This window comes from Larus michahellis, chromosome 10 (genome assembly GCF_964199755.1).
Source record: "Larus michahellis chromosome 10, bLarMic1.1, whole genome shotgun sequence".
In the NCBI taxonomy this organism is placed as follows: Eukaryota; Metazoa; Chordata; class Aves; order Charadriiformes; family Laridae; genus Larus; species Larus michahellis.
Genome location: NC_133905.1, coordinates 12,062,492 through 12,188,423, shown reverse-complemented (window position 1 = coordinate 12,188,423; position 125,932 = coordinate 12,062,492). Strand labels below are relative to the sequence as shown.

General features: G+C 40.2%; 2 protein-coding genes across 2 annotated transcripts; both read right to left on the bottom strand.

Annotated features, from left to right (window-relative positions):
* Positions 1-53,439: 53,439 nt before the first annotated feature.
* On the bottom strand, positions 53,440-87,781 carry PPP4R2 (protein phosphatase 4 regulatory subunit 2). Its single transcript, XM_074602678.1, has 9 exons — positions 87,578-87,781; positions 86,702-86,783; positions 65,242-65,412; positions 60,237-60,330; positions 58,731-58,768; positions 58,161-58,235; positions 57,594-57,737; positions 56,739-57,007; positions 53,440-55,783 (listed from the first exon to the last, which is right to left on the bottom strand). The coding sequence occupies exons 1-9, from the start codon at positions 87,609-87,611 to the stop codon at positions 55,470-55,472; spliced, it is 1,221 nt and encodes a 406-aa protein (XP_074458779.1). The 5' UTR covers positions 87,612-87,781; the 3' UTR covers positions 53,440-55,469.
* A 9,343-nt stretch (positions 87,782-97,124) lies between these two features.
* GXYLT2 (glucoside xylosyltransferase 2) lies at positions 97,125-119,869 on the bottom strand. Its single transcript, XM_074602900.1, has 7 exons — positions 119,573-119,869; positions 111,962-112,151; positions 111,639-111,770; positions 105,333-105,584; positions 104,189-104,312; positions 100,853-101,025; positions 97,125-100,108 (listed from the first exon to the last, which is right to left on the bottom strand). Exons 1-7 carry the CDS (start codon positions 119,773-119,775, stop codon positions 99,926-99,928), a joined length of 1,257 nt encoding a protein of 418 aa, XP_074459001.1. The 5' UTR covers positions 119,776-119,869; the 3' UTR covers positions 97,125-99,925.
* Positions 119,870-125,932: the final 6,063 nt, after the last annotated feature.

Genomic DNA, 125,932 nt, shown 5'->3' with positions numbered 1-125,932 from the left:
AGAGAGCAATATGGCATGCAAACCAAACTAAACCAACGGCAAATAATTTAGGCACCCTTGAAAAGATTTACAAAGATTTATTTCACATAAAAATCTTCTTCACTGTAATATCAGAAACAGGGTGAGTATTTCTTTGGCATATTTATACAGAACAGAATGGAAATATCACTTCAGAAAAAGTGATGTTCTGCTTCTTCCCCCCCAAGACATAATATAGCAGCATCTTGGCTAACGCCCTCCCAAAGAACTTTGACAGTAAAATCATGCTTATCAGTACTACATAATTATATAGCAAATATTTATTTACAGGGTTGAAATTAATACAATAGGAGAGGATGGACAACATAAAACTGGGTCTCACACATAGCTTCTGAGGGCAGTATTCTCCGGAGAGTGTCACCACTTAAAACTGTGCCTACACCGCAGGTTAAGAGCAGGCTGTCGTGTGCCAAGCCCTGAACATGGCAGGGATTCTCACAGTCAAAAGAATACCGTCTGTCACATACTCACAAGGGATGAACGTACAGCCTTCCACATTCCAGCAGGCCCAATTTCATGAACAGTCTTTGGTCAAGCAAGGATTTGTTATTTCTTCATTGTTCAGTCTGCATGCCAGGGCAGAACTTGCTGTGGGATGTCTTTCACTAACATGACAATACCTGCTGTTTGCTGTTCCAGTCTAGTAACCAAATAGCACAGCTAAATGGGGTAGTACTGGGCCAAATCTTCCTGTCAATACTCCAGTGATTAAATCAAAGTCTGTGGAAATTCGTCTAGCAGTTAAATACAATTGGATTTATCTTTCCAGCCCTATGTACCACTGCCAAGCACCACGTATTCCTTAATTTGATCTCAAATTGTAAAGTCTTTGGAATCCCAAGATACACAAATCAATCCACGAGATCAAGAGCAGCAAGCATGTCATTGTTTTCCCTGGGTGCCCTCAGGTTGCTCTGTAAAAGTCAGGCCAAGTTTAAAATGAATCATCACAAACCAGAATGACTGAAGCTGAACCTTATGCCACCACATCTCCTGCAACACAAAGAGTCTACAGCTCTGCCGCAAGCTGGTGAACCGGGATGCTGCACATCACAAGACACAAAGTATAACCCTCTCCCAGTTCAGGCTGCACACGGAAGGCACATCCTCTGCACTGGGTTACACAAAAGCACTGGGGGCTGTAGCCAAAGACACATTCTTTAGCTGCTGCACACCACAGCAGCATTAAGACCACAACGCACCATTAAGACCACAGTTGGCCACTATCATAAGAGTTTGGAAAAGAAAATATTTTTTTTATATTATGATTTTAGACATTCGCCTCTATTCATCCACATTAGGAATGCTCTGTATGAGTTCATCAGAAACAGATAACGCCTTCAGGCTGAAGGCAGCGGTGTCCCAATGCTTGCGTATATTTGTAAGAGTTCCCAGCTGTCTCTAAAAGCAGGATATGCCAAGTCTCATTTGAAGTTTGAAGGCTTGGTTCACAAGCAGAAGAACAAAGCCTCAGGATTTTATCCTTTTTATTGCTGCAAATGTCAAGAAAAGTTTAAAATTAATAGCAACCAGCATAAATTGGAATAAGAAATAAACATTTACTGCCTTAGATACAGGCCTGTGAACCTGACATTTCCATATCAGGGCACTATTCTCTCTGCTTTAGCAGCAGGCAAACATAAAACATGCTCTTACTGCAAACACCATGAATTTTTCTGTCCTTTTAAACTTAGCTGTGGAAGGCTGCATACTATAAAAATAAAGAGAATGAAAGACTTTCATTCTACATAAGGCAATTACCAGGGCTGTCAGCAAGGGCAAGATTTACTACATGGAAAGGGTAAAGAGAGAGGAATGTGTCGAGCAGTTCAGGAAAAAACTGAAAGACACAAGATTGCAAGATATTTTGCCAAACCCAAATTCCGTAGAGGTAGCTGTACAGCAACCTCAAAAACCCCAAACCCCTCACAGGTACACCTGTACAAGTGATCCCATGAAAACCAGAACAGCTACCTGTGGGGTGTGCTGCTTCTCTAACAGAAAACATGGGACCACAAAACCAGATTCCTGTGCAGTTCTGAGGTTATCCCAAAGAGTCATCTGCAAAATTAGAAGCTATAATGAGAAATTTTTCCAAGAGACACACCTGACTTCTCAGTAAATTGTATTAACCCTTCACAATTCTAGGAGATGAACCACAATTTCGTCCAGTGCTCCTGCCACCACTGGAAGCGTTACCAGATGGTCCAGGCAAAGCAGATCACGAGCATTATGTTCGTATTCAGTATTACTGCCCAAGGAGACCATTGCTCAAAATCAGCCAGATTATCCTTGAAAACAGACTGACACTTCACAGCTTGACAATCTTTAAAAAAAAAAAAAAAAAAAAGAGTCCATTGACTGCAACTGGTCAGTAACACTGTTTATGAGCTAAGCCCTTTCTCTAAATCTGTATTATTCTGCATCATAGGTCTCAGTTTTGAGCATAGCGCTACTATAAGAAATAACCAGACATCACCTCACCCAAATCTTACTGTACTTGAAATTCAGGTGCTAATAAATGAAATAATGGTCACAGTTGGAAAAATTCCTTATGCTTGTAAGACACTCTTGGCTGGAGAAAGCATCTTCCAGGGAGCTCCTTTGCTGGCTTAAACTGAGATAGCCATACTGGGGAACAGCTGAGGTTCTGCCCCACATATCTCTATGCAATTAATAGTCCTTGACAATATAAGACTCTCTCAAAGACTGACTGCTGCCATTTTCTTCAAAATGGTAAGAGATAAAAAAATAGTTGTGTTTTTTTTTAAATGCTGGAAAAATACTACAGTTTTGACATGAAAAGACACCAAATCATCATTACAAGTCGGAGAATGTGATGCAAACTAAAGAATAAGTAAAGAAACCTTTGGCAAACTCCCAAAGAAAGCAAATGTACTGGAAGTCTCAGCCAAACAAACTTCTCACTCAAGTAAAAAAGGGAATAGCAAGGGATTTATTCCATATAGCATGTCTTGCTCGTTTTTGTTTTTCCCCAAAGGATCCTCATTAAGCCACAACGGGGAGATACTGTGGTGAGGAAAGCTGTAAGAAGTTTTAACACTGAATTGTTAGTTATTGCTATGATTGTTGGTATCCATAATTTTGGATTTTCAGCTGACTCAGAATTGACTGTTCCCTGTAGACAAATTGTCACCCTTAGCACAAAGCATACCTGGTGCCCGTATAGCCAGTAAGAAAAACAACCTTCTAAGTGCAGTCAGAGAAGAGAGTTAGGCTGAAATCACTTTTAAATTGGCTATGCCATTGTTATGAAAGATTGTGCGTAAATATTAACACGCTACTAAGCACTTGTATTTCATACTCCTGCTTGAAGCAAGTTTTTATTGCTGAGTTGTAACTGCCTGAAATTAACACTTTTTCCTGAAAACACTGGCAGATGATCCATTGTAGTAGTGCTACAAGGCACAGAACACAGCTCTAACACTAATACCAGTCTATTTAAACTGGAAAGCAAAGCAAAACAGAGCTCTGGCTGTTAACTTTAGCCAGCCAGCCCTACAGCAGCCCATCCTATCTTTACGGCCCTACAAACCTCCCCAGCGGGATCAGTTCAACTGCCAAAGGAGGATAAAGAGCCCTTGCTTGAGAAATACCTGCCATGGTTTAGCACTGCTGCTTTGTGCCGGATCCGAAACACTGATGCTACTGCTGGGGGAAGGAGGGTCAGGAGAAGGCCAGGATTCAACGGGATGCCACAGACAAATCAATCTGCCAAGGACAATCTCACTTTGATGGCTTCTGTTTTTCGGGACAGAAATCAGGCATGAAGTGACATGATCATCCCGACATGGCACCAACTGATTGTTTTGTAGGTCTTCATCTCATTCCACAAAAGCAGCCAACACAAGGCATCTCCCATCCCAAAACAAATGGGAGAATGAAGGGAGCTAAGAAGGGGAAGAGATGGTATTGGATGCTGAAGCAATTTCACTCTCCTTATGCCTCTAACCTTCCCTTTCTACACAAGCACACTTGCAAGGAAATATTTACTATTTGTAATTTCAAAATTTTACAACACTTCTTTTTAAAAAATTTGATGGCAGAAATGCCTGAAAAAAATCAAAACTCCAAACATTTCGAGCAGACAACTTTGTTGAAGTTACAGACACAGCTTTTACTTCCTCTGCAGAAAAATGCCCCTAGACCACTCTGAACCTTTCATATTGATCACAAGTGAAACTGTCGTGCTGGTACACTCTCTTGCCAACCCCAAGTTAAGTTAAGATTTGTGCACAAGTACTTTTGACCAACTATGTTTATGTCTCACTTTAGCCTGCTTGGATGTGGCCCAAGCTGCAGCCCCAGGAGGACAACCCTTCTGCTCCATCCTTGACACCTCCCAGGCACAGCTCCAACACCTCTCACCTCACTTATCGGCAGGGAGAAGAAACTCACTTTTTCTCCCCATTTTCAGCAACAAAAAAAGCTCATAAAGCAGTTGGCTGCTTGATTCCTCACCACAAAGAAACACACACACAACCTCACAGAAAACTGTGACACTGTGCACTGCCACAATGGTTTCCCCCATCGTAATATTGCTGATCCAGGGTTTCATTCTGTACTCCCAAGCTGGCGTTGGTTATTCACATCGTTTTGGGGCTTGGAAGAGTCAAAACACAGGATAAGTCCAGCTTTTCCACAGCTTCTAGCCTTCTTTCCTTCAGTGGGTAAATTAGTCAAAAGGCCTGATAGCATATTTTCTCTATCACTTCCAGCATCAATTAAAACAACTTGCAAAGATTACCTTGAAAACTTCAATGCGCTCCAAAACTGAAATAACTTGTCTGCTCTGATGACTGAAGAGAACCTACCATCTCTTCCCAGGAACACTGTTCTGGAACACACTACCCAACAATACATTTCCAAGTAACCTGCTTCTCTTTTCAGAGGCTGGACAGAGGCACCAAGAGTCCAGCAGAGAGGTTTTCAAAAGGCACTTAGCTTTGGCCTAACCCCAGCCCCTTCTGATTTCAGCAGGAGCAGAGTTAAGTCAGTGTTGTGAGCTACTTTGATAATCAAGGCCTAAATTAACTCAGCAAGTAGTGGCAAACTCAGAAGGGTCTTGACTCTCATTAACCTGTGCGGCTTCTTTTAGTCAAAAAGTAACAGCACGCAGAAGAGCTCTTATTCTGCATGGGTCATTCTGTATCGGATTTGGGAAGATGATTGGATTACCCCTCCTCAATTGTTATAGTAATTACACCCCAAAACACTGGGTCTTTATGTAACAAAAAATGCCCTGTACACACTTACTTGTTTTACAAAGAACAAATTTCCTCATCAGCAATCTTAAAGTTGAATTGCTGATTTTAACAAAGTCCTTTGCAAAATGCCTGCAGAAAAAAGCACATTGCTGAGCCAAAGTAAAGATTTTCAGCCATCCACTTTAAGACTTTAGTTTTAAGATTCATCTGATCTTTCTAGCTTCTGAAAGAAGAGAAGAGAGCAAGAGCGTAAAATTTCAATGAAATACCTAATCCATCTTTGCCTAAACCCTCCAAGTCACAGCATGCTCACCACCTGCTTTACTTTTACACATGCAGCCTGGGCTCAGTATGGAACAGTCTGTTGCAGTGAGGATTTCAATACAATTGCAAGGGCAAGTGCCATAACTCAATTTTGAAGCGAAGAGGGAAAATTATAAACAAAATCTTGCAACCATTAACAGTGTGTAGCATGTACGTGCACCTGTGCATTTGCACACATAGCAAATGCTCAGGGACTTGCCTTGTGATGCTGGTTATAACAGACGGGAACAAGCCTACTAGATACCAACACTTCAATGTATTTCTGCAACCAAAGTTACAGAAGATTAAAAAAAAAAATCTATATATATTAATCAGAAGGCACCCATCAGAGAGTTCAGAATAGCCTTTATCATAAAGGCTCAGATATATGGGTAAACTTTCCATTTATGCAGCTCAGCGATTTTTTTGGTGTATTTACGAAACCTAAACAAAATCACCCTGCCCCTCTCAAAGCAAAGACGGCCTTTCTTTGCCCACTCATCTCCTACACTGCCTTGCTATTAAAGGTACGCAACACAGCCACGCTGCCAACACTTTGAAAACATCCTGATGAAAAACTGTGTAATCACAAAAATGACAAAAGTAATCCAAGAGGATCTGCAAAAGCCATTATTTACACAGGAAAGGCTCAGCAGATGCTGACCTTCTCTTGTGTTCTTTCCTAGCCCAATGGCAGATAATCTGCACTGTAGTTATTAACGAAGACAGCCCTACAAGCCTGATACGGTTAAATGATTTAGCACCTCCAGGTAAAACTTTTATACTGCATCTTAATTTACTACCCACTAGCGACCCTTCCTTTTTTATCAGTTAGAACAGGATAGATTAGATCTTCCATGTAGATTTTATGTTTTGTCATCTAGGAGATTTACAATTTTAGTCGCACCTTCTGCATTCAATGAGGCAAAGCTATGTAATAGTTGTCCTCTTGCAATGCATGAAGCTGTAGAGCATTACACTGCTGAAAAGCATCGAGTGCCAGCAGATGCATCAACGAGAATGCAGTTCCAGTATATATATGGGATGTAGGAAACTGCAATGTAAAATTGCCTAAAACCAGAAAAGGAAATTATTTTCTTGGCATGTGACAGCTCCTGCAGTTTAGGTAGGAAGGGGGAGGTGGGGTTTGGTTTGTGTGGTTTGTTGCATTTTTTTGGTTCTTTTTTTAATAATAAAAACCTCATAACATCAAAGTCTGTTACTACTAGTTTGAGGCAAAGACTTGAACCTGTCTGTCTCCTATGTAAGTTAACTGCCTTAAGCATGAGGCATACCCCTTTTTTACCAGTCACTCTTGCTGAAGCTGGTTTTGAACACGCAGATAATCAACTTGGACACTGTGGAATTGTCCAGCAGAGCTACTTTATTCCTCGTTGGGTTTACCTACCCAGACATATACATGCATGAGCTATCTAGCACGCACAGAGCATTTCAGACCCAGGGCACAGGACCTGCAGACATCTGCAAGAATACTGACAGGGTTTTTAAATATCCACAAATCCCAGTCCATGAAAAAAAAAAAATATATATATATATTCCAATTCCAGCCAGAGAAAATTTCTGGATAGAAAAAGAAGATGCATCTGAGTAAGCCTTGATATATTAGCTTTAGTCACGGTGCTCATTTGGAACAACCAGCCTTATTAAAAATATTTTTTGTATTTCAAGCTGTCATGATTCAAAACAAACACCTTTTAGTAAGAAAATACCAATCAGTTAGATATTAAATACTGTTCTATAGAATCCAGTCATAGCGCTCAGTGCTTCAACTCAAACAGGAACAGCAGTTGCCGAGTATCTCACATGTTTTGGTTCACAACAGCACCTGAAATAAAATGTTGCAGAAACATTCTACCTTCAGGAACAAAACCCCTAGATTTATGCATAAAAACCTCTATTACCAATAATAAAAATGGTTGGGTTAAGATACATACTGTATCTCCTTAAGTAGATACTTTTGAAAAAAAACGGGCTAATACAGACTATGATTCATTTGCATATATAGTGACCATAACAACAGCTTTAATATACACTAAAGTACAAACCACATGAATCTTTTTATCTGAAGATAACTTGCATGTGCAAGTGCATTATTTCCTCTGTGGCCTTGTGTTTGTGAAAATGCCCAAAGCTCAGTATTTGACCAGCTAATTTCCACATCTTCCCCAAAAGTGTTAATGAAAGCATTAGACCATGCTTTTTTTTTGTTTTGCATTGCAGTGCCAACACTTTCTGTATAAGGGATGAAAAACATGACAACAGACAGCTGTAATGGGATGGACAGGTGTCTGAGTACAGATAATATCCTCACTGCTTACTAAGCCACATCTGAGCTTCCTAGAAATGAAAAGGTAAAGAGAACAACTAAGCAGTTGTAATTTAGGATGACAGAACTTTGCTTAATGAGAAATCTCGATTCCACATTTAAACAAAATAAGCTAGATTATGAGCAGTAGGGCAGTCTGGTGTGGAATATGTGCTATTAATCACACATCATATAAACTCTAAAAAAAAAAAAGAAATCACTATTCACCATCAAGTTTATCAGAAATTTAATCAAATAAAGAGCAAATATGTAGCTTAAAAATGTGTTACATGAAACACTAAGTATAGTATCTGAGGCATCAACTATTATATATGCATATAAAATATGATACATTAAGAGCACATCTTTCAAGAACATAGATACGATACATCAAAGTGAGATTCTACATCCACAAAGTAATGGTAAGAGAAGTATCTCATAAGTTATGAAAGAAACCCCCTTTCTCAAAACCAGGCAAAATTGAGAGTACCTTAAGAGTCACCCCACTTATTACCCAATTATTTAAAATCAGAAGCATAGCATTTGTATTTTATTTGGAAGACCAATACCATTCTGAATAAGACCTCATGATCTGATTTTAGAGTTACGCTTTTGTTTTGATGGTTATGTTTCTTGAAATTATTGTCAGCGCCCCAAATGCTGTAGGGGGAGTAATGATTTTTATTTGGTTTCAGTCAGAAGTGAGATTTGTGTACATCATTCCCCTGACTAGACAGAAATAAATTAACCTATCGCAGTATTTGGGAGTCTATAAAACAAGCTTCCGTAAAACTGCTGATTCCCCACGTAAACATCGGGTACGTCTGTCCCAAAGAAAAGCGTGTTATGGAAATACCTGAGTCAGCTAGCTCTGCGACTAGAGGCAGTGCAATCCCATCAGAAAGCAGAAGACGCAGCCATGCTGCTGTCAGCCCCGCATCACTCGGGGTCTGCTCTTTGCTCGCTTGGATCGTCACTGCCGTTCCCCCAGCCCCCTCCAACCCCGGGCACTGACATGGTACCGACAGCACTCACCCCTCCATTGGTGTCACATTAGAGCTACAGTCACAGCCACAAAATTCATTGTTCTTAACTCATTATAAATATTGCTGCTCTGTGGCTGTTTTATTGTGTTTTTAAGTTAAGATTTGGATTAATCAATAATTCTTGTTTAGAAATAAGCATCTTCATACTCTTGTCTCACAATCATTTTAAGTGTTCAAGTTGTAGCCTCACAGATTGCAGAAGTGCTGTGGGAACCAAATCTGTGAGGAGGGCGAGGAGCTCTAACTCTAGAAGCATGAATTTATTTGAAAAACAAGGCCCTGAAAGACCCACGTTTTCAAAATCCCACCTTACTAAACTGCTTCCTCTGCCTTCATCCCTACAACTTACCAAAACTCCCTTTATCCTCAGTTTTCATACAAGCTCTGACTGCCAAGGAACCTTCTTGGTTCTTTCTGCATAACTGAGGACTTCAATTGTTAATTTACACTGGAGCACATGCATCAGCTTCCTCAAGTAAGGCTAACTTTAATTCCCACTGATGGAAAACACACACATATATAGATGCAGACATAAATGCTAAAGGTACTGCTCAAACCAGTCTCTTGATACAACTGGAGGATCATTTTCAATAATGGTTCTGAGTAAGTCAGAAAAAAAAAAAATCTATCACATGAATTAACTATGACCCTGGGCAAATATCCACTCCATTCTCCTATTTTCCACAATATTATCCTACTATAACACTGTACCTCACCATGAGCAACATGCAGCAAACTATCCCTTGATAGTACCCCCGTTATTCTAATCTAGCTTTATTCTATTACATAGAGCCACTTTTATATTAAAACCTACTTCTAAGAGAACTTAGTGATTGAATGAGATAGGCACCTTTTTAATATGGAAATCCTTATCGCAATTCTGTATCCATGCAATTGTAATAACATGGCAAATGCCAGTGGATGCACACCATCCTATGCCACCTATTTGCAGAACCAGAAGGGCTGTGTCTAAAGAGTGAGAAACAGCTTAATATATCTTTATTGATTTTTTTTTTTTTTTTTTTTTGCCTCCTCACTGAGACTCTCAACTCAGATGCCGGAGGTTATGCTGCTTTTTCTTCCCTGAGTATCTATTAAGGACCAAACTAAAGTCCTTGGCTTATTGTATAAATACCATGGCAATGGTGTGTTTCGGTTATTATCAGATCTCAAGTGAGGGGAAAAAGCTCTAAATTCCCTTGCCAATTGCCAGACATATCAAGGACCCTTTTCATACATCGATTTTTTGGTGTTATTTACTTTACAATAGTAGGAATATCCCTTTGCATGTTCCAGATATAAGAAAGCTAAAGTAGTAATCTATATAAGCGTAAGATAGGATATTGAACTAGATTCCCTGAAGCAGAAGTCACTGGCATAGAGGTAATATTTCAGGAGGATGGAATTGATTTCTGACCCAGTATTTCAGCATCCTGCATTCATGAGCTCATATTGGATGAAAACAAGTCGATACAAGAGGCACATGAGATTTAAAAGACTATGAAGTACAGTAGGTTAACAATGGATAATTTACACATGATGCTTAATAAGCAACTGTGGAAAAGCTAGCTTTTTTTTTTTTGCCTCCACCCAGTGTAATTTTTCTTTTTCTTTACAGTTACAAAGTAAAGTTTATAGGGTGATCTTGTTAAACCTAAGCCAAGCCATTAGCCTATACTCATGCAAACCCTTTTGGTTTTAATGTGACAGTAGGCTACCCAGCAGGACAGTGTATTTCTTCTTGCAAATGCATCTCATTAGCCAGCACCAGCAGCAACTAAGGGGTACTCAAATGAAAATCTGTACGGCTTGCTTTTGCCCATTGCTGCAGTGTGGGGCAGTCCAAGAGCTTCTTCCTCTGGGAGGGATGTACCTCCTTCATACACCCATTTAACGAACAGACAGCTTCCCCCTTGCTCAAAAGTTGTTGGGATGCTCTGCGCCAAATTGTTTCCTTGAACTGAACAACATGGTTTAGTATTAAAGAATACACACTAAAGAAAAACATTACTACAAGACCATTTTATTACTTTCTGGGGCATTCAAGCCCGCTTCCATTTCTGGTTCTCCCTCTGTAAATCTTGATCAACAACAATCTTTTCAATTTTATCTCAGTCTCTCAGGATTTCAATCCAAGGAAAAGAGCAGAATTTGGCCTTGCTCCAATTTGTCAAAATAATCAAAAAGGCTTTTCTCTCTTAAAAACCTAAGTAATAGGACTGTTCTGAATAACCTCAGTTAATATTCAGCACTAGCAGATTACTTGAAGTCACATACCCAATCTTACATAAAAACCTTCATTTTACCTCTTTAAGTAACCCTAACTACTAACAGTGTCAGGTTAAAATATGAGACAAATTAACCCTCATTAAGAAAATGCACCTGCAACGCAGCCTACCAACTGTGAAAAAGCAACTGTTCACTAGATTTGCATTTGTATTGTCTTCACCCCTCATTACACAGCCCTGCTGAATTTTGCTGATCAGTCACTGGCTGCTGTATCTTCAGCAAGAAGCATCTCTTTGGAATCACGACAATTTTGCAAAATCAAATTATTTACTCAAAAAAAGTTAGCAGGCCTTTTTAAAGAAATCATCACCCCTTCACCACTCACCCAAAAAAGAAAACCTTATGTAAGAAGTCTGGTTAGCTACAATGAATATTTTAAGTTACAAAAATAACTTTTTAGAGTTTTATTAGGGTTTATTTTTGAGTGAGGAGAACCAAAAATGCATAAAATACTAGATGAGAGTATGATTGCAACTTGACATAAAGTGCTATAAAAGTAAACAAGTCACAAATCCGAGACCTAATCCTGACAGAAATGTTTTCAAGCAGCTTTCAAAGACAGATACAGAAGTTTTTGTTGAATTAAACATTGCCCTGCACAGCATTCACTTTCATCAGTTTCTAAGGCATAAATGTACAAATACAGTAGTAAAAACAAATGTGAAATGGCCTAAGCCTTGCTTCTCGTTTAAATTGTGCAGTAAGCAGCATAACTAAAAGGACACTAGATCATTTACGCACTTATAACTATATAATCTAAATTATATTAACTTACCTGTAATACATTTAAACTAAACTAACACAAAGAGATGCTGTATTTGTTTTCACCACACTTTGTTACATGGGGACCACTAAGTTTTAATTAATGGTTCAAGAATACAGAATCAGGACCAGACCTAGTAGCCAAGAAACATGGATATCACACAACATCGTGTACATGTATTGCTTGCATACATGTACATACATATTGCATACAATGCACGTACATCATGTATTGCTTGCATACTTCAGTTTTCAACTTCATATTTAATTCAGAACTTTCAAAACATTTTTTGTGCATTCCTTCCCACCTCCAGCATGCTTTGCAACATTTGGATGCCATTAGGATGAAGTCCTTTACAACCAGGGTGGTGAAACACTGGAACAGGTTGCCCAGAGAAGTGGTTGATGCCCATCCCTGGAGACATTCAAGGCCAGGCTTGATGAGGCTCTGAGCAACCTGATCTAGGTGAAGATGTCCCTGCTTACTGCAGGGGGGTTGGACTAGATGACCATTAAAGGTCCCTTCCAACCCAACACATTCTAGGATTTGCTTGTAGTTAAAATGTTAAGTTCATCCACTGCAAGGACTTGCAAATAAGACACCTGCGTTACTTTAAGTTTGCCAACTCTTTCAGCACAAAAAAGTGATTATTTGGTGAACAAATGGTCACCAACATTTGAAACAACACCAACAAAAACTTGCAGCCAGGTCTGAAGTTCTGAAGCCATACGGAGAACCCATTTCAGAACAGGTGAGAGGGAGATGAAAGGAAGTGGAGGCTTAGCTATGATGACCACTTCTCCCAGTCTAAGTCAAGGAACAGGCACACATTAAATTCTACAGCTGGACAGCTATGCATACCTGGCTCATAGCACTTCCATTCCATCATTGCTAAATACCCAGCCAAAAATCAGCATACTTCAGCCAAATTCACACAGAGAGCACTGCTCAGTTGTACTAATTCTTCACAAGAGTCTCATTGCTTAAATCAGAGCCATCCCACTTAACTTGTCAACCAGATGAGAGCCACTCAGCTTTTCTTTTTGTGGTCCTCTGTATAACTGGCATTAGGCTACTAGCTGGAGAGATTTTGGCATAGACCCTTATAGAGACATGGCTCACGAGCATCACCATCACATTCTCTGTTGGCCGCCCATCACAAAGGTCTGCTACAACACTTGGCTTCACAAAACCAGAGTTCTGAAGCCACTTCTGGATCTAAGCCCTCCCCTAATGTTGTCTAATGTCTAATTTTGTGATTGAGTGAGGACTTTCCAAAAGCTTGATTTAGAAAGAACAGAAAGTTATCAGTTTTGCATAAGAATGATTACAGTGGGTCAGACAGAAATCCATTGAGAGCAATACCCTCTACATCAGTTGCCATTAATAGACATCACGGAAGATAAAAGTGTACAGTGTCTGTAGTGATATTTCTGTTTGCCAGAAACCACAGACTCAATCTCTTTGTACCTCACAGCCTACCATGGACTTTTGTTCCGTGCTTTCCACACATCATACAAAAGGTGAAGTTAGCTTTTGGACAGACTACTAAACATCTACATTGATCTGCAAGCACACATACCCACATGCATCTTCAAACACAACACAGAGCCTCCTTCACTGACGACTACTACAGGAAAGATAATGCCTCACAGACCTCATCTGATTTCTTTGTGTTCATTTTTTCCCTGCAACTCATAGCATAATTAAACTGAAAGATTTAATACTCATGGATCGTTGTCTGGAAGCTGGGGTGTGTGTGTGTGTAGAAGTCATTGGTCTTTGATTTTCAACCTATTCAACAAACCCTGCTCACCCTAAGTACATCCATCAATTGAATGGTTAAGTTATATATTATCCAAGACAGACAAAGGAAAATTCTTATATAATTCTCCATCAAGAAGTGCTATGTCTTCTGCAGTCTTTAGATATATTATTCATGTACATCTTATATGGCAGAGTCACAGAGATAGTGTTCCAGGCATGAAAAATATATCACTGCTTATATGGTATATCTGTGCTGAAATCAAAGGTGAATTACTTTTATTTAAACACAAGATATTATACATAGACATTTTATACCTCTGTAGCTTTGTATTACATTCACATAGCCAAAAACCAGTAGGACTGCTGTTGCCATGTGTTAGTCTGTTCCAAAGAACTTCCAGTTGATCTACAGCATCTTATTTGGAAAAATTTCAGTCTTGATGTAAAACCTTCAAGTGACCACATCACCTGATTGTTTTGTTGTTTAAGTATCTGCATTAGTATAAATCTGTTTCCCCACATGATCAACAGTTTTAGAGGCATACCAGTACAGACTGAAGAGAAGCTACCACTTCCTCCCCCCCCCAACACAAATGCACTCTTTTGAATGAGCTGCAAATGTATTTTCCTGTTTCTAGAAGTCTGTAATTCTCACCAGACATTTGCAGCTCCGTACTTTGCATTTCCATGACTCTGCCCTTCTTAGACCAGCAATTATCATGTAATTTCCTCCACACTTTTCTGCAGAACAGTTATTTACAAAAGTCAGGTGCCACCATGAATCGTAACAGCTTGCACTTCAAACATGAAGTGAACTATCTTGGTACTACTTCTTGCAACAGAAATACAGACTAGACCGTACTTACGAAAGAAAATATGACTCACACTTTAGTGCTTTAGTTCAGCCTATTTGCTGTGCTGCTCACCTTTATCAGTCCTCCTTGGATAAGGTCACATACTAATTTTACAAATGCATTGATGTTACTCATGTTACTTCAGGGCCTACCTGAGTCCCTTTGACCTCAGTGCCTTCAGAGGTGGCATCAGACTACGCCTCTCTAGCTGAGCTGTATGAATCTAAAGACTATAATGGTGAAAATAATGTACCTAAGAATGCAGTAATCTCTTTTTCCTTGGCAGTCTTGAATTCGAGGCTGGTTATTTTTCTAAAATGGTATGTCAGAGCCCAAACAGAAGTTTTTGGCTTAGAGATTGATGGGCAAGAGTCCATTGGCTGTGTTGCACAGGAAGTCAGACTAAGTGACAAATGGCTCTTCATAAAAACTCTGATTAGGGATACCATTAAGTCCTAACCATTATACCCCATGAAGCAGAGAGGCCGTGGACAGCGCATGCAATCTACATTAAGAATATTGCAGTTAAAAGCTGGTATTAAAAAAAAAAACAAACCCCAAAACAACAAATCTTTCCCATATCAATCAGTGAACAAAATCTAACAGCAGAAGTCACACATATGTGGTTGTCTCTGCCAAAATGAAGGTCCTGTAAAGGCTGCCACAGAGCAAAAGGGTAAGAAGCAAGACATTCAAAGACAATGACAAAGACGTAAACAGGTAAATACTCACAGACTTCTGAACTGACACAAAGAGGAGTCTATACACGTTCTTTATAAAAAAAAAATCAATTGAACTATCAAGAAAATTAAATGAGGTCAGCCAAGTACCTTAGTACAAGAGAAATCCACAGTTAACGGAGGGTAAGTACTGTGATGTTATGTCTCAGAGGACATTGATTGTTCAAAGTACTCTGACTTCTATCCAAGATCCTGAGGAGCTCTGTAAGCAGTAACACACACTACAGCTAAGTACCTGCTGATGGGCAGGTAGACACGTCTCACTCTACACATCCTCTTTACAAAATGCTGTACTAGTGATCTCAGCTCAATAACTCTACTCTGGCAGCACCTTTGGCAAGCAGCCCAGCAAAAAGTGGGAAAGAACTGGGGAAAAATGTTAACAGAAACACAGAGCTATAAAACTATTCATCTAGTTCTCCAAACTGCCATGGTGACCTTCTGCATGTGCATAGTTTGAATGTTTCCATTTCCCTACCAAAAAACCCTGACAAAGAAAAGCTGTTCTTTTGCAGGAGCCCAAGTGTCTGGTATATTTTTGGTTTATTCTGGAACTAATGTCCTTTTTTTTTTTTCTAGTTGCCTCAGAACAGGTTGTGGCTAGAATCTAGAAAAGGGACAAAAGGAGTAAGTGTTTATTTATTTGTTATAACTTGAAAAAGTAAAACTAGGAAAAGGAAACCTGGATAATGTAATTCATGTTATCATTTCCAATGAAAACAGTAAAACAACAATTTGATCATCTTCTACAATTCATTTCTTTCTCTGCACAAGCAAAGCAGCTCTGCTGAGCTCGATGTGAAGTACAAAGTTAGATGTTCTTGCCTTTTCGACCTTTCTGCCTTTTGAGGGATTGCCAACAGGAAACTCATCCATGGCAATCCTGCTATACTGATCACATCCGAAGGAAGAGACAAAAATTTGATACAGTTGTGAGATACTTCCTGAACTTTACTGATTAGCTTTTTCCAGAGAGCACAACAATGCTATTAATTTCAAATAGCCAATGACGAAATAAAGCTTGTAGGTTATAAGGGCTCCGAAGCGACCATAGAGTAAGATGATTATGTAAGAAATATAAGATTAAAGATGCTTAATTACATTGGCTCCATTCCTACAGCCTACTTTGCCAAAAGGGAAATAAATCACCTGAAAGGTACAAAAACACTATTAAGATGCAGAACCACTACTCCATGACTGAAACTCAGACCTTTTTCTACCTTACCTCATCATCAATGACATTCCTAGAGACAGCTACAATGTGACTCTACTGAGGCAAAGTTTCTTCAACACCAGTGTGTATTCCAACATGGATGAATTTGTTAAATAGCAACGGAGTTATCAATAGCACCACAGTACTTAGCTACAGATCACTTTTTCCCCCAATACCTTACTGCTTAGAGTACCAGTGAAATTCAATAGAAGTTAGGGATTTTATTATCTCAAGCAATTTTAAGAATATCAGTCTTCATTCTGCCTGTATTCTTAACATGACCATAGAAGGGAAGAGGTCTTCACTGACAATGCTGTCCAGATTTCAAGCATTCTACAGCATTTAATAAAGGAGGTTTGAGTTGACATTCTTAAAAATAATAGCCTTCAAAATAAAATTTCAGTAGGTGTTTAAACTCTTTTTCAGAAATTATTTGGCAGTTAAAAGCCTAAATCTAAAAGTCAGTGTAAAATAAGTACTATTGAATATTTCATCCATAGGTTGGTAACATCCAAGGTTGTCTTTCGAATAGAAGCAACTTTGACTTCATACTTGAAGGCTGAAGATATTTAGTAAATACCCTTCACTCAATATATTACTGAAATTAATAAAAATATACTAAAAACCATGGATTTAGTTAATGTGATCAGAAAGGAAATTGTGCAAGCCAACACACACTATCAGACACTGAATATTTCAGTGTTCACATGACCTTGTGTGCTGCTTCTGTGCTAATTGGCCTTCCTCTCAGTATAGAGATTGCTTATAGCAATAGACGCTTTTAGCAAATTCCAAGCTACAATTTGCAGACATAACTGCAGGACAGTAAAGTGATAACAAAGAACAAATTAAATAAAACATGCTAATAAGTCTCTTGCAGAGTAAAGCTCTGCCCAGCATTAACTAACAGCAGCAAGAACTGTTATCTCAGACACCTATAGGATGCCTTTATGTGTAATTATGCATTCATCAGTGCCAGGGGTAACAGAACGCAGACCCTCAAAGCTTGCAAGTGCCACACAAAGCATAGAATTATTATTACCAGGCTTCATAAACCTGCTAAATGTGACAGTTTGTCTCCCTCTAAACTCCATATATTTCCTCCTTTTTTTTTTTCCTCTCTTTTGTTTGGTTTTACCCATCACTAGTATTATGCCTCCTCATCATGCCCAACAGACCCTTAAACAAACTCTTAGCTTCCAAGAGTCACATTTCTAACACTAGATTCAACCATTTCAGTTAGCGTTTGGTTAAGGATTTGCCCCTAACCACAAAGAGTTGAACACCATGTTTTGTTCTCACCTCTTTAGCTGGTATTAAGGAACAATTAACAGAACAATCATGAGAACATGAAGCACTAAAAGAGCAGGAAATGTAGCCAGTGACAGCAACAGGAAAACGGACAAGTATAGACTGTTAGATACCGACATACTGAGCCTGTTATCTGTACAGTAAAAGGCAAGTGTCCTTGCAGGATGAACGAGCGGACCTGAACTAGGCAGGTAGCCCACAGGCTGATAAACCTAGAGGGGTGCAGGCTTCAGCTGCTCAAGTGTCCTAAGTGCTGAAAAGGCTCGTGCAGGGAACGTAGAGACATTATCAGCAGCTCTACAGAACGTTAAGTGAAACAGATCTAGAAAGAAAATATTTTTAATTATGAATGAAAATTCAGATTGCATCATTTATGGTTTTGTGTCACACTACTTTTTACTCTTCTTGGATACCCTTCCTCGCCTATGATTTTATAGATACTCCCAAATAGTCCCCCCCAGTTAGGTAGCTCTTAACAGAAAGAACGGTACTCAATTTTGAAATTCTGATACTTTTTTGCAAGTTCACACTTGTGCACAAGCTTAAACTCATTCCTATTTGGCAAAATATTTAAGCATTAAGCAGACCTTGATGTTGCTTGTTATCCAAGTTGTCTTAACACATGCTTAACATTCTTGAATCTCATTCACAACACTGTCCCAATTCTGCTAAATTTTTCAAGGCCCAAATTAATTTTAAGTCATCCCTACTTTATCTTACTGCCATTAAGAGACCGAGTACACTGTACAGTATACAATCCTGTCCAAATACCAAGTAATTCCACTAATTTAATACTTTTTAAAACTGAAAAGATCCAGCACAATCTCCTTCTAGAAGAGTCAAAATTACAGTATTCATGAACCTTTAAAAAAACAGTTTGAATTTCATTAGAAAAGGACCATTGCAATGTTGGCTTTAAATCCCTGCCCTTCTTCTGAAAGTCTCTATTCCTCCCTTCCAAAAATTTATCATTTAGTCAGCAATTTAATTAATGTCAGATAAGGCTGATAAAACAAAAGAATACAGTGCCTACTTAATACTGTAACCAAGAAAGTCACCCTGCCATTAACAAAAGAAAAAAGACACTTTGGGCAATTCATCCACCCTGTAGCACTATAATATGAAGCAATAGCACAGTAATATAACTAAGCATTATCTCATACCAAACAGAAGAATCTTTCAGAAATTCTTACAAGAAGAATGGCGTTTAACTATCAATTTTCATAATATGAACTGAAAACGGTCAGGCCTCAAACACTATAAATGCTTTCGAAGTAGCATCTTTCTGCAGACATGACATCACGAGATTGGCATTCTTTATCTCCAGGGGCTCACGCAGACCATCCTGATGCATCAAGTCTTTACTCCTGCCAGCAGTCCCATCTGGGAGCCTCATGATGCCACCTGTCCACCTGCGTAGTGGAAGGCTCATCTACTGCCAGAGCAGTTGATATGGGGCAGCACTGGTTTCCATCACAGGAACATGGGGGAAGGGAAGATCTGGGCAATGGGTGACATGCTTCCTGCTAAACCTGCTGCAGTTCATTTGCAGCTTTCCGTATCAAGAGTTTGAAGAGCACTTAAGAGGTGCCTCAGTTTTTGCAGGTGGCATTGGAGAAGCACCCATCAAGTGAGTGACTGAAGATCCTCTTTCCAGAAGGATTTAAAACCTGTCAACTTGGAAGTAGCAATAAGAAATTCAGAGCAAGAGCCACTTTGCTGGAAGCTTCCATAGAAAAGACAAAATGAAAAATAAAACCTATAGGGGAACCTGTAACAGAAGTAAAACCCCAATACGTATGTTTTAACTGTAAAAAAAAAATAAAACCCAGAAAGTTTCCAATGCTTATAGACTACAAACAGAAACTAGCAAGATGAACACTACTTAACACAGAAGTACTATTTTCTGTCTTTTGAGTAACATCAAAACTGCAATAAAGAATACAACTTTAGCATTACAATTTCTGTAGAAGCACTGAATTCTCCTGCTATGTATGAGCAGATAGAACACTCCAGCCTCTTTATTCAAAAAGTTGTGTACCCGGGAACCACCTTTCAGAGAGGTGGTTCCCTCTCAGCAGAGACGGCGCCAAAAAGTGAACCTGAAAACTTTTAAAAGAAAAAGAATCATAGAACGGTTTAGGTTGGAAGAGACCTTAAAGATCACCTAGTTCCAACCCTCCTACCACAGGCAGGGACACCTCCCACTAGACCAGGTTACCCAAAGCCCCATCCAACCTGGCCTTGAACACCTCCAGGGATGGGGCAGCCACAGCTTCTCTGGGCAACCTGGGCCAGGGGCTCACCACCCTCAGCGTGAATACCACTATTAGAGAAGGTCAAAAAGAAGTACTTACGAATAGGCTACTAAGACAATAGGTTTTGCCTTCCATTTCAGAAGCATGAAGGGTTTTTTCCTTGCATTCATTAAAGACAACATTACCAAGTACATTTTGGCACACAGTAGAAATAATCCAGCTGCTTTTCATCTATTCAAAAGGTAAAAGCCTAATAACATACAGCGATAACACAGGAAAGTGGTATTGACTGATGGCACAATATACTAAATACAGAAAATGCCCTCATTTGGCTATATTCCATTCCTCTGATACAAAAAGTGAAGAGAGCACCAAGGCAAAGGAATCACGGAGGACAGAGGAAGTAAGACCCATTACTGTTTTTTCTGCTTCTTTACTGTGTAGTATGTACGATGACAAATACCATTATTTCTGTATGTACCAGGATTCATCCAAAATTTTTTTCCTACAGACCTCTTCAGCACAAGTTTTCCCTCCCCTCATTCCCCACTCATCCTACTTCTCTTGCTCTTCAATAGCTTCTTTAGAAGCCCTAGTTGCTCTCATTTTTCCATTTTTAAGGAAAGTTTGTCAAGTACAAAGTAGTCACAAGAGAGGTGGTGTGTGGATTTTGTAACTTGGAGGGAAAAAAAAATTCCCAGGGCAAAATTTAAGGAACTCCAAACTCAGTTTTTCTAGAGAGTTCAACTTCTCATAAAGGCATCACCAAATAACGTAGTTAGTGTTGAGAACATCAGTGTTGCAGTGGGATATAGTGGCTGCTGGACATTGAAAGTGAACCTATGTTCTTCTATATCCAAAAAGACTAGGTTTCCTTCATTATTTTAAATACAGGGAAATGAGTGTCATCCATTGTTTACTCTAAAAACCACTTTTAGACTTTGGAATGGGTGAAACTCCACAGCATTTTCTTTAGACTTAAGTTATTGCTCTTTAAAAGGAAATTCAATACAAGCACAGATACCTTATTACTTGTGAATCAGTCCTATATAAATATTAGACCATAAATTAGACTGTTTGAAAGTAATTCCTCTGCTTCCTAAGGTCTACTGAAAAATAAATTATAATAAAATAGCACTCTGCCACAGCATAAAAGCCTTCATATTTTACCAGAGCTGAGATAATGAAAGATTCAGATGCTTTAAATTCTCCTTGAGATCAAAACCTTGAGAAATCCATATATAGACCTACACACAAACTCCTTTATGTACTGATGGCAGCCCTGCTGCCTTCAGAGCACTATTTTACTGAGTTCAGTTTAGTACTCAAAAGGCTCCTAGGAGAGGACAGACCCTTTCTCCCCAGCTCCTATTATTTTCAGGTAGGTCCTAACTTTAGAAGTCGGAAAAGTTGTGACAAGTTCTAAAGTAGTCAGAATAGATCCAGGCCCTTATTATTTTAGATGTGTCACTTAAGTACTGAAGCATTGGTGACAGATGGAACAAGCTGCATCAAGAGAGTAGCGACTGAACTGCCAGTCTCCAGAGGGGTATTTAGGTACAGACAGGCACAGATGTAGCAGGAGACTTCAAGTACCATTTGCACCATAGCATGAATCTTCGGCTTGTAATGGATCATAACAGACATGACACTTGGCATCATACCGTTCTCCAAAGACCTAGGTGTTCTTTCACACAAAGCGCTATAAATCTCCAGTAAGGGAAAGAACATATTTAATAATTAAACTCCACTGGGATTTTAACATCGGCCACTAGCAAACACTGCAAAGTGTTAAAGATTGATCAACAAAACAGCCTTGTTGACAGGTGGATTTGCCCTAGTGATAGCTCGAGCAGAGATGCCTGTGTAACTCAGCATAAGATTTTAACAAAGAAATTCACTTTAGGCATGGACAAGTTCTGCAGTGGTAACAATCAAAAATATGTAGCTGTACCTATACCTCCCCTATACCACTACCAATGAAGGAGAAACCACTTGTTTCACTCCTTTTTAAACACAAATACATAACTTTTCTTACATGCAATCATTACTTCATAGATATATCTATCACATGTAGCTAAACCAAATCATGACCTAGCTCTAATCTCACCAAATGTTTTCTACACAGCCTGGTGCTAAATGATATGACATTCTAACTAAAGCTCCTTCAGGGATAGCTTCTATGGCACTAAAACATCCAGCTGGTAGAAAGGGACAAGGCTAGTTACAACTGAACTTGTATATCCAGCATTCATACCACATACATACACTGAGAGCCTGAGTTTCCCTATAAGCACTGAGTAAGGCCAGACATTGAGTCATCAGTGACAGAAGTTACAGGCCATCACAAATCAGTGTGCAGGATTATTTTCCCACCCATAATCCATGCAGAACTCTACTCATTTTACATGCATCTCCTTTATCTACACAAGAAAATAATCCTTTCAAAATTTAAATAAGGATTCCTACAATGTCTTCCAAGAACTCTCCATGAACGAACATAAACTGTGATGATCTCTATTTATTTCTACTTGAAACTGCATACTTTAGTTATACAGATACTGAATTTGATCTAATGGTGTCCTCTTAAAAGAGCTAAAGCCTGAGAAGGTAGTTAAAACCACCCCTTTATAGCTCCCCTCAAGCCACTGCCAGTTATTTTAATCACAGTTAATGGTATCTGACACAGGAGATTTTATTTTTTTTTTTTTATAATGTGCTGTCACCAAGATTAGAAATGTAGCAGCAATTTTATATTCTTATTTAGGCAATAGAGAAAAACAATATGCAAATAAATTGTTTAAAGTGGCAGTCTGCATAACGCCCAACTTCAGAGAAGACCTCTCTCATAACAAATATCAAACAGAATTACTACCTTTGTCCAGCTCAATGAAAAAATACCATTTCTAAATTAAGCTATATGTGTTCTGTACTAACAGCCTGGGTGCCTTGTTTCGGGATTACAGACGTAACAGTTAAAGTCAGGCACTGGAGCATCTGTGTGCCTGCGTTCTGAATAAAACCATTGTCTTAGAGGAGGGAGAAGCTTTAATACATTTTTGTACTTAATCCATGCATTCTGAAAAAAAAGCAGGCTGATTCACATGGGAATTCCTGTATATTAAAAAGCTAAATACTCTAAATACTCCCTCCCCACACTTTTTCTGTTTGTGTTTTGGTTGGTTTTGTGGGCTCTTTTTTTTGTTTTTTTAAGACCCCCTCTTCTACTGGACTACTTTCAGAGAACTACTTTTATTTCTCTGGACTGCCAACGCAGATTCCTGGGCAATGATCACTTTTACTGTTACCAACTGTCAGTCTCATCCTGTCATCTCACACTGATAAAAAAATTCAGAGTGATTAGTATACCTAGATATGAGGGGAATATAGGGCATAACTTCTCAGATCCTGCTGTGATAAGGTATGTCATATGCTAACAACTGAACACATGTTTACTAATAATCTGCCTCGCTTAAACAGTGGCAGCATCAGTACTGGCCTTGCAGCAACAACACTGTACTCCTCAATCTGCTTGGTCCATGATTATGCTGAAGTTCTCTTACAAAAATGTCACTAATTTCCAGCAAAGTTACTCTCGTTAACAAAGGTAAGAACACGCAGATATTTGCAGCATCTGGACAGTAGGCTAAACTCATGGGATAGGGGCTGATTTTTTTTTAATTAAGTGTATCAACAGTTCAATGAAGCCTCAATTAAGGTCTCTAGAGGTTACAACCATCCAAGTAATAGTTCATAATTTTGATTTACAAGAACACACATGCTTAGTATTGCAAAAGGTCTTGAGCTGCTCTTACTCACTGAATGCTAGTCTGTGCACTCTACAGACTGTGGCAATATTCAAATCAAGTTTCAGGTGAATGAATTATCACACAGTAGCATATCAGACAATTTTCCCCACCTTCTCCCACACTCCATTCTCCATTTACTAGAAGTCAATGAAACTGCCTCTGGAGCTGAGCCCTACTGTTCAAGCCTGAAATAAAACCAGACAGAGTACATGGTAAATTCTAGACAAACGCAATCCATTTTCACTAAAGTTACAAACCTCAAGCCATCATCTCTCTGGATTATGAATTTTTGAGTAAACTACACTCAAGTATCAAAGAAGCGTGGATTAAAGCTGTCCTGAAATTCCAGTGCTAGGTATGACTTCAAGTGTTTTGGGTAGAAGGCACAGAACTAAATCAGAAACCATATACCTTTTTGATCTAGCAATTTTCACCAAGTTTTAGTTTGTATAAAACCTTAGCCAAAAATCAAAGTCTAGAACTATCTCACTGAAACCAGGGAAACACCCTTCCACAGATCAAGCAGACATCTGAAAACCTGCTTCCGCAAAACCCCATTAACCATATTAGGGTAGAAAATAACAGACCCTTGTTGGGTAAATTGCTGCTGACAGTTGGAGCTTTTCCAACTAAAATGTCTTATAAGCAATTGGGACATGTCAAATGAGGAGGATATTGGAAATCCTGCTCTGAAACAGCTGTTATTTCTCATGTTATCACCCACTTGGGAACTCATGTCCTTGCACAAAACAGATTTTGCATGAGTAAGCCATGTCCCTGGGTCTGGAGCACTCAGAACTGCTGAAAGTGGCTCACAATCTAGGCTCAGATGTGCCCCATTTGGCTTCCCCCTAAAAGAACCCATGCCAGCCAAGGCTGTGGCATGAAGCTGCCCACAGCCTGACATCAAATACACTGTAATGATTTATGATGAACCCGTGAAGGGCTAAGCTCCTCTATTCCATCCCTCACCATTGCTTTCGTGCACAATGGAATTTGGATAACAGGACAAAGAGCAGCCTTTGGGAAGCAGACAGGATTTTATCCTTCCTGAGGAAGCAATCACTATGAATACTGGCTTGTTCTTACCTCCATCATCCTGTAACCAGCTTTCAAAATAAAGTATGAAGTTTCCTGTGGATGCTTGCATATTTTATATTTTGTCCTTTCTGTGGCTGAGTTAATTTTTCCCCCCTGCTTTCCTGGGTTAGTGGCCTAGGAAACTGTATATTTAGCTTTTCTTATTATAGAGGCACAATGGAATGGAAGTCTGTTTCCCTCTCACCCACAGCTTAAACACAATTAACTTTTCATTTGATGCATTCTTCCTGTCTGCACTCATAATGGTCCCCCAGGAAATGAGAGCCAATAAGTCCTACACAAGAGTAGAAGAGCAGGGTACTGACCAAATATTGTCTAATACTATATTATAGGCCTATGGGAAAAAAGTTAATTAAAGACCACAGATATCCTTTGGGAAAATGTTTAATATATTAGCTCTTGCAGCAGACCAATACAATATAAACAAACCCCTCCTCTTTGGAAACTGAATATATCACACATTCAGGAAAAACAGCAAAATTCAATGCTGTTTTTATTGGTCATTGGCTACAAATATATCTAATAAGATACAAAAAGAACACTTTTAAAGAATATTAATTTCAACAAACATGATCTCTTCTGTGGACTATATATCACCTTCCTGAATTGGGAAGCACCTTTGTATAGTTCAGGTGCTGTCATAAGTTTTATGACAGTAATAACAATTAGTAAGCATTTCTACATAGTTCCTAACGCTCAGGAAGCGCAAGGACAGGCTCAAAGACAGACCCAGGCTTCCTAACACTCCTAGAGTGTCCAAGAAGCCTTGGCAGTCTGAATAGTTGTATCCAGAGACTAATTCCAGAGGGTCTCTCTCTCCCTGCCTAGATCTCCTCAGAGGGATGTACAACATTAATATTCTGCATGGTATTAATCTGGAAGGTCAAAGACTAAATGCTCCAATAGCCACACATTTTATGCAGAAGACAAGTAGAAGTTTATTGAATAGTTTACTCATTAGCATACATTTTTCAAAGGAACAAACCCAGTCTCTAAGGTAATATTAAGCAAGCCTCACGGCTAGGTTTTCTTTTACTTGTGTTATTAACTCCACTGAAGCAGATGCCAAATTTAAGCACCTGCAACAGGTTTACAGAAATGTTTGCATTTGAATGCAAATAGGAAGTTTGTTTGAAAATTAAGTGCAATTTTTCTGCAACGGGCTCCAATAGAAGCCCAACTAATCCAATACCAATCTCTCAACCACCTTCAATGGGCCATAGGCACATTGGTGCCCAGTTTCCTTGGACCTACCACTACCATCAGCAGGAAGATGGGTGTTCAGAATTGCTCCGGAAAAGCCTGTGCTTGCTTTGCTCTGAATTGATGGAACACATGAGAGGAAATCCCTAAGCATGCAGACTATGGCCAGCATGTTTGATGACATGAGAGAAATTATTTATTCCAAGCCACAAAGCAGGGATAATATGATGTGGTCTGAGACTCTGCCTGGTGGGATATAGTCCCTTACTTCCTCCACAGTCCCAGAGCATCCCAGGTATCACTGCGCACTGGGCCAGTAGCTATGTCTGACACAGGTCCCAACCAGGGGAGGGGGGAAAAAAAAAAAAAAAGAAAGAGAAAAAGACTACACAAAAGTCAGCAGCACAGCAGAGAACTGCAAGACTGGGATCTACAGCTATATGCATCTGCTTCTGGCCTTGTGGAGGGCACACAGCACGTGAGCGGTTCAAAGTGCTTACATTTCACCTAAGTTTCAAAATTCAAGGCAGAAACATTGATCTGGAAGCTAAACTCTGAAGCTGTGTATTCAGCTTAAGTGAAGGACAAATACAATTGGAAAATGGCTATATATAGACAGTTGGGCCATAGGCTTTGTTTAATTGACACTAACATTTTAAATTCATATGTACCATGCAGCTTGCCGCTGTTCTTACTTAATGAGAACACTGACACTTACTGGGTCTTGCCATCAAAATTAAGTTATGTGCACAGCATCCCCCTACCCACTCACACCTATACTTGTTTTCACCAATAGACCTTAGAACACTTTATTTGAATAGGTATTCTAGAGGAGGAAGAAGGACAACATGGCCCATCAGGCTACTGCCAAAGCTGTCACGCGTGCCCAAATCATAAGTCAGGGCTGCCTCCTGTAGGCAATGTTGCCTGCTCCAATAAAGAGGTCAGCCCCTGAATGGGGTACTCATAGGAACAACAGCAGCAACAGCCGGGTCCGCTCAAAGGAAGGTCCTCCTTGATATTTGTTTTGGGAGCTTTATTTTGATATTTTTTATTTTTTTTTTTTAAACAAAACTACCCCCACACAAACTCTTTATAATCATACATATGTTCCTTTACTGGTTCTTCAAAAAAGCATACAACTGCAACTGGGCCACCCACAAATTGAAACAAGAGTAATTTGTTTCGCAAGGTTTCTTGGAGGGATACACAGAAAGGAAGGCACAGCCTCTGTGCTAAAAATAAGTGTGTATATTCACTATGTTTAAAATTTTAACTTTAACGTTTAGCTATAAGCTCCTATCTGAATAGAGCTATTCTAGCTACGATTTATCCGGCAACATAGTGCTATTTACCTTTGTAATTACAAGCACCTTTTTCAACAACACTCAAATGATTGTTTCTCAAAAATAACCTCACATGAAAGGAGTAATGAGCAGAAAATGATGTTTCATTAAGACAACTAAATCTTTATTAGCAGTTCCATCAGGTTTAAGTAGCATCTTTAGTATATGCATGTGCATATGTATAATCTGTGTCAGACTTGTCAGCTTTTGATGGATGTTTTCACTCTCAGAGTTATTATGACTCTTATATAGTAATACTGGCAACAGGGACCTATAGTTTATTAAGCCTTATGTTGCATCTGCCACAGTGCCCTGGGGCTGGAGTATAGTCATCTACTCCAAACACCATTCCTTGTAATTACACTCGATTGTGAACTGTATATGTTCAGGACCACTTACGTTTGACTGTTGCTGTTCTGAGGTTTTCTTCCAACGGGCCATGCTTGAGCTCCCAGACAGTTAACAGGATTATACAGATCATCAGAACTGAAACATAAAGTAAAGAGTTACATTAATATAGCTAACAGTGGATTAAAATAGCAGGGATAACAGAAAACACCATGGCTTTGAAACCTTTTGGTTGTGTGTTTTAGAGGTAGCAGGTTAAGATCTTAACCACCAGAGAAAAGCCTACTGAGATAACGCCTGAGATTTCCAGTAGCACATCACAATCACACACAGTGAATGGACATTTGTGGAAACACACACATTTGACAAGCACAAACTAAAAGAAGGAAGGGATCATGCCTGTCATTCACCTCTGAAGTGACATACTTCCAAGAGCATACCAATGAAGAACAAATACATTGACTTTCTTGGCTGCTGCATCACTGTTTGATCCTGTATACCATAAAGCCAACATCTTCCAACAGAGAACTTACTTGAGGTGTCCTTGGGACTCAAGAACAAGGCCCACCAAACTAGCCTGCCAAGTATCAGTGCAAGGCACAGCATGAAAACTACATGCTGAGTAGTCCTACAAGAAATAAGGCATGGCAAGAGCACCCAGTGCTCCACAGAACAATTGGCTTCAAATTGCAGAGTAAAGGAAACAACCAAGAAGGGAAGTCAGCCCATCCGCAGTGTCTGAATGGAGGCTGTGGAGCTGCTTTGCAGCAGCAGACAGAATGCGCTCACTCATCACTAAATCTGGCAGTTTAATCTGAAAGGGTAAGAATAAGAACAGAGCTTTGTATGCAAACCAGTAATCTGAGGTACTGCGTACAGGTTTCTTTTATTCATAGCAAACTTCCTACAAGCCAAACTGCAAGAAGAGGAAAAAGAGTGGAACTAAATGACAATATTCGCTTTCATCAAGTCAGAAAGCTCTTTACCATAAACTAGGTATGCTTATACCTCAAGTACAGCAAAGAATCAGCATAAGCCAGAGACAAAACACAAGCATCTGCCACTATCAAATTATTTTGTCGAGTTATGCTTAAGGGTTGACTGATGCACTTTTAACATCAAACAACATTAAGCTTGGAAGCTCCAAGATAGAGTCATCATTCATCAGTTAAGCTTAAATTTTCAAATCAACCAGTGTGAGATTAATTAATACAGAAGCTGTTCTCGTGTAATTATTGTTCTGCAGCAATCAGGAAATAAGTTTACATTATTTGTGAAAAAGATAGACAACTGCTAAGCCTGTTACCAATAATAAATTAAGTTCTTTAACAAATTGTTAATCTCAAATATAGACACTTGCATAGACATTTATTTACATTTTTCTGAATATGCTTGCCATACTGAACATGAGTTTGTGTATATTGAATACAAAATAACTCAAACTGTTCAGAAAAATTAAAAAAAACATACTTTGTTGTAGTATCAGAAGGACCATACTAGCCTCCTAAAAATAAATAGAATAATAATTAAAGTCATACCAACAGACAAGCAAAGATGGTCTAAAAAATATCAAGAGACTGAAAGCATAAATCATGATTACAACCCATATAATCTTTGACCTACACACAAGCTACAAGGTTCAAAGGTGGCATTGCATTATGTATTTATTGCTTGCCTAAGCCATTATTCACCAGTCTTCCTTTTAAGAGGTAGGTATGATGGGAGTCTCGTATGGGGAAGAATACATCATAAAATCTTCCATATAAAGGATGGTACAGCCAATTTATCTTGTGCTGCCTTCTTCTCAATTTATGGCATGGCAGCTTTCTACAAAATGAAGATTCACAATGCAATGCAAGAAGAGAACAAAGTGCAGCCATTCCCAGAGCAGCCTTTGCGTTCACCGGAGTCCTCAGAATATCTGCTCACCACATTGACAAATGAAAAAAGGCATCCTATACCACGAGGATGGTCGAGACATGAGCAACAAAGCACAAACCCATTCTAGTACAACACCATAAACTGACACATCCACAGTGATTAACGCAGGCCTGAAGCAACCAATGTGCCCCTTTGGACATCAGGATCAGGTTGCCCAGCACTCCCATTAGCACCTGCTGGTATGTCACAGCAAATACACCCCAAATCACAGCCAAGCTTTTGAACACAAGGACACTGCTATCTTATTGCCTTTCTGACAGTACCCTGCTTTCAGTGAACACAGACGCCGTCAAGGTTGACATTTCCTATATACCAACACGGAATCCATGAGTAATATAGTGATTTTGACAGCCCTGTGCTGTTCTTGCACATTTGTTTTGTTCTAAAGCTCCAAAGATCTTCAAGGTCTGTGCTGGCCCTCTCTGGGCCATGCTGGAGATGTTACACCTTTGGAAGGCATAGAAAGAGCAATGTGAGATCAAGAGTAGATCTTCACAGCACCCATGCAGATCTAGAAAGGCAGGAACTCTATTAGATCCAATAGATTCTAACAGGGAATCCCATTCTTGATTCATGTAAAGTAAATCCTTCAAAAGTTCATGTTTGCTAAGTGATATTTGTCATAATTTTCCCCAGTTGTTTGCATTCCTTTAAATCAACAGCAGTGTGACATTCAGCTTTCGCTAACTCATTTGAAGAACCGGGACCTTGGCTGGTGACATCCCCACCCAGCCAGCAAGGCATGTGGTTTGTCCTTTAACACGGACTGTGAAATGCCAAGGCCAACTTTCCTTTTCTCTGTTGATCACAAGAGACTTCTTACAAGCTGCTTCACATAGGAAGAACATGATTACTTTTTTTGACTATATTCCATGGAACACAGGGTTGGTTTAATTGCCTAAAGGCCAAGAAGTTTTGTCTTACTGGGAAAAACTGGATCCTAATCACTCCTTTGCCAATACTCAGCTCTTTCCAGTGATACAAGAAAACCACATACCAGACACTTTAATGCAAACGTTCATAAAGAATGTAAGAAATATTGCAACTTATGCATGAATGTGTATTCAGTCTCTCCTGTATTCAACTCCAACACAGGAAGCAATTTCTGTAAAAATGAGTTTTGTTGCATGGTTCCTGGCATAGTTATCTAAAATGCCCTCAGGCGGTTATTTGTAGTATTTACATTTTTTACCAACTTATCAAGAGAAAATCCAATTGTTCCTAATGACAGTCACACTGTGTATCTCCCATTCTCATATATAGGAAAGCGTTTATTATCCATTTGTAGTAATTAAGGCGCTGATGTTATATGGTTCCATAAAGCCAGCTTCATTAAGTAAACAAAGGCTTTTTTTTTTTGTTCTTCCAAACTCACAACTGGAAAAAATATTCTAAAATAAAAGCTCAATTATAATGTGTAGCATAGTTTGAAGAACAAACCAGTATTGGCAAATCTAAAGTATTCTTAGAATCAGAAAAAAATAAACAGTCTGTAAAATATTTTTTTTCCAGCATTAGCTAGAAAGAAGCAAAATAATTAACTTGCCAAATACATAGGAGAGATAGTGTTTGACAACGTCTGTCTTTCTGTATTTGAGCTTTTCTTGTAAAATGGTTAAACAAACTGCTTTTTACAAGTTCAAAGCCATGTATTACCAGGAGAGGGGAGTCTTCCATACCCTTTCAGAGACTTCACAACATTTGTTTCTGATAGATTAAATATAATTGAATACAATTATTAAATACAAGTGACAAGGAGCTGTTGCCGCCAAACGCCACTGCTTTTACGAGGGACTTACTGAACAGTAATTCTATTGAATGAACATAAGGTTAGCAACGAAATGACTCAACCAAGTCAAGCAAGTTCTTTAAAAACCAGCAAAGTAAAGGAACACACTAAACCAAAAACACCCTCTGTGAAATACATGCCATCTAGGTTTCATTACTGAGTTTCCTGTCTCTTCACCCCCAAAAGACAAACTCCGTATAGCAGAACATCTCTTACGTGACTGCTCTTGAACAATTTTGCTGTGCTCATACAATACTATGTGTTGCTTTATTTTGGGGCATGCAATGCCCAAGGAGCCTCATCAGCAAAATTTCTCACCAATTCAACCTAAGCAACAAAGCGTCAGTTGTCATGCTCTCTAATTACAGCACTAAGCAAGTTATCAGAGTAAGGTGGAAAAGCAGGATGGGAACCAAGTACCTGCATTAAACAAGCATAATTAAATCCACTGCAGCCAGTGAGACCAACTGAAAGCCAATGCAGATGTATCTAAATTAACTATCAACTCAGGACCTTAAACCCCCACAAACAGGACATGTGCCTGTTCCACAACTCGTCTGTCGGTACTTCACAGGACTAACAGGATTCCAGCACGTTATCATCACAAGATCCTCAGAGAGGCTGAGCAAAATTCCAAAGCCTGTGAAGTCCATGGGAACGCTTGCATTAAACTTTGGGTTCATTTAGAAGCACTACACAGCCACATAACTTCATGCAAACATAAAATTTAATTACTTCTGTAGAGGACCCCCAGACCACCAGCATTTCTCCAGAAGAAACACAGCTCTTCATCTCTTGAAATGCTGTCTTGCTCTACAAGTCCTGTTATATTTTCTCTCTTGGTAGTGCCATAGTTATCCACTGCACCACACGTGAAATTAGGGCTGGGATACTTCACAGTATTTTCTTCCCCCAGCCATGACACAAAACAAACTTTATTCCTCTACAAATCCCTCCTGTAAGTGCACATAGAATTCCAAACGCAACAGTCACAGTGATTATTTTTTTTTCTGCAAAGGTAGAGAAAGGGGGAGTTAAAGTCTTCTCATGGCATAGAGGTTAAATGAAATGTTTTAGAGGTGTCTCGCTGGAGCTGTACAATGTTTTTGTAAAAGTGACCAAATCTTAGCAGGTTTGGATTTCAGTAATAGGTAAAACTTGGACTGTGTTTTCTGAAATTTGCAAGTCTTCCAGGCAGATTTGGGCTTTAACTCAAACAAATCTGGCCCAGTTTATATTTTTGAGATTATGCCCAAATTTATGTTTAAGTACAGTTTTCACCAAAATCCTCAATTCAACTCAATGGTGTGCTCTCATTCTTCCAGGAAGACAAGTCCTAAATGTATTCACTCTACAAGAGGAGGCAGGTGTGAAGACCACTTCTCCACAGCACATTGAGATGACCAAAAAAAGAGGATCCAAAGACAACGAAGTATAACACTGCACCCAGTCCAAGCGTCAAGAAAATTACAATTTGTGCAGTTACTCTTGCAGAAGAAACTAGCCATGTTAGCCTCTGCTACCAAACCAACAGAGAACAAAGCACTTGATGAAGTCCATTTGATCCTGGTCAGAGGGACACACATTCAGGAGACAGCCATGCAGCACATAACTCCTATTAGATCAGCCTCTACAAGAAGTTTGTGTTCCTCTCTCTACAATAAGGGATAAACCTGGCGGGTACATGCTGGGAACTAAGCATCCAACTAAGTCATTTTCTGAATAGGAATTTTGCTCAGGAGTAAGAGCACCCTTTATTGCATCTCAACTTCAATACTAGTAGGAGTTGCAATTCCAGACAAGAATTTCTGCAGCACTTCAAATCATAAGGTTTGGTGTCTCAAAAAATTCATCTCCGCAACACGAGAAAAGCTTGCAGTACAAAACTGAATGTGTGTCAGAATCCAAGGTAAAGATGTTGAGATACATCCATTATAAAAATGAGTACTTAATCTTAATTGCTGCATGCTTATTAAGGAAGAGTCCAAGGTTTATGATTAGAAGAGTCAATACAGTTCTTCTAATATCCCAGCTGTAGTGCCGTGAGCATCTTTTCTAGCCTCCAGCAAGCCATTTAGGAAAAAGCAGTCTTGTTTCTACCTGTTCACGTTTCTCAGTGTGGACAGTCCCCTTTGCAAGTTCACATTCATATTAACGGTGTCTACCTCACAGTCGTTAATCCATACCACCTAGCTCCCTGACACCCTGGGCTGGGTGCACAGATCTGCTTGTCACAGGAAGAGAGATGGGAGCTTCATATGTCACATTCTTTCTCCCTTTACAAACAGGCAGGTGATTTTTATTTATTTTTTAAAATCAACCTTCACTTAAGATATATTTATGTACTGGGTCCTGATTGAGTCACATCTTTATAAATAGGAAAAGAAACACTCCAATTCTTAAACCAGAGATAACAATCCCACCTGCTTTGCCTCAAATGCTCAGCATGGTATTGCCAGTAACAACACTTAGGAACATAACCGCTCAAATTATTTGCTATAATGGTGCCACACTATAGTTCCCAGTAGAATTGGAATTGCTGAATGCTACAGTCTCCTCGAGGAAGGAAATGCAAGTGTGGTGCTTATGTGAAAAGTCACTAGGTTTCTGCTCTCAAGGGAATAGTTCCCTCCTGTGATAATGCTAAACATAAAAACATATTGAGTTTTAGGACTGATGAAAATAAAATTGGTGTGAATAAATGATTATTTATATGAAAATGCACAGTCAGGACATTTCCTACATACATAAAACCGTAAAATTTAACTATGTCACTTCATTGCTATAGTATACTCATGAAAGCTCTTGTCCATTTGTGGTCACATGTATTTGGCCTAATCATCTACGAGAATCACTGCCTAAGCAATGCATTTCATTATTTAATGGAAAATGAAATAGAACTACTTTAGGAATAAGCTGTCACTCGTAGGACTTGCAGTGAGAAGACCCACTCAGTTCATTTGTTTGTTTCCCCTTTGCATTTGAAGACTACATTTCCCAGTCATCACTTGCACCATTACCAAGAATTTAGAACAAAGAAACATGCTCGGGCAGAAAATGGCTTTAGCTTAGTTTTCACTGAGCAGCCTCCCATGCAAGTCATCGCCTCTCCTCTTCCTCATAATCTCTACTTCAACTCAAAATTCTTCAGAGGTAATGGTCATGCTAGAGATGATACGGATGTTATGAGGCAATCTACTTTGGAGATGCAAAGGCAATGCTTTTTAAGCATAATGACACCAACTGTTGCTTTAACCTGACAAGGGCTAAATGTTATTTTTAATAATGTTTTTTGTTTCCTGTTATTTTTTAGGAAAACAGAATCAATTTAAAATGCAGAAATGGGAAAATTAGTATTGCTTAACTTGCAGTCTACAACTGAAATACATTATAAAACCTTCCTTCAAATTGAGAGTCATTATTAGAAAAATACACTTTACACAGAAGTTTCTGGAAGGCTTATGATTAGCATGACAGTTTCATGGATAGAGGTAAAATGCTTTTGACAAGTTTCTCTGCTAGAACTTGATTCAGCAAAGCACTTCAGCATATGCTCATGAGCTTTGCTGAATCAGAGCCCAGAAGTGACGGCCCTTTTGACAGCTTCCTTACAACTCTAAGAAGTTAATCCTCTTGCGGAGACCTCTCCCCTCCCTCAGCCACTCACACACATGACGGAACAGACATATGGTATGACGTACCCCTGCAGTGCTGTGGGACTTGCATCCTACTGGAGGACAGTATCTATTTGCAAATGACATACGGCAGCAGATGCATATGGCTCTTCCCCTGTATTTTGATCCAGCACAAACAGCTGAAAATTAACACGACGGTTACGGCTACACAATGATTATGGAGCTACTGTTTAAAAAAAAAAAAACAAACAATCACTAAACTACCTTAAAAGTAAAAGCTGTCTAATTCTCTCGTGATAGCATTTCAGTAACACTATTACTGACATGCCTACCCCACTGCATGTTGACAGAACTGGTCGTTTTGACAATCGTAAAGAGAAACTTCAGCTAGCTGTATACTGACTGAAAGTTATTCACATTCTCTATTGTGTTTAGCACAAGTACCTGCTGAAAGAGTTCAGCTTGTGAAACAGGCCCCCAAGAATGTGTGAAGTGTTCCAACGAATTAGCCATAACATCTGAATTTTTCATTGAAAAAATTCCCTATTGAGACAAACATTGCCTGTGAACTCTGTGCTGCTCATGCCCCTAGAAAGATTTGAATTTTTCCCCATCTCTCCCCCCATCACTTCTGTCATCCCAATAGTGAGTTCTCTCCAGAAAGGAAACAGCTTGGTATGACAAACACTTGCCTGCACCACACTGTGTGCACAGAATGCAGTTCTTTGCTCCAAGCTGCATGCCGCCCTTCCTCTATCAGCCCAGTAGACTGGAAGGCAGAAGGGGCCAGTTTAGTGGTTGAGGTTCGTGTCAGTAATGTATTCATGACTGCTGCCGGCTGCTTTGATCCTAGGCACCCAGTTCCACAAACATCCCATGACTCTGGATTTGCAGTTGTCTTGAAGGTATGTCAAACAATGTGCCCCAAATCAGCTACTCTGCCTTTCAGCCTGGAGTTTATCACTTCTCTGTACAAGCCTCCCTCCCCAACAGACCCAGAGGCAGGGCACATCACCAAATCACTGCTGCTCTGGACCCTTCCACGCAAGCCACACGATGTGTACCACCATGGCACCAGTAAGGCTGGCTGCAGCAACTGGGCAACAAAAAAAAACCCAGCACCCCTCACTTGCAGTACAATGCTGGGGTCACACATTTTTAGTCTAGACTGATACAGTGCTTGTAAGTTAGAGAACTTATTTTAGAGTCTGCTTCCTAAATAGCAACAACTAAGGCTGTTGGAAGATGTGCTTTACATTCCCCAAAGCAAGATTTAAAAAAAACTCTATTGATCAAGTAGTTAACCATCAAATATTACATTTTACAGTCTAAAAGGGTGATTTATAAAGAGATCTAAAGAAACTATAAGAGGAAATAATACCGTTACCTATTGCTTAACATTGGCAAGTCAACACACATATACTTGTTTAAAGCCCTGGCTCATTCAGTTCATGACAGTAGCCCTTTTTGAGTGGTTGAAGCCCTCATGAACAGACTGGAATCTCATTCCCCACCACTATCCCTTAATACCTGTCCAGATATAGCACTTTTTGTACTATCATTTTAATGGAATACTAAAAAATAATAGTTCGCTGAATACAAGATTTACTATAACACATAAAAATAAAATGACAATAAAGTCATACACATAAATTAAGCGAGAAGCCCTGTAATCTAGTCTATATCAATGCTGTATTTTCTCTCACATCAGTGTCTCATTCTTTACCTTCTTTGAAGTACAATAAGTTACCATTATTGGTTAATATTTATATTCAGTTCTGCAGTGTCAAGATATTGACAGTTAATATAAGTCTTCCAAAAAAACATTCCCATCTTCCTAAGACAACACAAATATTTATCATGTATGTCTTTCTGCAGGCTTATGCCTTTTTGGGAATGAGTTTTAGGACTATCTTTATTCTTGTCTCAGCAACTTTCAGCTAAGAAAACTAAAACAAACAAGCCACATACACACTAGCTAAAATCAATAGCTTTAATTTTCACCTTTAAACCTACAATTTTCATCTGACAGGCTCAGCAGGTTTTAATGCACACAACAATTTACTTTTACTGTTTTAATTGTTTTTAGTCAATCACTTTTATTGCTTCTCTACATCTGACTAAACAAATTAATAGAGCTATGTTCATAAATGATTACTTTGTGAAATAGCTTGATAGATACATTTGCCAGTTTCACCTTCAATTACTGCCAATATTAGTAATATTTATACCAAAAGGTACATTTATCCAGGTTTTATAATTAAGTGAGCAACAGAAGCAGCAATTGCAAAAAAAAAAAACCCAAAAAAACCCCACCAACCCCACAACCTATTTCATGAGCTCCATTGTATAAAATTTCATCTTTCTAACAGTGTTCCCCCCTCAGGCCAACTGAAAAGAGCAACACCTGCCTGCATAGTTGACTGAAAAAAACCTTTCCGAACCACAGAGAGAGAACCTATGCCTGCCTAGATTCTTACATGACCTTCTGGTTAAGGAAAAACCATACAAAGAATATATAACTAAACGGTCAGGATGACACTGTTAGAGGGCATGAGACCTGGATCAAATTCCTTGTTTTGTTCCTTTAGACAAGGGCAGTGAAACTCCAAACTCCAGAAGAGACTTGGGGCTCCTTCCTCATCCTCACCCAACTCCACTTCTTGGCCAGCCAGGAGGTGGGTCAGGTACAGGAACATTAGCTTGAACACAACACAACAGCAGTGTATCTTCCCTTCAGCAGAGGTATATGTGGCCAAAGTTGGAAAATTGACTAGTATACTAATCAAAAACATGATATAGTTGCCCCAAAATTAGAAATACCAAGAAAGCCTACCGTTATGAATGCCAGTGAGGCTCAGCCTTCACTGACACAGCCTTTCCCATGCTATGCACAGATCTCGGAATCCGAAAATAAGAGATTATGAGCTTTCATAATAGTTACCCCAGCTGTTGCTAAATCAAGACACAGAAATGCAACTCTGCAGTTTAGTCCTTAGGTACCAGCTGAGCTAAGACTACTGTGAAAATGGAATTAATTGAGAGCAGAAGTTGCCTTCAGATACTCTTTCCATATACATTGTTTAGGAGGCTTGACCCAACAAGCATTTTCCAAGCAAACCAGACACATACCAGCAAGGCTCTTCCACACAACACATGATGCATGTACTCACCAAAGTGAGAGATCCCGATCCACTGAATGAAACCCCGGGTTAATCTGATGGATTTCAGCTCTTGTGTCCAAATTTAGAAGAATGAGTTTCACTTGACCAAAGAGAACACAGATTTCCCGCACACTGGAGACAGCTTACCCTAGACACTTAGCTGCAAGGACCTTCACCCAAGATGTTCAAAACCCTGGACTTTAAATCTTCTTCCTAAACTCCTATTTTAACAGTTTATCTAATGGGAGAAAACATCATAGAAACAGAAGCTAAAGTCAAAGCCTCTTTCTCCAAAGGCTCCAGAGTCAGGCTCCCTCTGGCAAGAAATGCCCAAATGCTCTTCCTCAGTGTGTTTTAAGAGGCAAGCTGGAGACTATCACTGAGAATGGCCCTCAGCCAGTGCTCAAGTCTTTCAGTGAGATCAGAGTTTGAACACCTTTCCAGCTGAGGAAGAGAATTTCTTCCACCTTCTGGACATGTTATTTAATGTGACCATTAGAAGAGCTCAAGTATTGAATGAGGAACACCCTCCTTGGAAAGGAGGAGGCTTTGGTTTTGATCCAGTCAGGCAGGGGAAGCCTGAATCCAATTCTTCCACCTCCTGGATGGGACCATCATCTTCAATCTTTCTGTCTCCAGTTACAGAACCACTTTAAAAGGTTTCCCTCCATCTACTGTACCCTGACTTCAAGTTGTTTGAAACCAGAGAGGAATGAGGTGCCCATCTCAGAGCAAAGCACTAGGCTACCAACACCAAGTGGAGGAGGGTCCCTCCTCCTCCCTGGGTGTAAGCCCCAGGGAAGGGGGTACCACAGCCTCCCTGGCCTGCACGTGCTGCATAACAGGGTGCTGCAGGGATCATCAGATTCAGCCTAATTCAATGTGCTTGGCTTGCCAGACATACCTAGACACACTCCTCCAGTGGAGAATTAAGTGCTTCATCTACAGCTAACATCCCAATTCTTCTCCCTACCCCACACCTATTTGATCACCACTCTTGTGATATCTGTGATTAGGAAAACAGAGTTTATGATTTTGGGAGAGTCTGTCCATCCCCCTCATTAGGCTTTTTAAACATATTGCCTTGTGAGTGAATAAACACTTACTCAAAGCTCTCCTCCCCACCTTTACAGAGGGTGTTCTTTTTTCCAAGTAGTCACCAGAGTACTAAACTGGCTGCTCCTTTTGTACAAAAGCTAAAAATGATTCTACATTGGTCGAAACTGCTGACATCAGACTAGTTTTTCGTTTGATATTCCTACATAAAACCACTCACATTCGATTTAAACCTTCATTGAACACGCACCCTCAGAAACGGTCCGGGTCTTAAGCTGTAAGAAACTGATAAACTGCATAGTGTGGTGGAAGGGCTTTTTACTATTCTTTTAGAAACCTGCATAATATCTTATATGAAAGAGCCCTGACTGATCTCTGGCTGAGGCTGCTAGGTACTTCATGAATATAAACTGAATATACTAATCCTTTTGGTCCTTAAGCTATCAAGCCTACACTCTACTGTAACAAGAAAAATCATGAAGAGCTTGGATGACAAAAAAAGTGTCTTACTACACAAGTAAACTGCAAAGAACAAATTGTTTATTTCCTGAGGTTCATGCAAAAATATAATTTGGATTTGTTTTAGAATTTCCCTATTCCTTGAATCAGTTCTCTAGTCTAAACAGGTATCATTTTTATTTTTAAGTTGCTTGGTATTAAACAGATACTTGATCCACCTGCAGTTTTCACAACACCACCCGTTGCCCCACTCCCCACAGGGAAGCAACACAGCTGTTCATAATCCTGTCTTTTTGTCATCCAGCAGGACAGCTCTCACCAAAATGTCAAACTGAGGACAGCCACCTTGCTTGGATGACATACCCCAGAGCATGTCTGTGTTCAGGACCCTTCAGTAAAGAACTAAGTCTAAAAAAAGGCTAAATAAACAAATCTGTCACAGATTACGTGAGTTGCTGCTACCGAGGGCAGAGATTAGCAGGAGGAACAGCCAAATCCAAAGGTAGCAACAGCATCTCCACCCACAGCCAAATAGATTCGTTTTGATCAAACAAAGCCAGTCTCCTCCTACCACTATATTACAGCAGGGAAAAGTGATGAACAGAACTACAGTCACAACAAAGCCTGGGCACATCTGCATGCAGAAAAGGACCAGCAAGATCACCTTAACTACAGGCCCTGCGTGGCAGCCCAGCAAGGCACCAGTCTCAGCTCATTTTTAGAGTTGCCTCGAAATGGTAACAAGCCACAAAAACCAGCCATTTGTTTTTCTGCAGGCCCACACTCTGTGATGCTGACCCACAGAACCCTTTGCACTTAACGGACTGAAACAGCCAACATGATATAGCTGATCAAGATCAGCCAGAAGCTTTAAGTAACAGTATTTTGCTATTTCCCCACACACACACACAGGAGCATGCTGCTCTGAAGTAATTTTGGGAAGAGGTCCTTTACAGTAGGATCATACTTTATGTAGACAGACAAGACCTGCTGAAACATGCTCAATATCACCTGGTTCTGCAATAATACCTGAAGACCCCACCCAAGATCAGGCCTTATTGTGGTGGATGCACCATGCAGAAAAAGCCTGTAGGTCCCTGTCAATACAGTCTAAATAGACAGGACAAGCAGGAGCAGGCAAATAAAAAAACATAAATAGCTTGCCCATATCACATAGAAAGTCTGCATTGGAACCAAGAAGCATATCTAGATCTCTTGATCCCTAATGTCTTACATTTAAAAAGCACAAGGCATCGTCCTACAGCAATTCAACAGTTATTCTAATCACCTTCTCAGGAAGTAGAACTACACGAAGGATCAGCCTGGCCAATGTGTTTAAGTTGGGGACAGAAATCAACACTAAAGCTTGCTGCAGTTTTAGGAGTTCACCACTCCGCAAGATCCTTCCTTCCATCTCATCTACCTAGAACGGAAGAGACTTGATACCATGTGCCATGCCAAGCCACTCCCTGCCCCCCAAACATGTAATATCTTTTACAGAGATGTTACAGAGTATATTCCCAACGCATAAATAAATATATTAGGAATGCACTTTTTTCTTCACTGAACTCTCTAGCATAGCAACTCATATGATTCACACAGTTCACTTTATACCAGCCGAAACAGATGAAAAAGAATCACGTCCAAGCTATAAATCATATCAGCCCACTGCAATTAAACACATTCAAATTCTAAATCCCAGACAACAGACTTTGTAATGATACAATTGCTGACTGCATCTACCAAATACTCTATTGCTGCCCTTCAAACATGCTTTCCATTTACAAGCACATAGAAGCTACTTTACTGCCAATTCCTCCATTGATGGCACATTTTATTGACAAAATACAGCTGAGCCACCTAAAGCAATTGCAGCTACAGAATAACCTTTCACACAAGAAGTTAACCAGCTCCTCCATCCATTTGTAGTAGATTTAGATTAGCAAACACCACACACAGACACATTCAGATCCTTTGAACAGCCTCATGCTGGTTGATGGCTAAGGACAGGGTAATGTTATAACAGTATTTCATGCTTTGAGTTCTGGGAAGCAAAGCCTTCCCTACTCAGAAGTAAGGGGTCTGGATTCCCACTCCACCACAAACTGTTTGACCTACCTGTACCTTCCCTTCCCCACCTCCAGTTTCCCCTTTCCTTTGTCTTACCCCTCTCCTGAATCAGAATTTTCTCATTACGCTTCTACAAATATTGTCTTCACTTAAATAATGCTGTTTAAAAAAAAAAAAAGATGCCCAAAAAGCTGTAACAAGCAGTGACGCACGGCTTGATAAAAGTAGGCATCGAAGGACAATTTAAGAAGGGACTGGGTACAGGAAAACAATAAAAAATAGGGACAGCAAACAAAATAAATGTCAATGGCATTAAGTAAAGACAAGAAAAAATTAAAAAGTAAGTATAGGGTAAAAAAGAGAGAGACATATGGAAATATAATTTAAAAAGTAACAGGGTACATGACAGGAATAAATTAGAAAAATATGGATAGGGAGTTTGATAAAAGTAGACACAGAACGAAAATTGAAAAGCAATGGGGTTCAGGACAGAGAGGAAAAAATAGAGACAGTGAACTGGTTAAAGCTGACACAGAAAGAAAATTTAAAAAGCAAGCAGGTAAAGGACAAGCAGGAAAAAAAAATAAGAATAGGGACAGAAAACTAGATAAAAGTTGACATAGAAAGAAAATTTAGAAAGCAAATACATTAAGGAAAGAAGAAAAAATTTACAAATAAGGGTAGGGCCATAAAGACATAGGAAGAAAATTTAAAAATACAGATAGGGAGCTTAATAGAAGTAGCCAGAGAAAGAAAACTGAAGCAGCAACAGGGTGCAGGACAGACAGGAGAGAATTAGGAAATAAAAACAGTGAACTGGATAAAACTAGCAATAGAAACAAAATTTAAAATTGACATAGTATAGTATAGACAGGAAAAAAATTGAAGGAGGACAGGAAACTAAATAAATGTAGACATAGAAAGAAAATTTTTAAAGCAACTGGGTACAGGACAAAGGAAGGAATTAAAAAATAAGGACAAGGAATCAGATAGAGAGAGGTAGATGCACATCCAAATCCGAAATTTCAGGGTAACAGGGAGGCAAGCTTTACAGAATCCCCATTTACTGACAAGCTAAGAAAAACGCTGAAAAAGTCTCCAAGTATAAGTGAACTAGAACAGCGTAAGCACAGATACTCCTCACACTGCTGTTTCGGAGAGCTCAGATCTACCAGATGACCTCAAAGGGAGGCGCATCTGCCCATCCACCTATACTTTTTAGCTCACCTGCAAAATATCAAGCTTATATTTTTTTTTTTAATGCTCTGTATGTAACAGCAGAGCAGGCAGTATTGTTCATACTTTTTTTTTGTGCTTCACTTCCTTAAGGAGATCACCAAATATATCTTTTCCTGTGTGACCCAGTGGTAACACCAGCAGTCCTGCATTAGACCTGAGAAACCACTACAAAACTGCTTCTAGTGTTTCATGAGAAAAAGACACCCCTGTTAGAAGGTGACTGTATCGTTAGCTGCTTTGCTCAATTACAAAAGCTCATCAAAGCCATAGTGCTCCCTGAAGATATTGCACTTTATAAGCTATTACAGTTTCCTAAGAGAAGACAGCAGCTTAAGTCCAAACAGGTAATGCCCACAAGGCACCTCTCTTTTTATCCACTTTAAAAGTGTGTGAGGGGGAGCAGTCCTTGATGTGAAGCTCTGGTCACTCCAGAATTACTCACCTCAAGTTCAGCTGGAGTAATTTCAGAGCTGGACTTCTTGCCTCCTTTCCCCTTAGAGGGGAGTACACCTCCCCCTACTAAAGAGCGGGCACTCTTCATTACACAACCTCCACAGCCTCTCCAGTGTCCACAGGGCATCACAGTACCAAGGACACAAGGCCTAAGTTAAAAGCCCCCCTTTTGTCAGAAGGCACCTGATACCCTGCCCTCATATAGGAACTCTTACATAGAAGCCTCTCTCCTCCAAAACCACATCTTCCATTTATTAGGTCATTATCCCAGCCATTACATTAACACATCAGACCTCAGCACATCACATAGCTTTCCTTCTGGTTAAAACACATTTCATTGAATTAGATTCCATTAAGAAACACAGAGAAGTTATCAGACAACACCACCCCCACCTACAGAAAACCACCAACACTCTCAGAAGAGCAGGAAGCCCACCACTTTTTATCCTGCTCCAGCACTGCCAGACTGATGAGCTTGTATTGCTGCCAGCTGACAGACATACTCCCAGATGAAATAAATTAGATGTTAATAGTGAAGATCCCTACTGCATACACATGTGAAAGGTTGTTTTAGAAAATCATAGGATGGTTTGGGTTGGAAGGGGCCTTTAAAGACCATCTAACTCAACCCCCCTGCAATGAGCAGGGATACCTTCAACTAGAGCACCATCCAGCCTGACCTTGAACACTTCTAGGGATGGGGCATCTATCACTTCTCTGGGCTGGTGTTTCACCACCCTCACCATAAAAAATTTCTTCCTTATATCTAGTCTAAATCTTCGCTCTTTTACTTTAGAGCCATTACCACCTCTTGTCCTGTCACCACAGGCGTTGCTAAAAAGTTTGTCGCCATCTTTCCTGTAGTTTCTTTTAAGTACTGAAAGGCCACAATAAGGGCTCCCCTTCTCCAGGATGAACACCCCCAACTCTCTCAGCCTGTCCTCACAGCAGAGGAGCTCCAGCCCTTGGATCATCTCCGTGGCCTCCTCTGGCTCCGCTCCAACAGCTCCGTGTCCTTCTGCTGTTGGTGCCCCAGAGCTGGAGGCAGCACTGCAGGGGGGGTCTCCCCAGAGCGGAGCAGAGGGGCACCCTTTGGCCTGCTGGTCACACTGCTGGGGATGCAGCCCAGGATGCAGTTGGCCTTCTGTGAGCGCACATTGCCGGCTCAGAAACTGTTTTTCAGTTTCTATTTTTGTTACTATAGAAAACTGTGACTAGCCTATTTTATAAACATCTGAAAGTTTCTTGCTAGGAACTACAAAAGGTGCATCTATACACTGACCCTCTTACAAAGATTTCTTATGAAAATGCAGGTTAGTGTTTATCATCAAGTTCCTAAATTGGAAATTCATTTTATCGTTTAAAGATGATCTAAGAATTTAAGAAAATAAAGGTGTAATTCCCACTGTAAACATTTTAAATCGTTGGGAAGAAAATGTTTATGTTTAAAAGCTGGTTATATAGCAACTGCAGAGTGACTTAGCTCTCAAATGTCATACCTCTCCATATTCATATATATGAGACAGATGTGCGTGCCTCTGGAGGGTGCTCACCCTGACTGAGAAAGTGCCTAAGGGTTCTGTGAACCAGCAGAGTTCCGCAATAATGCCTTGACAACGCAGAACTCCCGTGTTTAGAGAACAACCCCCTTCAAGACCACACAGTCAAGACTGCTATTTTCTGTGAGGTACTTCAGCAGTGGTACTGCCGGATCTCTAAGCAGAGGCTCTGCAACCAGTTCTAGTCTTTGCCACACACAGGCCCCTTTGAATACATATATTTAAACAAGATAGCCAAGACCTGCAGTCAGAGAGAAAGATCAGAAGAGAAGGGCCTTTGGTGCACAGAGCACAGCTCTTTGACTGAGTTGAAAGTCAAAGAGAATGCAGAAAGGAATAAATAATCAAAAGAACAGAAGTAGAAAGAAGCTGGTAAGACTCTGAGAGGCACAGATCTATTCTGATATTCCTAGAGCACCAAGAAAACAAGGCATTTCTTTTGTTGTTTAAAGTAGATTTTGTTGTAAATTACACTATTACATAGAAAGAAGTGCCTCATAACAGAAGTTTTTTATTGTCCGCATGACTTTAGTTTATCCCTTGTACAAGAAAAGAGTCAAATTTGCATGGGTCCAGAAAAAAGAAAAAAAGAAAGTCCAAGTTTGGGCTTCAACGGATACCCAGTGATCAGAGCAGTCACCTTGGCAGGGAAAAGACACGTTTCACCATCCTGCTCCCAGGGCTGCTCAGGAATTTACATGAATCACTCCTCGAGTAAACTGTGGAGTGCAGACAGTCACTGACCAGGGACTGTTGTTGTATGAGGACGCCCCAGCATCATAACATCCGAAGACAAGATCCTGGGTGTGGGAACTGCATGGAGAGAGGCCCATGTAAACACGGACAGTCTCTCCTTGCTAAGATTCCCAGGGAGATAAGTGACGCCGGTGGAAAGCAGGAGTCTCTCTCAGTCCCACACATAAACAGTCATTTACTTGATGCAGGACCCAGCATGTCTGCTTAGCATCTTTACAAGTTGTTAATAAAACACAACACAGGCCCAGGAGTTCAAAAAAGAGCACCTGAACTCACTGGGACTCATTGGCTAGCAAAGATAAAGAGTAAATATGAAACACTTGAGGAGAATGGCCCCAAAGGGAAAGGCTTGGCACCCAAAAACAGATGTCAGAAGAATTAGGACACCTTTAGTTATATCTTGGGAAAATGGGACAGAATAACAGAAGTTTATAATGAATATCAGGGGAAAAAACTCCAACCCTGAAAGGCAAGTACATTTGAGAGTAGAATCATCTTAAACATCTGAAGCAACTGAGCTTTATCACACTTTTTCTGAAACTAAACTGGAAAAGGCTTTAGGTAACAAAAATCCAGTCTGTCCAGATCCCTCTGTAGCACCTTCCTACCCTCCAGCAGATCAACACTCCCACCCAACTTGGTGTCATCCACAAACTTACGGAGGGTGCACTCGATCCCCTCCATCCAGGTCATTGATAAAGATACTGAACAGAACTGGCCCCAGTCCTGAGCCCTGGGGAACACCGCCTGGGACCAGTCGCCAACTGGATTTAACTCCCTTCACTACAACTCTCTGGGCCCGGCCAGCCAGCCAGTTTTTTACCCAGCCAAGAACGCACCCATCCAAGCCATGAGCAGACACTTTCTCCAGGAGGATGCTGTGGGAAATGGCGTCAAAGGCTTTTCTAAAGTCTAGGCAGACAACATCTGCAGCCTTTCCCTCGTCCACTAAGCAGGTCACCTTGTCATAGAAGGACATCAGGTTTGTCAGGCAGGACCTGCCTTTCATAAACCCATGCTGACGGGACTTGATCCCCTGGGTGACAGCCTCCAACTGTCACATCACCCACAAGTCCTTCTCCATTCCCTCACTAACACCCCATCCCTCAAACCTTGGCATGTCATCCCACAGCTTGTCACAGGCAAGTCTGGTATTTTCCCCTGTCAAGCCTAGTTTAAAGCTCTGTCAGTGAGCCCCGCTAGTTCATGAGCAAAGACCCTCTTCCCCCGTTCAGAAACGTGAAGACCACCTGATGCCAACGTCCCCTCCACAATGCAGCACATTATGCTGAGATGCTTCCCATTACTCAGATTGATTTCATGAGACCTCTTCTACTTCCACAGTCCTGCTGCTGTGGTTTGTGCAATTTGAGGGACTGCGGAGAAGGAGATCATGGCAGGGTTTAGAGGCTGGGAAACGATGCGGGTTTGGTGCACTGTACCCGTTCCCTTGGTTTCCTGGCAAGGTGATAGCAGCACGCTTGCCATGGAATCCCTGTCATGATGGATCCCGCTCCAGGAAACAGGTATTTAACCTTCAACCCGTTGTAACATTGAGATAGGGTAACAAAGCTACGATACTTTCCAGCTTTGGACAGGGAAGGAGCAAAAACTTTTGCAATGCTCATCTTTCAGGCAGATACTCCTACAGCATCACCGGTGCCCATTTTACTCTATCGTGGCATTTGTTTATTCTAAAGCTCCACCTCCTGGAGCCATGAAATTAATACAGAAACAGCCCAACTTGCACTTGAAGCAAGGGTGCAAGAAAGTTTGCAAAGGCGTGAATCTTAAAGGTGGCTGGATTTAAAATTATAAAGTATCCCTGATTTGTTAGTTAAAAAAAAAAAAAAACCTGCTTTAATTTGTAAGCTCATCTCCTGGTCTGGGAGGAGTCAATTTAATTCCTCAGCATCTGGGAGCAGGGATCTGTGACAGGCCTGACAGAGCCCAATATACTGAAGATTTAAGGCTACTTCCAGTGTAAACACAAAAAGCTAATCACGACTGTTTCCCTGCCATTTAACTCATCCCCCCCTTTCCACGTCTTTGACCTCTCCACCACCGGCATTTCACAGCGCACCTCAGGCACGGCCCGGGCCGTGCCCGGCTTGCTCCCCGCCGCGCACCGCAGGGTGCTCTCCTCCTCCTTCTCCTCCTCCTTCCTCCTCCTCCTCCTGCTCGGCGGGGAGCTGCCTGTCCGCCGGGACACCGGCTCGGCGGCAGCCGGCTGCCTCAGCCGGTACCCCAAGCCCCGTGGGCGGCGGTGCCCTCCCCGCGGCGGCCGCTCCCTGAGCGTCTTCGGCCGCACCAAAATGGCGGCGCCGCCGCCACCGCCTCCGCGCCTTCCCGTGGCGGCACCGCCCTCTGCCGGCCGCCGGCGGCGCCGCGCCGCCATGCCCCGAGCCTGTCCCGCCGCTGCGCAGGCCGCCACAGGCTTGGGCCGCTCGCCCGCCCTCCTGCTGCCGGGCCGCGCCTGAGGGGCAGTCAGCGGGAGCGCCGGGGCAGAAGGGACTCGGGGGAGCTGCCCCCCGGCCCACCCCTCCCGTCCTCCTCAGTCATTGTCTGTGGGGGCTCCCGAGCACGTCCCCTGCGTGTAACCATATTGCTGGGAGGAAGGTGCGCCGTCTGCAAGCGCAGAGGGTTTGCCAGCCCTTTCTTTAACCTGGTCAGAGGAGTTTTATCGTCACTGTCAGCTGTCACAGGCCTGTCGTCTGCTTGTCAGACGGAAACGGAGAGGCCCTGACCAGCGTGAGGCCATGCTGGGTCATGGCTGGCATCAGGGGAATGAGGGTTTCCATTCTCCGGCGTGGCCAGAGGCCTGGTGTCCCCAGAGTCTCAAATCCTTCCTTGCGCCTTGCCCCCTCTTCCAGAGGGCAGCTCCACATCGTCCACTCTCAGGTTTCTCCTTATGGGACCTGGATTGCACATGAGTTTTCTCACCCATCCAAGGAATCCACGTCCTTTTGTTTGACAATTGAAGTGCCAGCGCCTGCTGGCCTCAGCAGCAGTGCCAGCCATGCTTCGCTGTGCCCACTGTCGCCATACCATGGCCCATCTATGGGGGTTGCTGACCGAGAAGTCTTTGCTTCCTCATCAGCCGTTTTTTCCACAACAATAAAAGACAACTTCTAGAAGGGCCGCTTGCCATTCTCCAGCCTGTTTGGGGTCTTTTTATCGGGTGTGTCAAAGAAAACGGAATTGTTCAACTGTACAGAAGTAAATGGTCAAGAAACAAATGTCCAAGAAAACGTGCCTGCCCCATCCTGCTTCCTCTGCCCTCTTTTGTGACCAATGTTCGGACGGATATGAGCATTAACAAACGGACCAGGAAGACTTTGGGCGCCTCTGGAACAACCATGGAGCCCACAGCAAGATGGGCAGCGACTGATGGCCAGGCGGCTTCCCCAGTTCATTGATGAGGTCTATCACCAGCGCATTGCAAAGGTCGGTTGCACGAGCATTCGCAGATCTGCTGCAAGGGCAGCAGGGCATCTGCCTGCCAGATTATTGCAAGAGACTGTAGCAACAGTGAGAGGTGAACAGTGCTAAAGCTGTCCGAGAACATGAGTGTCAGGGTGAGGGATCGGAGCAGACTCGGCAGCGGGGGCTGAGTCTCTGCCGTTTGGAGCCGTTGACTGCTATGGTTCAAGTGAAACCCACAAGGACGAGCTGCTTCTGTTACACAAATACCAATGTACACTTCCCTCACTGAAGGCCCTGACGCACAGTTTAAGAACAATTTGAATCCTGCAGGTGTCTGTTCTGCTCTGAGTACAGTTCTGTTCCAGACTTATTAACAAGATGGCACTGTAATAGAAAGTGCCCCTGATAGCAGAGCACAGCAAAGGGAGAAGAACTTGTAAGGACTTTAAAGAACAAGACGAGAATTCAAAGAAATCTTTAAAAAATACAAAATGAAAACTTTGGAAAGGGTACAAAAGACTGCACGACAACTTAGCTGGAGGGACTCAAGAGCGGAACAGTACACTTCAGGCAAAATCAAATACGCGCCGCAGGACATCACGGCTCAGAAACAACTTGGGCAGAAAATGACTTGGAGATTCTGGTGGACCACAAATTGGATACAGTCAAGCATCACTTTGAGACATACACACAGCACAGGGGAGGCATTTCCCTGCGCTGCTTGGGAGGCCCCAGCTGGCGTACTGTGTCCCGATTCGGATACAGCGATCTGAGGACGTGGGAGACAAGCGGGAGAAGAGCAACGGCTCAGAACAGCACACACTATCAGGGATGGTTGAGAGAACGGGGTTTGTTTAGTCTTGCAGGCACAAAACCGGGGTGGCAGATAAACTAACAGGGTTTCCAGCGCGCTGGAGAATCGCTACCAGGATGTCAGTCACTGGTGTGTTCTTAATAGCGTGGAAGGGGAGAAGGACAAGATGAGGAGCGACAACTTCACATGCTGCTGAAATGATTTGTCTTAAATATTCAGTGACACCCTTACTGACCGGATTATTGAGAGTGTGAAGAAATTGTTTGGAATGAGTCTAAAAGCGTGGCAGTATTTACACTTGTTTCATACGAGAGCACGACACTGACAAGAAGCTGCAGTGACCCACGAGTGGGAATAGTTTAAGGACTATTAAACACTGACGAGTTTCCTGTGGTATCACAGTGGCAGAAGATGCACATATCAAATAACACCAGCCTGAGACACTGTTAAATTTGCGGTGTTCAGTGGCCCTCAGTATTTCTTGTATCTTTACCTGTGGTGACATGGTCCAGCAGTTACAAACTGGACCACAGAACAAGACGCACAGGGAAAAGCCCAGTCCTGAGTAGTTTCTGTCACTGCTTACTCACGGTAAGAATCTCCAAAAGCCAGAAGTAGCCCAATAATTTTGTCTCTAGTTTATTGCAATAAACGTAGATGGAGAAAAGCAGCTTTCCTGAGTGAATGCAAGGACAGAGGGTCAATTTACAAATTAAATAATCCAACAGTTTACAGCGCAACTTGCAGAAGAGTTGGTAAATAATAGTCGAAAGCTTGGGGAACAACTTCAGGTGCCTTGTTGACATGCATTAAAATCATTCAGAACCAAAACGTGATTGCCATTTCTGTCCATGGAAACCAGAACACCCTCTTTCAGCTATAAACACAGGGTTATTTCTTAACCTAAAAACTTAAGTCTGCAGGAGATTACTTGTTGGCATGAATATTTTTTGACAGGCTGGAAATCCTGGAAAGAAGGTACCGTGTGTCCCAGAACCTGCTCACAAATACAGAAATGAAGACAAAATATGCCATAAACTTATTATAACAACCAGCCTGTGGGAGAGGCCCAGCAGCAGAGCGATTCCCTGTACAGCAGCACAGGGTGCACAAACGCATAGGTACAGCATAGAGCCTATACATGCAAATTTCACAGCTAACCCCTTCAATTAAACCATGCAGGTATGAAAACATTGTATCCATACAGAATTTGCTGGCATAAACGTCCTTGGGGCAAATAAGGATGAAGAACTCTGATTAACGGAAGTTAAGTGACAAATTGTGGGTCTCCCATTGGTGATGGCAGGGATGTAACTGGGATGCCTCCAGTAATCCATACCTCTTCCTTAACTGGAAAACATTGACCTCAGACACATTGAGATGCAAATACCCTTTAAACCGTTCCTAGAAATGCACCATATGAACAGAAAATGCCAAAGGATTGCAGAAGGGTGTTTTGTACAGTTGTAGTCAATACAAGGCATTCATTCTCGAAAAAAGATATTTTTTTTAATTAATCACTGTGTTGCCAGTTAACTGTTGCAACCGAAAACTCATATAAATAAGATTCTATCAGGCTTCATCTCTTCCCCCCCACCCCGTCCCCTGCCATACAATTGACAAAGAATGTAAAAATAAAAGCTTAATTCTTTTTTTACCAGACCCAGAACAATATTGCTAGAGTCACGATGCAGCTTTTCAGTAAACCGCTCGAGTGAAAAACAACATACGAATAAAATTTCTCAGACTGAAGCAGCAGAAGAAATATTTTTCAGCCGGTTTCCTGCGTGCCCTAGGCTAGGCATAAACTGAAATGCAATTCTGATTTACTTTTCCAGCCAGGAGTATTTCCTGCTGACACGTTTTAAAAAAGCAATACTCAATGCTGCAGATACAGGTGCCTTGGCCTTGGAAACCCTTAGAACACAATTTTTGTATTAAAAAAAAAAAAGTTTACTTTGTTCAAGCCAGCAGTGGATCCAAAAGGATTTTAAAAAGAAGTCCAAATTTGTCCTGGACCCAGTCAGCAATACAGAAAGCAGCAATGATCCTTGCCCCAATAGCGTGTGCAGTCTCAGACAGCCCTAGGCAAGGACACGCTTTCGTTGGTCCCAGCTCCGTTTGCGGGACGGGACAGAAGGCTGCTCTACAGCAAAGCCCTGCACTGCGGAGCTGAGCCTGCCCCACGCCCTGCCAGTGGGACGGTCCCTGGAGAGCACCCAGCAGAAGTTGCTGCACATAAATTGACTCCCAATTCCAGCAACTTCTGCTCCATCCACTGAATCAACTCAAATTTTTGAACATTAACTTCAACATACTAGACTTTATAGCCCCAAATACACGCTGTATTAGAAAGCTCTCTCTCTTGCAAGTACTAAAGTAGTCCCTGAGGTTTAAAAACCAAGGCTGACAGAGCATCTCAGATACTTTAAGGAAATCAACTTTTCTGAGATAGCAATATATTGGGGTTTTTTTAATATCAAGAGCAGAATTCAGGGCTGACCTTCACCTTGTATTCTGAAAAGTAAGCTCCATTACATTTTCTGTTTATATTCTAGCCCCATATAATAGGGTTTTTTTTAATAGGAAATAGACCCACGAACACTATAAAGCACCTGTAGCCTGGTTTTCTGGGGTTTAACCACACGCTTTCATGAACACAAGCAGAATGCCCAAATCTGCCTGAGCAGCTGTATACAGACACAAGCTCTGAGTGCATGGAATTAGGGAACTTAAATCACCCAGGTTTAGAAAACTACAAGCTATGAAAGTAGATTCAATGCTACACCTCCACGCACACGGCAAAGCAGCTGCCAGTGTATCTGGAGATGTGTAACGTCTCTGACAAAATACGGCTGCTTAGAAATGCAGTAGGTTTGTTTCCTTTTTTAAAATCCACATTTAAAAAAAAAAGGTGAGAATCTTCTCTGATTTAGTAAACGCAATCTTTAAGTGTAGTCACATGTTCAGTAGTAAGGTGCTTACTGTGATGCTAAAGCATGATTTCAATTTTATTAGCCATTGAAAAAAAAAATATTGCAGATATAGAAATGGATCCATACCTTAAAGTTCTTCTGCAAGTCTTTGCAATTGTGGCACTAATGCTGCTAAAACAAACATATCGAAAGGTCACAGGTGCTTAAAGAACAAGTTTATTGACAATATCTTCACAAATAAACAGTCTAAAGAAAATTTCAGAAATCTCTAAACTTAAAAATTTTAAAATTTTGTTCTCATTGGCAAAATATTAAAAAAAAAAGAGAAGTGTAAGATGTCACTATTTTTAAGCTTTCCTAATTTCAACATTTTGGTTCAGTCATTTAATTTTATAATACACATCCAACCCTTAAGCACAATGAAAATGAGTCAAAGTACAACTTTCCTTCTGTAAGGGGATCTCGATTAGTAATTTATTTTTTTTTTTGGCAAGCATCTCCCTGAATCCTGTCTGCTTAGAACTTGATAGGTAACGTCAGCAAGAAGTAACTTTATAAATATTCCAGCTGAGCCAAATTATTCTGGTATTAATCAAAACCTAGATTTCCCCCAAACGATACAAAGCATACCATGTAGTACAAGAAACTATCCGCATGCATTTTAGAGGTCATTTTTGTACTCCAGGTATGTGAACTTAAAACCAAAGAGGGACAATTCTGATAAAAATGTACTCAGATATTTCATAACATTAATATTTATTGCTTTATATGAATACTGTATTGAAAGCCCAAGCATTCAGTTTACACACAGAAATTATACAATTATATACCGTTTCACAATGGCAGTGAGCACTCATTACAATCTACAAAAATCTACTTTACAGAAATTTAAAAATTCTAAATATCAAAAAGGTACAGTTGAAGAAACAGGTATAAATTTGGCAGCCAGTAATTGTGACTGGGAGGTTGCAGCTTGCATGTCTTTAAATATGGGAACTGGAAAATATTGAGAGTTTAAAGCAGTAGTTTGTGCTTTGAGCTGGTTTGAAAAAAATGTAACGCTGGCTGTCAAAGTAGCATGTTCAAAAATATTTAGTTCACTTCCAAAATGTTATATAAATCATGGTGATTTCTATGCACCCCTAAACCTTTTAGTTGTTTAGCTCAGGTACATAACTACGGTCATATATTAATTCTTCCAATACAGTGGTGTGATCATACCGATGCCGTCTGCATACTTAGAATAATTTTGAGACTTCTCTACAATATTCACAATGCTCCAAGAAGCACTCAAAAAGGCAAGTACCTGTTCATTTCTTCCAAGATATTTTCTTATATTTTCAAACATTTCTTCTACAAAAGTTTAAGCTAATGTTTTGATTACAACGTTCTCAACATAAAGCACATTTTCTCATAAATAAATGAAATCCTTTCACTCAGGCACCTCAGAAGTATACAAAAATGTTGTAATCTGAACAGTTCTCTTGGAATGTGTTTACTCTGGTGTTTTCAACAATGTTAATATTTCCAGGGTTTCATATGGGCCAGATTTCATTTGTTTTGTTTTCCAGAGGCAAAACAAAGTGCCTTGAGAGGTCAAGTCAGTCTTTCACTATAGAAAAAGTATTTGCCATATTTATCTTCTATAGAAACAGAAAAATATACCATTTCCCCCTTAGAAGAGTGAGGGTACACATACATGTGCATGCGTGCATACATGTGTGTGTGAAATGTAACACATTTTAAACACACAACATAAGGTTTCATAGTGTGTATTCAAATAAAAATCTGGAAACCAGCATGAAACCCCATATTTCACATGTCAAATGTTGAAACTGTAACCAAAATATGAAGTAACTGCTATAGCTGTCAGAAAAAGACGAGACAAAAAGCTTTCTTGCTTACATACAACTAGATGTGGTAATCTCCAAAAAAGTTGTCAAAATTATAATTACCTTCCAGTTTAAAAACTTTTATTCTAAATAAAAAAAACTATACACAAACCACTGATTTGACCAAACGAAAGTTCAGCGGTAAGCAGGACCTGAAGGAGCTGGTATTCACAGTTCTTATCATGTACAACTCTTTCAAGGTTCAATCCATGGAGAAGTTTATTTTACAACCTGCTTCTTTTTTGTAAAACTAAAGGTCCACTTTATTACATAAAATTATTTATACAGTGTAAAACCGGAGCCTTATGGAAAATACTGCATCTAAGTGTATTTAAATTAGTCTTGCTCCATAGGTTCGTCTGCAACTTCTGTGGCTTCATCACTGTTTTCCATAGGGGTCTCTGATGAAGTTTCGGGAGTTTCACTAGCATAGGACCCTAACTCCTCAGTTTCACTGCAGTCAGCTCCACTACTGCCAGAGCCACTAATTTCACTGTCATCCGAGTGTAAATCCTTCCCTGCTTGAGACTGATCGGACTCCTCCATTTGATTGTTCTCCTCAGAGGTCTCTTCATTCACAGTTGAGGATTCAGTGTCTTTTTCTTTATCTTTTCTTTCTGGACCAACATTTCTGGGAGACATGAAGGACTCTAGAAATGGTGAAAGTACAGTATTACTAAGGCATTTTAAAATATACCTTAATCCTGCTACTTTCTATTCCCAGCTATGCTGAGCAATACTTCTACAACGCAGCCAAGGACAGCAAAAACTGACAATCCCCGATCTTATTAGAAGATGTAAAGTATGAGCCAACTTCATCAGAATAGCCAAGCTATCCTAATCTACCACAAAACCAAGTCCAATTTTTTTTTTTATTAAATAGGTAGCTTCACTTAATTAAGCCTCAGTGGATAAAGACACAAGTAACTTTTTCTTGCTTCCCCACATTCCTTCATGTGTCTTCAGCAGCAGTCTTTTGGAAATGTTGAAAACATTACTGTTTAAAGTGTACATCCATCATTTTACAAATATGTGAGCCACAAGAAATATTAAAAGGAAACTTTGGACAATATGTAAAAAAAAAAATAGATCAGTCTCTTTACTGCAGTTGTCTTTTTTCAGTTAGCTCCATGGTACCTTAGCGCAAGGTAATATTCCCTGTTCTAACAGGATCTGGAGAGATTGTTGCTCGGCCTTCCTCAGTGAAAGAGCGTTAACTTTATATCTGTATTTCAGTAAGTTATTGATAATAAAGACAGTCAAATATGGATATGACCCATCACCCTTCTGGAGAAGGGCTGAGAACATCTGATGATACCCTAAAGTAGGGGTTCTCAAATTCTTGGTGCTTCATTACTGCCCTCATGTAATTTACTGCCCAAGAAGAGTATAAGTACAATTTTATGAGTTTTTAAATAGAGATGTAGGACAAAGAAAGAAGAAATAACAGAACTCCTAAATTATGCTAAACTTAAGCATGAACACGCAGTTCATCTTTATGCGTAACTGGAGACACTCAACAACCTCCATAGCATTGGCCCCCTGCAAAGGAAGTCCCAACTCCTTGGAAAACACACAGAGCAAAGAGAATAAAATCTGAAATACCTTCCTCCTCCTCCTCTGTACAGTGCTGTCTGGCACAAGTAGCATCTTTTTCTTTATCCTGAGATGTAGAGGATGTTTCTGTCTCTTCCCCCATGCCTAAAGAAGCTTCACTGGAGGCAGTTTGGTTAGGTGCATCTCTGGCTTCCCCTTCCTTGTCAAATTTAAGTCTTTTTACCTCATGCCCTTCTGCTTCTGCAGGATCATCTTCAGAGTGCTTATTTTTTACCGGGCTGCTCTGAGCACCTTCTGATTCAGATGCTGGTGATTCACTATAAAGAACAAAAGTAGTTTGTATTGAAGAAAAACATTCTCTATCTTGTTATACATCACAAAAAAAAGTAGCAGCTACTTCAAGTAAAGCACTCTACAAAAGATAACAGTAGAACTCACTTCACTTACTACCTAACAAAACCTCAAAGCCATCGCTTCTTTTTCACCTGACTGTCAATGAAAATGCAGAATGCTCAGGCTACTCTAGTGGGTCCAAATTACAGACAGCTCCTACTGTCAGAATCAGTGGCAAACATTTAGGAAATATATGTGGTTATAGTTTAACATCCTGACACAAACATGGTAACAGTGAACTTCTGACCTCTATTAGTCACTCTTCATTTTTACTATACATCCCATACACTTACAAAATGCATTACTGCAACTGTGGAAAGCTGAGCTAATAGTTATCTAGACAACCCAGACAGCAGCAAGTAAACAACAAATTCTGCTGCAGTTATTCGTATGTTAAGGATTAATTATGCATACTTTAGATAGCAATTCTCTTTTAAAATATTTTTAAAGCGTAAGTGGAAAAAAACTGAGAAAAATAAAAACTCAAAATATATATTACTTCTCACAAACCTGTGTTTTTTATCTTCTGTTTGCTGCAAGCTTGATTCCTTATGTTCCGTGCTGTCTGGCAAACCGTTTGTTGTCATAGGAGTTGACAAAGAAACCTTCGGTCGATTTACTGGTCTGGGAGTTCCAGGACCATTTACATTAGATCTTTAAAAATAATAATAAAAAATTAAACCATCCTTTTAGGAAAGTAATTTGTTCCTACTAGGCAGAAAGCATATATAACCTTGTTTTAAAATATCACCAAAACAAAACAAAAAGATCAGGTACTTTGCTGTTTTATATTGAATAAGAAATTCCTCGCCTACAACATGCAAACTGTGATAAAAGCTTTAAATAAAAAACCCATCTGAACAAGGAAGTCACCAAAAAAAAAAATCAAAAAATAGAGCACATAGTGTGTAATGTTCATGCCTCCTCTACCCTCCTTCCCCCAATATTCTGTCACACCCCATTTTTGAGGCTATGTATTTGGGATCAGAATAGGTAATGATAAGGGATCTGGAACCAGCTATTTCCACAACTACCTTGCTTTTCTCCAGAAAAAGTTAACTCCCAAAACTAATTTACCTGTCAGAGTACCCTGGTGAATTTCCTGGGAACATAACACCATTCATCCGATTTAAACTATTGGAATTATTTTTCCTAACAAAAAGAGAAGAGCAAGCATTAGAATGTTATGAATAAAGGAACCTGAAATTACTTTAAGCTTATTTGCACAGAATCTCTCCTCCCCCCGCCCCCCAAATTAAGTAGTACCCCACTGTCAGTCCTCAAGGGGTTCTCTACCTATAAAGTATACTGGGGAAACAGGTTAGGATATGAATTTACAACACAACAGTTACCGAGGGGTATCCATTTTTCCATCACCAGCTACGGTATAAAATAACAGCTTAGTGTTGGGGGATAATACTGAACTGTCTCTTATATCCGATTCCAGAGCTGGCTGTTCATTTCCAAATTACTACATGTAAAACTCGCAGACCATGATCACTACTGTTGACTAAATTACTGATAACGAAAACTGAACTCTGCATGGCTGTCTTTTGAATACCAGCAAGAGAAATGTATCAGACACATGCGCACACATTCTCCCCTCTTGCTAACACAAGCTTAAAAAGTTTCAAGAATTATACTTACTCTGAAGATGGATATACACAGCTGACAACCATGACATTCTGTAATACACAAACAACATATTAAGAGTTTAGAAACAAAAGCTTCAGCTCTCGACATCACCTCCAAAATTAGAGAGTTACAATTTTTTTGGTCATATCTGTTAAAATACCTCTACAGAAAATTGGGTTGAAAGCTACTAACAGATGACAGATACATAGAAAGTATCTCTGCTCCCTCTTGACAAGGTCAGGCCATAATTACATTAAAAGTCAGTATTTTCATAAGTGGGTTACTGTCATAACAAGACCAGCACATTAAGCCTCAGGCCCGTGTTTGTAATTTCTAACTGAAGTATCTCTGGAAACCAAAGTATTCCAAAATGCTGAAAAGCTTCTGAATTGCTGGAGAAATGCTCTATTCGTACACAAGTCCTGTATTCAAAAGTGTGCAAGCAATATTAGCTATTGTTGGCACAGCCGTATTTCAAATGTTGTATTATTTTCCTCAACATAAACAAAGGGCAAAAAATAACGATCAATTCAGTACGTTTTGCTTAGCCACCTCTCCCTCTTGAACGGCACTGCCGACTATATCAATTTTAACATCTAGAAACCTAGCTTAAAAATGAGGTAAGTTTCTCTCTTTGGATCAATACTTAGCCCAATTATACCGGGGGACTTTTATCACAGGGCCAGCTAAATTAACCTACATGAACTCTAATGAGGGCTCTCCGTGAAACTTGAGATGTGGTTTCACAGATCTCATTGTTAGCTAAGAAACTGCTTTGTGAAATCCCCATCTCATCATTTATTCCTGACCATCTCCTTCCCATCTTAACTTGCAAGAATACACCTGACTGCATCCACTATAATAGTGAAAAGCAATCCATTTACAAGTTAACCTTTCTTCAACCAAGTAGTCGAAGTAGGAACCTCAAGCCAATTTTGCCATCAGGAAAATCCAAAGTGGAACCACATCCTGAAAGTTTGTTATCTACTTTTGAAAAATCCTACATTCAGACATAAGCTATAAAATACCATTAAATGAAATCTGTGTATTTCTGTGAAGGCAGACTTCTACACAAGAGGATTTAAATACTGAAACAAGAGACACAGGGGGAAAGGGCCTCCCTTCTTTACCGGCTGGATCTAATTCAAGCCCCAGTGTGGAAGGAAATACCTGATCAAAAAATTCAAATTATTTCAGCTGATTATTTGATTATTTCTAGCTAGGACTCAATATAAAAAGTGACATTACACCCTCCACAAAGTACAGTTTGAGTACTGCACAGTGATTAGGAAACACAACAGTTGCAGCCCTGAGATTTATTTTTATGCCTTAAATAAGTTATGTTAAAACTGCTTTTTGATGTTAGAAGTTATGAAATAACTCATACACTTAGAGCAGCTATTAGCTATATCATGGCTATGAGCCATAATGAAGCCAACAGACCTTTGGCAGTAATTCAGAAGTTATTTAAGGGGCAGTTGTGACTGTTTAGCTGTGTTCTCTCTCAAAAATACATACCTTTTCCACACCTCTTAGAAATTTGTCTGTTCCTGTGTAATTCCTCCTAGGATCTGTCAGCAACTCACAGAGTCGCTGAATAGTAAAGGGGATGCTGCAATGAAATAGATTTATAACAATTTAATTTTATTTTAATGAGCATGACTGCTAGAAAGCAACAACGTTATTGCTTTTTGCCCCTTACTGAGAAGGCAGAAAGAAAACAGTACTGAAATTTGTTATTATTAGCAATACAGGTTGGTAACTCAAGGCCTTATTTTTCCCCAATCTCATACTCTAAGGTGACAATGCACTGCATGTCGTGCTCACCACCACAAAACTCTTAAGTAGAATCCTAAATACATCACCCCATGCAAACAATTCATTAAAACAATGAAAAGGAAATCAGATCATCAACAGTAAGACAGTTTAAAGACTGTATTTTTTTTATTCAAATATATAGAACAGAAGTTATAAGCACTTCAAAACAAATTTGAGTCATACACACTAGAGCTAAAAAACTGTCAGCTTGTAGTTTATTTCATGTTTTACAAAATACATTTACAGGAAAAAAAACACATTAAATGTTGGAATTAGTAGAACCATTATACTTCAGCTGTTACAAATACTCTATTTTGCCACAACTGGACAGTATACTTATCTATCAAGGAACAGCTCAATAAAAATAATTAAACTCTAAGTCAGATATCTAAGTCTCTAAGCATCACATTCTGTTTTCTGAAAATTCTGCACTCAATTTCATCCCTACTTAAGTGAGAAGTTGACTTTTCAGACAAGCAGTACTTTACATACATTTACGATTTACCTGAGACCTGTCTCAGTTTCATTGCAAATTCATGGTGTCACATTTTAACAAACTTCTGTGACTTTTGACAAAATAGGAAAATACTTGAAAAGTTATTTCAATAAAATAATAAACAATCATGCATTTTTACAGTTAACTATTTGAAGTTGAAGACATAAACATTTCAAAAATTCATCTAAAAGTTTTGATAAAATACAATACTTAAGAACCATTTGTTGATTGGTAATACAATGCATACACCAATTCCAGAGCAATATCAATAGACTTACATACATATACATGCGTGTGTGTATATATCCCTATACTGTAAATTTTTGTAAAAAATCGACTTTTATTATTTTTTGAGGAACTCTGTACACAGTATCTTAGACTATTTCATTAGCTAACACAGGATGTATTTGAACCTTACATTCATTAGCTAAAAAGCTACATCTTAAAGATGCACAGATCTACCACTAGTTCAGTGAAAACGGGTCAGCATAGCTGTCATTAATCATACCACATGACACTTCATTTTGACTGAAAGCAAGTAGTAATCAGAAAGAGACTGACCAAGCATCAACAATTTAATTATGTTTTTCAGAATTGTCTGTGTATTACGTTGCTGAGGAAATTACAATCCTCAACCGGAAGACAATAAGGAGGGAGGCTACAATGCAACCACCCTTAGCCCTAGTTCCAACACAGCTACCTGAAAAAACATAAAGCTGTATCACATTTGCCCTAGGAGTTAATTCCTTTCCTTTGCTCTTCACCCTGAATTACACCATACCAACTTATCTTTACTTGACTTGTAAGAATAGAAAGATGGTGAAGCTAATCTCCGTCAATCAGCAGTGGAGAGTTAGAATGCAGCTGATGAAACATTAAATACTTGCAAAAAGTAATGCTACGAGATGACAGTATTTCTAAAACATTAGCTTTGAGGTGTTATTATTTAAAAGCAAGTAAAATGGCAGAAACCGACTGTTTTGGCACACAGCCAAAATACATTTCCCCTCCCTATTTTGACCCAGAAGTATCTTCTCCCCCATCCCCAAAGTTTGTTAAGTACAAACTAGGAACAACTGTTCCTTTCAGTTCAGTTTATTATGTGAAGGCTCTAAAGATTAATAATTGCGCTCTCATTATTAATTTCCCTAAAGCTTCCATAGAATCAACCAAATAGTGCGCTGCTGTTCAGCAACTTTTGGTCAGCAGTAATCTTTCTAACCCCCAAATTCTTCATGATACTCAACTTCTGCATAGTGCCCTCTTTTAACCACATTCTCAACTCTAACTCAGTCACAAAGAATTTACTTCATCTGTTAACTTTTCCACATAGGTACAGCACTAATTGTATCTATTGTATCTCGTTGAAGGCTGTTTTGTTTTGAGGTTGAAAAGTCCCAGTTAAACAGTCTTTGTATTATTTTTTACTAGGCCAGACTGTCCATTCAAAAACAATTTAATTTACAGAAACAAAAATACACAGACTTTTAAGTTCTTTTTCATCAGCCAAATCTGTAAGACATCCTGAAGAACTACTGCCTGGCTAATTTGTGTTTATCTTTAATTAACTGTACACCTGGAGTACTAAGACATGAAGTATTTTAATAGTGAACATCAATACAGTCACAACTACTTGGGGAACAAGCACACTCAAGAGCGTGCAGCCTGCAACTAACTCCACAAGCAAAAGTTACCATCCTATTTTACTCTCGGCTACAAAATGTCTAAACGAAAGATAAAACTAGTCATCCCCCTCCAAAATTTTCCATAGTAAACTGAACTTCATTTATTGAGCAGCAGATGGCACCAAGTGTCACACTATCACCCCCTTTGCATGTAATTTGTTCAACATTCATAAATTGGTTTAGTTGGCAAAACCCGAAGTTAACTTCACCTTACGAATTCTTTTTGGTAAAACGATTATTTTCAAATATTTTAATAATGTGATTTTAAAATAGAAGTAATTGAAATTGGTGTAAATGTATACATGAACACCAGAGTTTGCAAGCAGTACAAAAATTGACCTTAAATTCTTAAAAATTTAATTAGTTTAGTGCATGAATAGTCCTAATTGCCTTCTTAAGGTAACCACTCACAATTCCATACAAAAACACTCAAAACTGCACTTCATAGCACAATAGTTCATAACGAATTAAAAATTCATCATACAGACAGGATTCAAGAGATATCTGGGGAAATTACTTGTAACAGCCATAGTAAGTTGTAGCCAAAAACATACGCAAATGAACATTTTTATTATGATTATGACTACTTTATTAATGCCGTGAAGACTCGTCTGTCATACGAGATCCCCAATAACTTACCTTGGAACTTTCTGCTTCACTAGCAAAGGATAAAGAAAATGGCAAGTCCTAAGAACTTCCTACTCCAAAGCAATTTTAAAGTATAACATGAGAATCTGGCTCTGCGAGCATATTACACAATGTCAATTAAGATACAGTAAGGTTAGAACAGCCAGTTTGAGCTTTCTTTAAAAGACCCTTCATCTAGAAAGACCCTAAAAGAGGGGTCATTCTTCATTTGTTAATTCTTTTGACTTTAGAAATAGCTAAATTTTTTAAACTTTTTTTTAATTATCTCTTTCCCTTACTCTTAAGTGAGTACCAATAAACACATCCTAATAATAAGGTCACATCAAATTGCTTCCTCCTCCACTACAGTACCCTGAAATCACATCCACAAATCTAAATAAGAAGCCTGAGTATATCCAATCTCACAAACCAAAACCTGCTTTTGTTACTTTTTGGACACATCTCCGCATGATTCAGCTTTCACAATCACATCCGCGCTGTAGGAGTTGTAGGTTTACTAAATGAACTATTCTACAATCCTAGATTCTGAACATCCTAACATTATTTTCTTTAAGGTAACGAATGTACACAGTTTGCTTCCTCAAAGACTGGGTGTTTCACTTCGAAGTATGAGGAAGCTGAACACTCTTATGCGTTACAGCAATAGATTAAAATAGCACAGCCACAGAACGAGCTCCGGACTTGGTCACCCAGAGGTTTGTTCAGCACACTTTGGAACAAGAGAAGATAACAGCAGCCCATTCATTAGCTGTCTCCATGAGAGAACATTACAAATTTTGTGGGTAGCGAAGCATTAACAAAAAGCTGGGGGAGGCGGGTGAGAGGCAGACTCGGGCATAAAGGATAGGTTTGTTTTTAAATTCCTTCAGTGAAGTAGCTCGGTATAAATATTGCATAGCCGAGAACAAGCCGAATCTCACATTCTTAGAAGTATCCTACATGAGAACAATTAGAGGCAGCGGGGAGAGAGGAGATCTGACTTCTAAGAGACACTTAAAGTGCAAATAAATTAAGTAGTATGGAACAACAACAGTAAAAATCATTAACCTAGCATCAAAATATGATACTAAAGACATGTTAGTAGCACCTTCAAATCTGAAATTTCAGGGTAACAGGGAGGCAAGCTTTATAGCATGCCGTTTACTGACAAGCTGAGAAAAATGTTGAAGAAGTCTCTAAGCAAGCATTGAGACCCAGAAGCAGGATATCTCAGCTTATGATAATTATGTAATCCAGTTTAGAAACAGGAACAACACTATATTAAAAAAGACACACCAAATAAGACCAAAAAAAATCAGGAGCTTTATTTTAAAAGAAACAAAACTTCCATAATTACAAAACCAAAGGGTATACACTTTAAGACACTGTCAGCAATAGGTCTATAAATTTGAATCTGGCATAATTTAACAATTCAAAGCCAGGTATACCTTGCTTCCTGGGAAGCATGTTTGTCACGGCATTACTTCAAAAGCTACTGAACTGCCACAAAGCAATTAAGAACTGAACACGAAAAGACTTCTTTCAATTAGGTATTTCAAAATATATTGAAATAAATCTGACTTTACTATCTATTTTACCTGTTAAATGCACATAGTTTTTTAGTAATACCCTTCAATGAAGCATGGTATTACTAACTACATATTGAAAAAAACTGAAGTAACTGATGTCACAGGATGTCATGATTTTCATTTAAAGGCAGAATAACAAAGTGAAAGTTATGAAACTACTGCAATGTACTTCCAAGGTATATACTTGCTTCTGCTCATCTATTTGGGGAAGCAAAACACACAGTCACAGACAGTACAAAGCTGCTAAGTTAAAACTGGGAAAGTATTTTTGTTATCCTGATTTTAGAAAAAAAAAAAAAGATACATACCCATTAAATCCAGTGACAATTTTCAGGATTCTTTCTTTCATCTCTTCGAAGGGAATATATTCCACGTTTGGATTGGGGGGCCCTCTTGGTTCAGGAGCTGAGGTTCTAAAATCATCCATTACTTTCTCCAGTTTGAAAATAAAATAGCCTTTAAACTGAGACCACTGAACCCTGCGTAAAACACAAGAATTAAGAGATAGGCATGTCAGCCCTAAAACCACAGAAAACAAGCTTAACTTTATGTTTGCAAAACAACATTCATGCTGGTAATGCCAGTCCTAAGATAAATGAGGCAAGTAATGCAGTATTATTTTTCTTCCTGAATTTTAAAGCATGATAACTATTTAAATAATTACAGTAAAACAATATTTCACAAGTCAATTGCCATTAACAGAGTAAGCCATTTCCTTAAAGAACCAGTACCCATTAAAAATTCAAACCTAAATGTGAAATATGCACATATGCTATACAATTTACCTACGTGAGCCTACATGCCACCTAAAGTTTTCACTGTGCTCACAAGAGAAAGAGGCAAAAACAAAAAAGAAAGAAAGAGGTGTTTCAAGCCTGGAAACCATACAGCAATTGTACACAGCATTATCTGCTTCCATTACACGTATCTTACTGAAAGGTCTTTTGTAACTAACTGCTCAGTATCCATGCACCTGAAAAGCATTTAACAGTGTCCCTTTTTCTCAGAAAGACAAACATATTTTGTATCACAGTTAGTTGCTGACGAATACTTGAGCAAAACAACTTTGACTCCTGAAAAACATTCCCACAATAGTAAATAATCTCTTAAGATCTTTACAAATTACCTTCTGCCTTACAACTTAAGAGTTTTATCATTCATAGAATTCTATATATTGAAATTTTCAAGGTGAGAAACTGCTGAGAAAGCCTTTCTACACCAATTGCCCCACACAACAGGCACAGAAGTTGTTCTGGGCCTCCTCTGGCTCATGCATTTCTTAGCAGCAAAGGGAGCAACTTGCAAGTAAATGATTTAGTTCAATCAATTTTATTCTATTCATGCTGATGCAGGAGCTTTCACAGCTACAGGATGGAGATGCCAGCGGAGAAAAAGAAGGAACAGGGAGAATAACAAACCAACAATAAAGACAGAAAGTTGTCTTTGACATTTATCTATAACATACACGATCTGGAATAAACAGGCTCAAATCAAACAAGCATAAAAACCAAACCCCCGGACAGCCCTTCAGCTCCTGCTGAAAGAATTACTACTCAGCCAGAGGCTGTATTTCTACAGGCTGTCTTTGGCAATAAAACTAGCGTAAACACCCCTGACTATTTTCCACCCCACATAACATCTGACCTTCTGTCAGGCTGATACAACAATTTCTGCTGACTCCCCAGCACAGTGACAGCATTTGTGTCCTGCATGCTGCTCTCAAGCACCAGTACTACCAAATATAAAACCACAGGCCAATGAAGTCATGTCAGCCCATTTTCAGCCGAAAAAAAAAAAAAAACCAACCAGTGCCATTATGTTATCTTTGCCTTAATTTTCTCCTTGGTCTCAAAGAAGTAGTTGAGATGAAAAGGGGGAAAACTTAGATCAGGTTTATCTACAGAGACTCAAACGCAACACCCCCATCTTTTATTAGGAGTGACAAATTTGCAAGAATGGGGGAAATCTGAAGATGAAAGCAAACCTCCCTTTCCCTTCACAAGAAACCATTAAGCACCTCACCACAGAGAGGAATGCAAGACTTGGTGAGTAATAATAAAACCAGAAACAAAAACAGAAAGAAAGAAGAAACAAAGTTGCAAAACGGAATAGCTTGGATAGATTAGACAGCATGGAGTCTCACTGGATGATTGCTCCCATTATCATTACACAGCCAAAACAGAATACTATATTGTGTCCAATGTACAATATTAGGCATTACTACTATAAATCACAGAATGGTTTGGGGTTGGAAGGTACCTTAAAGACCATCTAGTTCCAACCCCCCTGCCCTGGGCAGGGGCACCTCCCACTAGACCAGGCTGCTCAAAGCCTCATCCAGCCTGGCCTTGAACACCTGCAGGAATGGGGCATTGACAGCTTCCCTGGGCAACCTGTTACAGTACCTCACCACCCTCACAGTAAAGAATTTCTTCCTAATATCCAATCTAAATCTACCCTCCTTCAGTTTGAAACCGTTACCCCTCGTCCTATCATTACACTCCCTGATCCAGAGTCCCTCCCCAGCTTTCCTGTAGCCCCCTTTAGGTACTGGAAGGCTGCTATAAGGTCTCCTTGGAGCCTTCTCTTCTCCAGGCTGAACAACCCCAACTCTCTCAGCCTGTCCTCATAGCAGAGGGGCTCCAGCCCTCTGATCATCTTCATGGCCCTCTGCTGGACCCATTCCAACAGCTCCACGTCCTTCTTGTGCTGAGGACTCCAGAGCTGGATGCAGTACTCCAGGTGGGGTCTCACCAGAGCAGAGCAAAGGGGCAGAATCACCTCCCTCAACCTGCTGGCCACACTTCTTTTGCTGCAGCCCAGGACGTGGTTGGCTTTCTGGGCTGCGAGTGCGCATTGCCTGCTCATGTTGAGCTTCTCGTCCACCAGCAACCCCAAGCCCTTCTCCTCAAGGCTGCTCTCAAGCCATTCTCCGCCCAACCTGTATTTATGCCTGGGATTGCCATGACCTAGGTGCAGGACCTTACACTTGGCCTGGCTGAACTTCATGAGGTTCACACAGGCCCACCTCTCAAGCCTGTCAAGGTCCCTCTGGATGGCATCCCTTCCCTCCAGTGTGTCGACCACGCCACACAGCTTGGTGTCGTCAGCAAACTTGCTGAGGGTGCACTCAATCCCGCTGTCCATGTTACCGACAAAGATGTTAAACAGCACTGGTCCCAGTACTGACCCCTGAGGAACACCACTTGTCACTGATTTCCACGTAGACATTGAGCCATTGGCTGCAATCCTTTGAGTGCCGCCATCTAGCCAGTTCCTTATTCACCAACTGGTCCATCCATCAAATCCATGCTTTTCCAATTTAGAGGCCACGATGTCGTGTGGGACAGTGTCAAATGCTTTGCATAGGTCCAGGTAGATGACATCAGTTGCTCTCCCCTTATCTACCAATGCTGTGGCAACATCACAGAAGGCCACCAAATTTGTCAGGCACAATTTGCCTTTGGTGAAGCCATGTTGGCTATTACCAATCACCTCCTTATTTTCCATGTGCCTTAGCAGAGTTCCCAGGAGGATCTGCTCCATGATCTTGCCAGGCACAGAGGTGAGACTCACCAGCCTGTAGTTCCCTGGGTCATCCTTTTTTCCCTTTTTGAAAACATGGGTTATGTTTCCCCTTTTTCCAATCAGTGGGAACTTCACCAGACTGCCACGACTTTTCAAATATATTGGAAAGCGGCTTGGCAACTTCATCTGCCAGCTCCCTCAGGACCCATGGATGGATTTCATCTGGTCCCATGGACTTACGCACCTTCAGGTTCCTCAGACGGTCCCAAAACCAACTCTGCAATGCTACCACCATGAGACCAAAGCTTTCATAACAAATCACAGATTTAATACATAAGCATATCACAAAACACAGACAGAAGAGACACAATAAATAGCCCCATGTCAGAGTAGGATTACTCCCTACAGAACATCCCAAGAGCTTTACTTACCTCACAAAAGGTGATTCCACTATTATTCTAAACACTTTGACAACTCCATTTAGATATTTTTTCCACACTTTAAAACTTGAGCTGTTCTCTGTTTTCATTATTATTTATTTCTTGCTAAATAGTAACACTTATCTTTTCATAGATTATTAACCCATCAGACATGTGTCACTGAAATAAACCAACAAAGTTTAAAATGACAATCAACTGCCTGAAAGCAGTACCCACCAGCTCCTCTTACAATGCCAAAGCTGCAGAAAACAAAGAATGGAACATTTTACCTCTATTTAGAAGTCTAGAAAACTGTCACTTGTTTTAAACCCAAGTATTTTTAATTACTATTTATTCTATCGTCAAAAGGCTAAGAACTTGCATCTGCAATACTGACACTAAAAGCATCTTTCATCCTACATCTCAAAACACTGGCTAAGTGACTCTCAAGCAGGTGACACAGCCCAGCTTACAAACACAAGCACAGTTTAAGGATAAACGCATCCTGCAGTCACAAGCCTGACTACAGCTAACCCAGATACAGCAACTCTAGCTTTAAATCAACTAAACAAGCTGTTGCTAGCAGCAGTGTAACCACAGCAGCAGCAGCTCAGGACAGGTTTGCTGTTTAGACATTTAGTCTGTTTCTCAAGCAGGTTTTTTCAACATTGCCAAATTCCCTGTTGCTGTGGCTGCACTACCAACAGCATGAAAGCTAACTGGTTAAAAGCAAGTGGTACATTCACACTGTAGTCAGAGATGTAACTGCAGTTTGTGCCATAAATAACTGCTTCAAAAGTCACAGAGGTATGTCATGCTTATAGAGCATAATCTCCTGACCTCTGTGTTGTAATTTAGACATTAAAACATGCTCCCATTTACATGATGGTCTTGAAGCATTTCCAATCTATGCAACCAGTTTCTGATGAACAGTTTTATCCCAGTACCAGTAAGTTACATGGTAACTCCAGCCACTCAACAGGAAATATTATTTGCACCACAAAAGACTGAGTCAGCTCCAGACTCTTCAACTGCGTAGGCAAAATTCAGTCCTACAGTGGCAGCACTGTGGATTCCTGGAAGGTAGGATGGAGGAAGACGGTTTCTGTGGGATAACAATGCACATTACTTGTTTCTTTTAGGCCTGACTCTTCTATCATTATCCTAGGATGAAGAATCTCCAACTACTGCACACCATCCTTCAGTTTGCTCCTTCCTACCTTTCACACCAACACAGTAAGCAATCTCTCTTCCCTCTTTCTTTCCCATCACTTATCATTCTGTGTCTGCAAGGTTGCTAGGAACGGGATAGAACTACACACTATTCCTACAGGAGGAAGAACATAACTCAAAAGCAAGGGGAAGCAGCTCTGGAAAGCAGGTTTCTGCTCTTTCTGCTTTCATCCAGAACTGCAATTGCTTTCTTTTTCCTCAAGGCCAGACCCTTTGTCAGCAACAGCAGCATCTACCACCGTGTCATCAGACACCGACTGTCTACCTCCTACACAGGTGTGAACTCTGCCTCCAGTTTAAAGCTAACTCTGAACAAGTCCTGAGAAAAGAAACATAATACAAGGTGGATTAATAAAGGATTTATATAAAAGAATTTTACTTTAAGCAAGCTTAATTATGTCTATTTGTTAAAGAAACTTACCTACACTTGTGCCAATGTACTGAAAAGTTTGAACACTATTTTTTATTTAGAGTGTTTATAAAAGATCAATCTACAAAAGTATCTGGCTGTGTATCTGAGAAAGAAATTGCTAAGATAATGAATTTGGGTCTGAAAAAAATAAATATCATTTCTACAGGGACAGTAAGATTCTCTTAATTTCCATTTACTTCCATGGAAGTGATAAAAAGCAGGTGTCAAAAGAGCAAAAGTTACCTTTCCTGTTTTACCAGTCTATGAAAGTGACACATACAAGTTGGTATCCGCTAAACTCTTGAAATTCACTTGCATCTCATCCATAGAGAAAGCCAATTAGTTCATAAATGATGGGTAGAACTTTTAGCCAACACAGCACAAAAGTCAGAAGTGGCATTTCCTCCTAATTATCAAAACAATCTAATCTACTCCTCTAGAAATTTTAAGTTATCAGCATACACTGAAAGACTGGTGTGTTGGAAAGCCAGACAACAGTAGTGAGAAGAGATAAGCAAGTAGCAAATAACCTGTTTTCAAGAAAAGAAAAAAAAAAACAAACCTTCCACATGTACCACAAGCTCCCTGAGAACAACTCTAGCATTAGGAGGCAAGACCGCTATTCTGTTACCAAATGGGAGACACTGAAAATGAGCAAAGTTTGGTCAATACCTTCTGTAGTTAGATGAAGATCCAAATGGAAGCAAAAGAAAAATCTCCGCAGCTTTACATGCAACCTCATTAAGTTTCCTACACTGACAAACACTTTCAGCTCTGTAAAGAAACTAAATTGAAGACGTTCCATGGAGAAAATACTATTAATGCTTTCTTCTGAGCAGGCTTTTTTATAAATAACTTGCTCTTCCCACTCATCATTGTATGTAATCAGCCTTTTCTAAATGCACACTTATGTCTCTAAACCATGCTTTTCCTGTCCACTACACTAACTTGTGTATTTGTACTAGCAACTTTTGAGAGCTTTATAGCCACTCAAAGGAAAAAATTACTGTGAACACTGTATGATCTGTACAAATATCTTCAGAAACAGTATTTCAAAATATTAGTTGATCCTAAAGTGTTTTGGTTCAGTGTACTTCCATTCCAAAGAATGACAACTTTGAAGTTATATACATTTTATGTATATCTAAAGCATCTTTCACCATAATATCTGGGTCATCCTGTGTAAATATACCTGTACAAAGTCAGCTCCCCTGGGCTAACGAGCCAGTAGTTTCACAGACACTCCAAATCATAAGCTGGCATTTTCTTCTTAAATAAAGAGTCCTCTGCTTCCCTCCCACTAGCTCCTGCACCATCCTTTCCTTATATCAGCCTAAAGGTTTTGCTCTGACAAAACAGAAAATTAGAGGAAGAAACTGACTTTACGAAAAAAGCACCTAGCAAGGAAAAAAAGTCACCAGAGACAGTAATGAATGTCTAAAAAGAAGCAACCACAGCGCATTTGAGAACTACAGCTTGTGTAGATACACATATCAAGCAGTACCACACATCTCAAGTTCTCCCAGGACCAATGTAAATTACAGTAGTCTAACTCAACAATTTAAATTTTTTTTAAGAAGCAGCTTTTAATAGCCAAGCAACAGATGAAAGCACAGAAGCTAACACACAGTCCAACAGTTCAGTCTTTGTACAGTACTTAAATACATGATACTATGTCCTAGATTTAATATATGCTAATAACTGTGCTTTAGGGTATGAAAAAATGGTTAGCACCATAACATTGTACCAGAATGCAGTCCCTGACCTTACAATTTAAGTAAAAAAATTAGAAGTGTAACACAAACATGGATGGAAGAGACTTCAGTGTTTGAAGATACTCAGTTATGTTTTACAGAAATTAAACAGGAAAGCAGACAGCACTTGACCCAACAGACAATAATATGAGAAACATAAGCAAGTTTTGAGAATATTTACATACAATTAGAGAGGTCACATAAGAAAAGACTAAAAAGGGTGGAGGAAGACATAAGACATGAAATAAGTAAGTAGAGATCAAGTAAAATGACAGGCTATGCAAAAAAAATTCCAATACATAAAAATAATAAAAAAATTCCCCCCCACAAACACACAAAAACCCCAGGATGGGATCAGAATTACTAAGTAAAGACAAGAAAGCCCTATGAAGAAAGACACAAAGGAGCACAAGGAAACTCCATAGTCAGAACAGTACTACAACAACATACTTATTCACTGAAAGTTGAGGCGGCAGCAAAAACATCTCCATTGCACAGGGAAGGAAGAATTAAAAAAAAAAAGATTAGTTTAGACAAGGGACATAATCTAGGATTACCAGAGCTGAAACAAGGAAGAACACAACTCTAAATAAATTTGTTCTCAAAGCAAACTATAAAAACTATATAGCAAACTATTTCACACCTGTACTTGAACTACATGATTTTCTGTTCAACTAACCCAAAGCTTGCCAGCAACATCAACCAAGTTTAGAAACCCACCAGTTCTATTTGACAAACAGCACTCTTCAACGAGGGACAGAGTCACCTTAGACAGAAAGCAGTTCAAATCCGATGCTATGCTTTGATTTAAAAGAATTACTAGGACAAAGCTGCTTGCAAGGTATGATCGCTTCTCTACTAACGTGATTTACACAGAATTCATCTTTCTAAACACGCATATCAAAAACGAAATTGCATTTTATGTGGAGATAATCTAATCCTATCGCTCCCAGAGTGCAAAAGACTTTCCCCCCCATTCCCTTATCTCCTGCTTACACAAAATGTTTGTACTGATGAAACTGAGAAAGCAGCTTTCTCCCCTACCGCACTGGTTACTGTGAGAGAGGAGAACCTCTGTCAATAGCTTGCACTATCGAGATTTTTCTTGTATGTCAGAGAATTAACTGACATTTTCTTCTGACCATTGGACAAGCTTTTATATTTGATTCTTTTGCCACTTGGTATATTCATTTCTGGAGACTTGAAATTTCAACAAAAAGAACAAAAAGCCAGAAATGTTTAACAAAGTCGTTTGGGCAAGATTCGACAAGCATTAAAAACCAAGTAACAGTGAATGGCAACTTAAGAACCTGGAACAGAGATGAAAGCCTTGTAGTCTGGAGAATCACAGAAAAACATTAGCTTTCAGAGAACCAGAACAAGGAAAGGAAATGGAATTGTAATCCCTACCTCCTTCATACAAACACAGTGCTTTCCCTACTATTTTTAATAAAAACTATCCATGTCAAACAAGCCGTATCGTTCTTTCTTGTGTATTTAGTACTACACTGAAAGGCTTTGCTACAACACAGTGATTCCCAACACTAGAACATGACTTGGACTTTAAGCATATATTGGACTACAAGTCTCCGTAAGTGCAGAAGACAACCAGGGTAACTTACCTATCTCCCTTTCTAGCAACTGTAATAAAATATCAGGCATAACACTATGGTAGTACATATGGCTTGCACACTTTAGACAAACTCTACAGGATTTTAAGTTTCAAACTTCAGTAAGACCCATGGAAGATAAGCGGGACAAAACCTAAAATTAACTGAAGAACAGGAGGAAGAATTCGGAGTGCCTGAAATAAGGCTCCCTCCTGAAATGAAGGTACTGCAATTATTTTGTAAGTCTTTCTGGAATTGCTTCACAGATTACAGGTTTAATTAAGAAAAACATTATATTGAGGAGATGTTAAGCTTCTAGAGACCTCACTATGTACTTAAAACATAAAGACTCCCAGGAGTCCTGGTGGGATGTCTGTCTTCAGACGTCAGTGTTTAAGTTCATTGCAGAATTACTTGGTTTAAAATTTAAGAGGATGCCATCTGTTTTGGCGAGATGCTATATACCACAAAGAACATAAAATAAAAAGGAAAACAAAGTAGATCGACTATTGATTCTCCTCATTGAAGAGGCCATAAAAGAAACACCAGAACTTAGTAAAAGAAAGGAGCAGTTCCCTGTCCATCCTTCTCCTACTATTACCTCTCTGACAAGCAGAAAATAGAAAGTACAAAATAGTACATTTAGGATTCAAACACTTCATGTTCAGCTAAACTGATGTTAAGGCAAAGTCCTCAGAACACAGAAAGAAAGAACCAGAGGACAATCTCAGAGGGATTCACTTAACATGTAACAAGAGATCTAAGTCACTTGTATTAGCCCACCCTTCCCCAATTGTTGTTGACTTAGATTACACTCCCACAGAGACTTGCTAGTAGGAAACAGGTGGTTTTAAGTGAAATAACTTGCCAACTTTAATAACTGTTTCCTCTCTTCTGTGCCTTGGTCTAGAGCTCATAGAAGATGAAAATATACTTTAAAATACAGTAATTTTCCCAGGCTGTCAGAAACAAAGTTAAAGTTTCATCCAAACTAAGTTAACTCCTTTTCTATCCTGGTCTATCAATGGGATATCCAAAACTACTTGAAAAGTCGAAAGGCACAGAAAAAGAAGTACACCCAGCAATCACATATTCAATTCAAACCCCTGTGCAAGCTGGCAAACTTTCCAGTGTGCTCTTCCACAGACTCAATGCAAGATATATCCAAACAGGAATACTGCAGACTAGATGGAATATGCCACTTCTCAAACCAAAGGCCACCAGAGAGCACAGAACTTACCCCCAGGCATGAGCAGCCCCAGGGTGGGTCCCTGCCCCTGGCTGCAGAACCTGGGAGTCAGCATGGGGAGCTGACCTTGTTATCCAGAAAAAGTCTACTCCATCTGTTTGCATTGTTTTAATTTTTTTAATTTTTACCTTACTTAGCACACCCTGATTTCAGACATATCGATTGAGTATAAACGAGGATATCTGGAAGTACACAGTTACATAGAAGGGCGTGCACAAACTAAAAATCTTGTTAAGAACTGTCTGTAAAATGCAACCCCCAGCTTTTTCATCAAAAAAAAAAAAACCAACCCAAACCACCCTTGTTGCCATTTGACATTTTAGGTTTTGCACCGGAATTTCACTATTTATTCTATAAATAATAAAGATTGGTTCTTAAGGAAGAATAATAAAGATTGGTTCTTAACGAGGAGCGCTCGATGGTAGAGAAACGGCTTTTAGTTTCTTCAGAAAATACCTCCAAAAAATTCTGGGGGAGAAAGCCGTCAACACTGAACTACCATTAACGGGGAGATGAGTTGCACTGTGGTTCAGCCAGGGTTTCACAACAATGCAGAGGGAGGCCGCTGCCCCACTACATACTTCACTTCATATCTGGTCTACACAGAAAGGGACAAGCCTGCTTTGCTGCTCCCACACATTCCTGTGATCCCACACACAGGGAGGTGAAGCAGATCACTAATCTAACCACAAAATTAACGCTACAGATAAGAATAAGATGTGTGATGTGATGAGTAGAGAGCACAGCCATTCCTTTATGCAGCAGCCCTCATGTACCAGATAAAAGAACACACCTTTCTTAATTCCACTCTTGCTTCAAATATTCATTGAATTTTAAACTTTCTTTCTACTTCCCTTGCTTTACTTTAATACTATTTTGATACAATTAATTTTAGTGTCATCATTTTGCACACTGTTGCTATTTTCACCATCCACACAGTGCAGATTAACATGGGAAATTCCAAACAATGACAACAGATTTACATAGTAAAATCCCCCGGGCATCAATGCAGACTAGTTTCTTAAATGCTTCTGGCAAGCAGACAAACTCTTCAACCTAACATTAAATTAAAACCATAAGCAAGCGCTAGATTCTTTATCGGTGTTTCTGAAAGACCAATAAATTTTAAACTTTAAGTGATACAGCACAGTGAATTTACTGTAACACTGTGCTTTGCTGTGAACAGTATAGTGCTGTTAGGAAAACAGGCTGGCAAGCATGCTTCCTGGGGGAGCATCCTGTTCACTTTCACCTGGTAACTCATGTAAAATTAAAACGCTCTCACGTTTTATCTTCAGTAGAATTTGACCTCATGTTACCTTTCACTTTAATTAAAAATACATTGAAGAGCTCAAAAGAGGAAAAACTGGTATTTCCCGCAAGCACAGAAGGTATTTTTTCATTTTCACTCGCTGATTGATGTCAGCCTAAATTAAATCTTTGCTCTCCTCCTTGTGAGCATGACAAGCTCATTCCAGAACCACGGAAACTGGAATACATTAGAACTACATCTACTTTGGTAGTATGAGTGATCACCTCCCTACTACTTGCAAATTACTACCGCTATTGCCAGGAACAACAAAGATTAAGACTTAGTTATGGAAACAGACAGCTGATGAAGACATTAAAGTAGTATCTGTAATCACCAAGGGACCGATTCTGATCTCTCCTGATAAATATTCAGCTGATTCCAACAGAATACAGCTGCTCCACAGAACAGAAATCTGAACTAGGACACAGAATTTTTCAAGAAAGTACATTTCTTAACATAGTTATCTAAAACCAAACTCAAGTACCTTTCATTTTCTTTTATTTTAAAAGCAAAAACTGACACAAAAAAAAGAGTACAAGACTACAACAGATACTTCATTCAAGAATTAAATTCTTTATAGCAGAGTGGGAATCAATACACATAAAGGAACTGAAAGCCTTCAGAACTTCCACAAACCACCATCAGTGGCTTATCTATAAAGACAAGAGTAGATGGTACTTTCATTAAATTTCTCTCTTCCATTTGAAAATTTACTTGAAGTTACCTTTGGCTGATAAAAATAAACTGGTGTACTTAACTGAGCTATTCCACTTAGTTCTGGCACTGTGTACCAATATGTATATTCTTACCTTACTCTGATTTCTTATTCTTCATATGATTTCATTTATGCACATATTCAAATAACATTTCTTATCAATCTCAAGTTTTATTACAAGTAGAATGATCACCAGAGATAACTGACTTTCCTATGAAGTGCACACCAACTACAAAGCTCTCCAAGTCTTACAAACACAGACTTTTGGATAAGCATCAAATACCAGCTAAGTCTTCCCATCTGAGCAATATCTATAGTTAACTTATTTACTCACAATTTAGTTACCTTTTGTTTTTTTCCCCCCCCTATTATGCAGAAAAATCACTAGTTCAGGGAACCACACTAAACTTACGCTACAGTGTATGCAGACCTAGCATCTTCCTGCTGTCCCAGCAGATTTTTTTTCTCTAGTTCTGGATAATTTATCAATATTCTGTTTAATTATTACATTTACATTTGCAACAAATTTAGTTAGCATCCTTTGTACTAGATTACCTTAAAATCATTTGAGTTTTGTGTACTTTTTAATCTGGTTGATGATCTTCTAAATAGTATTTCCTGCATAACTTAATTATAAAAGATACAGAATTTTTCAGGAACTCTCAGAAATCACTTTGTGTACAGCAACTGTTTTCTCAGTCCACATCTGCCTCATTTCTGTAAAACGATCTGCAAGACAGATTTCTGCAACACTTAATGCAAGACTTTGATCCAGTTATTACTACAAACAAACTATACTAGGAGTAGTTATTTTTTAAGAGGCATGACTTCAATGACCATATTCTTTAAATTTCATTTTTAACCTTTAAACTTCAACTAAAGGACATTCACATCAGGCTTAGAATTGTAAACAGTATCACTTAATCAACTAGCAAAACAAGTTCAGGAGGGGGGGGAAGGCATCTGACTTTCTCTCACAAGTTGCAACCACAGGTGCCCCAAGAAACATTTATATCCCTCTGCTCTACCAAAGGTAACTGTAGCTGCATTTGAATAGCACTAGCCAAACAGATTGTCAATCGCAGATAGACATTATCTGTGTCAAAATACCTCCCCAAAATCACTTACATAGTCCAGATCTGTCTTTAACATGACTGGACATTTCATTGAAATTTAGACAGCCATATTTATTTCAACTTTAACAATTTTGTGGATTATTCTTAGCTTTTACTTGTTTTCATTTCAGATAAAATTTCACTGAACAGATTAGCGTTCACTAAGGCACGTTTCAAGAGTGATGCTATGCACTGTATAATAGAGATTCTGCAGGAATTCCATAGCAGAATTCAGACTGCATCGCATTCAATAGATACTGCACAGGAAAATCAGGCAAAGGTGCTACATAATTCTACAGGACTCTGGAATCAATGGAGGCAGAACACAGAAACATTAAATAGATGACGCCTTCTCAGTAAACCTGTATAGCAGAGGTGCAGAAGTCAAAACATAAGTATTATGCAATAGGTGAAGCATATTTTAAAGTCTTCCTGAATTTACAGCAAGCTAAAATTACTATCTCTACAGGCACTGCCTACAGAAAAATCACTCTGAGTAATATAAAAATTAATGTTTGGATAATTGCATATATAACCTCTTGATTAAAGAGGTAGCAAACTAAATTCCACATACCTGGAATAACTTGTGTCCTATATTAGTAGGTATCACCAGTTTGCACAGAATAAGCAAATAAACAGAAGAAATGCTTTAACTCATCTGGTAGATGTAGATAGCACTGTTACATGACCACAGGTCATAGAGATCCACAGGTTACCTCAGAACAGCAGGAGACCATACTGAGGTAATACTATCAAACCTTTACTATATTGAACAATAAAACCAGATAAAGGAAAATGCACCCTGCACAAGTACATTTGGATCTGAATTTACTTTGCACTGTACTCCTATGCTTGCCAGTTCATGCACTGTCCCACAAAAAACACAGGCTTCTCCTGGGTCTGAAAGCAGCACTACCAGGATCAGGTAAACTGCACTTCTATTACTAATTCCTTCCAAAACTGGAAACAAAAGCCACCCAATTGGCTTCCACAAAAGGCAGTTCAGCTGACACACACTAAGCTCACATTGACAAGGTGTACCCTACCTCAATGACCTAATACACAGGCATTAAGTGTTCCTACATCATCACACTCTTATCACTTGTGAGCAAAGCCTCATCAGGTGTAGCCATCATAGAAATCTTGTAACTGCTTTCAAGTAGGATTATGTCTAAAACAGAGACCTGCCAGACACCAGCTTTGTGGAAAAGCAGCATCAGTTTGCTTTATCCACAAACCTGATAATCCACTGCCCCCCAAGACGACCAGACTGCTTTGTATCATCCCTTCTGTGTGCACCATTGCCTTCTTCCTTCCCCCTTAACACGTGCCATCAAGCACGAACCTTCCCAAAATCTGTAGACAGGAAGAAGAAGCAAGGCCTATCAATTACAAGGTCAAAATAGAAAAGCATCCTTGCTACTGCAGAGTGTATGGAGTGGAACAATACTCAAATGTCTGGGAAAGTACTTCAAATTAATAGTAATGAGCAAGGCCACCATGGCACAGGGGACTTGAGGCCCACTGGAAAAGACAGAGGTAATACTGAGGCAGCCATTACAGCTGCGAAGAAACATTATTAAGAGATAAAGGTATGAACTGATAGAAACTCTGAGGATGAGAACAAATCCGATTAAGCAATGCAGGAGAGCTGAGCTTGAAGAGTAGAAGGATGCCAACTGAAGGATACTAAAGGTGATCACCAGAAGCACATGCAACTGTATTAACATTATTCTGTAGAATACATGGGTGGGGGATGGTGGTGTCTGTGCAAAGTAACAGTGAACCATCCACAAAAAGACCAGCAGGGAGTGTGCTAATAAGAACGGCCTGTACACAGCAACCATGAGGAAAGATGTACTTAAAAAATGATAGTCTGCATGCATATACAGTGACATTTGCAGTTAAAATAGTCCGATTATGCTGCAAAGTTAGTATTGCTATGAGGAGTTTGCCTTTTGTCTTTCCTTACGTGTGTATTCTATAGAGAGACTAAAGTTTACTAGGATCAGTTCATCATGTGCACTTTATAATGGTAATTAAAACTCGACCTTTATCCTGTAAGTCCCACTCCCAACAGATAGGAAGCGGCAGCATTTATAATAAAACACTACAATAGCGTGCATTTCCTAAAGGAGCAAGTGACTTCATCTGTATCACAACTGATTCCTCTGAAGTACTGCAACTGTACATTTGATACATATGTAACTGTTTATAATATAGGTAAAAAAAGCCAGGAAGATAAAATATCTTTGACAAAGATAAATCTGCAGGCTTTTCAACAGAGATTCCTGTCCTCTGGAGGCATCGGTGGATTATGAGACAGAAAACACAGTGTCAGTGGAACGGGAATTAGTGGGGAATAATTCCAGCCACTTAGTGGAATGGAGTTAGTGAGGAATAATAGTAGGAAACCACGCAAGGAAGTTTACTCACATCTCTTGCTTTACTGAGAACATGGAAATGGAAGAGGCCTATATTAACAAAGGCACACAAACTTCTTTCAGAAAAATATTATCTTGTTTATTATGGCAGGAACTTGAGAATGGTTTAAGTTAAAAAAAAAATAAATAGGGAATTACTTTCCCTGAATAGTTCTGAAGATTTCCAGGTAATGATTTGCCTCCAAATCAGAATAAGATTTTCAAACTAGCATACACATGTCAAGCACCAAAACTGCTACTTGAATAAAACTAGAGAACATACTTTATAGAAAAAAAAAAAGACAAATTTAAGCATGTGAAATAAGCTAAAAGATGTATGGCTACAAAAGTCTACTTATTTGTAACATAAGAAAAGGAATTACTATACAAAAGTTCAGAACGCATCATTAAACCACTAAAGCTGAGAACGGAAAATTATTCTCATGCATGCTCACTGCTACCATATCTCCACTCCCATTTTTTTTTTTCCTACAGCAGACAAAGTACTTCCCTCCTGCAACAAAATAATATAAAAGCTAAACTGATCCAAAAGTGTTCCAAAAGTGTAGTAAGAAAAACTACATAGAGTAGTTACATAGAGTACATGAAACAGTACCAAAGGGTCAAAAATACTTTTTGCCATTATCTTTGATAGAACTATAGTTATGTAACCTACATTTATGGTTATACAATTTACCAACAGCAAACCATCCCCAATCTACCTGACCAACCTTGGCGATGAGTGAAGATCAGTAGTCACCGTTAACTCTGATTTAGCAAGACATACAGCACAGTCTCCCATGGCATCTTCGTAGCCAAGCTGGACAGCTACAGACTCCATAGACCATCAGGCCTTACCCAGGAGTGGCTGTGGTCAACGAGGTCCGAAGTTGGAGCCCAACCAGTCACAAATGATGTTGCTCAGAGTCATTACTGCACTGTACCAGCACAGTACCAATACCTGTGCTGGTAGGTGGAAAGCTGAACATCCATCAGCGTGGCCTTGCTGTGACAAAGGCTGCCTGCACACGGGGTTACATTTGCAGTATCAGAGAAGGCAATTATACCCCTCTGCCTGGCACTTATGAGTCCATAACCACAATACTATGTCCAGTTTGGGGTCGCGCAATGCAAAAGAGAGAAGAAAGAGTAGGATGAGCAGAAGGCCACTAAAACGGTTAACACAGCTGCAGCACACAACCTAGGTGGGAAGCTAAGGCAACATGTCTTCTTCTGGAAAACAGAAGTCTATGGTGGCGGAATCTGACTGGTCTTTCACCACTGAAAGGGTAATTGCGCACAGGCGAGATGGAAACAGACTACGTTCAGTGGTGCACAAATGAGGGGTAAGAAACAGTGGTCCCAGGTTGCTCCAAGGGAAACATTCTCCCCAGCGCACATGGTTAAGCGGTGAAACAAGGAGTCCAACAGAGCCTATGTTGGAGATTTTCAGAAGAGGTGCACAAAGCCCCAGGCAACCTCAGCTAGCTTTCGAATTAGCTGCCCTTGAGTATAGGGTCTGACTGAATTACCTCCACAAGTCCCTTCCAACTTACATTATTCTATGATGATACTATAGATGTTCATATTTGCTCTACAATCACATGTATTAAACTTGACTCAAGAAACTTTGCAGAAAAGCATTATGTTGGTCCTCAAGGAAACTAGAGAAGAGACAACTTCTGTCTTCAGGCTTAGATGAGGTACAAATGAGTATTTCAGATCTTCCAGGGAAACTCCACGTAAAGAATTTGACTACATAAAGAAATAAAGACAGAATGTATTTTAATGGCTGCTTATACTGCATTCAGTGCAAGAACTGGTATAAATACACCACATCCTGGCCAGGACACTGTTCTCTACTTCAGCCTAGAACTATTTTACAGTTAATCACTTCTGCCTATATCCTGTATTTCTCCAGATTTTGGTACTTCACTACTTATTTCTGGATTCCTTCCCTGTCAGTAAGCATCTGTATTCTACTTTGCACTACAGTAAGCCATTAAAACTGTGCTTCATAGATGCCTGCCCCAGGGCAGCAGTGCGGGAAACGCAGAGAAAATTGACATAAAATTTTTCATTTTCTTTTGTTTTCCAAGTTTTATTTTCAACTTTAGAACCAAAGGAAAATGCTAATTTTCCTTTCCAGTCCAATAAATTGGGTTTTCTTGGAGAATTACCTAAAAATGCTTCTAAACCATTTATTTGTTTTTGCTATTGAAGGGACAGAGTAATTTTAAATCCAAGAGAATTTCCTAAGAGGTAAGAAAAAAATGTATTTTAAATACAAGACAGAATATCACAACTGACAAGTGATCTTCATATCCATTCTTCAAGAATTCTTCTTAAGAACAAAAAAAGTATTTCACTTACAGCATCGCAGAGCTGCAACTTTTGTACTGTCTCTTAAGGCTCTTTCTACTTCAGAAAAAAAATAGGTAAGTGGGTACCTTACACAAAAAACAAGCACAAAAACACATACTGTTTTTAAAGAAGTCTTTCAGATACAGTCAAGAATTAAGACTAACAGATTTTGTAAGTCCTCACTTTGGTCAGTTTTGCAAGTCACAATGATCTTTTCCAAACTAGAGAAAAGGAGGTTATAATGATCTTCCTCAACTATACCTGGTCTCACTAAGGAAATTCCACGTTACTATCTCAGTAAAAAGTCAAGTCAATTAAGGAGTACCTCCCTCCTCTTTAAAGAAAGAAGTCCTAAGACTCAATACAAGATTATAAAAAGTTGAACCATTAACTTTACATTTCACCTAAGGCTAAGTCTCACCATAGCAACCGTTAAGAAACAAAAATATTTCTAAGTAGCCAAGCAATCAAACTTTTGCTTCTGTTCACATATAATAAAGGAAGTTTAGACTAGCTTTTGCAAATGCAGGCCATAATCTCACAAACAATTAAGTGAATGGTTAACTTTACACAAGAAGATAACTTAAACTTCAAATAGATGAAGTTAACACACGTGATTCCATGATCAGACTTTTACTGCAAGGTACTGATAACACAACTAGTTTACGTTGATAATATAACCAAATTTAGCAACATTTTTATTCCAGACCTTCCTAGTAAATTAAAAAGTCTTTTAATTACAATAAAGGCACACTCTGAAGAACCTTATCACAGTTGCAGTGCTGGCTTATACAATTCTCACCCTACGTTCCTCCCCTACACCACCTCTTCAATTGCACTAGGGTTTGACATACCAGTTAACACAGACAAAGCAAACTGAATCAATGAACTGAACTTTGTTAAGAACAGTACTGCCAAAAAGAAAGTTACTTACAACCGCGAGCAGTTTCCTGCTCTAGGTTACCATGCAGCTATATAAAGAGTTGAACAAGCACGAGTGAAACAGTGACACCAGGGCTGCATTAGCCAAGACTGCTGCCAAGAGAAATACTACTAAAATTACAGCCTAACCTAAACCTGCATCTACCTGTTCATAACTCACTCAGATGAATAAGCACATTCAAACAAATGGGGGCAGGGAAGTACACAACAGCCTTACATGAGCTCGTGCTTTCCATCTCTTAAGCAAGCTATGTATGCCATGATCATGCTTTGATGAGAATATCAAAAGTCATTTTTATTTACTTCATTAGCCCCCTTTCAAACTAAGTTTACTAATTGTTTACAAGGTCTGCTGCAACCATGTCTAGAAGGGGGAGGGGAGAACACTCTACATTTAACCCAGGATGTAGACTGCAGTATATAATCTAAAAAAAAAAAAAAAAAAAAAAAAATCAGGATTCACCACCGAGTAAATTCAAAAGCTGAGAGAACTCCCATTAACACTATATAACTTTTCCAGAAACAACAATAACTCAAAGCAAAAAATACTTCACGTTTCACTTGTCCTTATTTGCCTTGGTCCTCACTTGCACAGCTACTTTTTGTTTGTTACTTCAGGAACAGGCTATGACTGAATAAGATCCATTGTTTTCCAATAAATAAGTCTGCAAACCATTTGTGTAATTACCCCCGACTTAATAATCCAATTTTTTTTTCTTCAAACTGAGCTCTGAACTTCATAAAAATCCTAATGCCACTACAAACTATTATTTTAGATTTCATCTTCTCATTCCAAGGCAATCTTGAACTGATGGTTCAGATTTCTGTTAATTAAAGTTACTTTTGCATAACTGGAAATAATGAATATTTAGCTCATTTTGAATTAACATGTATTTGGTAGGTTTGTGTATTCAGGAACACTTTTATGGTTGTCAAGCTATACAAGCTTAAAAAAAACATTAAGTTCCTATAATGCATATTACCAATCTTTACATGAATGTTTACCATGAGATTCTGATTTTTACTCATTTCTTCCTGGTACTTTGATACATAACACATCAGTGAAAACGGAAGCATATTTGATGAAGAAATACAGACTTTGGTAGGTAATGTGAAGCAAATTAAATGTTATGGAACCATATTTCCATGTCTGCCTCCAGATTATATTACATACTTCTGATGTTCACATCCAACACTTTTTAGAAAACAATTCAGTGCAACTGGAAAGTTCAAGAATGCTGAAAAAAGCTACAGACCTGGAAAAAAAGCCAAAGAAAAGCCTGGAAACATAGAAGGCTGGGGTCTGCATGAAGTTCCAGGTGACAGTTTCCAGTTCAGGTTTAAACAATAGTTTGTAATAGTCAAATAATAATTAAAAAAGTGTCTAGAGTTCCCAAATGGAAATAATATCAGGAATTTATTCATTCTCCAAGTTTCACATAGGGAAGAATTTCCCCAAGATTTTGACCCTACACAATCACTTTTTAAAATACTTTGGAATATCTGTAATAGTGGCAGAAACAATAAGAACAGCCTAAAGAAGTATTTCAGAACAGGAAAAATATTTTAAACATATTATACAGACAAAACACACCACAGTAAACCCATCCTAAAATAAGTACTACAGCAAAATATTAAGCATTACAGCTGTACATTTCTGCTAAGCCAAAGCCTTCTATTCAAAGACCAAAGTACATTTCAGAACTTGTTTCTCTTTCAAAACCATTAATTCAAGCAGTACTAGCAAGCTACTAAAAAAAAAAGAAAAACAAAACAAAAACAAAATAAACCACCAATACCTACAAACCTCTTTAAGTTAGAGGGATTCTAGAAACCCAAAGCAAGCCCCTGCGATCACTGGTTCCTAACAAAACCCTGGTAAAAGCATGTACCTCTTGCTGAAGCCTGTAGTCTGGCATTAGGCCTCAAAAACAAGGAGACAGCCTGGGAGCCAGAAAGTGAGCGCCTCTATAGCAACGCACCCAGGGAAGCCTTTCCCCTTCCTGCCAAATAGTGATCTGCCAAGGAAGTCACCCAGCGCAGCTCCAGCGCTGTGCCTGTCCCCGAGGAGAGGAGCAGGGCTCCTTCCCGCTACCCCTGGCCTTCGGGGGGACGCCCGTGGGGGGACCTGCCGGAGGAAGTCCGAGAAGAGTCAGACCCTGCTGCCAGCAGAAAAACGAGCAGCTACGGAAATACTGAGTAGTTCCCAAAGGTTTCCTCTGCAGAGAGCGGCTCCCTGATTCTCCCCGCTTCATCAAAAGCATTTGGACACAATCATCACACACCACGTTACAAAAAGCCTAGAAAGAGATCCTCTAAGCCATTCATATCTTCATGTAAATAGTACTACCAGATACTGTATACAACAGACATTACAACAGCGAGATAAACTTTCCATTTAGGAAAACCTGAATGTCACATAAAATGTAGAAACAGCAACAGGTTTACTGTACTGAGCAGGATCAATAAGACATGACAGATACCCCTGAGCAAAGCCCATCCAAAAAGACTCCCTGTTAGGTAAAACTAACTACCAGCAAACAAAACTAATCCATCCAAAATTAAATGGAAACTAAGGCACACTTATTTAGCTCACGGAAGCAATCTACAGACAAAAAGAGAATCCAGGTAGCATCTCATGCAGAATGTGTTTTAAGCTACAACTGAAGATCACCAGAAAAGTCACACTTACATTGTCTCTCCAGTCTTAGCAACATGACAAAGAAACTGATCCAGTATTGGACACACTTCCTTCTTTCCTCTCTTCTCAAAATCTGTTGGTATGAGAATGACACAAGAAGAATGGTAAAAGACAGGACAGAACAAAAATTCATAATAATTAGCGATGTGTTTGCTTTAACAATCAGCATGGCTCCCACAAAAATATTTTCACGCTTTCACAAAGCTTCAGTTGTTCCGAAGAGCTCCACCACCTTCCCAACCCTGTAAAACACTTAATATTTTCGTGTTGAGAAGCTACACGCATCCCAGTAGCAGAAGTTCATTTGCAACTTCTTTTGAGCACCTACAACGAGAGAAAGAGGCAGATTTCCTCAGGCTGCACCCAGCCAGGCAAGCCAGCAGCGGGCTGGGGAGGGGGAAGGAGGGAAGCCCCGGGGGAGGGCGGGGGAAGGGGCGGCGGGCAGACGGGGAGCGGCGGGCGCTCCGGGCGCGGGGAGCCCCGGGCCTGGAGGCGGGCGTGGGGGGGGGCGGGGGGAGCCGGTGGGGTCGCTGCCCTGCTCCCCCTCACGCAGCCCACAGCGAGCCTGGGCAGGACGGCTGGGGCAGCGAGGACGTGGGGCTCACCCCCCCCCCCCCGTCCCTACAGGGGAGCCCCCGCGCCTCTCCCCGCTCCGTGGGACCCCCTTCCCTCCCCCGCCACCAGACCCCTCCCCACAGCAAGGGGACCCCGGCCCTCGTCCCTGGCGGAGGGGACCTGCCGCCCTCGGCGAAGAGCCCTCCCTCCCCGCAAGAAGGTCGCGGCGGCGAGGGAGACCCCCCCCACCATTTCCCCCTCAGCCTGGGGACACCGCTCCCCCCACCCCCCCGCGGCAAGCCCGGGCACCACCTTTCAGAGCCTCCTGCAGCCTCTCGACGTCCATGATCCGCCTGGGCGTCTGCCCCCGGGCTCCGCGCTACTCCCCTCCTCCAGCCTCCCCCGCCCGCCCGCGCAGGGAACGGGCTCCGGCCGCCGCGCACACACAGAGACCCCGGGCTCAGCAACCCTCCAACATGGCGCCCGGGCCGTCGCCGTGCGCGGCCCCGACAGCCCGCCCTCCCTCCCGCCGGGGGGCGGGGGCGCGCGGGGAGGCGGGGCCGGGGCGGTGCTGAGGGAGGTGGCGGGGCGGTTCCCACCCACCGAGGGGGCGGCTCCGGCACCGGCCCATCCGCCGCCGGCCTCAGCTCTCCTTCTCCGCGGGCCGGGGGCTCACGCTCGCCTCACGCCGCCCCCGCTACGCAGGTCCTCGGGGAAGGGGATGGGAACGCGGAGCTGCCGCCTGACAGGCGGGGCCGCCCCGCCCCGGCCTCTCAAGGAGCTTGGGCGTCTTCCTCCTCCCTCAGGCTGAGGGCGACGGCTCTTCCCCCACCCTCACGTGTAGTATCTGTTTGTGTATAGATATGCCAGCCCCCACTTTTTATCCTGAGAGAGGAGCCATCTTCCCCCTTCTTTGTTCTACCTACCTCTGCCACCCTTTTGGGCACCTTGAAGCCCCATGGCCACTCTCCCCCCGGCCTGTGCTCCTGGGGATGATCCCATCTCTCACCACAGCTCCATCCAAGGGGAGGTGAAGTCATGGAATGGTTAGAGTTGGAAGGGACCTTAAAGACCATCTCGTTCCAACCCCCTGCCCTGGGCAGGGACACCTCCCACCAGACCAGGTTGCTCCAAGCCCCGTCCAGCCTGGCCTTGAACCCCTCCAGGGATGGGGCAGCCACAGCTTCTCTGGGCAACCTGGGCCGGGGGCTCACCACCCTCACAGGAAAAAATTTCTTCCTGAGATCCCATCTGCATCTCTCCTCTTCCAGTTTAAAACCCTTCCCCCTCATCCTATCGCTCCCCTCCCTGATCAAGAGACCCTCACTTCTTTCCAGACAAGGTCCCCAGGCCGGGCTGCTCCCAGCTGGTAAACCCAGAGCAGAGGCCAGGGGCTCCAGCCTGGCAGCTAGCTGGCCACGTACAGGCTCGTCCACCCCAAACACTTCGGTAGGACCGAGAGACATGCAGTGGCTGTTCCTGGAAGGAAAGGGAAATTCTAATTTAACACACGCACACAAAAAGAAGTTGTAAATAAGGTAGACAAATATCGATGCCAACTGTTATTCTAGGCATATGTGAGCTGGCACATCCGCGGTGGTTTACTATTAGGTAGAATCCTGATATAGACCTGGATGGCGTCCCAGCCTCCTCCTGAGGCATGCCCCGGGAGGCAGCCATGCGCACAGAGGTGTTTGTCCTCCCCAGCGGGCACAGCCCCAGCTGCTCTCCTGGCCAGGGCCAGCTCAGCAGAGATGGGGCTGGCCACAAGCAAGAGCAGATTAGCTGTCTGCAGTAGAAACACAGACTCTGCCGTACCATCTCAGAGGATCCCTGAAAAGATCATAATGCCAGTAGCTGCGCTAACTTCTCCACCCTCCTGGAGGTGCCAGCTTGACCACAGAAAACCACGTTTCTTAGAAGTGCCACTAACATCACAGCAAAATGACCCAGTGTGGGCCACCACAAATGGCTAAGAGATGAACTTGGTACCCACAGCAAGGAGTCCTGTGCTGCAAGCTGCCTTCTTGGACCCCTTGTGTTGATGTTATCATGCAGAAATGATTCACAAGGTGTGCAAGTAATGGTCTCCACTAGCAACTACATCATACAGAAACCCCGACTTTCATTTAAGAAACATATGGCTTCTAAAATCAAGAACCTTTCAGATCCGTTTGACCCTTGGAGGACTACATAATGCTAATAGGGATATGTAAGGTTTCATATTTACAGATGCACTGTACAAAAGCCTTGTTTTTTCTACTATTGTGAAAACCTTTGTTAAAATAAGCAGACCTTCCAAGGAAAGCTCTGTGTTCTTTGTGAAGGCTATGGCCAGGTAGAGGGGAGCTAATGAACCTCTGCAAGCCTCTCTCATTCTACCTGGTCAGCAGGAGGAGGGAAAAGCAGCAGCATGGATTTAACAAACTGACCTTTTGGGACAGAACTTGTTGTCCAAGACACCTGGCAGGGACAAATGTGGAACTGGACATCAATTACAATGAAGTCTCAACAACAATACTTAGCACTTTTACTTTCATGTATGTCTCTTGTGTTACATGTTCCCTTGTAGCCAGCCGGCATCGTTAACTCTATTAACCAAACAAATGACCGACAAAGAAGACGGGGGCGGGGGGGGAAAAGAAATCAACAAACTCCATTGCATGAGATGACATTAAAACCACGGTGAATTTAGCTGCTGTTTTTCTTCTGACCACTTTGCTCATCATAGAGACATGGACCCCATTAACAATTTTAATTGTTGGCCACCTTGCCCTTGCAGCTCTGTAGCACAACTCTCCCTGCCTCACACCCTCTGTAGCACACATACCTTTCTAGCACTAGTGATCTCTATTCATTGAAACTACATTAGTTTGCTTTTATAATTTGACAACAATACACTCTCTACAGCACCAGCAATATCTACCCCCAAAACATCAGTGAAAAAATCTCTTCAACGTGGAAAAGAGCTGGGTTGAAAAAAAGCACTGCAAGAGGACAGGGGAAGGTTTCAAAGCAAGCGGCAGGTACCGGGCTGAAAACAGAAGCACCAAGGCCTGTACACAGATACACCAACAACAGAAAAGGACAATACAATTCAGATTACAGGTTAGCCTATCTCCTTTTCCTCGAGGTCCACTTTATCAAAGTCCAGTGAAAGAAACAAAAATACTAGCTTACCCTTACAACCTTCAGCAAAGCAGAAAAATAAAGACCACACCTTCCCTAGAGCAGAGCTTCTCTTAAATAACTTTCATACCCCAGCTGACTGCATTTCCCCCCAGCTTCTCCATCAGCTCACACCCCAGCACAGCTTGCTCTTTCTAATAATTCTCAGAGCTGCTCACATGCTCTCAATTTTCAGCTCTTCCCGAGGAACTGCACTTCCCAGCACGATTGCTCTTAAAGAATCCCCCCAGCCAAAACAAGCTGAGAGAGGCGTAAACATGCATATTAAAGTCTAGTGCAGTTACACAACCTACTTAAAAAACCCAAGCAAATTCAATTGCCTTAAACAACATCCCATTCCATTTACAGGTATCACCAAAACCAACAAAATAAAGCCTCTAATTGTCAATTTGAAATGTTGTGTTGCTGGCCTGTTCTTTTAAAACAGAAAAAAAAAATATTGTTGTTCCAAAGATACCTACAATTACTAGTGAAAACTGGGAAACATAGTATTTCTTCACTGAAAAAGCAAGTTGCAGAAAAAAAAAAGAAATACGCTTTTTCTAAATTCTTGTACTACATTCAGTAGTATATTCTGTAGAAATATAAAACTAATTTAACACTTTCTGATAGAATAAAACACACTCACCTGTTCTATTAAGTACTTCAGAGCCAATTCTTTACACTCACAAAGTTAACAGGTGAGGTTTGATTTTAATGCTGTACAATGCGGTAGGTGTCCTTGCAGTCCTACGACTTTCTGCACCTTTGCTGTTTAAAAATTACACATTTCCTTGGCACCACTCTGCAACACGGACCCTGCACTGAGGGTGGGCAGGGACACCAGGGGCACCACTTAGATCCTGTCTCTAAAAGTGAGAGACAAGCTAACAGAGCAATTTCTGCAGGATTTACCAGTCGGAGAAAAACGCCTCCGGTTTCATTCTAATCTTTTTATTTCCTATTTTGAAAAAAAAAGTGGAATGAAATTTTTCAAATACTATGCTTCTAAAAGTATATTTGGAAGTTTTTCAAATAATCTACTTCCAAAAACTTCTTTGGTTTCTCCAGGGAAGCCATTTTAAATTGAAATAATTTTTTAAAAAAAGGCAGAGATTGAATATCAAGAGGTCCTTGAAATTCAGTAACAGACGCATAGAATTAATGAAAACTCTATATTTTGTTTTATTTTGTTTCAGGGAAAATGTTTAAAGATATGCAAATAATATCTACCTGCTTCTGAGGAAACTAGAGCCATATCCTCTGGAGCAGAAACAAAATAAAACCCACAATTACTTCTACGGAAATAAAGCAAAGAAAGCGCATGAATGGCTGGTATATTTGTGTGGTAACAAAGGTTATTTCAAATTATTTCATTTTAGGATGAAGCTCAGTTTAGGGCAGGTTTGCGTGTTTTGAAACCCACATTTCCTTAACCAACTGAAAAACATTCCAATTCAGAGCAAATCATCTTTTCCTTCCATTTTTAAAGGAGGAACATTTAAATATAACCCTAGAATACAAAAACTTGTATGTAGTTTCATAATTGATTTGTTGTGTGATCTCAAGCAAATGAAATGAGTTAGGCAATCATACCTGTGTTTCTTCATTAATGAAACAGAAATGGTAATTACTCTTCTTTGTAAGGTACTTGGCACACCTTGTAATAAAAACACACAGAGTGTGATTTCATTTTGTGTCAGTTCCCAATGCTGCTTGTGGAGTATTTACTGAGAATCAGCTATGAAAACATCACCATGTAGGAAAGGAGATGTGGGTTTGAACATTTAACAGAATAATGACGAGAATTTTACAGTCCAGATTTTGGTTTTCTTCTTGCATTAAACTTACAAAAAGCCTAGTTTAGATTTACATTTTAGATTTCTTTAAGCTTCTGCAAAACATATTTTTTGAGAGTTTTCAAAGAGAGCAGGACCAGGCCCTGCCTACAATATGAGTCCAGTTCTGCCTGATGCACTTGGACAAACCTCTATTTTCTTACTTATCTTACACTTGATAAGCTCCCATTGAGCACTGGTAAGGCTGACGTCCATATTCAGCCGTACTGAAGGAAGACACAGAAATAACATCCAAGTTATACAGCACCATGATGTTTAGAACTACAAGACTTTTGAAAGTCTCCACAGAATTATAGACTGCCCAGCCCCTGGGCACCGATCAATAGGCCGATGCTGATTACAATGGTGGAGGGCAGAGGACCAGCAGATACTTCTGCTTTCAATAATGAAGCTTAGATGAGGTACCTAGAGACCCCTGACCTAACCTGACTTAAAGCAATTTCACTCATTGATGTGTGACAGCAATTTGTAAGGTATTTCAGCTCGGTTTGAACCAAAATTGATTAGCGTGCTTTGAAAGAATCTGTAGCAATTCAATACAATACCAAGCAAGCGAGATGCGGCAGAATTCAAATAGTGAGAACAATAAGAAAATGACAACAATCCTATGTTTCAAGACCCACTTAGATCTTCAGAAAATACTGTACATCGATATACATCAAAGGGTTTACGAAAGGAGGTTAAGGGGTTTTATTTCTTTGTTTTGGTTTTTAGTTTATAGCTGCAGAAACTCAAGTGTAGTACACTAAAATGACACTAAAAAGTTGCATGTCTCTGAACCATTCAGGATGGAAAAGTTGGGTTTTTTTTTCTTTAAAGTACATCATAGCCACTTCCAGACAAATTATGTCCCTCCTCTGAGAAAATGACAAAAAATCTTTAATAGGCTTTTAATAGATCTGGAAGACTTGGAAGTGTCAAAAGATGGGAACAGCTCAAGTGTGGTGCCTGAAAGCCATAAAACGCTGAAAACAGAAAAATGGTATTTGTGGGAGTTGGGTTTTATTTGGAAAGTGTACTCACAGGGAGATTAAAAAAAAAGAACAGCTAGATGTGATAAGCGTTCTGGGGTTTGCCGAACTCAGCCACTGACCCCTACGCTAACACACGAGTCCCCACGTATTTTCTCACGTTACTCCACAAGCCGCTGGCAAACCAGTGCCGGTTCCTTTCCCAGCTGGCTTCCTCAGCCCTTCCTCCCGGTATATCCGCAGTATCGAAAGCTTCTTGTAGGCTTCTCTACAAACTGCAAGATCATCCAGATTAAAACCAGACTTGTTTTTTCCCTCAGATGCGAGGAAGCCAGTATTCAAAACAAGTCGCCCTTTAGAAGCGGCCATCGGAAGACCTTTTTTTAAAGTTGTGTGCCCTGAGAAGGCACCTGCTTCACACAGTTCCAGCCACCTCAGCAGGGAATTAAACTGTTTCTGAAGGATTTGGCAAAGATGCTTCTGCAGGAACAGGTCAACTGATGACACGTTTTTCTTTACAAAAAGGGCCATGTCACTTTAGTGTCACTATTTCAATACAACCAAAATATTTTAGTTCTAAGACAGCACACTTTTGGACTATACTGTTGTTTTCACAAAATAACATAAGCAATTATGGTTCATTTATAGAAATGTAAAAGTCAAACCAAAATATTTTAACTCAAAAGTAAACATTAACAAAGTGCTTTGTTAATCTTAAATGCTGCTTCTCATTTTGGTGTTATGTCTCAATTTTAATTTTCATTTCAAAGGAAGTGTTGACAGTTTGTTTTTTATTCCGATCCAGAATGAAAGCAAAATTCCCAAACATTGCTATTTCTTTTGAAGCACAAATAGCCATCCCTTATCTCGTGCCAACAGGAGGCTGTAGTCTGTATGGATCCCAGAGGAGATACACACTTGCCTCAAGAGGACAAAGGGGGAATGTTTCCAGCCTCTGTGGGGACAAACCATGTCCCTGTGCCATCCCATCCCTGGATGGGCACATAGTAGCTATTTACTACCATCATACTTGACTAGATCTGACGGAGAGGAGCAAAACACACTCTGAAATTTGGCTCCTTTATGGTTACAAGTACCTGTTTCTTAAGAGAGGAATCTCTTCTTGAAGCAGTGGGAAGGAAATTATTTGAAATTAAAACTGTCAACAGTTTGTGCTAAAGTTGATAAAGTATCAAGATTTATCCTAGTATTAAAATCTCTTTTTTTTTTTTTTTGGTTAGTTGTACTTTATTCCCAGCTCTAAATGTCACAGAACATGCAGAGAAGTTATCTCAACTATGATCATACTTGTGAGGATGAATGCGAAATGATAGCTGAGCTCCGTTTAGACGTGGTGCTCCATGACGATGTGACAAGGATGTTTGCTGAGTCCAAGCCATGGTTATCGATGTGCGTTCAGCAGTGTGGGAGGGGAGAAAGAGACTGTTCCTGTACCCAGGTCCCTCAGCAGCAGGTAACCAAGCTCCAAGGCCTTGCTTCAGCGAAGAGTTTATTTATTTGTTCCAAACAGGAGATTAGATGGAGGTAACGACTCCAGCAGTATGGCACCAGTGGTGTGGGGAATCATGGATCAGGTCCCTTCCTCGGAGCCACCAGCACAAGGTAAATGCTGATCCTGTTTGCTGTTGTGCCCGTGTCACCGCCGCCTGGCCTGTACCTTGGAAAAACCATGTGCTCTGCCCACAACACTACTGATTGAAGCCACATTTGTGAGCGAAAAATCTTGGATCAGACCATCACCAACCAGTTTGATTGTGGAACATATGTAACCAAACACCACACAACCACACACCTGCCCGGCCAGAGACGAAGCAGCGCTGTCAGAGTACTATTGGTTTACAGCTGGCCTTGCCTTTTCTCATGAATATCAATGGAAGTTTTATTCTTGACTTCAAAGAGAGCGTGACTGAGGCCAACATACCACACAGTCAAGCAAGTTGAGCAAGTGAGAAAACAATTTCATCACCAGGTGGACAACTGGTTTGGCTGAATAGACAACTCACAAGCTTGTCACGCAGAGGTGTCACAGCACAACCAAGCACATCACAGCAGTGACCATGCAAGTGCCAAAGAAATAAAATTAAATACAAGAAGGAGGGAAGGGAAATTATCCTAAATGATCCAATCCGGTAAGGAGCAGAAGATAGTGGAAAAATAGTAAAAAGTATGAGTGAGAGGTAAATCTTGTTTCCTTTGAGATCAGGTCCTGATCTATGGTCACCATTACTCAACTGGAGTTGCACCATTAGCACTTTGAGAAATGTTAAATGTATGCATTTGTCTCTTTCAGTAATACATCCAATATAATACTTTCTCACTACGGTAAAAGTAAAATTGTAGAAGAGGAACATGTTTCTCTGCTCGATGCAGACATACCCTGTATACATACACTACATATACTAACCTCCATCCCAACCAGACCCACTACACACACACACAAAATCTTGTATTTTAAAGAAAATTATCAAAATGCAGAGCTTGCTTAAAACTTCCTTTATTTGTAATGTAAGACAAAGGATTAATGAACACAGAAATGCACTGCTAGGCCTCCTTGGGAGCTGTAAGCAATTGGTGCACTTGCCAAATAAAAATACACAAGCAATTAAATGATCGAGAAAAGGTACAGAATTCTTTACACATACGCTCTTGTTGTGTGTACACACACACAGAGCAGTTTCCAGTTTCCATCTGTAAGCAAAATGACAGCGGAGCTATCTAAGCCCACTTTGTAATATGCGGGCAAATAGGCTAGAAAAACTCTCACGTTATACAAATGATGAAACCAAATGCTCCCCACTCTGGCAGTTCTTTGTTGTACAATGCGCACTGGTAGCCTGACACTTTCTTAAAAGGCTTTGGGCTAAAAGGAGGTGCTCAGCAGCTCTTAATATAAAACCCCTGTTTATCTATCTTCAGCAAGTTCAAGTAAAATATAGCAAATTTAAAACCTGAATATTTGACGCTGATACAGCAAGGACTTGGTTACATGCTTAACTTTATGCATTGCATATAAGCCTACTGACTACCCAGGCAAAATTCGGAGTATCCAACATTTGCTGGGCTAGGGCTTACGTTCAAATAACCCGGGCCCAGTTCTCTGGGCTGTACTCTGCTCTTTCTGCCGTGGTGCCAAAGGTGATTCTTTTCCTTTGTTACCAATACATTCTGTGTGCTGGAGTTTCTGTTCGTTTAAAGAAAACTATCTTCATTTCCACACTATGTTACGATGACGCTGCTCAAGGTGTTACATTAGCAAAGGTCTTTTGGTTACATTATACCCTTGGAAATAACTAAAATACATGAGAGGAAGGGGAAATGAGCATACAAAAGTCTATATAAGTATTTACACATCCCATTATTAAAATAAATGAAGGCTAATAAACAAGGAATTAGCCACAAGTATGAAATACAAAATGAATGAGAACTGTTTTCTAAACAAGGTTAATACTAGAATCCACTACTGTTAAAACCAAAATATAACATTGTTTTGGAAGCTGTAATAAAATATAAATTAATACTTCTAACAACAAAAAAAATCAAAGCTACATAATTGTTTTAAAACACTTTGGAGAGCTCAAATTATAGCTTTTTTTCTCAGAAAAAGCCCAGCAGGGGGGAACCTTCCCCATTCTTCCTGCAAGTTGATATTACATTAACAAAAGTCTTCATGTTAAAGCATATACTTCATATTTTTAATAGCTGTTGAGAACACAACACGGTTCTTTCTAAACATAACGTAGCACCTCCTGTAAACATAAAAAGCACTGTTTCAATCTCTAATCATTTTATATGCAATAATGCCTTTGTTTTGTAATGAATTCTTTTCCTTCATTTGAATGTGCCCATAGTTGCAGGGTTCTGTTGAATCACAGCTTACACAATCGCAGCCTCCTAAACTTCAGAGGCTTTAGCACCAGAGTCGCGACTGTCTGGGGAACAAGACTTTTGCTCTGCAACTTTCTGTGGCTTGTAGATACCGTAGAAATGAGGAATTCAGAGAGCCCAGCATGCGCCTCATCTATCCTCATTTGACCAACAGTCAGCCTTACCCTGATACTTGAAAATAAGGATCAAAAAGCAAGCTAATATCTTTTACAAGTTCTCACTATTGCTAGCCTAAAAGGTTTACCTGCCATATGTTAGGTTTACGTTATATTAAACTTTTTAAAACAGCCTGCTGAATTTTTCCTTTCATTGCCCTCTGGCTCTGAAGTCTTCAAGATTCATTTGGGTTACATTTCCAAATTTTTCTCTGTATTTACAAATGTACTGTTCTTTTAAAGTGGCAACTAAAACTTCAGTTAAAGTAGAATATACTAAGGCAAGTTGCAAAAGACTGTAACATCTATACTTAAGTTTAAATGCTTTTCTGGGTCTCAGGCTTTCAATCAAAATAGATGCAGAGTTGCCTCTGTCCTTTGCATGTTGAGTTATGCTTCTGTGGCAAAGGCCACAGATCTGAGTCAGAAACACACACAAGTTGATCAGAATTTGCAGCACATAGAGGCGCAAACAACAGACGTTTGTGTTTGTCACGCCTGTGAGCACAGACCAGCAGTGAATTCGCCAGGACCAAGACCGTATGCCCCTTACTCCAAGCCTCTCTCTTAACACCTCCTCTTCTCAGATGACTCTGTAGCGATGCTGTTTGCCATGTCGTGTCATTCACACAGCACACTTACGGATGTGTCACAGACGTTTTCACACTCTAGTGTTTGGAAAAAGTTCGTCAGCACTTCATCCCGTGTACAGCCTGTTTATCTGGCAGCCTGAGACGCCAGCAAGGCCTGTATTTCCCCTCCTCTCATGAGCTGCCACACAAGCAGAGAGGAACGTGCAAGCTAAAAGGACCTTCTCTGGGAGACGGTATTCTTATGAAACTGTGCATCAGTCCTGACTGGACGGGGTAGAAACCCCCCAAACTGTAATTCTTCAGAAATCCTACTTTTTAACTTAGGCAACATCCTTTCCCTCATCCACACACCCCAAGTATTTCTCTCTAATAAATGTTACATGTACAAGATCTACAATCTGTATCAGTTTTCCTTGCATTAGAGAAAAGCTTCACGTATCTCACCCTCCTCACCCCTCTCCTACTTTGCCTATTAGATATAAAAGGGAGTAGTTCCAAGTAATGCCTAATTTTTTTTTGCCAAACAGACTTGAAAAGTAAGATGATTTTCTCTGCTGTTTTCTTTAAGCACTCACCTACACACACCCCTCAGGGTTTATACTCAGAAAATGCCCTCTGGGAGTCTGCTCTTGTATCACTGCTCTTTAAGAGTGTCCTCACTTCCAGCTCCCCAGTGACTTGTCCCAAGCACCTTTCAGCTACTGCTGAGTTTTAATAAGGTCTTGTCTGTGCATATCCTAAGACGAACATCATACTTTCGAAATCTAAGCTAAATGAAGTATTTTAAATAAACATCAAATCCATCTTGTATCCTCTTTCACTTTGAGGCCATTTGTTATGATCCTAGCATGAAACTCTCTACTTCCAGGAATGGCAGTGCCAGGCAGAAACACATTTCTATGCCCTGGGTTTCTGGCGAAGCAGAAAATGGGGGTCAGAGGCAGCATTCTCAGTCTCCCAACACAGGGATGGAAGAATGGTTTCGGTGGCCTACCATTGTTACTGTGCAGCAAATAGCAATTAAAGAAGATTAGTTAAACAGGAAAACAGATCAATAGTACCTGGTTTTGTATTCTTCACTCACCATATTCTCAGACTGTATCTAATGTAATTAGTATTACCAAGTTAGGGAATACATTCTTAAAACTGTAAGAGGCTGGAGGGGAAGACCATGACTGTACTCCATGCAAGCAAGGATTCTCTTTCTGTTCTCCATTAGCTGTGCAGGTGCCACAGCTCTACCGCATCCCCCTCCCATTTCTTGTACGCTGTTTTCCTATTTATGCTGTAATTATTTTCCTTATAATTCCTTCATGAGAAGCCTTCATGAAACTATGGAAGAGCAGAGGGGAAAAATGACAATCACTCCACCAAAAGTGCTATAAAATAGAAAGTAAATAGGCACTTCTATTCCCCTAATCTTTTTAAGTAAGAGAAATCTTAGGTCCTACATCTGAAGAATAGCAAGTAACATACCTTCAGACAGAAGTGCAATTTTAAGCAAATACTTTCCCTTTACTATAGTAAATTTTAACTCATCCTATCACAAGAGTGATCGTTTCTGTAATTCAGTGTCCTCATGACAATCAAGAATATTTGCCCTAACATTTCAAGAGTTATATTCCCTATATGTTACATAGCTCAAACCATAGCTTCTTTGTCAAGCCTAAGATCAGTACAAGCTTTTGCACAACTTCAGAAAACGTTACAGTGAATACAGCTGTAATTAAACAAATAACCAAACTAAACTTGTCAAATAAAAGTGAATTATCAACTCGCCCTGTTACAACCAAGAGTAAATGTAGGAAGAGAACAAAAGGCCTAAGAAAGGAGAGTTTAGGTAGACTTCTACGATTTCCTCTGTTTTTGTAATTGCAGAGGTTATTAGGAAATTGGATAAGGAAAATATTTTAATTCTGAGTTTCAGTAAAGGAGTTCATACTCTTCATTTACATGCTTCATGAGATCGGGTGCAAGAATTAAAAACTCTGTAAAAATATAGCTACATTTAGTATCTGTGGTTGGCCCCCAAGTAGACAATGACCCGATTTTCATACACCTTCTTCATAGTTTTCTCAATTTGCTTCAAAAATACTTGTGGAATTCTCCCACATAAAGTGTGCACCGTATCCAGAAACTTAGACTGCAGAGGGTAGTACAAAGACTGGAAGAGATTGTCTTCAAATGGAAACTAAAGAAAAGAAAAAATAACTATTAGTTTTCACTTGTTACAAAAGGGCATTTTAGAAGTTTCTGTAAGATAAAACCTTATATAGGCAGGCAATGACTCATCCCTCACCTTCCCAGAGTGTCATCGAAGCCTATCAACTTCAACCACTGGCCTGCTTGGGAATGCTTGCTTTCAGAAAAGTTTGTCTGGGTGTATTACCTGAAACAGCCAACTTCCCAGAAACTGTATTTCTAGAGTCTGTATTTAAAGGAGATTTACTAACATAGGGATATTTTAACAAAACAGATATTTTAGAGAGCAGACGTGTACACATACAACATTCAAAGTGGAAATATGGACCTGTGTCTGTATGCAAGCTTCTGCCTTCCATGTACCCAGAGGCTCCAGGTGCTCAGGAAGGACAAGCTTTCATTGGGTATTTATGGACAAGAGCTGCAGTACCACATGGAAGAACTCTACTCAAAGACTTTTTTCCACCTCCAGTATTATAGAAAAGCAATTTATCAGCCTTTTTGATTAGAATTTTACTACAATATGAAGGAGGATCATTTAAATTATCTCAAATACATGCCTGGAGTAAGAGAGGAGAGGCCAAAGCAACCTTGTTATTTTGTGTCTGAGAGGTATACCTAAAGCACAGCTACGCTCAGCCTGATTTGCTGGGATAGCAGTCTAAGCAACGTGGTTAAAGCAGTAATCTGCATTGAAATAAAAGGACTGCCTCTATTGAGACAGAAGACTTACATCACGTATCACTTCATAGAGTGCCTTGAATGTAGGCTGTTTGTCGTCATGGTAGACACCTCTATTTCCATGCAGAATAGAGACACCTTCTTCTTCTGCACCTTTACAGTTGCTTCCGTACATACAGTGGTCAGGCCGGTAGTTCCACTGACATGGAAACACATAGAGACACTCTGCCAATGTTGGTAAGGGGAGATGGGGAGAGGAGGGAGAAAAAAAGACACGTCAAACAAGAGTTACAACAAATTAAACCATGTTTCTCTGAAAAAGCTGGGACTGATGATCAGAAAAAAATTTGGTTACTTCTTTTTCAAATATCCCAAGCAGCAGCTAGACACAGAAACTTCCTTTCCTCAGGGGATGACTGTACATATCTCAGCAGTGCTAGACCTGAACTAACAGAAAGAGAGGGCAACAGAAAGCCTGGCTGCAAACATAAACCAAGAGAGCATTTTACAAAGCTAGAAGTGACAGAATCAAACCAAGAAAGCATGCACCAGCTGGCACTATCCAGGGTCCTCTGCCCTAGTAAGAAATTTCCGGAGTTACAGAAATGATTAGGGAAGCACACACAGCAGTGAGGGCTACGCAAAATCCAGAATCCTTCTGGAGACAGCATGGGAAAGCTTGCAAAGTATATCCAGTGTTTGCTGCTGAAGCTTTCATTGGGGCTGTGACAATTCATTACACTGTGATACAGCAGAGTGTAAGAAGTAGTGTATTTTACGCACAGTTCCTCTAAGAGTTGTCATCCATTAATTTCACAGGTCCAGGTTATTTACAGATGAGCCTAATTTCTCAAAAGGGTTTGTAACCTCCTTTCTCCTACTGAGCCTTTTTTTTTTTTTTCAAACTTTCTCTATGCACCCACAGCATCTGCAACATGCGTATAATAAATCATGCCAATCCCTGTGACCTTTTTGCTTCAGAAATGGAGTAAAACAAATCATTGCACTATGCCAGCAGGTCATGTCAGAAGCACTGCAAATTGAATTCATCACTTGGCCTTTCTTAGCTTCCCAGGAAGCCTGCAGCTGGTCCTATGCGGGTCTTGAAGAAGTAGGAGCCTCAAGCCCTCTCTAGCAGGAGACTGCTCAGGAAAGGGTAGATTGTAAGTGGTATCCATGCGGTCTGACCTATCACACGTTCAGAATTGCTCCCCAGTGTTGCTGAAAGGACAGGAAGAGCTGGAACGCCTGATCCAAACCCTGTTTCAGTTAACGGGGATCCTTTCAGTAACCCTGAACAGATGTTTGCCAGCACAGCTCCTCAGCAGGTCACTACAGGGAGAGGATGTTGTCAGGTGCTTATTAGCTTTTGTACATGTCACTTGAGCATTCTTGATCTTCTTACCACGACTCTCTTACGCATTTTTTGCTGTCACAGCTGGACTCAAACTCCAGCTGCTCTGCGAGCCTTCAGATCCATTAATCATCAGAACGGCCTTCGGAGATGGGAAAAAGCTGCATCTCTTCTGGCCCCAGGTAAGACAGTTCTGTGTATTTTTAAGCCAATGCACTGCATCTATAAAAAGCCACCTGCAGCGGTCTTGACTGATTCCTTCCCAGGCCAGTCTCAACAATCCAGCAGTTTAAAACCTTGTCAAAGTCTTGTCTTCTCCTTTAATTGTATCCAGTTCCTTTGTTTTCTTTTCTTGTGCAGACTGATGTTACGTAATTCGTAAAAAATTATTTACCAGTTAGAAGGAAAAGACAGACTATGGTGCAGAAGAGGCTCAACATGTGGATTTGATAGAGAATGCTCTCATCACAAAATTAAAATATTTTTGCAATCTTTGTTTTTTTCCTCCACACTTAAGTTAGCAGCTTGAGTTTGACTTCACAACTAATCTGGCTTCATCTTTTTCTTCCTCCAGCAGACCCTATTCCCATAACATTCATTTCTTTTTGGAAATTATTTATGATTTCATAATGAAGATTTCTTCCACTTCATTTTTTTCACTAGGATTCAGGGTAATACATGGTGTATGAGGGACACACTGATGTTTGACATCTGTCTGCAGTAAACAGATGTTAGCTTATTGCTTTGCTTTTGCTCTCTCTTTTTATTTGCCTGGATTTGGGTATATCCAATTACCTACCCTATGACTCCTTAGAGAAAAAGAAAAGGGAACAGAATAAATAAAAATAAATCCAGACTTATTCTGTTCTTAAGATGGCTTGAGGGAATACAAGGTCGCATAGGAAACAAGGAAAAGCAAATAAGAATGGATACTCAGCATACTCAGAACCATGAAATAAGGTTCTCACTTTCTTTGGGAAGCACGTACTATGGTAGATGTTACTGTTCTTGGAAGTGCCTGAAGTCATTTCTGTGTGATCAGTGCAAAATACTTACAAGGGGCTGAACTTCCAGAAACTGTCTCAGCACTTGTGGAAAAAGTCACACCCTTTTAAAATAAAGATGCCTAAAATTGTCAGTTCTTGGAAATACCCACTCATGAGAACATGACTCCAATTCATGAGGAAACAAAGGACAACACAAAAATGTTATAAGCTGTTTATGGAGGCATTGTGCAAGAGTGACAGGCGGGAATCAGATATGACATTTTGCTGGATTGACAAGTATGTACTGGTCATACATAATGGTGATGCTGGTCCACACTAGGACAGGTGGGTTTTGCCATCTGTTCTCTGAGAATAAGGTTTTGAGAGACCTGAAGTCCTCCACAGCTCTTCAGAGTCCCAGAGCAAGCAGAATACAGAAGAGCAGAAAATGCACAAATCTAAGCAGCAGAATATAGACGTGACCGTCCTGGTGCCTGCTGAGGCTGGATCATGCAGCTGAAAGGCTGGAAGCACCTTTCTCAAAAAGTAACTTTTAGTGAAGGAGTGAAAGTAGGGAAGGCAACAGTTTCAGAGGAGATTATTTCAATGGCTGTGTCCATCTTCTGTTTATATTAGCATTGTTACTTGTTTGCATAAATATACATCTGAATTTCAGAAAAATAGAGCATAGCTTTGAAGAAAGTTTGGCAATTTTACATTCAGATAAACATCTGAAACAAAAATATTTTTCAACTAGGCCCCGGTCCAGTGACACTCTTAAGCACGCGTACAACTTGAACTTCATTCCTGCATTTGATCATTAATGTTATACTGCCTTATTTTCTCAGAATCTCCAGAAAACAGATTTACATATTCAATGGAACCAAGTCCGAGCCCCCTACTGTCATAGGTTGTAAATCCTAGGTGCACTTCATGCCAGAGTATGTTACACATATCCTAAATAACAAATAGCACTTTTTAAAAAATTTTCAAGTTCAAAAAGATTTTCTTAACACAGATAACCATGACTCCAAAAATCATTACTTACCCGGGTTAAAGTAAAAAATTATATTTAGTAAATCCTGATCTCCCCATGTAATGTAATTTTTGTACTTTTGGTATAACGGGTATAACATTTCCTCCCAAGTCAAACCGCTCGGTATCATGCTGTTCTGCAGGACAGAAAAACAGAAGCAGTGAGTGAACAGTGATGTGATATATGACTCACAGTGTGGCACCCACATATTTGTGAGTCTGCGAAGCCATGACAGATACTTAGATGAAAAATGAAGAACTGCCAGGAAATGCTAGACCCGGACAGGGCTGGAAGAGCAAAGCTGACCATGCTATTGTTTATCTAAACAGGAAAGCAAGGTCTCCCGGGTTCAGCTGTGATGTCAGCTCCTGCTATTCACAATCTTCCTATTCTGAGCAACAGGAGGGAGAAAAAGTGGAAAAATGCAAAAATGCAGGGACAAGGTGAAAACTGAGGCATAAAAGCAAGGAAAAATGCACACTAAAAATGATCTTCCCTGGGAATTATGATATTAAGAGCAAGGGCTTTTTTTACTCAAGCTGTTCCTTTATAGGAACTCCTGGCCTTGACTGAGGAACAAGACTACTTGGGGTAAATAAATTTTTTAAAGAGGCTAAAGAATACATGCTCAATGAAACAAATAGATATTTTACAAGTCACAAAAGAAGGGAGGTGTCAGAGAAAGTGTTCCCACCTCATTTATATCAAAATTCATGGAGTCACTTGATCTGCAACAGGATACAAAATTCTATTTACAGCAGATGCAAACTATTACCAGTTTCTCTGGATATTTACATCAAGCTTCCCAACTTTTAAAACAACACAGTGACTGCACTGAAGATCCTTATTCTTTCATGTATCTTTCAAGGGAAAAATAAATGTTGAAGAAGTCAATTTTACTACTGCTAACAGATCGCTTCATCTACAAGTTCTCAGTGCTCCAGCCTCTTGAGGAATTTTATTTGTTTGAATAATAATTTTTACTATAATTGCTTTTAGTATCCAAATATACACTCTATATTTTTCAGATTTTTTAATATACTTTTATATAATTTTTTACTGTTTTTTTTTTTACTTTATATAATTTTATACTGTTTTAAAAGATGTGAAAAATACATAAAACACTAGTTCCTGCAACAGCTGTATTTCTTCTCACCTTGAACTGAGTGTTGCGTATCCGTGTTAAATTCATTAGCATCACTCCAGAATTGACTCCAGTTGTCCCATAATAAGGGTGACGCGCAAATCGACTGTACCAGCCAATCTTTGGTATTTCGTGTTCTGGGGCCATAGCAGCTAGCTGTGTTGAGTTGAACTCTTTCAGGATATGCCAGATGTCGTCGATGGGCCTCAGGAAGAGAACATCAGTGTCCACATAAAGGAGAGAGTCCACATCCTTTAAAATGACCTTTTAGGTTTGTAGAGCGAGGAGAGGAAGAGATGAAAAAGAAACCAAATAGACAACAAAAAGGAAGATTATGGGCAAAAGTTACTTTTATTTTAAACCGATAATTTGAAAAAGGTTATTGATTTATTAGCTAAATGTAATTACATACAGGAACAACAGTTATCGGGTTATTGGCTTGCTATTTGTTGTTTGGGCTTTTTTAAATTGCACAGCACAACAGCTACCAGACCACACAAGTTGGATTCTAATCTTCATTTGAAATCCACTAAGTAGTAATATAAAAAATCCACATAGTAATCCACTAAACTCACAGAAAAAAAACAACCAAAAACCAACAAACAACTGCAAGGCATATTTAGTATCAGTTCTGAAATTAAATGCAAAGAATATATATTTACATAGTTTTGTTAGTTCTTTTAAAGATCTATAAGTGGTACAAAAAAAATAATTAACCATTTGTAGAAAACACGTAATTTTTGCACACGGTATAGCAAGGTTTCTGAAAGGATTACTACTGAAAATGATACACTATATTGTACCCTATGAATCTGCTACTTTGTGTGTGTATGAAAGGTGCTTTCACAATCTGTCCCAAAAACTAATGTGGATCCTGATCCTGCAGTTGGCTTGGCTAGCGCATACCCTGATGAAACATACAGCTTCCTCCACAGACAAAAAGGGTAAGCTATTATAACAGAAAACTTTTCATCTCCATTTGGTATCATTTGGTTTCCTTATGCCTTTCTAATGACTGTTTTTCCTATTACAACTTAGGAGTCTTACACTCAGTATATACAAATGTTTCACTTAAATTAAGAAAACCCTATCGATCACAAAAATGTAGCTGCATCCTACTGAAGAACAAAATTTGTTTGGTAAATAGAAATGTCATATGTCATACTTACGAGGTCAGATTCTGATCTCTGTCATTGGACTCTATCTCAAGAATAACCACAATAAAGTTAAAGTCAGAAGGGTGTAAACTGTAAATTAGATCCAGGATCTTTAATCTATTCTTGTTGACAATGTTCCCCCTTGTGGCTATCCAAATCCTTACATGCTCATTTATTAATTTTAGTAGGGCAAAATATATAGTGCTTCAACAGTCCAAGAAAACTCCCTTGTTGTTTGCATCAGCTGTTTGTAAGGTTGTTTGTTAGGTAATAAATAACATTAGCTGAAGTTGACCATCAGTTCCAACTCATTCTTGTTGCTCTTCTTCATTATTTGCTAAAACTGTCCAAAATTCCTGAAGGATTGAAATTTTCTTGCTTTGGTTTCAGCCAAAAGCCTTATTTCTCTCTCTTTCTTTCTTTGAAAAGCAAATCCAAAAGCCTATTGATTTTCACCACATTGCGGAACAGAACAATCCCTCTCTTATCCAATTGCAATGACACCAATGACAAACTCTTCTATTTATGCAGGTAACTTCATAAATTCTAATAAAGAAATTGATTTTTACATAAACAGAAATATACTGTGACTGAAGATTACCTGTGAAAGAGCGTGAACAACATTAAGAATTTGAACAAGTGGGGGGAAAAATTATCTTTAAGCATGCTCAACAGGCTATCTACTATATGAAGTCATATAAAATAAAAATATAAAAATAATTTTTAAAAATGCCCCAAATTTAGTCTGAGACAGGAGCTAACACATGAATACAAACAGAGCAGAAGCTATTAGATTTTGCCTGAGGGATGCACAGCACGCTGTATACCAGGTAAGATTTTTCCTTAGGGTGCCCTGCTAAAACGACAAGTTCAGGCATTTTCCAGCAGAGGGTTAGGGGGGAGTTTAATGGGTGCATACAGACACTCCTGTCAAGCATAAGTGACAGCCTGGGCACTGCTTCTTCCAGCAGAAAACTGTTCTTTCACCAACCTTAAACACACACATAAATTTAAGTCTGTGGAAGTCATGAACCATCATAATTTTCCTACATACAAATGGATTCAAGCAGGTATTGGAGATCTTTGTGAAGTGGGTGCCTACCAGCATTTGACCCCACACTTTGTGCCTTGTATTCCTCCACTCAGAATTCACATGCTCTCCTTTCTGGTTTGCCAAAAGATTCTTCCCCTTCCTGTGTCCAAGGTGTTGTCCTGCAGTGACACCCAACAGGCTAAAAGAAAAGCTGCGCTGCTTCCTTTAAGCCCTTCACAATTTTCTCTTTCACGTGTGAAGTTTTAATACTTATTTAAAACCTACACTTCAGTTTGAATTGATGACATCCCCTTCTGGCTCTGCATTTAACTTCACCTTGGGTAGGGGAATTTAATTTCAGAAATTGTGGTTGTAAGTGTTCCTTGCGTAGCTCCCGGGATTTCAATGGAGTTATATTAGGGATAAATTTAATTTAGATAACTCCAGCATTTCCAATGTCCCATAGACTTCAGTTAGCTCTGTTCCCAAACTAGAGTTTAAAAAATATAAATATTTCAGGATTTACACAGCCCTTAAAACAATATTTAGCTTCTGCTTATTCAAAAGCATACAGAAGGAGATGATGTATTTTTGACACCACTGATTTTCAATGTCAAAAGCAGCTGAGTACCGGAAGGCAAGCCTGGTACAAGAGACCTTGCTCCAGCTTGCTCTGCCTGAACCAGGTGCTGCAGAGCGAGGGTTGGCAGTGCCGACCGTGCCGGGAGGGCTAACTGGAGGGACGTGACTGATGGTTAAAAATTACATGGATCTGACCTGGAGCATAAGCAACACAAGACTGTGTCTGGTAGTCTGAGCTCGCGCTTGCTAGCACAAACCATGTAGACATATCTGACAGACTGTGATTTCTGAAACGAATGGTCAGGAATATGGCTTGACTGTGCTTGTCTTCTTCCTCGCTCTACAGGCGCTTACAGCTTCTAAGAAGTGTGATTTTTTTGCAGCTATGTAGAGCATTCTTAGTAAATCTGTGAAAAAGTTCTGCACAGAACTGGCTATATTTAGCCTGACACTTCACTTAAATACTCAATTATCTGTAATTTGATTTCACAACTCTTGTCTCCATAGATCTTCTGTGTTAGCAAGGTTGGCAAGTAATAACACACTACTGTGTAAACACATATTGGTGTGTTGTGAAGCTGTGTTACCTAATGGTTTGCAACGGCTATCATGGCAGTTTATCAGAGCTTTATCCAAAATTAAGGACAAATCACAAATCTTGATGCTAACGTAGCACTACCACAAAGCTGAGCTACTAAACTTAATTGTAGTAAGCAATTCACTCAAGTTACAACAGAGATGGAGACTTTTGTCTAGGTAAGGTCCTGGCATCTATTCCCAGTGCTGTCTCTGATACACTGGGTTGGATACTTCAGTGTACTCAAGAGGACAGCTATAGCATGGGGATATTGCTAATCTACTTTAAAAGCTCTTAAGTAGATTAAGTGTTTTGAGAAGGGTTCTAAATGTTAGTTACTATTAGAACCAAAATCATCCAAAAATCCCTTAAGCATTTCATGATACTTTAGCTGATTGTTTTGGTAGCTCCAAACCAGCAATACAGAAACAGCTGCAAGTCAGCTCCGTGGTATGCAACATTCGTGAGACCAGAAGAGGGTTTTTCACCTGGTGTCTTAACAGAACAGTTCCAAGTGATTGCTGAGAGCATTACCCTCCTAGCTTATTTTTAAAGTTTCATTTTGTGCTCATGTAAAGATCCACATCGTCCTTATTCTGTCTTTGCAAATTCCATTGACAGTTTTACTGTAGTAGACTGCAGCAAGAGATTTAGACTTGTGGGATTACACGGAGGCTCAATCTGCTTTCCCTGCATAAGTGGCAAACGTGATCAGATGTCACAGAGTGCCTCTACAAAATGCAGGATGCTGTGTGAACCTCCTTAATGTTTTAGCAACCCAAATACATTCGACAAGTTGGGAATGTGTATATCAACCTCTTACCCAGGACAAAACAGTTCATTACTACAAGCTGCAGGATCACATCCCAGAGCTCCAGTTTTATCAGCGAGTAAAACCACTGAAAGATTCTTATACAATTTTCCCTTAACACATTCCTCATACCCTCCTGTCCACTTTCACATGCCTGCTGGTGCTGCAGAAGAGAGATTTCTTTGGCAGGAGAGGCACTTGTGAATCAAAGACTCACATTCCACTCGGGCTTAGCATTATCAGGAGCAAGACAATTTGCACAACTGAGAGCTAAACAGCTGATAAACTCAACTACAGCTCTCCTGGGGTCCTCCCTAAATCCAGTCGCATTTTATGCCACTGCAGGGGAAAATGCTTAGTACAGGGAAGGATAAGAAAAAAAGGATACCGACATCCTGCTGGTATTTATTTAAAATAAAAGTCAAAATAGTTCTCTAAACAATAACACTAGAAACCCTTTGCTCCCACTGTGTGCAGACTGGATTTCTACAGCACTGTCTCATTCAAATGGGATATCAGAACATAGTTATCAAGCCCTGAAAAAAATAATGGTGGCTGAAATTACACAGAAACAGCCCAAGGTTCTGTCAGTCTGCAAACCTGAGTACCAAAGTGCAACTGGACACTTGCCACCTCAGCTATTACTACAGCTTGTTTTCTTTACTATATCCACATCAACTTAGTGTCAGCTGCAACTACTCTTGGACAACTCCTCCTATTCAAAGCCATAAACCTCAGCCTGACCACACATTTTGCAAATGCCTCAAAGAGCACTTGGGAGAAACAAACAAACATTTACAGTTCAGGTTGCCTCCTACTTTTGCTAAGACAACACACGACAGTCTAATATTCCTTACAAGAAGTTACTGGAGAACTTCGGCAATATGTGAGTGATAAAAAAGGAACCTAAAAAGCACTGCCCAACCCGAAGGAATCAGCATGAATACATAACCCTTTTCTGTCATCAGAAGGGTGATGACAAATAAAAGCGAAACTGTTTCTGTGATGAGAGTCTACAAAAGTGACAAAAAATACCACAGAAATAAGAGGAACAGAGAATTGTGTTTACTCAGTGAAAATAACCCCATTTGAGTACATCCTTACAAACAATCTATATTGAAAAAGCTAACGCTTAGGGATTATTTTCTGGGTGATATAAATATTTACACAGGGAAGAGAGGATCTCTGCTGAAGTTGGAGTTACTTCCAGCCCATCTGGCCTTTGGGCATTTGATAGTCTACCTCTAAACGGCAGATAAACCTAACTGCTGACAGCACATATTTTCTCACATATGTATTCATAGTCTACGTATCTGGACGTGCAGCTGTCTCCTGATTGTTTCCGTCTGAGAAAGTAAAGATTTCTTTGTCCCCGCCATTTCTCATAAGACAGCAATGAAGAAATCTGGATCATGTGAACTTTATTGGAGTCACCCCAATCAAGAGCAATGCAAAAGATATTTTTGATAGATGTTCTCAATTCCACAGAAGTTGCTTTATGCAGAAGTTCTTTCAATTTCTGGTATTTCTGCATATGTAAAATTGTTATCAACACCTTCCTTCTCTCCAGCAACCTTAAATATTTTCAAAGTTTATGACAGTAAGTAGTTGCAGTAAAGAATGCAAATTTTCAGTGAACCTGAAGATCCCAGGATACACAGGTCTCTTGCATGAAATCTGACTTTGAGTACATTGGAATCATTACCTTAAGGACAAATATGACAGTCTTGGAAAAAAGAAATAAAACTCAAGGAAAAGGGATTGCTGAAAGCATCAGTCTAAGGGCTATAAGGGCTAACACATGGAAAGGGAGACAGTGGGTAAAGAGGATATGATGACTCCACACTGAAAAGAATGTTATTTATGGAAGGCATGCAGCATCTACCCTGAAAGAGCTCTCGCACTGAGTCTTAAGAGTCCGAGAGGCTAATGGAACTAGAGACAAATAAGAAACACACATCCTTTGTTAGCGGGAGAAAAAGCGAGGCTGGATTTCTGTTTTGTTTTGTTTTTTTTAAATGGCTAAAGCACAGACTAAAATATCGTTAAGCAGATGTTTCAGCCTGAAAATGGTTTTAATCTTAACACCAGCAAATCCTCCTTTCTGTGGAATTAACCTTTTTCTGAAGCAACCTACTCAGAAATCCAGGTGCCTTACCGGAAGAAAAAGGCGCTGGGCAGCACATGGTTTGAATAACTTTTTCCATTCCTGAGCATTTCCTACTGAGAAGGTTATTGGGTAAATGTTGTATTCAAACTTCTTTGTATATGAGGAAGGCCATTCCTTTAACTGAAAGACATGGGGGGAGGAATTAGAAACTACATGTTATATAGCTTTTTTTTAAGAAATATGCCTGCATAAAGAATTTATAAACTACATACAGTAAAAAAAGTGTTTAGTTACTACTTGTTGATGTCAATTTAATTTTTCTCAGAGATTTGTGACTTAAAACTCATTCATTAAATGACAAAGAAACTCACCTTCTTCTCAAATTCAGGCTTAAGGGAATCCTCAGCAAAAATGTGAAAGCAGAGCCTCCTGTTGCTAAAGAGAACTGCCGATTTCAGCATGATTAGCGTCTCTTCCAGCCGGTCCCCACATGCCACAACTGCGAGATGCATGCATGGCAAAGATGAAGGTTCTTTTGAACGTTTGTGTTCTCCAGGCTTCCTGAAAATTCATAATAGGCATATAAAAAATACTGAGGTAAACATGAAGAGAATCCCGCATTCACAGATATCAGGTTTTTTTTTTCCCTTTCCCTTCCTTTTGTAAGGGATCAGGAGTCTTTTTTCTGATTAGATATCCACAGAACATGCAAGTGGCATGTCAATTTTTGTCAAAGGTACAAATCAGGAGTGTTAAAATTACAACAATTTTCGGGTTATTCCTACATTTCTGAATTTGCATAAATCACTGTGCTACATACACAGCTGAAACTAATTCAATAGCACCTCAAACTAGACAACAACTTGCTCTGTGCAAATTATAGCTTTTTTTTTTCCAGCTTAGAGGTTATGAAGCCAGAACTTATTACTACCTAGCCAACTTTCTAACACAATGCAGATCCCAGAACTACATCCAGTAACTTCATTACCAGGGCCGTAATGGCTAGACTGGAAGAAGACATCCATACTTTAAAAAAAAATTCCACTCCATCCATATGTAAATTATTCTAACAGTTAATTAATTTTGCTGTTAAAAATGCATGCCTTAATCCTGGCCTGAAGGAATTGGCATAGTTTCAAAGGACTGCTCTCCATTTCACCCGATGGAATCCCTGAGATTTTGCTAAAACAGAGATTTTTAAAAACAAACATATTCACATGTCCCAGATGAATCAGACTATATTCCACAAGCAGTCAAGGGCCAAACTATGGGGTTTTCACTTAGCACCCATCTGTGTCAGCTTTAAATAAATTTCATCTAGACTATAGGGGAATCTGCATCTAAAAAGCATATTGAAGCTACTTGCGAGCCAGAAAATCAATTCTTTTGGGGAGTTGGAGACATTTTCAAAATATGACCTTTTGGTTTTGTGTGCCCTTCCCCCATCAGTATGGAGGTAAAATCACATCCTCCAGGAATGCTTCTACCGTATCGTATTCATGTTCCAACACAGATCGCATTTATACCCCGTTACATGGATGTGTGCTGACAAAGCAACTAAATCACAAGCATCATAATCATTATAGGAGAGATCAAAAGGCTAATCATAGACCACTACCAGGTCTTGACATATCACTAAACAGAGGACATCAATCCCTGCCTCTTCTCAGCACGCATAATTACATACATAGAATTAATCAGTAAAGTTAATATTAGAAACAAAAGTTCTAAATAAAGACAAAAATGACAGTTAATAAAGCTGTCATTATCTTTTTCCAGGCATTAAAATGCTGCTCTGTGTAACAGCAATGCTCTATACTACAGAGAAATCCACTTCTGTGTTAAGGAATACCAGCCAATGGTACTTTACTGACTATACGAAGCAACATGTTTCATTAAGGGTTTAAAGTCTTAGGCTTTAGTCTTAATTAAACCCCAATTTCATCAGTGTATAAATAATGGAATACTACATCTATGTGAAGTGGTATTTACTTTCCAACCTATTAGTGTAAAACCCACTGAATTATTGAAGTGAATAATTAGCTGCTCACACAGATCCCCTTTTCCCCCCTTCTCACTATCTGTTTAATGTTTCTCCTTAATTGAGTCTCTAAATCAAGCCATATGCAGGATGAGAACTGCTTTGATATAGCTTCTGGCAATGGAATTCACTGGGAGAGGAACTCTAAGCTTTTATTGCAACATTTCAAAACCCAACACCAAAGCACAAAGCTTTTCTTTGCAAATTTTAGCCCCGGTGAACTCTCCATTACGCAGCTATTTTGTAGTGAAAAATCTTGTATATGTAGACAAGCACTTCCAACAAACAGTCTCAGCAGAAGCAACCCTACATGAAAGCAGAATGCCCTGTAAGCCCACGGAAGCTAAGGATGAACAAGAGACAACACAGACACCCTCCAAGCCCCAGAGAGTGGAGAAGAAAGCGGAGCCTTGGAGATGAGGAATTATGAATCACAAAAGTCTGGGCTGAAGATGTTCAGCAGCCTGCAATGGCCTAAGTAGAAACAAAAATCGCCAAGAAAAGGAGCATGAGGTAGTATCTGAACTACCTCAGTAGCTGTCCAGGACACTGAGAGCACCAGTTAGTGAGGAAAGTAGCAACAAGGTACAGAAGAACACTGGGACACAACATTTGGCATCTTTTTTATAAGTATAAAAGGAAAATAAGAGGACTTGTGAAAACAAAGGTGAGCTGGAAAGGAGATAAAGAAGTGCTGTAGCAGGATGCATTTAACAGCAACTGTAGCTTAGCCTTTGCAAAATTACTATTATTCTTCAGAAGTCTGAAAAGAGGGAGGTGTAAAGGCAAAGTCAAACTGGTAGGAAGGCAAACAAACAAATTACAACAAAGAACATCACAGCTCCCCTTCCCTCCTGTTTATACATGCATGTACACACAGTGCAAGGATGAACGGAAGGGACAGGGAGAAATAACATCTGGATGAAAGGATATTCCTTAAAGATCTGCAGGATACTGCCAACATCTTTAAACCAAAACAGTTCCAGTTTGACCAACAGCATCTAGGATGCTGCTGCCTCACACAGAATAAACAGCTCTGCTGGTTTATCTGGATCCTCGCCGAAGACAAGGCGGCCTCCACCATGTGTTGTCAAGAGAGAAACTGGAGGTTAGAACTTAGCTCATACCTGTGGAGCAGCTACTTCATTTCTACAGGGTAGGTCAGCCTTCTTTAAGCTGAAATGTCATATAAGGTACACACTGAATCCTGATTTGATACAGTGTATCTCCTCCTCTAATTGCAAATGTTTGTTTATCAGGTAGTGGTTGATGCAAACATACTGGGAAGCTAAGAGTTTTCTGAGATGCTGCCTGCTCAGATGTTGCTAGACAACACAAGGATGGAATAGACAAAAGATGCATACTTTGTTTTAAAGGATGAAGTAAGTTAATACAAAGGATAAAATTTGTTACAGAGAACAAAAAACAGCTGGCTAGCAAGAAAGAATATCTTGCTAGGTTATCAACCTAAGACATTAATAGGCTTTTGACATAAAGAAGTACTCAGGTAGTGGCTGAAGGGCAAGTGAGCACTGTTTTTGGCTCTATTTCAGTAAGTCAGCCCCTGCAAAGCTTTGGGAGAGTCATTAATTCTTTATGCTTTAGTTGTCCTACCTGTAAAATGGGAACAGCTGTTACAGTAGCAATAGTTACCTACCCCAAGAGACTTCTAAGCACATTAAAATGCACATAGATCCACAGAGTACTGCAATTATTATTAGCCAAATCTTTCTCCCATTTATACGTGCACTCATTCATTTATAGTCTAACTTATTGCTTATGGATAGAGCCTATAATTGGATTTTATGACCTAAAGTAAATGTTTAAATGCATCTAAAACAATACAGAGACCTGGGCCTTAAAGTTTAATGTGTTTGACAAGAACAAATAAAGAAATTATATGCACAAGGTCTTTGTTGCTTTGATATCCTTCTTCTAATTTCAGTACATAAATATAGCTTGTCGAAATATTACAAATCTAACTAATATAACATTACATTAAACTCCTTGCTCTGTTCCCTGTTTTACCCATCTGTTGAAAGAAAATGGCTTCCTGCTCTCCCTTTCTCCTAGTCTAATATTATATGGCTTTAAAATTAAAGCTGCCTAAGATTAAGCACTACAGAAAGCATCACAAAATACTTGCAGAATACATCCCTCTGAAACAGATGAAGACAGACTTGGTAAGACGTAGCACGATACAACATTTATACCAAAGGCCATCCAACAATACAGACCAACTCCTATCCAGTTGCCCAGTGGTATTTTATTTACTGCATATATTTTTTTCTGACAGGCATGGGTACTGACATCGCAGAAGAAGCCTGAGTGCTCAAGCACAATAGTGTACATTTCTAGGTCTTAAAGTTTAGATTACATGCAATTTTCTTATTAGTCACAGCCAAAGTGTCTCAAACATAATTAACTGAAAGCCTGTCTAAATCAATCCAGATCCATTCAAAATAATGCATTCCCATCTCATTACAGAGCCTGCTAATCTATTCAAGCCTTCAAATTTATTCCTGAGAGAAAGATAATGCATGCAGATTCTTACAAAATGCAATATAGTTGTTAGTTTTTGAAACCTTCGTATTATGATCTCATTTAGTCTTGCAGCATAAACAAGGTTAGATTTAGGCAATGTATCAAAACTGGTGATTCACTAAATAGGCTCCTTTCCTGACAGTCAACACTGAGTCAATGTCCCAACAGTGGCTCCATTATAAGAAACACATTCTCTCACACGCTTTAAAATATGAATTAGAAATGCTCTACATGCTTTCAAATAAAGTTTTCTCACTTTAATGCAGTTGCACAAAACTGACTAGTTGCTGACAAACAAAAAATTGTTGAAGTTTCCATCTCCTTCTACCACTCAGAGAAAAGGGAGAAAAGCACTCAAAACCGGAATGGATGTTTATATCTTGTTCTTTTTTCAAGTGGATTCTTTGTTAGACAAGCATGAGGTATTTGGGCCTTCAGCATGTTATTACAGGCTATCAAACTCTAGCCAAACTTGTATGTGTATGCACACAGGCTGCAAAGAGAAAAAGTATCTTGACAGGTTGCCATATAAGAGATGTTTCGCTTTGGAAAAGCTACTTCCAGGGAACTAAATGTGCTGGCAAAGGTTCACTTCCTGAGCCTTGCCACGCTGGTTTAATAGAAAGTGTGGTCACATCTGCCCTTCAAATGTGAAATAACCCTTTTGCTTTTTGATACTTTGCACACATTGGTTTGGCACATACTTACAATTCTTCATATGAAAAAAATCTTACTGAAGGCATAGGACTTGTTACCTCCAAGAGGAAGGATCAGTAAAACCACCATCAAAAATCAGTTTTCAAAGCTAACCAGAAACTTAAATGCAATGCTTATCTAGATTTGCCAAAATTATCTAATGGCCAAAGCAGGTCACATAACCGTATTTACTAACATTTGCTAGGTACCAGCCAGCTAATGATATGTGACTAAGTTACGCTTTTACATTAGAAGAAACTCACACTTCTTAAAACTTCAAAACTAATGTCTTCTATTATTATCATGTGACTACAGAAAGCGGTATTACAAAATCCCAGTTAAAATACAATTCACCTTGCCCGCAACATGACTGATTCTTACAAAGCAAATGCACACTCTAGATAAAGCCTTTGATTATTTCTGAGTTCAGCCCAAAACCTGCATACTTGTGACGAAACTACACAAATCAACTTGGCAAAACTGAATTAAAACAACTTTTTACATTCACATAGACAAAACCTCACTAAGGTTATTTGAATCAATCACGCAGTCTACATGTAAATACATATACTATGATCAGATCACAGGATCTTACACAGTCTTAATCAGACTTTTTATTATCCTGGAGGAATCAGTTAGACCATATATAATCTCTCACATCAAATTTGAAAAAATATTTTCCTTTGCTCATAAGGAGCGACTAAAATAATAATTATTTATATTATAGGAATGAATAGGTAGTAAGAACCCCAATTCAGCATGTTACATTGGATGTGCTTTACTATAAGCACATGCATAAGCAAAGCCTATTAAACCGATGGGAATGCTGACTCCTGAAGTTAATAACTAGTTAAATCATTGTCTGTTCCTTCCACTCCAAATTCAAGCCTGCTGGAAACAGCCTTGCACTGCTTTCAGTGCATCTTGGATCAGGCTTTTTAAACTAAGCAGATTCCACCACCTGATGCCTTCAGCATGCGTGTGTGGACATGATTCATTCCAGAATGGCACCCGTTGGCGGGTACTTCTGCCTTTCCAAGGCGGCAGACATCTCCTCAGCTTGGACCACATTACGTACCACCCCAAAAAATTATTTTTTTATGGACACCTTCAGTTAAATACATTTTGTTTTAGTATAACTAACACAATAAAGGATCTTTCAGCAAAGGATAGAACTGGACCCACAGAGAAGCACAGAATTGTGCTTCTCAGTTACACAAACTCCTGCTGGTGTCAATGGTGCAGGATCATGCCCTGCCAGCAGATGTGAAGGAAAAGCCCAACAACTAACCCCCTCAAAAAAACCAAACAAAAAAAACATCTGAGGAAAAGGCATGATTTAAATACAGCATTCCTCTCTTTTTTTCTTGTTGTGTTGCAGACCTTGTAAAAAGTATTTGCAAAGTCAATAAATAACAGAAAAGTTAGATAATGTCAAATTTTGGAACATGAAGATGCTGACTGAAAAACTCATTGAAATGGAACAGTTGTTTACACTCTCTAGTGGTTTCATAGTTTCTGGGCTCCTTCCTTCAGTAGTGTTCTCGATTTCCATGATAATCGCAGAGATATGCCTTAAAGAAAAATGACTTCAGGAGGTACAGTTGCTAGTGGAAATAATCCCACTCTAATACATGCATTTGAATTCTGTACATGATCCATTCTCAGCCACGGTAAACATCTCTTGCATTCAGTAGGGTAACAATGCTTGTAAGAAACCAACTGCTTTAATAAGTTAAGGAGTAAGAGCTCAAGAAACAGGAATAGTCTTTCATTCAGAACATCTCTGTGAAATCATGAATCAAAGACACAAAGACATACCAAGTTAATTAGATATATGAGGTCACACTGACCATCATGTAGTTGGAATGCAAAGGGGAAAACAGTCCTCCACCCACCGAAAGCATGCTGACTGTATCTTTTTCTGAAGTAATTACAGTTTTTAAAAAAGTTTGTGCCTGTAAGGTGCTGCAAGAAGGAAAACAGCACTCCATGATTTCAAACTCTCTTTTTTTAAAGTTTTGCTAAATTAATTTACATATAAAAAGCATTCAAAACAAAAAGCTCAAGAGCTTAAAATCCGCTGGTGCCTCGCAGTTTGGAACCCAGTGGTATCACACCGAACCAGCCAGCTGCCTTCCCTTTTCCCTCCAGCACTAATGAAAAACTCGCAGAAGTGTAGCTCCTGCGAGACTGACAGCAGCTCCTCACGGACCCCAGCCAGCCAGTACCACATTCTCCACGTCAGCCTTCAAAAACAAGGCCAAAACTAATGTAAAAGCCGCTATTCCAGAGGCCGCTCTCGCCCAGGCACGCAGAGCGGGTATCGCCCTGCACGGAGACAAGGACTAGAGGCGGAGGTAACACCTCCACGCACTTCGTGGCATCTCTGGGAGCTAGGCTCCAAGTGAACACGCACGGGAAAAAGTTCATACTTTTACAACCGAAGCTGTTGGCCACGAGGGTTTCCAACCACCACTGAAAAAGATCTGAGAAAGGGAAGTGCCCGAAGGCAGCAAAGAGACACCAGCGAGCGGCCCCAGCAGAGGGGACCCGCGGGGCGGGATGGCGCGGAGACGCGTGGGGCCGGGCACGCCTGACAGCGGCCGGGCCGGAGGGGACCCGCAGGGAGGGATCCCGTCGAGGGCAGGGCCCAGGGGCGGTCACGCGTGGGGCGGGAGCGCGGTGGCGGAGCCGTTACCTGGCGCTGGCGAGTTTGCCCCCGGCGGGGCTCCTCCGCGGCGGGCTCCGCCCGAGCCGCGGCTGCCGTCGGGCGAGCGGGGCGGTGGCGGAGGGCGCGGGCGGCGGTCGCGGCGGTGCGGCGGCGCTGCCCGCCAGCAGATAGAGCAGCAGAAGGCTGCCGAGGCCCAGCAGCGCCGCCGCCACCTTGCAGGAGAGCCGCATGGCGGGGCGGGGGGGGATCGGGCCGCCCGCCCGCCGCCGGCATCGCCCGCCCGGCCCGGCCCGGCCCGGCCCCGCGTGGGGACGTGGCCGCCGAGCCCCGGCCCGGCTGCCGGCAACGGGGGCGGGGCGCGCCCTACCGTACTCTCTAGAGTAGCCGCCCCCTCCACGGTCCAGCCGGACTGGCAACCCGGTCCCCGCAGCGCTCGCCACAAAGGCGGTTCGTTGAGGTAACGGGATGGCAGAGGCTTTGTAAAAGGCATATTGTTTAATAACGCGGGCATCAAGTAGCGTTTCCTCGTTCCAGGGAGGAAGGCGAGGCAGGGCTCGGGGATCCTCGTAAAATCGGACTGTCTTACTCAACAGTACCTTTGATTTCCACAAAAATCTCGGTGAGGGAAGAAAACGGTCCCTGAGGCCAGTGTGTTCCACCCGTCTGTGCTAACAGGCAAACTGGTGCTGAGTTTCCTTGCAGCCCCAGCTGATCACCTGCCCACACGCTGTTCTCCTCCCGCCTGCTGGGAAGGCAGGTTGTGTTGGGATAAACTGCAGAACTTGTCAAACAGTGAAGCAATATAAGCATTCACTTACTTTGGGTTGGCTTTGAACTTGTCCTTGTACAACTGATCAAGTGACTTCACCGGTCTTCTGTGCAACATCAGCAGAGACGGCAACACTGCGAATTTCACAGAAATAAATCCTGTTTAGGTTCATAACCTGGTTTATCACCTTTAAATATAGAGTAAGACAGAAATACAAGTATTCTGGCTGCCTCGTGGAGTATAAGCTGCACAAAGAATGGAGACACCATCCTTGGCATGGGGATGGCAGGGAAAGCGGGGCCTCACATGTCCCTCGGGGTGTGAGTGGCAGTGAACTGGGCCACGTGGCTGCTCCCCGCTCCAGGGACTGCTCTGCGCTGCAGCGACCACGCGCTGTGGAACAGCAACAGGGAAGGACTGTGGGGCTGATGGCCAGAACCACTCTTATCGTGTCTCTCACCTCTCCGTAGGGATATTGGATCCATTAGTTTTCAAATAAGTGCCACGAGAGCACCACTGAAGTCACAGTGCTACCAGCACTACCCTTCAGACATAACCACGCAGCCTGCCAGGACAACGTCTCCTGAACTTGCAGGTCAGGACCCTGCCATTGAAAATGATACATCTCATTTTGACTTAACACATCAATAGGTCTCTTTGGTGACCAAATACCTGATGTTCGCAGGTTACCATGATTCACCCTGTAGGCAAGGAGAGAGGTATATATGGCAACCGAACTGTAAAAAAATATATATATTCTCTAATATGTAGAGAGGCTCTTATTTCAACCACAGGAATATCTGTCTGTTACAGAGATATAGTTATTACAAAGAGAAGCCAAGTCCCAAGAGTGAACACCTTGCCACACAGCACTATGTCAGGTTTACTTTTAGGTTAAATCTTCCAAGAGCTGGTCCTTCACTACTTAAATGGACGTTCACTTGGCAGTGAAGCTATGCAGCCTGGCCATTTTATACTGCTGTCACAACAAACCTGCACTAATGGTATCCCAAAATGTACTTTACCTTAATACCGATGCAAATGCAATGAACGATTACTGTTCTAGAATTTCATCCAACTCAGCTTCTGAGCAGATGTAAAAATATAAATTACTTCATGCTAAGAGAAAGTAGCAATACTAAATGAGAAACTACAGAAAAGCCACAATACATAAACATATGCTCTTTTCTGAAAATATATGTACTACAATAAAACCCTACCAAACTTTATACTTATTAAAAAAATGAGTACCATAGCAACCCCCCAAAATCCTCAACCTATAACAAATGTGTAATTTTTATACTATCAATAAATTCTCTTTCATATAGAGGAGGTTCGTGAGCAACATCTGCATAAAAATACCAAGGTAAACATTATGAAATCTGAAAACCATTCTAAGGGGTTTTTAGAGACTTTTCCCCTTGTTTCTATGACACGCTGTAGCGTGCCACTTACCTGCCTACTTGCACCATTTTCTTTCAAATTAAGTTGTGCAAATATCAAGTCTTCTGTGCCACCAGCATGCAGCCTCAAACAAAACCCAGTTCCACTGCTGACTGAAGCAGAATTGCATTGCACAGCTTCAGATCCGTGCTGCTGAGTCCACTGCACTCTCCAAAGTGTTCAACTTTGGCAGCAAAGCAATGGACTGGCAACGATGGGGAGCCTTGATACGTGACAGTGGCTACTGAGATATTCAGTCAGATGGATGGCTTAGATCTAAAACAATAGTGAGAGCCAGCTTAAGTAAAACTTTACATATTTTAGACTTGAAAAAATTTATTAATACCAAGTGTGTTAGGCATATTTTATATTGCAGACATAGTATCATGGCATCATCATATATAATGAGAGGTAAATAATTCAACGACCTGTACTATAACGTAAGATTTTTTATGTAGATTTGTAAGGAACTAATTTAAAACATAGTTATATTTTGAGAAAATCTTAAAAACTAAGCCTTCTTAGTGAATTTTATTTTTTTGGATTACAGTTTCTAAGGTTTGTAAGAGGTGCTATTTTCTGCAGCAGCCAAAGATTCAAGCAACTCAATGTGAGAGTAAATGACTGGGTTAAAAGAGCCAAGTTCCCGGGAACAGGGCTGTAAAAGAAATACACCCTCTACAGATCAGGCATAGAAAGAAAATTGTACCACACACTATCTATCTAGTGAGCAATAAATTTCAAAAATTCACTGTCCTACAACTGAGCCAATAACCCAGACTAGCACAAAAAGATGTTTATATGCTATTGCTGGAGTACAAGTTGAACTCCAAGGGCTCTTAACACACACGAGACTACAACGGATCCCTAGGAAGCTGTTTAAAAACCTGAAAGTTGCTTCAGCACAAAACCCCACAGATATGTGTAATACCCCATTGTGCCTGTCTCCGCACTGCTCCATGGGCCATTGATCTAAGAACTCTCTTGCTTAGCAGGAGCAAGTCAGGCTCTCACAGAGGCTCATCAGGGCCTCTGTTACAGTTACTGATATTACAGTTGACGTCCTTCAGTCACTAACTCGATCTCTCACATGCAAACTTTACATACACCTACTTCAAAGCAAGTCTGATCTGCAGTCTAGCAGGTAACACTACAGAATGTAACACCAAGAAAGACATTTTATTCTTGTAAAGACTGTTGCAAGTTTGATCCTGATTTTATAAAGACCACTACCCTGCCTTTATAGTCCCATGTTGTAATCCTTACCCGAAAAACCACAGAAGGTCTTTGTGATCCAGGATCCTTCCCTTCTCTGGAGAAATAAAATGAGAAATTTCATTATCTTTGGATAATGGAAACTGCAAGAGGAAAGAACAGAAATAAAGCTATGAAGACATGGTATTACAAACACAGTTCTTCTGTAGGTTAAACTGTTAGGGATTATAAACTCCTGGAAAATCAAATCTAGGGGGAAAGGAAACTCAGATTAAAATGCACTAGTTTTGGAGGAATGCTTCAGGCCACTTAGACAAAAGAAGTCAAAATATTTGTTTTTCACTGTTTTCAAAGTTAAAGGGAAGAATAGTATGAAATTTACTTAAGTGTGCAATGGTATCTTCTATTTCCATTTCAGGAAAAGCCTTCAATTATCATTTACATTGTTCATTTACACTGAATTTTTGCAAAGTCTAAGTCTGACAATTACAGAATTATTTCTAGTTGTTTGTAAAAATTATAGCACTGATAATCTAGATAATGGAAATAGCTGTATATTATATTGTATTTCATAATGTATTTCATATAGAAATATGTTTCTGATTGAAATATATACCTACTTTATTTCCATTTGTTTCCTGGGTAGAGAAACAGTTCTATTCCTCTTTTTACTTGTTAAGCTAAATGCATATTTTGTTTCTGATTACCATTTTTATGTACACGCCAATTCTATATTAGAATATGTTATGTATCATATCTGTGGGATTATGCCAGATTTGCTTGTTATTATTAGCCACGTAGAGTCAATTGTGCTTGTAAATTGCAAAGCTTCGTGTTTATGTTTTTCAAAGGGACAGCAAGTTTTACTAACTACTTGCCCAAAACATTCTAGATAACGCATTTTCATCCTTCAGTGCTCCATTAAACAAATAGCAGCCAAATTCACTTCTTCATCAGAAAGATGCACCAAAAGATGTAGTCTTTCTACATTTCTAAATAAAGCCTTTTCATTACAGTTCTAAAAATTCAGTATGCTTTTTACAGAAGAAAATAATAAAAAATTCTTAGAGATTCTCCTTCATACTTTATTTGGATGGAAAAGCAGAATGGCTGATTTCTTCACTGAAATCAGCATATAAATATTTCTTTCACAAGGAAAGTATTGCCAGACAAAAAAGGCTGTGAGTTCTTAGACTCTAAAAAAAACCAATTCTGAGGCAGTCTTGGAAAGTGTTAGTTAGAAAAGAATAAACTCTCTGATGAACTTTCTTCCTCATCTTTCACAGACTTGTCTTATGCAAATTTTAACTTATCCAGAGAAGATGGCGCCTACTGGTTCATAATTCAGCATCCTGTCCAACATTCTTGATATAGATTACACTGCTAAGGTCTAAAAGTTAATTACTGCTGAACTTCTCTGGAAATGCATCAAAAGTTTCTGAGGACTTGACTGAGGCTTTGGTCCAAGTCCAATCAGCATCTGAAATTAGATGTTATTAACTTCTTAATAAAAAAATGCATTTCATATAGCATGCATCTTCAATTTCTGCATGTAAAAAACTGGGCACAAGAATGTTTAGGCCAAATATTAAGACCATCCATCAACTTTAGATCAATGGGGAGAAAAGACCTATTTTGAAGCAAGTATTTATTTTTCCTGCATATCAACAAAACATTTTGCACAGTATTTAAACTGCTGGTTCAGTTTTGTACAACAGTGAAGATGTTTTCTCATGAAGACATGTTATATTCAGTGGATTTCCATCAAGAAAAAACAATCTTTATCTGCCTGGAAGATTGTTTGTCTTCAAAAAAAAAAAAAAATTCATTAGCACAAGTTACGTAATTATGTTTTTTTTTCTTCCAGGAAAAATGTTTGAATGCATTTCAGAGGGGACAGGGAGAGGAAGACAGTCAGTAGCATTTAAAAATGTAGAGAATTATCTGTAACCAGAATACCTTTCACGGTCTAATGACAGAAAAATCAGATTAATTCTACATTAGGTGTTACATTTAAAGATAGGTAAATTAAAGCTTTTAAACCAACTTTTCTTCCTTTAGCATTTTTTTGAGCTTCTTGCTGCATTTTCTCCTTAATGCTGCATTTCTTTCAGTTCATCAGGATCTGCCTCTATTCACATTGTCAATCTTTTTCACATTTACCTCTATCTGAGAAGAGACTTACGTAACTGGGAATTCCTGTTCCAAGTGCTCAGGAGGTCACTCTTCTGTTTAGTCTACTTCTGCAGCCCTCCACTTCCATGTATTTCAGTTCTTGAAATCATTTTATCCTTACCACCTCAATTTAAATTACATTAGGTCCAAACCTATTGCTATTTATTCAGTTATTAGCTTCATTCTCTCCTCTCCAGAGGTATTTGTTGTCACTGTCACTTTACTTAAACATATAAGCATTCTTCTTTTAGTTATACACACAAGCATTTCTCCTACTTACTCATACAAGCATTATGAGCTGCGAGACACAATTTACTTTCAGTAGCCTGTTATGTTTAAGAAGCAGTATCTGACCATGTCAGATGCCTACAGATTTAGGTATGGCTGCAGCTATCACAAAGGAGGAAAGAGATGAGGTTATGTAGGCCATCTTCGCACTACAGCACCCCATCCTCTGACTCACATTTTGTAGAATGGTTTGGGTTGGAAGGGACCTTAAAGACCATCCAGTTCCAACCCCCTGCCCTGGGCAGGGACACCTCCCACTAGACCAGGTTGCTCCAAGCCCCGTCCAGCCTGGCCTTGAACACCTCCAGGGATGGGGCAGCCACAGCTTCTCTGGGCAACCTGGGCCAGGATCTCACCACCCTCAGAGTGAAGAATTTCTTCCTAATATCTAACCTAAATCTCCCCTCTTTCAGTTTAAAATCATTACTCCTCATCCTATCATTCTAGTCCCTGATCAAGAGTCCCTCCCCAGCTTTCCTATGGTCCCTTTAGGTGCT

What these genes read in the sequence shown, in the direction of transcription:
- GXYLT2 (XM_074602900.1), bottom strand. Translation starts at nt 119,775, where the DNA reads ATGCGGCTCTCCTGCAAGGTGGCGGCGGCGCTGCTGGGCCTCGGCAGC. An exon ending in TACGCAACACTCAGTTCAAG is followed by an intron (nt 104,313 to 105,332) that starts GTGAGAAGAAAT and finishes TCTGTCCTGCAG; the next exon opens with AACAGCATGATACCGAGCGG. An exon ending in AATTTTTTACTTTAACCCGG is followed by an intron (nt 101,026 to 104,188) that starts GTAAGTAATGAT and finishes CAACATTGGCAG; the next exon opens with AGTGTCTCTATGTGTTTCCA.
- PPP4R2 (XM_074602678.1), bottom strand. Translation starts at nt 87,611, where the DNA reads ATGGACGTCGAGAGGCTGCAGGAGGCTCTGAAAG. An exon ending in GCTAAGACTGGAGAGACAAT is followed by an intron (nt 65,413 to 86,701) that starts GTAAGTGTGACT and finishes TGTTTTACGCAG; the next exon opens with GGTTCAGTGGTCTCAGTTTA. An exon ending in TCACCAGGGTACTCTGACAG is followed by an intron (nt 57,738 to 58,160) that starts GTAAATTAGTTT and finishes TTATTTTTAAAG; the next exon opens with ATCTAATGTAAATGGTCCTG.